Source organism: Schistosoma mansoni, chromosome 4, assembly GCF_000237925.1.
Source record: "Schistosoma mansoni strain Puerto Rico chromosome 4, complete genome".
Taxonomy (NCBI): Eukaryota; Metazoa; Platyhelminthes; class Trematoda; order Strigeidida; family Schistosomatidae; genus Schistosoma; species Schistosoma mansoni.
The window spans coordinates 25,514,949-25,637,366 of NC_031498.1; the positions used below are offsets into that span (position 1 = coordinate 25,514,949).

Here is a 122,418-nt window from a genome sequence, read left to right on the forward strand (position 1 = left end):
AATTGGAAAAAGTACAAGAATATGGGCACTAAGTGGCGTGGGAGAGTAAACTAAGCAATAATAGTAAAACTAGTATTTTTCCGATATATTCTACTTTTATGAGACCCTATGCATCTTTTATTTTCAATAGTAACTGATTTTAAAAGCTGGGCGCTGACGAATTGTTAGCATTTGTCAACGGCTACTTAAATCGTCAGAAAAATAGCACGAAACATGTTGGGAGAAATGAAATGATGTGAATATAAACAAACTGACTTTTTCCAATTTATGATAATTTCAAGATAGGTCAAATATTTAAAATCCAGTTAAAAAAGCCACTAAATTATTGTGGTTATAGTTAGTCAGCTATAAGGTAGGATCAGACACATTTATGCATCGGTGCAAGTTGCCATACCTCGTTAACTCAACAAAATGAACACTGAATTCATAGAAATAGTTAATTTAATGGCGGTAATATATAAAAGATATAAGGATATAGTATAGGAAGAAAGTTATGAAGCAATTTTAATGTCAAGGTTTAAAGAAAGATATAGGGTGTATACACCTGAGGCCATATGTCATCGATTCTGGGCCATGGCACACAGTCTCCAAACATTGGTTTCATGATCTTAACTATATAACATCACATCATATTCAACAAGTGATGCGTCTTTTTTCATCCCCGTCTATGCATCGAATCCAGTTTAATATAATCAATTAAAAAGAAAAAAATTATTCGGGAAATTATCAGAAATTAAATTTTTCAAATTGTATATTATTTAAAATTTGTTGTAAATATTGTTAATTATCTTATATATTTTAACATATAAATATTGGTACAAAGGGGTACCGAATATATATGCACTACACAAGTCAATTGATTTGTGTGTGGGTTGTGATACTACACGGGTGCTCAGAACGAAACAGGTGGTTTTCCTAGGGGACCACACTTGGAGCCTTCGACCTGAAGGTCTGATTCATAAGGCAATGAAGCAACGTCACAAGATGCATTCCCATGGTAGCCGGTGACCAACGATTGATTCATACACCATTTGTATTTTTGGGATTCTGGAGCCCGTGTGCACCATTAGTTTGCAATCAGGGTTTTCCAACTCTTCTATCTGGGTCCTCCATATCCACCAACCTGATTAAAGCACCGGAAATTCACTTTTCTTCCTTTCAATTTCGGAAACAACACCTGTGGCACGAGAAGGCAGTGAGTAGGACCTCTCTTTAAGTGGTTGTATGCACATGGCCATGTGAGAGCATTTCGATAGGGAGAGCGGACTCTCCCCACCCTCGGCCGTACTAGGGCATTTGTGTGCAGTTAATTAACATGTGGTCGGTTAAGTGAAAATCAACCAAATGTCTTTTAAAATAAAGCTGTTATACTTTATGTTCATTGTCTTAATTCAGTTCAGAACAACATATATAAGCAGGCAATATGCTTTTCAGTGAAATCTTAAAACACGCTTTTCCTTAGTAGTTCATAAATATTTATGCAAAGATATCGAAAAATATGCGAAATCAATAAGTTGAGGAGTAATTGATTTTAACTAAATAGATTATGTAACTAAACATTTGAAGTTAATAGATAGTAAACACAAAGCAAACATCATAAATACATTTAAAATAATCCACCAGCAGCTAAGACCATTTTTAGTACTAATCACAGAAGTCATTACCATCAAGCGTTTTCGACCTGACCTTTGTAAACAGAAAGAAAGTTTGTATTATATCTCGCTGTTATGGCAAGAAAGTTACATTGTTTTAACGTTTTTCAATTACAATACCTATATTTTATAGCTTATAGCAAAGTTTCCAACAAGATAAACTCACGACGTTAACTTGAATTACCTGTCAACTTTATTTATTTATTTATTTAAACACATAAATATTGGTACAAGGAAGCACCAGATAAATATGCGCCTCACAAATCTCATTTGATTTTTGTGAGGGCTGTGATACTGCCCAGGTGCCCAAACCGAAGCAGTTGGTTTTCTTAGGGGGCCACACCCCGAGCCTTTGACCTGAAGGTCTAGTCCACAAGGCAGTGGAGCATCGTAAGGAGATGCAGTTCCATGGTAGCCGGTCACCAACGATTGATTCATACGCCATTTGTTCTTTCAGGATGCTGGAGTCCATGTGCACCATTGGTTTGGAATCAGGATTTTCCAACTCCCCTAGGTGAACTTTCCGTGTCCACCAACCCTGTTAAAGAGCTGGACATTCGCTTTTCGTTTTCTCAAACTCGTAAACAACACCCGTAGTACGAGAAGGCAGTTATTAGGACTTCCCTGACAGAGGCTATATATTCACGTGGTCATGTGAGAGCATTTGTAGAGGGAGAGCGGACTCTCCCCACTCTAGGCCGTACCAGGGCATTTGGGGGTTACCTGTCAACTAGGTGTAAACAATTTGTTTATATTCGTTGCCTGTTAACCGATCATTTATAACATCACCACTTTCTTTAAATAACTTCATCTTTAACACATACATACCAATCAATATTAACTATTATGTTAAATTAATTGTTTTCTCTTTTTATTTCTTACGTCATTTCAGACTAAGCATTAGTGATTGAGGTATGCAAAACATTTTTATGATAATAATAATACTTACGTACCTTTAAGACATGTACAGCTGATGGGAAACTATGAATAAAATGAAGCCATATTTGTGTGCGAAACATCTCTCTTTGTTAAGATATAAATGAAATGTACGGATTGGTTGTATAACGATGGGTGTAGTAGTGTGATGTTGGCTGCTTATATCGACAGATATAAGTAGTATGTCGCATCAATCGAAAGTGGAATGCCTGATAGCAGGAGGTTGAGTTGATCGTATAGAAGAGAACGGGAACAGAGAGTGATTGGTATGGAAATAAAAGAACAACAAAGTCTGCGACAATTGACGGACATTTTGCGAGTGAATTATTGAACGCATATCATTCACATCTTACCAACTAACTCTACATCTATGTTATTGTTCGTTACAGTAGGAGTGATAAGTATTCGAACCAACAAATTTGCAATCATGTAAAAAGACAATTGTGCATAACTTTAATCGAAAAAAATCATGTAAGATGAACTTCTTGATTCACTGAAGTCAATTGAATCAAACGCATCATGACTGTGTGGACTACCTAAAGTTCATAATTCGGAGCTTCTTCTATACCCGGTTTTCTAAAAGGCCTTAACCTCTTTTCCGTACAGCAGCTAAAGAGATTACAATCTACAACCTTATTCTATGGCCTGAACAAATAAACTACACTTAGTTAAGTTCATTTAGCAATATTCATATACAAGTCTGGCTAGCTCTACTTCAGTTGAGAATCCAACACCAACAAATATCTCTCGAAACATGTCCTCAGCTTCGTAATTCTATATAGACATGAAAAGACATGACTGCGGTAGTAAAATTTATGAAATATTGCTCTTTGAAAGTTGATAGCTTTTGTTCATCTGTAATCTGGTTCTTTACTGAACAGTGAAAACTACGTTTTTGATTGATCTTGGGGGTAAGGAAAACAATGATACACGGATATACAATGTCAAACTCATAAAAATTTAATTTCCGGAAACAATCCATCATTCTAATCTATCTATTTAGAAAAAAATTTGTAACAGGCCTATCATTTCTTTGAAAGTATAAGGCTTATAATCGATTTTACCAGTGAATACGACTTTCTATGTCTGTCTTTCTTTTGCATTTCTTCATTATCGAATTACTTGAACACTTCTCATTATATAGTTTTCATGGGTCCTAACGATGATTATTCTGGTGTCTAGATTTTCAAGTCTTTAGACTACTTCCTATTGTGAAATATTAATTTAAGCATTTATAATTCTTATCACTCTTAGTACACCTATCGTCACACAATCAATTAATATATTTTTTGATAATTGAGATCATGAGTCAATTGAAGCTAGACCACCATGGAAAACCTGGGAGCACTGGATGGCCGTTTCATCCTAATATGGGACTCCTCAACAGTGCGCATCCACGATCCTGCCTCGTGAGATTCCAACCCAGGACCTTGATGGATGTGTCGGTCAGTTTCATGGATGATTTGGAGCTAGACATTACCACAATTGGACGCCGACTCAGTGATCTAGTGGTTAAGCGCTCGCGCGCGAAACTGTTAGGTCCTGGGTTCGAATTTCGCGAGTTGGGATCGTGGATGTGCACTGCTGAAGAGTCCCATAATAGGACGAAACGGCCGTCCAATGGTTCCTGGTTTTCCATGGCGATCTAGCTTCAATTGATTCATGATCTCAACTATCAAAATTACTATAATATCCACAAAACCCCTTCTGATAATAACATATTTTTACTTATCATGTTTAGTTACGTAATCTACCAAGTTATTACCATTAATTCATATACTGATTGTTTTAATATTGGCTTTAAATATATGAATATAGTAATTACTGGTGAAGATCCAAATGAAAACATAATTGTTTGTCAATTAGTTGTTCTAATTTAGATAATGAAACATTCTATTATTTGTATGGAATTTAACAATAATTAGGTTAGGGAAAGTTATTTACAAAAAGACTGACGTACTTTATCTTAGTCTGATAAATTTGAAAGCTATTTTAATGGAATTGGAGATAAATCTATATATAGTGAAAGTATACATACGTAGATTTCATTTACAGTGATTAATATTTCACAAAAACCTTTACATATTTCAGCAGTATCATCGATGAATATGGTGGATCTGATGCACATGTAAAGAAGAGGATCGGCAAAACAAGATCGGCATATTTACAACTAAAGAACATCTGCAACTCAAAACAATTGTCAAACAACACCAAGATCAGAATTTTCAATAGAAATGACAAAACAGTTCTACTGTATGGGACAAAAACCTGGAGAACTACGAAAGCCATCATCCAGAAGATACAGGTGTTTATTAACAGTTGTCTATGCAAGATACTTCTAATCCGTTGGCCAGACACTAACAGCAACATTTTACTATGGGAGAGAACAAATCAAATACTATTCAGTGGAGGAAAAGATCAGGAAGAAGCGATAAAAGTAGACAGCACATACATTTAGGAAATCACCGAACTGTGTCACAAGGCAAGCACTCACATGGAGTCGTGAAGGCCAAAGGAAAAGAGGAAGACAAAAGAACACATGACGCAGAGAAATGGAGACAGACGTGAGAAGAATGAACAAAAATTGGATAGATCTAGAAAGGAAGGCCGAGGACAGAGTGGGTTGGAGAATGCTGCCTTCTTATTCCTCCTTTCTTCAATTTTATCCAGTGTATCAACAATGATCCATTCTTTGTGATGGTGCTTCTTTTGGCCCAGAACCTCCTGACATGTTGAAATGATTATCTCATTGATACCTTTCCAGTTGCTCTCCATGGCAGTTCCATTGAGTAGATCATGAAAGGCCTGGAACCTGTTGCAGAGGGCTATCTTGAATTTGTTGAGTTTGTCAGTATCTCGAAGAAAAGCCGTATTAAACTTTTATGATGTTATCCGCCCCGTTGTCCAGTGCTTCTTAGGTTTTAGTTTCATCTTGGCCATCAGCAAATGATGATCTAGTGCTATATCAGCTCCTCTCCTGGTTCTCACATCCTCCATCGTCCTCCTGAACTTTTTGTTGATGCAGATATGGTCGATTTGGTTCTGTGTGGTGTGGTCCGATGAAGTTTGTGTGGTTTTGTGAATGCGTTTATGTGGGAATATAAAGCCACCTATGACCAGTTTATTGAAGGTACATAGGTTTGCAAATCTCTCACCATTTTCGTTCCCTTCACCCAGTCCATGTCGTCCCATGACTTCTTCGTATCCAGTGCTGTCCATTCCAACCTTGGCATTGAAATCTCCCATCAGAATGGTCAGGTCCTTTGTTGGGCACTTCTCGAAGATCAACTGCAGCCTATCGTAGAATTGGTCTTTAGCGTTCTCATCGTAGTCGTTGGTAGATGCATAGCATTGAATGACGTTCATTGTAATGTCCTCTCTCTTTGTTTTGAAGAAGGCTTTGATGATCCTTGGTCCATGAGATTTCCATCCTATAAGTGCATTTTGTGCTTTTCTGGACAGCATCAATGCCACTCCTTGTGTATGTGGGGCATTTTCTTCTTCATGACTGGAGTATAACAGAAGTTCCCCTGAAGCTAGTCGTTGTTGTCCAACCTGCGTCCAATGTGTTTCACTGATTCCAAGCACTTCCAGGTTGTATTTCCTCATTTCCGCAGCAATTTGGAAGACTCTTACCGTCTCCCACATTGTCAGAGCATTGCATGTACCTATAAAAATTGTCGCTCTGGTTGTTAGAAGGTTCATCGGCCTCATGACTTCCGAAGGAACTGGGCTTTTATCATAAGACGTCATAATTATTCCCTCTACTCCTAGGGCAGAGTTTAAATGGTTTGAATAATTTTTTCTGGTTAGTGTTTTTTTAGCGAGTTGGTTTTCTACGGGATGGGGTCGCTAACTCCATGCTCAACCCCATACCCGGGCTTGGGACCGGCATTAGCCCACGGAGGAGCTATAGGCGGATTTAGTCATCATCCATTTCTATCTATATATTCATTTTATTAAATCATCTATTTATTCAGAATAACACAAAATGTTTCTTCCGATTTCCATCAGCTTCTTTAACACACCTAAATTTTTATTAATTCTGATTGTATTAACAATCCATAATGAATTCAGTTGTTATTATGACATTATAGATAGATTATAATTTACAAAGTTCTCTTATCTGACATTGATGGTTTATCAGTTAGTGGTTTAATAATAATTAACAAATCAATAGACACCTAGATACAAAATAGAGGAAGAAGTCAGCTAAAAAGAAAAAAAAGTAATTAATCACTTTTTTATCTTAGTGATTAAAATATTATTTTTATTATTGAAGATAATATTTAACCTTATAATTTATATTCATGGATTATATAAATCAGTTTTTTTTGTATTTTTTTTACTGATTTTAAAGAAAAGATGAACATGTTCCGTTAGATAGATGAACAGAAAACAAAATGGCAACGATTGTAATATACAAAAGGTATAGGGAGGATGACTCAATTATTCTCATAGATTGGGCGTTCGCGCACGAGACCGGTAGGTCTTGGATTCGAATCTCGATAGGTGGGATCGTGGATGCGCACTGCTGAGGAGTCCTACAATAGGATGAAACGGCCATTCAGTGCTTCTAGGTTTTTTATGGTGGTCTAATTTCAATTGACTCATGATCTAAACTATTAGAATCATGTTCTTTAAATCAAACAAATTCGGTTTCATCTATAAATATTAAAGGGACCATATTGTCTTCAATATTCAATACTTATTAATTGAACTACACCATCTTTTTGGCTTATCATAGTTATTTCGATTATGTTCACATTTAGCAAATGTTATATTATTGGATCATGATCCTACATGTGATTTTCATTTAATTTTCTTTTAAAGCTGTAACTTAATGTGATTAAATGGAAAAGATCAATATTTTAGGTCACAATTCGGTGAGGTACAGGAGTATCTATTCCACATCGTGTATTAGATTGCAGATTGATCTTAACAACGACATTGGTCAGCATATACTACTTTTCAACGAATTATTCTATCGTTCTTCATTATAATTTTAGTTTACTTGAAAGTATGAATAAAAAGTGGTAATTTAGATTAGTAATGATATTTCATAATCATAGACTAGGTTTTATCTTCTGAAATTCAATCAACTCTGTAAGGTATATTGTACCCAGAATAGTCATTAATAATAATAGTAATATTAGTAGGAGTTGTATATTTTGTCGAACCATGTGTTATTAGTGCCAATAATTTCCAGGCTGTAGGGTTGTGAACGATAAAGCAGATACAATATTATTTGAGAACGACGGCTACAAGTGAGATTGAAGATGCTAATGGAATTTTCCCTATCGATCAGCTCTCTAGTCAACGAAGAAGTGAAGTGGGGAAGACCAACTTATTGTTTAATACGAAATTACAGAATGTCTTCACAAAATACGAAAGCTATACATAAAATACTTCATTTGCACATCTTCCACCAATTCTCTCTTACAGACTTCATCGCTCCTTCATTTCAGTCGTTAATATGATTACTCTTTGCTTACATTCCTGTTCTCTTCAATTCGATCATCCCAACTTTATGCTGCCAGGTACTCCACTTCTGATTGGTGTTACATACTACTTATAAGTAGCATACACCACGATTGGACCATTTTAGTCACCGTCATTACTGTTGATAATCCATTTTCTTCCAAAAGCTATAAAAGTCATTGTTTTACTAAATATAAAGTATCTCGATATTTTCTACTCCAAAACATTTTACAGTTGTGGCGATAACCTTTTCATATATTCACCTTTATTATTCACAAGATCTTTGGAACTAAACAGATACAAGGTCCTTCAACCGCCTTATAGTCGATGTTTTGCACAGATATTATTCATTGATCCATGATTTATAAGAATCCTGGTTCATAACATCACAATCAAACTCAACTTTTAAGTAACCAATCAGACAGGATTCAGGAAATAGAAAAATAGAAGAAACTGGAGAACTCCAGTTGTGACCGCATCCTGACATCATTAGGACTACCATAATAATCACTTGTTTGTGGCTTTTTTTCAGTAGTGAGTTGCCTTCATAAACATATCTTAAGACTTTTGATTTTCTTGAGAGTATTTCCAAATGTTCACTAGGAAATCAACAATGATTTTTCAGGCATTGAGTAGATAGACAGCGCTCAGACATGTTACAAATGATTTCATTGCTTGACACTATTTTAAAACATCATCATGTGTATACTTCTATCATAATACTGCCTAGGTGGAAATTATCCTCATTTTACCAATCTATTCTTTGAATCTTTTCACTCACTCATTTCATCATGAATAAAGTTCGCGTAGTAATTTTGAACAAATGTTGAAATCTAACACAATTGCATATCAATCAAATCTTTAATGCCTTGATTAGTTAACTGCAATGGTTTTTCATTGTCAAGTTCGTCATACTCATGTGGATCAGAACAAACAAACACTTTTCAAACATCTTATTACAACAAGGCCAATTTTAGACTGAACAATGTTTGTATTAAAGAACATGAAAAACATCATAATACGTAGTGAAAATTCATGAACTAAGTTATATCATCTTTCACAAAACCTCATGACAGCATACGAACTATTTGAAGCAAGAGAACCTGGCCAAATAATGCTGTAATCATTTGAAACTGCCCTCGAGTAGACAGACCTCAGAAATGAAATGTAAATGAAGGAAATTTCGACCAATCGTCGAACTCCCCTTTAGAATTTAAAAATTGATATTATTGAGTGGTACCAAACATGGAGGATTATTTCAAATAACCGAATCAGAGTGCAAAGTAATAGGTGATTTAATGAAGAATATCAGAATGAGAATTGATACATAATACCAACGATGGTTTTGATTGAAAAAAATTTTATGGTAAAAAATAAACCATCCTTAGTAAGAGTTCGAAACCAAAGGTACTGAGTTTAAGTTTTACTGTGAATATCAGCATTGAAATCCTGGCACATCCAGCTGACAAGTCTCTGAATTTCATTGTTAGCCATATATCAAATACAATTTAAACATATCGCTAGTTTATATATTTATGATCCTGGATAAAGACTTTTCTTATCTCTTATTTGAAATTATTCTGAAAGAAAAATATTCTACGACTTATTATGAGCATAATGTGTTAATGTGTTAACTATTCAGACCTAAACATTTTGAGCGGTTTAATTCGATATTTTAGAGTAAATTTTAAGTAGTTTGCTAAAATCTTGGTGGAATTTCGATTCACTGAGTGATAACTTACCTGAAATCACGAAACAATCAATGTTAGACTACCATTAAAGACCTGGAAGCACTAAATGGTCGTTCCGACCTAGCGCAGGACTCCTCAACAGTGCACACACACGATCCCTCACGTGACAATCAAATCCAAGACCCCCAGTCTCGTGCGCAAACACATCATCTAGACCACTGAGCCGGCATCCAAAGGCGTTAGTGTCTAACTCCAACCAACTACCAAGCAGCTGAATATAGAACTCCAGGAAATACCTCATGGAGCCAGACACTAGTGAGTATATGGTATTTTAAAATATACTCCTAGTTGAAATGAAAGATTCATCTTATTTCAATTTTTAAAATATTTGACTTGTATCTAATAGTTTTTAAAGTTCAATATAATATAAACCATTTCATCCAATGGTTTCTCAATTTATCATCTACCCCCCCCCACTCCACTATGAAATTATTCCATTTCATTAAAAAAAAAACGAAAAACAAAAAAAACCAAAATGATCATTAAAGTAGTTTACTTAGAGATTGATAACAATTTAGTTTCTAACAAAAGTTTAACATCAAATTTAGTTAAAAATGTTTAAAACAAAAATCATGTTTACTCATTTCGTTTAAACAAAAAAAAAATGGAGGTCATTTGAACTTAAAAAAGAAGCTTCCCCCCCTAGGAACTATATATACTACTGTTATCTTATCAAACAGTTAATTTGATTATTTACAAGATTTGCTTTCCTGTTTTTCTCCCTAAATAACATTATCAAAATTCACTTGACCCGATAATGGTATCCCGAAAAAAAAGAAAAAGTTTAATTTTAATGTCAATATAAATAGAGTGGTGGTTATGATCGAAAATTATTCAGTTCTTTCTGTTTGTGTTAACAATGATAAGATTGAAATGGATTTATAAGGAAGATTATAGTGAGATTGTAATTTATGAACGATATTTAAGGGATGGTGAAGTGACTTTGAGTGTGTCCACCTAGTAAATAGAACTAAATGGTGGTTATAAACCAGTGTAAAGAATTAGAATGAAGATTTACAGTTGATGGTTAAGGTTAGTGATATGCTTGAGCTAAGTTGATTTTCTTGGTAAAGAACGAAGGCTAATGACACAATGACACGAGAGGCTAATCTAATCCGTTTTCCCGGGCCCCGGTAACTAGAGGAAGTAGTTCAAGGCGAAGTAGGGGGAATATATATTCCGTAATCAGCAGAGTACAAGCAAGTCATAAGGGAAAAAACTCAAACGTATATATATACAGAGATAATTTGTCCTTGAGCAGCACTACAAAATAGCACACTCAATGATACAACGGACCAATAGCATTTAAGATATTTTACAAGTGGGAAATACGACTTGAAGGTGAAAAGAGCGCCCTTGGCGCGAAAACAAGGAAATTCAAATTTTCAAAATAAAATTACAAAATTAAACCATTTACCAAGTAAGTTCTGGGGATTTGACATCCCCAACAGTTAGGAATTAGATTTAGGGTTCTTATCACAAAATGACATCAGATAAAATGTAAAGATGCTATTTAGCCAAACGGATGAATGAATTTTGTGTCGAAATTCAAGACCCGTTATCCGTTTGTCCATAAATTATAGTCTCACCATTATGAAAATATCAAAATCTCCATGAATACTCATATACTAACATTAAGCATATACTCACTGGTGACTAGCTTCGAAATGCGATTCTTGTTATAATAGTAAGAAGCCTTTACGAGTAGAGTTCATTCATGCTGGGTTTGAAACATCTACTTACCACAGGCGATGGATGGTCGTCGCGCAATATTGTGACTTGATTGAAGTTTGAAAAAGAAATCATGGATACCTGCTCAATGGTCAATAGATCGTGGATCTGATCCCCTGGTCGTGTTGTCGATGTGCATTGATGGGTAGGCTCATATTAGAACGAAACAATTTCCTGACTTCCATTGATTGTATGGTTCGCTATTCAAAGTATGAAAATTCTATTACTCCCAAAAAACACTATCTATGCATTATTTATATCTACTTTTCGACTTTAAATAAAAGAGAACGATCATGTGTCTCTGAACCATACTTCATTTATTCATTAAATTGTCAATTAACAGTGACACATATACACATCCACACAGTAATTCACATCTCACATTGCGAACACGCTTCAACGTACAAATGTCATTGCATAAGTTTCTAGTAAACTATGGTTTGTAAAATTCATTTATCTTTGATAACTTTCGCTTCGATTACTTTCCTGAAGAAACTCGGATCAGTTTCCTTGGAAAAATGTTGGGATTATTTATAATTCAAAGGCTGGAGTTATTCGGATATGATTTCAACACGTTTTTTCTGTCATCAGCGATCAATTCCTATCATAATATCTGAATACTTGCTATCCCTATTCACTTGACTGCAATCGCATGTCTGTCATTCATTTTTGTCTGATTATAAATATTGAGTAATGCTTGCTTAAAATGAGTTGGCTTTCCAGCCATCTCCAATACGCATTATGTTTGCTTCACTCTCGAGTTGGCTTCCCAGCCATCTCCAACGCATGTCATTTATTTTTCGCTCGCTTACATTTGCTCATGTGCTTAAAACCTTCTGGTCTGCATCATTCATCAATAAAAATGTAGTTGCCGCTTCCTTTTGCCTTCTGATTTTATACACCGTTAAGATTGGTATAATAACGGTTATCGAAGTGAACTATTAATGAAGCACGGCACTACATTATCACGTCATACGTTAACTGGGCATCTACTTGGCCACAAGTTATAGCACAATAATTGTTTAAGTTTTGACGAATGCAGATATAAACTAAAGCTGTGTCGTTCACAAATGAAAAATAATTATAGTTTCCATATTTATACACGTTCAATTTATAAATGAAAAGAATAAGTAAGAGACACCATGACGTAATCAAGTACAGGGACAAGATTCATAAACTGTTCTAATTACAGTACAAAAACAACTGATGAAACTGATAGTAAATGCCAAAAATCAATGATAATTTGATCAAAATAATGATGATAATAGTCAGAAGGGGTTTTGTCGAGATTTAGTATTTTCATAGTCGAAATTATGAGTCATTTGAAGCTAGACCACCATCGAAAACCTGGAAGCACTGGATAGCCATTTCATCCTATTGTGGGACTCCTCAGCAGTTCGCATCCACGATCTTGCCTCTCGATATTCGAACCCAGGATCTACCAGTCTCGCGCCAGAGCACTTGACCACTAGACCACTGAGCTGGCCGGCATCCGATGGTGTTTATGTCCAACTTCAACCAATCCACGAAATTAAGTAACCGTTCACCAATTGTCTTCAGTGAGTTGATATCTCACAACAGACGTTGTTTGAACTCCACTGGTCACTGCCTCTCACTAGAAATCCAGGATTTACCTCTTGAAGTCAGTCACTAGTGAGCATATGATTATAATCAGGAGGAGTTTTGTGAAGATTTAGTATTTTCATAGTTGAAAGCGTGAGTCCAGTGCTTCCAGGTTTTCCTTGATGGTCTAGCTTCAATTGGCTCACACTTTCAACTATGATAATAATAGTATTGGAAGATGTGTTACCTTGTATGATTTACATTCTTCTATAAACCAGTGCAAATATAACATGATATCATAATGCTCTCTTGATTACAATCTTTTAGTACAACAGAGGATATATCATATGCAATACTCTAATATTTTACTAATTCTAGCAATAGTAGTTTAATGCATAATCTTAAATTTCATGCAGTTAGTTCCCTTTATGAATTTAAATAAAGACAGAACAAATATTGATGCAGAATAATATGAATTCATTATGTTTCGTGGTTTCTCATCAGCTGCTTACAACCAAATATGCATTAGAGTTTTAGCATTGGGGTAATAAATAGGATGGAACGACTGACATAAGTGAATGTAAAGGATTGGAATAACAAAAGTCATCGATGATAACTATATATATATATATGGGCAAGGAAAGGTCAGAGGTTATTAGGTATTAGAATAAAGGGTGGCGTAATAGTTGAGTGGAGTTCAGAGACAGATAAAATCAAAAATGTGATTATTTTAGAGGTAGTTGAAAACAATTAGGGTTACGTAATAATTGAATAATTTTTAGAGGTAGTTGAAAACAATTAGGGTGACGTAATAATTGAATAAAATTTGGATAGTTCATATAATTAGGAGAGACAAATGAGCGGAAATGTGTGAGAGAATGGGTGGTTTAAGAATTGGGTAAGGGGAGGGGAATATAATAAAAACTGAATATTAACCAAAATTGAACTAATAACAACAAAACTGAAACAAACAAAAACAAAAAAATGGATTACCAGGGTAGTAATAAGTTTATCACTGTCTCTTTTTGAATACATAGATCCGGTTTGAGTTTTTTTTATCGCGATCGCTTCAGCAAACCGGAGAGCACTTGTACTTCTTTGTTTACTAATGATTTTAAAGGCATGAGAAATGTCAATGCTGTGAATGCCAAGCTATCGCACTGTTGAGAACCTTGGACCCTTGCAGCCTCAGTTTCTTGGGAACATAGGAACATACTCAGAAATGCGGACATGCACTCTTCTCTCGGTTCTTCCAATGTATGTGCTTTGGCACGTACATGTAAATTGGTAAATGCAGTTGGAGCTACTGAGAAAAGAGGACTTGTCGATTTTAGTTTGTTTGAGTGAGCAGTTTGTTTCCCACACCGTTGTCAGTTTAGCTGCTGGGTAGGTCGCTTTCAACGCGGAGTTAAGTCTGTGGTTAATTATTCCAGCGATTTCGTCTCCTTTGAAACGTAGGTATAGGAAGCATGTTTTCTTTTCAACTCGATCATACTTTATTCGACGGTTGGTGTTTGCATATTTGTGGATGAATTTCTCGGGATATGCATTTTCACGTAGGCATTTGGTGATTAAGGCTATTTCTTCCTCAAGACACTCATTGGAGCAGATTTTGCGTGTGCGGTCAAAAAGGGTTCGTACAATACCCTTTTTGTAACTCATCGGACAGAAACTGTAGTAATTGAGATACAGTCCACTCCAAGTGCTTTTGTGATGAACATATCCTTGTAATGTACCCGCTGGTGTTCGTCTAACTCCAATATCTAGGAAATGGAATTTATCTTCGTCTTCATGTTCTATCGTAAATTCTATATCCTTGTGTGCTTTATTAAACAAACTGAGCAGATTGATGGAGTGTTTATGATTGTCGCAAACAAGAAAGGTGTCATCCATGTATCTGCAGTATAGTGTAGTACTATCGATAGCATGCTTAAGCTTCTTCTGTTCGAGGTTCCCCATAAATATGAACTATCCAAATTTTATTCAATTATTACGTCACCCTAATTGTTTTCAACTACCTCTAAAATAATCACATTTTTGATTTTATCTGTCTCTGAACTCCACTCAACTATTACGCCACCCTTTATTCTAATACCTAATAACCTCTGACCTTTCCTTGCCCATATATATATATATAGTTATCATCGATGACTTTTGTTATTCCAATCCTTTACATTCACTTATGTCAGTCGTTCCATCCTATTTATTACCCCAATGCTAAAGCTCTAATGCATATTTGGTTGTAAGCAGCTGATGAGAAACCACGAAATATAATGAATGCATAATCTTAAGTTTATAAGTATTCTGTACGGATTCTCATCTTTACTCTACAAAATTAAGAAACAACTACTTACCATAATTTAAACAACCGTTATAGGCTATACAGATATGTCATTTCACTCTACTTGTTAATCAAACAATAGTAATTATAGTAAATGACAGGCGACAAAACCTTTGACCGTAACACTGATTAACTCAGATATGAATTTCACAGAGACTGTCAGTCTTTTCAAGATTGTAGAGTTCTTTTGTTTAACAGTAACATATTACACATATCTTGATTTAGGGCGTCATGACCCTCACTCTCCTCTATAAGAAACATAATTCTTTCGTTCCTTAATGTCTCTAAAGCAATGCTGCAAAGGTATACATATTTAACAAAAAAGTGGACCAATCAGTCTGTTTTTAATGAAAATCTCAAATTTGACAATACAATAGAGATTTTGTTTGATCCCAATAAATCAGCAAAACAGACTCCTAAATATCATTTCTATTCTTACTTACTTATGTCTGTTACCTCAAACGAAGCATAGGTCACCGACCAGCATTCTCCAACTCACTCTGTCCTGGGCCTTCCTTTCTAGTTCTATCCAACTTTTGTTCATTCTTCTCATGTCTATCTTCATTTCACGGTGTAATGTGTTCTTTGGTCTTCCTCTTTTCCTTTGACCTTCAGGATTCTATGTGAGGGCTTGCCTTGTGTAGTTTTAGATGTTAACTGTTGAGGTGTCTTATATTAATATGAGAGAGCCATTTAGTGTTCATTGCTTTTCTATGAATGTACACTAGACATTCATTCAATTATAATTGAAGGCGAATCCTGTTTGTATTAAAAGATTATTCATTTCTATTGTCAGTTCTACTTTACAAAATCCTGAAACTATGTTTTACATATACTAACAAGACGATTTATTCACTCAAATTCATTTCGCTCTTCAAAATTCCCAAGTCATTTTTGGCGTGCTACAATTAATCAGGTTCAAGAAAAAGAATAACTTTTGACCCCCGAAATTTGATCATTTATGTTGCGTGAGATTATTCAACTTCACTGTGATAAGTTAATATTGAAAAAAACTTACTTTTAAGTGTAATTTGTCGAATAAAATAAGCATTCACAAATTTTATACTTTAATATTGAGTATTTTATCAAAACTCCGCCTGTAAATCTTCAAGGGTTACTGTCCGTCCCAAGCCCGGGTAAAGTAGGAGGGTGGCGCATGGGGCCGGCAGCCACATTCCGTAGAAAATAACCATTCTAAAAACCGCTAACCAATATATATATAGACATGATGAAAGACTAATTGAAAAGAAATTTCTTCACTCTATTCGCTCTGGAAATAAGTTGAAAAGAATTCACAGGAGAATGCTGGTGGGTGGCCTATGCTCCTCCATGAAGGGTAAGTAAATATTTTATCAAAGTTATTCAATCAGTCATTTACCACAATATCAATCCAAGGGATATATTTGATAAACTTGTTCCTAATCATTAAAGCTTATTAATTTTGATATAAGCTTTTATTTTGAACTGATATCAGGAGGAACACGACTGTAAATTGTGACACTACATATCCGCTCTATCCAAGTTTAACATTATCTGATAACATAAACTCAATTCTCAATAAGATATGTGAATGAGGAACTTTGGTCCTATAGAATTATCAAAGCTATTGACACACCATGTTGGAAACTATTTTTTATATGGTATTCTCCAAGGACCCAGAACATTAGGGCTGCTATTGAAAATCAGTGAACACTGTTCGCCCCCAAAGTGTACACTTATAACTCCGCCTAGCACCGAACCTACATCTAAATAGCATGGTGTAAGACTGTTACATGAGGTCGACCATTGGTGAGCCGACACCCACTGATATGCGTTTTAGACTTTAAATGATTCATAACAAGATGCAACGATATCTGTTTCAATTCCGAAATTTCCTAGAATGAATGATATATACTATGATTGCTAGGACAGAATCCATCCGCTTAAATTTGGAAAACCATTGAATTTGCACCAATCCAACAAATTCAGTGACATAGTATCGATTCTTACATGTTTAGACCTTAAAGAACACACTTCCGTACTATAAATAAGAAAATCCATTACACATATATTTAACAGCGGGAATTACAAAATATTAATAACCAACCAACGATTGATCGTTGGCCGTTTCGTCCTGTTGCGGAACTCCTGCGGAACTCCTCTGCAGTGCGCATCCACGACCTCGCCTCGCGAGATTCGAACCCAGGATCTACCAGTCTCGCGCCAGAGCACCTAACCACTAGACCATTGAACCGGCCGGCATCCAATGGTGTTTATGTCTAACTCCAACCAATCCACGAAAATGAGCAACCGTTCACCAATTGTCTTCAGTGAGTTGATATCTCACAACAGACATGGTTTGAACTCCACTGGTCACTGATTCTCACTAGAACTCCTGGATTTACCTCTCAAAGTCAGTCACTAATAATAGAAATGGTAAAATTTCATTACTTTCAACATTTCCCAAATATTTATAATTAGTTATTCATTTTATAAGCCTAATTATTCAGTGTCATTCACCTTGTTTTAGCTATCAATTCCATCTGTTATAATTGATCACATGTCCCTAACAGCATTGAATATTCTATCTTGTTCAATACTTAATTCTGAAGTATTTTTAACGACATTTACAGGTCAAAATAGTTTTAATTTCAACAGTTATTTAACTAATTTTAAATGTTTTAAGAAATCAGATACAAAATTTAAGGTTCATTCACATTATAAAAAATTGGAAAAGAAACATTATAAGCAAATATGGATGGCGGCTAGCAAGGGGATCCAGGACAAGCGTTTCGTCCTGTTAGGGACTCATCAGCTAAATGTATCTATTTATAATGCTTCCCGATAAATAATAGTGAATGGTAACTTTGGGATCCATTGATCGATCAATATTATGCATATACTTTTTATCGTATATTTGCTAAATAACTAAACTATTAATATCCATGTTACCCTTATTATAAGCTTTATTTTGACCAATAGACTGTTATTATAGGATTTACCATTCTTGAGTTATCCCTAGTCTATTAATTGCTACCTCCCACGTTCACAGACACATTTGACTAAATCTTGTACAAATGTTATTTCCTATTTTAATGGTACGATGTGGTCAGTCTGTTTGGTATATAAACTCAATATGTTTGAAATACAATCATTCATACCGTAGAGGCTATTTTGGACTTAACTGGCTTGGCTAGGCAGAAGCAGGATCGATAAGTATTCTAGACTGCTTGTATGGTTTTCGTGTGTCACTGTTCCAATTGATAATTCACTGCTCTCTGACTGGCGGTTTTATCACATCACACGTTAGCAAGGCATCTACTGGGCCACAAGATATAACATATCGTGACATAGGATGAGCATATACCAATAAGAGGCTGGTCAATTGTAATCCTTAACATTAGTGGGAAGCTTCAAATAAACAATACAAAATGAATTTAAGAACAGTTACAGAACATTGAGCCTTAAAATTTTGTTGAAAGGTTTTTCTTGGATTTCAGACTTTTAATATGACATAAGATGTGATCAATTTAGTCTGTTTCTCTCTAGACAGTTGAGAGAGATATTAGTTAAAAAAAAATTCATACTGGTAATTAAATTTTATTTCCATGCTATATTACATAATCCATTGAACTATAGTAATTTCTACTTGGGTGGTTTAACACAATGAATTAATTAGTTGAAGTATGATCATTTGTTCATTTATCATTCGTTATACATCTGTTCTTATTCAATATGTTTAATGAAATGTTAAGGCAACCTAAAACTATCAGTTTTCCATCTTCTAGTTTAGTGTTGTGTACGAGTATATCTTCTGAGTTCTTTGTACTTCACTTACAACTCTGTAAAATTGAACAGTATCACTGATAAAAATGTCAATGGATACCATTGAGCTTACTTACTTACTCCTGTTACTCCCAATGGAACATAGACCGCCGACCAGCATTCTCCAACCCACTCACCATAGGGCTACTGTTAATTTATTTTTAAAATGTTACTACTAATTAACTAAAGGATAGATAACTTCCTGTATTTGTTAAGGCTGACGAGAATAGTCTATTTAATAGTTATTGAACTTTAGAAATTCAAAATGACTTAACTTAAGTAGTTGCACTCATTAGGATCATGGATAGTTCATTGAATCCCGTAGTTGAACCACACCCTCTCATCATTAACTTACAGTCCCAAGAGTGGATAGTTTACGCTTCTGTTTAAGTCCGGAAATTTAGAAGTCACTTCTTAACCACCCTATTCCAAAACTAATCAGGTTTTCCCGTTATCTGTTGTCGTTATGATGGATAGATTACACACGTATCAATCAATTTTATCGACATTTGAAAGGTCCATAACGGACCTTACTGCCGCTGAGCTTAGTAATATTATCCAAATGTTACCAGAGTATTCAATATGCATAACCAAAACTGTATAAAGTTGGATCAGTTGTAGTATAGTAATTTGTTTCTTACATATTAGGGAATAATAGCAAGTATCCGTTCTAGAATTACTACAATCATCTATTTAGCGTTTATCATCTATTGAATCATAGTTGACTTAATTCTCTACCCGAATTTTGCGCTGATGACATCGATCAGAAGAATGATGAAAGCTCCACAACCAAACCATCCAGCTCAGAAAACAAAACTCCATCCAAAGCTTGATTCCCTCTATTTTATCAAATTAAATGATTGAAATCATGAGTCAATTGAAGCTGGACCACCATGGAAAACCTGGAAGCACTGGACGGCCAACTCATCCTATTGTGGGACTCCTCAGCAGTGCGCAAACACGATTCCGCCCCACGAGATTCGAACCTGGGACCTACTAGTCTCGCACCAGAGCATTAACATTAACACCGTTTGATGCCGGCTCAGTGGTCTAGTGGTTAAGTGCTCGCGCGCGAGACTCATAGGTCCTGGGTTTGAATCTCGCGATTCGAGATCGTGGATGTGCGCTGCTGAGGAGTCCCACAATGAGACGAAACGGTCATCCAATGCTTCCAGGTTTTCCATGGTTGTCTAGCTTCAATTTACTTATGATTTCAACTATGAAAATACTGAAATCTTCACAAAACCCTCTTCAAATTAAATGAGATATTTACAAAAATATAGATAACTTTCTGCATAGACTTATAATCTGGATAGATCAATTTCATTTTGTTATATTGTTTAATTATGATTATTTAACCAACTGCTTGTAACCATAAGAACAAACAAACCTCATTTACTAAAATTCCCAAATCAATTAACCTTGATTTTAGAATAATTTTTTTTTGTTTTATATTTATTTACTTATTTCCGTTAAACATTAATAATTAACAGAATAAAGGGGGGAAGGTTTTTTTTTATTGCTTTTACCCTATCTTGTTTACAAGTTTAGTATTAATTGTTTATTAAAGACTTAAGTTGGAGACTAGAATCTCCCTGTGGATACAAACGTACATATATATGTGTGTGAGTGTCAGTATTATGTATATATACATACATGTGCTTATGTATATCTTTAATAAAGTCTATAAGATTATAATAACAGGTAAAATTTTGACAAGTATAATAAACTACTGAAATGAGAAACAGAAAAGTAGTGAATAGGGGAATAAGAAAAGAATTTTTCTTTTCTCTGGAAATTAACATATATGTATATGAAATGATAATAACAATTAATTGTATGAAGATGAAAAAGAAGTTAGACTTTCAAAAATATTCTACTTGGAAATTGCTGTTCATAGAAGGGGTTTTTGGGGATATTATAGTAATTTAAATAGTTGAGATCATTAACCAACTGAAGCTAGTTCATCATGGAAAGCCTGGAAGCACTAGACGGCCGTTTCGTTCTATTTTGGGACTGCTCAGCAGTGTACATCTATGATCGTGCCTCGTGAGATTTGAACCCAGGATCTATCCCCCTTCCAGCCATAGGAACACGGTGAAGCCTAGTAGGCCCTTCTGGAGAAGAGTGCTACATAAAAGCACGGCACAACTACCGGGGCGGGATAGCTGTTTTGCGCTGCTTACGCAGAACCATTACATAACACTCACATTGGGTTGTTTTTTGTTTTGTTTTTGGGAAGATTTATTTTTTTCACCATCCTTTTGAACCCTCAATACTTATGCAATGACTCTTTGTACCATTCGTAATCGTTTGCGGGTACAGGTACAGTGGTTGATTTGGCCGATCTCCACCACCCACATTACCGCTCTCGTTAGTACATGGGATGGTTGCCATGATCCACGAGGCAAGACGAGGACTTGTGAGTCGGATTTTGTCTCACTCAGGACCTATCGGTCTGATATTATGCTCACTAGTGACTGGCTTCAAGAGGTATATCCTAGAGCTCTAGTGAGAAGCCATGACCAGTGGATTTCACCCGGGCCTTTTGTGAGATGGTAACTCACTGAAAACAATGGAGGATGTGTCGCTCAATTTCGTGGATTATTTGAAGTTAAACATTAATACCGATGGATGCCGGCTCTCGCATGCGAGACGGATAGGTCCTAGGTTTGAGTCTCGCGAAGTGGGATCGTAGATGCGCACTGCTGTGAAGTACCACAATGGGACGAAACGGCCGTCCAGTGTATCCAGGTTTTCCATGCTGGTCTAGCTTCAATTGACTCATGATCTCAACTAATAAAATTATTGTTTATAGATTTATTGCATAATTATCGGATATTTAAAGCATTATGTTGTTATCATAATGTAATGAAAAGCTTTCATTTAACCTATAAATTGTTGTTGCATGTCGTACTATTCTAGAATAATCATTGATTAATTGTTTACTTCTTGTTATGTTTTTGTATCACTTAAGATAGAATCCTGTATATACTATAATGTCTTATTTGTGTTGCTTTGCAATCATCTATTTTTTCTATGTTTACGAATGAGCTTCAAATTAAAATGAAGAGTAGAATAGAGAAGATATCATGTTGATAAATTCACTTTTTGAATGGACACAGGGTTAGAAGGTGCTTGAGGACAGGCAGAAGTTAAAATCAGGTTCGTTGTTAATTCTTTACCGTGCTATTGGCAAAGTAGAAGGTTACTTATCCAAAAGGTATAGGTTAGTAGATTAATTATTCAACTGAAAAATACACCAAGTAATACGATAAGAATCCCAATAATAGGAAGCCCGAAACTATTCTAATACATAGGCAAAGATGGATATTGGCTAGCAGTAAAATCCAGGATACGCATTTCGTTCTGTTTGGGATTCATCAGCTGAACATACCTGCATCCAAGAGTTGATGTTCATTTTGGGACTTGAAACCAATACTCTTCCCTTCAAAAGCCATCGTGTTTTCCACTTTGCTACTGAGCTCAGATAGCCATCAACGTGGGGGTGGGGTGAAGTTTAATTCATTTGCCTATTGGTTGTTTGAATATTCTCATTGATGTGTTAGGACTGCAGTTGATCAGTCTCTTATTTGCATATGTACATTCTGTGTGGATTACTTTGATATTACCTTAGATCATGAGCACTATAAACAGAGATGTATCCAACACCACTATCCGAACATTCGATTCAAAAATGAATTGAAATTTGATCCATTTCACAAGCTAGTGGCTATCTAGACTCAGTAACAAGGTGCACAACACGATGACATTTGAGGTGGAAGGCACTAAGTTCCAGTCCCGGAATGAACCCAGGTTGTAGTAATCCTATCATATTTTTTGCTACATACTCACTGTAATTCAAACATTTTTGTCAGTCTGATTGAACACATGTCTGAACCTCAATCTTTATCTATCTTCACATCGGCTGTTAGCTCAAACAATTATTAATTGTACACACATGTCGATCAACGCTAATAAAACACACATAAGTGCTAACACATTTTACTCCCTCATTTTCCGGTATGCTTGCCTATCTTGAATCTTCATCGACTGAGATGGTTAGGCCACGTGTTACGTATGCCTGAACACCGGTTACCACGATGCGCTATGCTGACTAGTGTAGGGGATGGTTGGAAAAGACTTAGGGGCGGCCAAACCAAAACGTGGCATCAGTGCTTGAAGTCACTAACTTCTAGTCTGAGCCATGTTGGCAGATGTAGACTACATGGTTGAGGTCCGCGTGACTATCGTAACTCTAGATGAGACTCTAGGTGACATGTCTCAGAATCGATCACAATGGCATAGGTGTGATTAAAATTGCTTCATATCTGTCTTCCTTCCTGCATTATATCCCTATATGCAACCTATCTTTTATATACTACCATCACTAAATTAACTACTTCTATGAACCCAGTGTTCATCTTGTTGTGCTAACGAGGTATGGCAACTAGGGCCGATGCATAAATGCGCCTGGTCCTACGTTGTAGCTGACTGACTGACTGGCTGTTTTGCAGGTTCTTTTAATTGTTCACAATACACCCTATCCTGGCAACTGGTGTTCTGGCTTCTAAATATTCGCGAGTAAAAATAATAGTGATACTAGGAGAATCGGCTTACAAAAATATACGGGACATGATGTTTTGGAGTCATACTGAGAAATCGACTTCTACAAGGTTTATCCAGTTGATGAGTTTCATATGAGACCAAACGCGCTATCTGAAACTCATTATTATCTATTATATAACATATAAACAAGTGAGGTTATTATCAAGAGATGACAGTATCATTTAATTCATAGCTAGTTTATGCTGTCATAACATCTATTAACAGACTTTTCAGATTATTTTCTTACTGATTACTCTAGCATACTGTGCTTACTTACTTACTTACTTACTCCTGTTACCCCCAATGGAGCATAGGCCGCCGACCAGCATTCTCCAACCCACTATGCTACAAACGATAAATTGATATTTATTGAACAATTAATATCAATTATCATTGTTGTTTAAAATTCAATGAGTTAAAATACAATGTCGTTCACATAACATATGAATATTTAAAATACACAGCTGAAACTTGGGAGGCGATGTTATATTTATTCACAGACCAATGTCTGCTGAAGTTGCTGGATGTTATATTCTAGTGAACACATAAATACATGTAATTTCCGGGACCTATTAATGATCTATTATTCTATATATACTCTTATTGTTTAACTATTGAGTAATTAGATTGTGTGTATCTGGCTTGATCTTGTGTAAACATTATTTTCTATTTTATGGCGTGATGCGATGTCTGTCTAGTATATAAACCAAGTATGCTTGGAATAAATGATTTGCTTAGCAGAAGGTGTAATTGGTGTTCTGGACTCAACTGGAAGTGCTAGACGGATAAAGGACCAATAAGACGCTAGGCTGCTCACACCGGTCAAACGTCATTGTTTTGGGACAGTGCTAAGATTGCATAAGTCTTATTTTGATTGGTGGATAATTCACGTGATAATAAGCCGGCTATAAGTTCACAACAAATTGATGACGGCTCTTATTTAATTCATAACATTGGATATTAAATTCAGATTGTTTTAACTCTTTTCGGTAGCATCAGTAGTCTATTCTGTAATGAGCTAGCATTTAAACATGTTTCTGTTGGAAAGCCATTAAGAAAATTGTGAACACAAGCATCACACGAAAGAAGTCCAGACCACATCAATATTCAACAATCTGAACTGTTATTAATTGAATTCATGAGTCGATGTAAGTTGGACCATCACTGAAAACCTGGAAGTACTGGACGGCCATTTCGTCCTAGTATGGGACTCCTCAGCAGTTAGCATCCACGATCTCATAATCTGCAAAAACCCCATTCTGATCATAATCTGAATCCTACTCAAAACTTCTACTACATTCTATGACTTTTATCAAAATGCTATATTTCAGAATTTGTATAGAACAATTTGTAGAGATTACAACATTTTTATAACACAAACCTCCAACTAATCTTGGATAGACCAATAGTGAAAACCAGGTGTCACTAGACAGCTATTTCGTTCTTATATGGGACTTCTCAGCTATACGCACTCACAATCCTACTAGGGATTACAACCAGGAACTTCAGTTATGGTTTTGAATGAAATAAGACATGTACACAGTTGGATGCTAACTTACTGGGCTAGAGGCTGAGCTTCCACGTATGAGACTCAAAGTCCTCAGTACACAGAAATCACAAATTAAGTATGACCCCATTGTTATAACATAATCCTTTTTTCGCTATCTCATTGGACAAATTTAGAGGATTCAAGTTACAAACATACAGATATAGCGAACTTCTACATACCAACCCTAAAAAACGTCGTATAGAACGTTATTATTATTATTTATAAAGTCGAAATCATTATTGATCATAGTGTGGCTTCCTTTAGCTTCTGTCTGAACATTTTGACACAACTTAATTACAAGCATCCTATGTCAGTAAATAGATATCAGCATATAGATATCAGCATACAAATTTCACTCTGGAATATTTTAAATTGAACTAGACGGGAACAAAGGACCTGTTACTTGAAAGTTGAACGCTTTAACTGCTACAATGTTTAATCAATTAACAATATTTTAATTCACTTAGTATTGTTTGTTTGGATCTTCTTATTGATGTTTAGGACTGAAACTGGTCAGTTTCTAATTGACATATGTACATACTGTACGTATTGCCTCAATATAGCCTAAATTCACAAGCATTATAAGCAAAGATGGATAGTGGCTAGCATTGGAATCCAGGATGCGCGTTTCGTCCTATTTAGGACTCGTCAGCTGGATGTACCTGAATCTCAGGGTTGATGTTCACTCTGGGACTCAAACTCAGTACCTTTCGCTTCAAACGCCATCGCGTTATCCACTCGGCTACTGAGTTCAGTGTGAGGATGTAAGACAGTTGTTTAATCCCTTAATTATATCACTGTTGTACCTTATGTTTTAAATTATCTACATTGTACAACATAATACAAAATATATCCTTGATATTATTGTTATAATATCCAATAGTCCCCATGAAATGATACTAATCTAAACAATCCCAAATACAAATGTATGTTTACAGCCAATGTGCTGACAGTCAAAAACATACAAAAACATACCACATATTTTGATTAATCCTTCAGAATCTATGTTTACTAGCGAATTCTTAATCTCGTTTACATATCAGACAGATTAGTTGTTTCATTCATTTTGTTCCCTTGATAATTTAAGATATAGAATAAAAACATTGTTCTTTTCATAGCGCTTATTTAATTGTAAATAGCCTTAAGCAACTATAATCATTATGAGCAACTAACTAACGAAATATGATCAAGTTTGAAGACAGAATAAGTGTAATAAACTTCTCAGTATATTACAATGTCTAGCATTTGAAAAAAATTGGAATTATAATAAGTTGCCCGAAACACATTCAGCGTTTACTTACTTACTTACTTACTTACTTACGCCTGTTACTCCCAATGGAGTATAGGCTGCCGACCAGCTTTTTCCAATTTGTTTATATTGATGAAAATAATTCACATCAATGGCTACCACTAAAACAAAATGTCAACGATTGAATAACTATAGACAGAGATGGGTAATAGCTAGAAGTGGAATCCAGGACGTGCGTTTCATCCTATTTCGCACTCATAAGATGGATGTACATGAATCCCAGAGTTGATGTTGTTGGGGTGATCCAGAAAATTTCTCGCAAAAGATAATAAAGGCTCAATAAGAAAACAATAAGAAGCATTTTATCCAATCAGCGTTCACTAGAAGTTTTGCCAGAAACATCACGAAAGTGTAAGGTCACATGTAGAGTTTCTGATTGGCTGATTACTATACTGCTATTATGTTTAGTATCATTCCAGAATTTTCAGGAAAACCCAAAAACTTCTAAATACTATTAAAAACTTTATATTTTCTGCACAGAAATGAACCTTTGCAGTAAACTGATTGTCGCATATTTTGCGTCTTTGCTCTCATGTTCAAGTTACTGCGTATATTTAGCTTAGGGGTTACGAGAATAGTTTAGGAACTGAGTATATTGTTCAATTACAAAGACTTATCAGATGCTCACTCTGAAATTCGAACCCAGTACCATTCGCTCTTACGGCCATATCAGGTACATCCACCAAACAAGTCCCAAATAGAACGAAGCTCACGTCCTGAATCCTGTCGCTAGTTACCATTCATCTTCGCTTATAATGCTTGTAACTTAAGGCATTATCAAAGCAATTCATATAGGATGCACATATGCCAATAAGGGACTGATCAATTTCAGTTCTAAACGTCAATATGAAGATTCAAACAACCAATACAAATATAAATTGAATAGCTAGTAATTTAATTCACTTTTGTTGTTGAGCAACGTCAATATTAAAAAAATATATCTGAAAACATTAAAAATTAAACTTTGAGACGTTTCGTGACTCAATTTAAGCCATTTCTTCAGAGAATTAAAAAAATCTTTTTATTAGCTTTTCTTAAGCATAAATAATCTCATAAATTTAATGATAAATGTTCCTCCCTTTTCTTTTAAGAAATTGTTTTATGGGTTGAATAAATTGGTTCTCTATTTAGACGGAATATTCACAAACAAACTATTTATATTCATTGATAGATACTTTATTCATATGAGCCTTCAAATGCCCTGGTACGGCCGAGAGTGGGGAGAGTCCGCTCTTCCTCTCGAAATACTCCCAAATGGCCACGCGTATATAGCCCTTGCCAGGGAAGTCCTACTCACTGCCTTCTCGTGGCATTACTGTTGTTTACGAAATTGAGAGGACGAAAAGCGAATATCCGGCGCTATAAACGGGTTGGTGGATATGAAGGACCCACATAGGGGAGTTGGAAAACCCTGATTACAAACCAATGGTGCACATGAGCTCCAGTATCCTGAAGGAACAAATGGCGTATGAACCAATTGTTGGTCACCAGCAACCATGGGACTGCATCTCCTCACGATGCTCCAATGCCTTGTGGATCAGACCTTGAGGTCAAAGGCTGCGGTTGTGGCCCCCTAAGAAAACCACCTGCATCGGTTTGGACACCCGGGTAGTATCACAGCCCTCACGTAAATAAAGTGTGGCGCATATGTATCCGGTGCCCTTTTGTACCAATATATATGTGATTAAATAATAAATAATAATAAATTATTCATATGAAGCTGTGGTTAAGTGGTTGTTGAGTATCCGCTTTCAACTACCAGTTCATTTTTTGAACACATATTCACTAGAGTTTAACCGAATGTGTGGTATCACTAACCCTAGAAGTTAAGATGAGGCTTGAAGCCAACTATTTGATTCTGTACATAGTAAATTATTCAATTAAATTAATGAATGTCATTCTCAGAGAAATTGAATTATTTCAGACTATATCAACCAGTTATTCTGTGATGAACAAAGATAAAGTATAAATTACCTTTGTAAGCAAAGATGGATAATGGCTAACAATAGGATCCAGGATGCATGTTTCGTCCTGTTTGAGACTCGTCAGCTGGATGTACCTACATCTCAGTCAAAGTTGATGTTCACTCTAAGATCCGAACCTAGTACTTTTCGCTTCAAATGCCATCGCGTTATCCAATCAGCTACTGAGTCTTGATAGCTACTTGCTTGTGCTATGGGGTAAAGTTTATTTTAACTGGATATTGTTTAGTTTGAATCTTCCCATTGATGTTTAGGACTGCAATCGATCAGTCTCTTATTGGCATATGTGCATACTATGCACATCCATGTTTGCTTACAATGCTTGTGAATTAAGGTTACATCGTGACTGATCAATTGCAGTCTCAAACATCAATGGAAAGATTCAAACAAAACAATACCAAGTGAATATAAATTACTTTCATAAATGGCATTGATTAAATACACAATTGAATCAACTGATATTCGACATAGAAACCAGTGGATGTATAATCAGTGGGCCAAAAGCAATGCTATAGTTTGACCAATAATAGTATTATACCACTGAAGCGTTACAAATAAGAACGAACCAACTGTTGAGTACACACTGGTTTTCAATGGTTGTCCATGATATATATCTCAGTGATATACATGCAGAAACAAGTATACTATTCATCAATAGTCTACAAATCGTCATTATGAACTTAAAAGTGAGATCAGATCATCCGAAGGAAATGTATTTCCCTAAATGATCCATTTAAAATCTTGTTCCAAAAACATTTAAATATTTTAAAAATCAATCATGAAACAACAACTATTCCAATCCTAAAGTGATCAATCCTTCTTAGTTCACATAGTATTTGTTTGTTTGTTTTTTAGTTCCTTGAACAACAACAACAACAAATGTTGTTGACAAAAATCTTATCTCAATATTTTCTTATTTATTAATATATGTCCTATATTAGTAACTTGTTTCATTTATGAAAACCAATTAATCAATTGATGTTAACGATGATTAAAATGAATCCCTGAGGGTTATATACAATAATTGAGTTAAAAAAATTTGATGGATTTAAAAAATCACAAATTATATATAAATTTGTTTTCAGAAAAGAGTTCTATGGAGATTTTAGTGAATTTATATAGTTGAAATCATGAGTCAATTGAAACTAGACCATCATGGAAAACCTGGAAGCGTTGGATGGCCGTTTCGTTCGATTGTTGGACTCCTCGGTAGTGCGCATCCACGATCTCGCCTCGCGAGATTCGAACTCAGAATCTATCAGTCTCACGTGCGAGCGCTTAACCATTGGTGAATGGTTGCTCAATTTTGTGGGTTGGTTGAAGAGAGACATTAACACCGTTGGATGCCAGCCCAGTGGTCTAGTGGTTAAGCGCTCGCGCGCGAGATTGATAGGTCCTGTGTTCGAATCTCGCGAATCGAGGTCGTGGATGCGCATTGCTGAGGAGTCCCACAATAGGACGAGTTGGCCGTCCAGTGCTTCCAGGTTTTCCATGGTGGTATAGTTTCAATTGACTCATGAATTCAACCACATAAATTTGTTTTTTAATGGGACAATGCTAGAAAGTTGAGAGTTTTGAAGTTTATACGGACATCTAAAGTATATTATATTGAAGCTTCTGGATTTATCCCTGGCTGTTTCATGAGGATGTACTACTGAGAAGCCCTGAAATAGGACAAAATCTCAATCAAAGTCTGTTGGGGTCCCCTAGTCCCCCGGTTAGTTTCGTGAAATTAACATGAAGTTTTTCGGCCATCGTAGTAGTGTATCGGAAATCAATAATCAAATAGGAAACTAAATAATTACACCAAAATTAGGAAAAATATCTAAATCAGTAAAGACAATGTATTCTAACAGTAACAGTTTGTTTATTTCTTTCTAATTGTCATTTTAAGCCCGGCTTTTTATTACGTGAATTATTCACCAATCCAAATACGACTTGTCTAATCTTAACACTGTGCCAAACTAATGACGTTCGAGTGGTATGAGCACCCTAGCGTCCTTATTGGTCCTTTGCCCTCCCAGTCCTTCCAGTTGAGTCCAGAACACAAATTACAGCTTCTGCTATGCTAATCATTTGTTTCAAGTATACTTGGTTTATATATCAGCCAAACATACCGAATTTCACCATAAAATAGAAAATAATATTTGTACAAGATCAAGCCAAAATGTCGCTGTGAACATGGGACACAGTAATCAATAAACTGTGTATAATTTAGGAACAGTAAATCGTATAATAATCTATAGGTCAAAATGAACCTTATAATAAGATGAATATAGATACATAAAATCTAATTACTGAATAGTTATACAATAGGAATATTTATAGAATATTAGTCCATTAATAGATCTCAGAAGTTACCCGTACTTTAATCTTCACTAGGATACAACGTTATTACTATTATGTATATAACCATGTATGCTTGATCACATGTGACAGCCCACGCACGTATCTCTCTCTAGCTTAAATGTTAGTCGCTTGAGTATCACTTGATGAATCATTAGCTTTCCCATATACATGTACTAGAATCTCATTAATTGTTTCGCTTCTATTCGATTTGACTCTGAATCCGCCTCAGTACTTACTTGGTCGCAAACATTAGCCTTTCTTCACAAATTTTCTTGATGTTTTTGTAACTCTATTATCTGCGCTATGTAGTCGGCGCTTCGTGTTGCCTTCTGAATTCATACATCGGTGGGATTTATTTATCAACGGTTATCAGATTGATTCATAAACGTTAACTAAAGAAGTATCTCGTAATCAAACCACTACAAACTCTTGAAGAAATTTTCACCCCTTCATCAATAATAAGAAACTGTCTTCATTCGAAAATATGATGATAATGTACAAATTTCAAAAGAAAATAAAGTTTATAAATACCCATAAATTTTGAATAACATTCAAAATACCTAAACTGTAATATCATTGTAAGCAAAGAAGGATATTGGCAAGCAGTGGAATCCAGGAAGCGCGTTTCGTCCTACTTGGGACTCGTCAGCTGGATGTACCTGCATCTCAGTCAAAGTTGATGTTCACTCTGGGACTCGGACCCAGTACCTTTCGTTTCAAACGCCATCGCTTTATCCACTCGGCCACTTAGTCCTGATAGCCACTTGCTTGTGCATCGGGGTAAAGTTTAAATTCACTTAGTATTGTTTTGTTTAAATCTTCCCATTGATGCACGTATATCCAGCTGACGGGTCCTAAATAGGACGAAACGCGCGTCAAATTGGATTCCACTGCTAACCACTATCCATCTCTGCTTATAATGCTTGTGAATTAAGGCTATATAGAGACAATACTCACAGTATGCACATATGCCAATTAGAGACTGACCAGTTGCAGTCCTAAACATCAATGGGAAGATTCAAACAAACCAATACTAAATGAATATAATATCATTCTTTACATGTATGTTGTTCATTTTCTTTTCTTTCTAATAAAAATCAAGTTCATTGTTATTTACAAATAGATGTATGTGTATGTGTTTTGTTTTAAATTACCCTCAAGGCATTGATTGATTCCTTGATTATTTCACATTAATGGAATTTTGAAATGTGTATCCAATGTTATCTGTTCCCTTCTTCATTATATATATACACAACTATCAAAAGCAGAATACAATAAAGTTAGATTGAAACAATATCTGTAAATGACATGTGTTGAAAATTTAATTGTTTATTTTTTTGTTTTACCATTTAAGTAGTATCGTTTCATTTTTTGTTTGTTTGTTAAATCAAGTTGACAGAAAAGAAAAGTCTTCATTATTCATAATGAAAAAACATTGTGAGTGAGAGGAGTGAAAAAAACAACAACAACAGTTGATCAAATGCCTCATGACTAATGTAATATCATTTAGTTTATTGAATTATGATTTAAACTGATTTGTTTCATTGTTATGACTAGTGTTAACTCCGCTCATAGCTCTTCTTTGAGAGTTACTGTCGCTCTAAAGCATGGGTAAATGAGGAAGATTGGGTAGGGGGGTCAACAATTCCACCCTGTAGCAACAAAGTCTTGTTAAACAAAAAAAGCCAACCAGATCAAACACATTAAATTGTGACTAGTGTTATACTATGGTAATAAAATCACTACAGATCACTTTGATTTTAGATGTTCAGGTGTTGATGTAGTAGGTATTTTTATCCAAGCTACCAATTTCATTGATCCAAAGTAAAAAAAACAAAATGATAAGCAAATTAAAATTAGTTTACATAATCCATGAGTGAAATATGCAATTCTGTGGTCATTTATGATCGTGGTGGAAGCATTGAATTTATACATACACTATACCATTGATTATTTTATATACAGTACTATTAGTTCAATGAATCCAAGGTTTACTATGTAGTGTCAGTTACTATGTTAAGCCCATATAACTTATTCTAGTTTCTGGACAGGCCAATTTATCCATTCTTCCTGAGTCATGTTTGAACCTTGTTAATTATTCACTTATCAACCCTGGCCATTTTACATGAGCGCATGTGATTACATCTTATTCTACTCATTACATGTCTGTAACTTATTTTTGTTCGGCTATAAATATCGATTAACGCCTGGTTAAATGGAGTTGGCTCACACGTAATCTTCATTGCACGCCATTTCGCTTCGCTCTCTTCTCTTCGTTTCATTCCTCTGAATGTCTGTAGAGATCGATGAGTGTACAAAATATACGTATTCGAAATTCATTCTTGTATTCCATTTATTTAATTCCGTTATTCACCAAAGAGATTAAAGTCGATAATTATATGAGAGGATAGCCAGGATGTATATTTCGACAGCAATAATTCATACGATCTAGATGGAGTTGGATAATGGACCTCACTAAAACGATTGAATGGATATTTTAAATAACACATCTGATTGTAACTCTAGGATGCAGGTACATCCAGCTGATGAGTCCAAAATAGGACGAAACACGTGTCCTGGACCCCACTGCTAGCCACTATCCATATTTGCCTATAATGTTTGTGAATTAAGGCGATATTGAGGCAGTCCGCACAGGTGCACATATGCCAACAAGAGACTGATTAATTGCAGTCCTAAACATCACTGAGAAGATTCAAGCATACAATACCATTTGTAAGGTAATACAAATTCTGGATCATTTTTGTGAATAATTAACCAATATTACCCTTGATTCCAGTCACTTTCGCGTAACGTAATCAAAACCTCGTTTGTATTGGTTGTTTGAATCTTGCCATTGTTATTTAGAACTGCAATGTATCCATCTGTTTTGGCGTATCCTATGTGAATATCATTAATATTACCTTTGATCATAAGCATAGTAAGCAGAGTCGGAACATTCAAACAACCAATGCAAATAAATTAATTTTCATCCTTTTGGAAAAGACACTGTCTATCTGAAAACTGTAGCTAACTGGATAGCTGTGTTATTTGTATTAACTGATGGTTACTTTGTACCTAATTGAGCGCTGATTACGAAATCCAAATACAATACATTCATTTTGCTCATCTAATTCTACTTGCTGTAAATTGCATTATTTCGGGAATTCCTAGTTTGTACATTTATTCAAATACTTCTAATTATTATACTGGCGTTGTGACGAAGTCAAATCTTGGACAGTTGGATAATAATTCAAGTGAGGATGACTTCGAAGACTACGTGGAACGGTTCAAAATCTGGTGAATGACTAGAAAAGATATTAATGATAAATTCATAGCTTATTTCTTGACGTTCAGCTGCAAAAAAGCTTATAACCTGCTACAGAATATAGCTTTTCCAAAGAAACTGATTTCATTGTCATATGAATCTCTCAAGTAATTACTAACTATATGGTGCATACTGCTTATACTGATAGATATAAGTAGTGTGTGGCGCCATTCAGAAGATAGAAATAAGGGAAACAGTGAGGAAATAGGAGAGTAGTCGAAATCACAACAGAATTAGAGGAATAAAAGAGTACGTAAAGGACGATGCGAAAATGTGCAAATAATGTATTTATATGTGATTTTCATATTTACTAAGCCACTATGTGATTTTGAATTTCATAATAAGCTGGTTTTTCCAACCTAAGTTTTTGTTTATTACTCTTAGCCATGTGCAGTGCGCTAGCTTTAAATTCAGAAAGCGATCGAAGTTTCATAAATTGATGCAATAAAATGATTTGAAAGTCAAAGATTTTATAATTAAACTACAGAAAAAGATCACTAAGTGCAATGTTGTAGACCAGTTTGGAATTCAACTACGTGAATTTAGAGAGAGGATTAATTCAGAGACCTAAAAGTTCATTCCAAGAAATGAAAATAGCACGTACCAACTATGAGTCAGTGAATGAATTTGATTTTCAGTCAGTAGAAATTTCCAATACTCTAATTAGTCGTCTGCATAAACTACGTTCCCGGGGTCGCTCAGGCTCGCGTATGTTTAATAATGATTTCTATTCCCGTGGAAATATAGAAAACGACCAAATAAAGGATTGCAAAACAGTTAACAGAGGTGAGCACAGGTATGTTAGATGGTTGCCATGTGGTGAATTTCCCTTATGTAATTCACATATCTTTCGTCATGCCAAATGCTTTATATGTGGTAAAATGGGACACATAAAGTCGATCTGTAGTGCTACCGTTCGTTTCGCCACTAGTGAAGTTTCGGTGTTAGGGATTACTGGACACAAACTTCCCATAGAAGGATGCTGTGAATTGTTAATTGGAGATGACAATTCGTCATATATCCCTTGTGAATTTTTAGTTGATAAAACAGGACCGTCAATACTGGGTTTTAAAAATTTGAAAAGGCTTAAAGTGGAGTTGTTTTCATTAGATTTATTAAAAAGATTCCGAAACATTACTGAAAGACATGGCTACTGTGCGTGCCAAGTGCAGTGGGTGTATAAGAATTCAGACTATAAAACCTCAGGTACTGGGTGAACGAGTCTTCCTTAAAAGCAGAATAATTGCTTATGGTTTTCGGGAAGCCATACACAAAACACTGTACAATTTGTGTGCAAAACGTATAACTTATGGAGACAGTTAGAAGAGATTTATATTGTAACAATTTTTTGCCACTATTTTCATTCCTTTCATTAATTCTCATAATTGGTACAGTTATCATGATGTACTGTAAAATAATTGCTTACAAAACATGACCTTGTAACTTCCGTTTGGTTTTTGAATTCTCCATAGCATGACATACTGATTAATGCTCACAAATACACTGCTGCATACGCATGCTTCTTGTATTCAGTGACAGAACTCTAATATACTTACTATCAGCGTCTACAGATCCCAGTGATATGCTGATTATATGCTTTATCTGGATAAACGTCTCGAACTATAACAATTGTGATTGAAATTATTAACTAATTGTCGATTCGGATTACATGACCGAAAGAAACTGGAATACGTCAATTGCTGAAAATCAGGTAATGTCTGGTATACCTTTGTGTGTATAATTTGTGTTCGAAAAGAAACAAAGGTGTAAAACGACGAACCTCTCAATTTATCTCTTGATGTAAAGGCTGGTTTTGATAATACAAAGTATATGGCGACAAACTATACTATGTTACAACATTTAAACTCTAACCTTACAACACACATGATCCTTTGCAACGATGCATCTCAAAAAGATGTAGTGGCAGTACTGCAACAATGAGTAAGTGATATTATTACACCTACATCATTTTCTTCTAAATGTCTGTCACCACCCCAAGAACGCTAAAGCACCTTCGGATGTGGATTGCTAGCCATTTATTTGGCGGTAAAGCATTTCATTTTCCTATTAAAGAGACGCGAATCTACGATAATGACCGACCATTAACCCTTATGTTATTCTTTTAGCACGTCAGACGATCGGCATTCACCACATGTAGCGCGACAATTGGACTATATCTCACAATTTACAGATAGCATTCAGTTCATCAAAAGACACTCCCGTGTCTTAGCGGTTGCTCTATCCCGAAACAATATCAATACGCTGATACAAGAACAAGTTATCAATCTCAAAACTATGGCCAAATTGCAATTAGGTGATGCAAATCTAAAAATCTTGAAAGAGAAGTATAGCTTAGTTCTCAAACCCGCACCATTTTCTTTCACCGATTTATCCATTATCTGCGATGTTTCAGCTAATAAAAACCACTCTTTTATCCCTAATGCATATCGACGACAGATATTTAAACGACTACACGAACTTTCAAATCCTGAGATCCGAACCACGGTAAAACTCACTACAGGTCGATTTGTCTGGCAAAAACCAACACATTTATAAAAAGGTGGACATGAAACGACATGCGATGCCAGCATAGCAAAGTCCAGCGACCTACAGTCAGCCCCTTTAGAAGGATTCTGTTACCTAAGAGGAGCTTTGAATATTTACATCTTTATACCGTTGATCCTCTTCCAAGATCGGACATTTTCAATCATTGCTTTACTGACGTGGTTCTTTTAAAGTCACGAGACCGTTGCTCCTTCTAACAACCAGGGCAAAAATTACTATAGGTACATGAAATGTTCTAACAATGTGGCAGACCGAGTAGACTAACCAAATAAGTACGGAGATGTGGAGATACAACTTGGCAGTGCTCCGAATCAGTAAAATCAATTGTACTCAAGCTGAACAGAAAAAGATAGATCCGGAAGAGATACTCCTGTACTACGGTCGCAAAGAAGAAAATGCTCTGAACACTCAGGGATTTGCTCTAATGCTATCCAAAGAAGCACATAAGGCGACTATAGGATGGGAATCTCATGGACCTAGGATCATCAAAGCATCCTTCAAAACAAAGAAAAAGAGAATCACAATAAATGTTTTTTTCAATTTTACGCACCCACCAATGATAGCGACGGCGACATTCAAGATCTGTTTTACGAGAGGCTTCAACCGATCGCAGAAAAGTACTCAGGATGGGAGACTTAAACACCGAAGTTGTAATGGACAACAACGGTTATGGGATGACAAGGACTGACTGGGGGAAAGGAACGAGAATGGTGAGAGATTTGCTAATCCATGTGCATTTAACTAATTGGTTATAGGAGGCACAATATTCCTATACAAACGCATACACGAAGCTACATGGGTCTCACCGGACTACAACACAGAGAACCAGATAGATCATATTTATATGGACGAAAAATTCAGGAGGACAATGGAACATGTGAAAACCGGGAGATGAGCTGACATAGTTTTATATCACCTTCCGATTGTGACTGAGATGAAACTGAAGCGGAAAGACCTGAAAGAGAGGGAAACATGAAGCAACTAAAGGACACAACGAAGATACTGGTGGGGAGATATAGTAAATCAGAGAGACCGTTCAAGGACAAATATAGCAAGCTAATCGCTGAAACCAAGGGATAGAGGAACGGATAGGTGGAACATTTCGAGGGACCGGCCCCACTGAATCCTCTGAATATCGAAGCACCACTCACAGGCCTTCCCCTGGATGTCAGTCCACTAACCATAGAAGGAATCAAGATGTCCAACAGACAAATCAAGAGCGGAAAAGCAGCAATACCTCACAATATGCCGGCCCAAGCACTGCAGCTAGACAAAGAGGCAGCTGCGAGCATGCCCCACGTTCTATTCAGGAGGATTCGAGAGGAAGAACAGCGCCAACAGACTGGAAACAAGGATACTTTATCAAGATACCAAAGAAAGGAGATCTCAGCAAATGTGAAGACCACACAGTCATCTCACTACTGTCAGTACTGGGAACTGGGTAAAGTTTTCAACATTGTTATGGAACCGGATAAAAAAAATCAGTAGACGATCAACTAGCTGGATCCCGTAAGGATCGATCGTGCACAGAACTAATCGCGACACTACAGATCATCGTTGAACAATCAAATATATAGAAATCGTCACCACACTCCAAATCGCTTGACTATGAGGCGTTTGACAGGGTATCGACAACCTGGACGTTGTCGATTGCTTGTTTTGCACTGTTCAGCCATCAAACAGAGGTTTTCAAAAAGAAACTAGATACACTAATACCCAGAGACAATAGAACTTGATGACCAGAAACAAAAGATGGAAAACTCAATTGTTAAAACTCAAAATGCTAACAAATACAATAGAAACAATGTACTCAAGTGCACAAACGATAAACTACTTTGGAAACAAAAGCGATACTCTTAGCAAATACTTTAACTGAGATAAATTTAATCAAAGTGAAAATAGTAATCTTGATACGTAACAAACGGTCAATATAATAAAATTAACCCAGCGAGGAAAAATACCGTCGTCACTTTTAAATAGCGCGCCTAAATGTCATGAACCTATGTAGCTAATTTTTGGTAAAAGTGCACCATCAAATTATTGATGAATTCAGTTTTTTATTAGGTCAGTTATCCCTCTGCCCTTGAAATTGAGAATCCTGCGCTCAGACAGGGTATTCATAAGTGAAGAATTTCTTGTCGACGACCTCCCAAAGTGCTACAAACGACCTACAATCATCAAGAACCACACTCTTCGTTTGCCAAGCCGCGAAAGACACTCTTGGGTTGAATATAAACGAATTGATAACAACGGCGCATACAAGCAATACAAAAATATGAGGAACATATGCACAAAGACAATAAGAGAAGGCAGGCTCCAGTACCAGATCAAGCTTATCGATAAATTTGTCTCCAATCCGAAAAGCTTATTCCGTTACACAGCTTATCTTCGACAAGCCAAAACTGGAGTTTTCCAACTGCTAGGTCTTAATGGTCCGACCAATAACGACGGTGATGCCGCTAATCTTTTGGTTGAATTGTTCTTAATGGGTGAGAGCGAGTTAATCAACCTGTGATATTGAGGTTGTTCTCCTACATTCATCATTCAGACTCATATTTCTAACTTTTATCCTGGATTAACTATTCTACTAAGACAACCTTTAACATGCTAATTCGGACTTTTACATGAGAACTGTGTGGCAGACATGAGATGGTGGATAAACACAGACTGTAAAGGATATGGTTGTTATTCTACCTAACACTCTACTCTCTATATGCACTCTCTGTTCTAATAAGCAGTCTTCCTCATTCCAAACTTGACTTCGCTTCCTTCATTCGAACCTACTCCACCTTGATAAATACCCCAACATGAGCTGGTATCAATTTAATCTAATAATTTATCATACCTCCGTCTGTTCCACTACTAAATGTTAAGCGTTGTTTATCGTTCATATCCTCTTGTTTTTATTTTTATTTTTCTTAAGCTATGGAACAAGCTCGACATACGAGTATTCCCAAGGTCATAGTTCGCACCAGGCGCTCCACAAGTCTACTTTATAACAACTATAAACTTAAAAAGCTGCATTATATAAATACTTAGCACGAGCGAAATCCTAATGCAATTCTTGTCGAGATCGGATCTGGTATGTAACGCGGAAGCGATGCCCCTTTAGAAAATATTTCGAGGAAAACACAGTATATATGAACGAATGAACTGCTATCAACTTTTATAGATTATATTTACTAAACAACCCTGCTTAGGATGCATACTGTGAACCAGTATATGTTGTAACTTGCAGACCATGTCTGTAAAAATGGCATGTACCTGCCCTTACAGAAATATATTATTATTAATAATACTCTCGGACATATCAATCGACCCACATCGACTACACTGATGAAAGCTTCACCTGCAACTGCACATGAATTTCCTAAGTGGACCTGAGCGCTGACCTGGTGTTCCGTAAACTGCAGCATATAAGAAAAGACACTTCTCCCGGTCTGGATATGGTTCATTCTGCTATACTGAGTGAACCAGCTTCAATCCTGGCAACACCACTTAGCGTGATGTCTTCACACTCGCTAAGCCGAGGCTAACTCCGGGATATTCTGAAGCTGGCTCACATCACACCAATTTTCAAAGGTCGACGCAGCAAACCCTCAAGCTGCCGATCGGTGTCCCTTCTCTCTATACCTTTTAAAACTATAGAGTCCCTGATATGCGGTGTTATACACGACCACTTATTATCCCTAAAGTTCTGTCCACCCTAACAGCATAGTTTCAGGAAGACCCACTCTTGTATAACCAACCTGCTGACTGCGATGGACAGATGGACAAGCATCCTTCATCGTAAGACGAATGTTGACGTTATTTACCTTGATTTCTCATGAGCTTTTGATAGAGTCGACCATATATGTTTTATCAATAAGCTTAGACGACTGAGTATCAAACCACCTCTGATTGACTGGTTCGCTTCATGTCTAGAAAACCGACATTTTAAGGTCAGGGTTAACTTCACTTTCTCTCAGGCTATGGAATGTCCTAGTGGGGCCCCCCAGGGCTCAATAGTAGAACCTCTTCTCTTTTTGATTTATATAAACGCTCTTCCACAAGAAGTTTCGTCTGACTTATTGCTTTTTGCTGATGAGGTGAAACTTCGGAGAGAGATACGTAACCAAGAGGATATACTAGCACTTCAGGAGGATCTGACTCGACTTCAAAGTTGGGCAGACGACAACGGACTTACCTTCAACACTTCAAAGTGTAAAGTAGTCCAACTGCAACATTTTGCAGACTATGGTTACAACTTAGGAAACTCCTCTCTAGAAGTTTCCTAAGTCGAAAAAGATCAGGGAGTATTGGTATCCTGCGACTTGAAGTCGTATGCGAACTGTGACAAAAACGCCTTTCAAGCAAACCTTACACTGGTAACATTGAAGTGCATTTTTGGCCAGTTTGACGGTAGAACTTTCCATACAACCTTTATCAGTTTTATTCCTTCCCATTCAGAGTACGGTAACATAGTATTTCCTCCCTCCCTCCGAAAGGATAAGGACACTCTGGAACGAATCCAACGTCGAGCCACGAAATCAGTTCGGGGACTCAAATTCGAACTTTATAAAGAGCGCCTCCAACCATTTAACGTTTACCCGTCAGAGTACAGGCGTCTTAGAGGTGACCTTCTTATGACTTACAGTATCCTTAACACTTCTGGTCATCCCCTTAAACATCTACTTACGCTTAGTCACAATACTAACCCAAAGGGTAACATCCAGAAACTGATACACATAATCTTAGCCGAGAAACTGGAGACCCAACATAGCAGAACAGACTGTAGACACAACTTCTACTCCTTAATAGTTGTCAAATGTTGAAATTCGCTGCCGATTGAGCTAGTCCAAGCGACTTCCCAGGATTCCTTTGAGAGGAAACGTGACCTATTCTTGAGGACAAAGATAACATATTATTATGATTTACCTATTTCTCTTTTTTCCTCTAATATGGTTAATATACCTATGTTCTTACCTGGAGGTATTGGTGATCAACTACTATTAGACACGGAAGCCCGTTAAGTGAAAGCTTCTTCTATTCCGTCCACAAATATTTGAACCATTTGTCCATTTGCCCGGGGTTTACAACAGTGGCGTTACGTAAATCCACGCGTATGGATGACGACGAATGTATAGATGACTTTGAATATGACGGTGAAATAGATAATGTATCAGTCGGTGATTGTATGGACTCGAATGCATTGTTCTTGCATCACATTGAATGGGTACAAAATCAAAGGAATAAGCATTTTGAATTGCCTGAAACTGTCAGTGTTATTGAGTGTGAAAATCACTGCAAAGTGTATCTGATCGGAACTGCGCATTTCAGTGAAGAAAGTATTGCTGACGTCAAAAAGGTATGAATTTTCTCGGCTATTATTCGTTAGGTTACGGAACAGGTACACCCTGATATTGTTATGCTGGAACTCTGTCCAAATCGGAGTCATACTTTGACAATGGACGAAGAAAATATTAAAAAGCAACTTAAGGACATTAGCATTACATCGATCATTGGAAAGGTAGGTAATGATCATCGTCGTCATCAAAAACTTTTGATCATTTTATCAGTCCTTTGGTTACACAAAACTAAATACACCACCCAGTACTATATCTCCAGACTTAATCTATTATTCAGATTTTATAGCTCATAACCAAGTCATTATATGCTCTGGCAACCAGTGCGCAGTTCGGCTATTCAATTGTCCAATCTGATAGTAAATATGTAGTCGTAACCCATCACGGTTAGGCAGATACGACCATTAAAAATAAAGGATATTCGTAGGTTACTAGTAATCAATAATATGTTCCTTCAAGGCATCATCTCCGTATTTCAAAGCCATCAACCGAGCCATACCTGGGCCAGGGACAAGGTACTGGGTAGGGATGAAAAGCCAATTGGTGAAGGATTGAATCCTCATTGATTGGGATAGTTAAACATATGTTACGAATCCCCAGCTTCGGCACACCTCGGTTGTTGGTGTTATCTGGTGGAGAAATAGGTCGGGAAGAAGCTAGTGATAGCCAAACCGAAATATGGCATCAGTTCATATAGTCATTGACAACTGGTCTGTACCATGTTAGGTGTAGACGACCTGGTTATGTTCCTCGTGCTTATCGTAACCTATGTTTAAAGACTTTAGATGAGACAGCTCAAAATCGTCTATAGTGAAGTAGAAGCATTTTTTTCCGTCTGTTCGATGATCCTAATTTTCGAATTCTCTCATATTACATTAATCTAGATTTTGTTGATCATCTATGCTTAATCTTTTTTATTACCATTCATACTGCTACTACCTCTACTACTGTGGGATCTGCCTCAACAAATTTATATCTGTGTGCTAATATGGTATGACAACTTTGTCCGATGTACATGTGTACGAGGTTCTACTTTGTGGCTGACTGAGGCAGGTACATAAACGTAGAATCTGTCACAGACGTGCCTAGACCAAAGTTTGTTTGCCACAAAATGGAAAATATGTATTAGCAACGATAATAAGAAGAATTAAATGTCGAGAATATGATTCGAAAAGTCAACATAAATAGATGTGCACGGAGGAATACCGGTATTTCCTCAAATTCTCTAGTCAGTGATCAGGACGCCAACCAGTTAGTTTTAATTTACCAACCTTCATCAGATCCACAGTCAACGTCTTTCTTTGGCAACCTAGGTATATTTGATCAAACGTGAACAAATAATGGTTGAGGAAGAATTTAATTGCTGAAGTAAGTGCTCGGTTGTATCTACCATCACTTCTATGCAACTGAGTAATCTTAGTGTCCAACACATCTTTGTATGTTAACAGCCTAAAACCACACGTCACGGCAAGCAAACATTGAAATTCGAATGTAAAACTCAACTGTTAACAGTTGAGTAGTTAAGTCGTCAGACTTCTGCCTCTTCAGATAAGCATTGTTCTTATTGATTTCGCGTTACAAACGAAGAATGAAGGCGTTAATCTTATGTATATTAAATCTTCATATACATAAAACTTTGCTGCATGAAATGAAACCTAGTAACTAACAAAGCGAACCAAATAATAACCACGAGCCTATAAATACCTTCAAGATGCTTTACGATAAACTCTGCACGTTTCAAAGTTGATTATTCTACCAAAATTAGTCCATCGTGACTATAAGACGGAATGTAGGTCCAAGTTTGAAAAGTAAGCAATGATTAAAGACTTACAGTAACAGCTCAAAGTGGCTTAATTTGAAATACCACTTTTTATATTCCCGCTTTTGAGTATAGTATCAGTCCATACTTTTTATCCCCTGGACTTATTCATCATTTCTGTTTGGTTTTCGACCTTTTAACTTCATCTCATCGTATGCATTATTTACTTCACCGTAACGAAAGGCTACATAATGCGACAAATTATTGTTAGGTCCTCCATTATCTACTTTTGATTTTCTCAGCGTTTTCTACACTGTGGTAACGTTTATTTATGTATTATTTAAATTTGTTTCATTTTTACCCAGCATGGTGTCAGTTCAGGTGTTTTGCATTATCTCTTGCTTCGATTAAGTGGCTATTTGGTTGATACTCTTGGAATGGCACCTGGTGGAGAGTTCAGAGCCGCCGCTAAAGAGGTAAGGTAGATATATAGGTTTGTGACGAATTATTGTCATACATTATACTCCCTACCTCTTAGTATTTAACACTGAGATTCTTCAGTAAAGTGTTTGTTACTGTGACGTTGTCTGTCTAGTAATAATCAATCATTCTAATGTATTAATTTATGCTGACTATTTTTGTCATGATACATGTTTAGTGACATTTATTTACTAGGAAATATTTTTTGGTGTTTTATGCAATACTTTCTGTACATTTGTTTGGATCTACCGTATAGGCGATGAAGCAGCCTCACTGTCACGTTGTTCTAGGAGACCGTCCTGTAAACATTACACTTTATAGAGCTTTGGAGGCTTTGGGTCCGTGGACTAAACTCAAGTTTTTTATTGCTCTTCTATTCAGTTTCCAACCTGTTACGTAAGTAATTGCTTATAAATTTACTACGCTGTGTAATTTTGTCAGTGAGTAACTTCAACCCTGAGTTTTTGTCTGTATGCTGAAGTTTGCCTACGTATCTAAAGTTACTGCACTTTCTTTCGTTAAGTGTAATTGTTCTGTAAGGAGAGTGTTTCCCAAACTTGTTTCCTATTCTAGTCACTGACCACAAACGTAAATAATTCGAAAATAGGTTTCTATTGAAGTGTAACAATTCCCCGAGTTTCTAACTGTTCTAGCACTCCACTATTAGGATCAGTGACCTGTAGCTCAGCTAGTGAAAACTATCCTGTTCAGTTAAGAAGCGTCTCGTTTGTTCTTTTCTTATTAATTTATTTTTTGGTCTACTGATCTTTATTTGTGTTATGTATCTAATTGCAGTAGTATCCCACGGCTTTCCATCACACTAAAATTTTTTTGTGATACTGTAATTTCCCTTATAGGAAAGAACAAATTGAGGAGATGAAGAAAACAGATTTTCTGGAAAAACTGTTAGTTTCCATGGCTGGTGAACACCCAGAATTAACAAGAATATTATTAGATGAACGAGATCAATATCTAGCTCGCTCCATCTGGGAGGCTACTGGAATGGAAGAATTTTTGAAAGCACAAGCAATAAAGACGAATTTTACTTCTGAGATACATAATTCATCAAATATTGAAGAGTCTGTGGTGCAACATCGTAAAAATATTGATCAGTCTAATGACTGTCCCCTGGATGGAATCGCTAACAGTTCTGAACAAGATAATCTCCTTAATAACCCCTCTTCTCTGCATCTGAGTTGTTGTTCACACTGGCCACCGACCAATATATTGCCAAGAGTTGTTGTCGCTGTTGTTGGAATAGGTCATGTGGCTGGAATCCGCAAAGTCTGGTCAACAGTAAACACAATCAAAAAACATGAATTATGTGTGTAAGTAAAAATTATGTATCCAGCGTTTGACAGGATAATGACTGTTCATACATTTCTTACCATGAAATCACATTCCATTTTTAAGGTTTTCAATTACTGACTTTCCAGTTGGATTGTCTATCAACCTCATGTTTTATTACTCACCATTGTTTTCTAAAGTATTTAATTAATGTCTCACAACTTTATACACATAGTTTCTAAATCGTATGTGTGTTTCATTTGCTTGTAGTTGCGCTTAGATAGATGTGGTATTTTTATTATGAAAGCCTACCGCTTTTACTGATGTCATTTTCACAACAGGTTAACACAGCTGGTCTTCTTGGAAATTGTAGACACTAGACTGCTGCTTTTTTCAGTTTAAAGCTTTCAGGACCACATCTAAAACTGGTAGTTTCCGCAATAAACACTGCTATTCAACGACAGAATCAACAGTCCACATTTTTCAGCTTCATTTAGTTTGCAACATAGCTGGATCACCATTCAATGCAATTGGTGAGCATTCACTCCTCTCCCGGCTTGATTTTTTGTTTGGTTTGCGACTTGCCACTAAAATAACTTGCACTTATGGATAATTTGCACTGCACATTGTTTTTATTATTGGTTTTCATGCCTGTACATTTCTGAGGAGTCTTTTAATAACCACAGAAACCAGTCTGACTAATATAGTGTCTAAAATAGTTCACTAACCATCCTACGCTTACCCGGAGCTTAGGAGAATGAGAATTTTCAGAACTGAACATGATTGTGTCGACCGACTTTTCACCCTTCATTAGTTTACTTACCGAGTAACAATGCAAACATAATTGGAATGCTCTTATCTCCCTCGGAATCTGAGTCGAAAACATTACTTTTGGCCTGCTGTACATCATTGTTTAGATTACTCTACATTAACTACCCACTTATCATAGAAGCCCCATTAGCCTTAGTAGTTTGGTATTTGGTGAGATTGTTATATCCCGAAGAGAATTATGAATGGTAACTTTTGAGAACTATTTATGGCCCGATACAATGTATATTTTCGTCGTATAATTTTTAAACAACCAAACTATTCATATTAATGTTCCTCTTATTATAAGCTTTTTTTTATCTATAGACCATTACTATACGATTGACCGTTCTTGAGTTATCCCCAGTCTATTAATTACTGTCTCCCGCATTCACAGCCACATTGGTTTGTTTGATTGGTATATAAACCCAGCACTCTTTAAATAAATGATTCATACCACAGAGGCGGAAATTGGTGTTCTGGACTTAACTGGCTGGGCTAGGCAGAAAGTAGGACCTACAAGTACTCTAAACTGCTCGTACGGGTTTCGTGTATCATCTGTCCCACCGATAATTCACTGCTCTCTAATGGGAGGGCACAAGATATAACGATTGGCGTTCATAGGTTATAACAAAGATCTCAGCAGAAAACGTGTATACTGCGCAGCAGTACGCTCCGTCTTACTATAAATGTGTGAAACATGCTCTATGGAAGTTAAAGACTTGTAAGCCGCAGGTTTTCGATTATAAGTGTCCTTGAATTATTGCTGGTGTAACGTGGAACGACCGAGTAAGCTATGTTGAAGCTAGACGCAGTATATTAAGCACAGCTGGGAAATCGGTAGATGAAGAGGTGAATCTACATAGACTGAGGTGACTGAAAAAATGTTACTATCCCGAACCACCACCATGTATCTTGAACTTCAATTGTGCCTGACTTAAGAGTAAGTTGTACGATAGCTTAGGGCGGGCAAACCATAACGGTGGACCAGTGCGCAAATTGATTTAAGATTGGTCTGACCTATACGGGTAGATGTAGACGATCCTTTTGGGTTTCAGTAATAACTGCAACCAGAGATTGAAAAAGTGTAGTGACGTGGCTTAGAATCGAACGTAATGATGCAGATGCATTCACTGTTTACTTCCCTTAAAATCTTCGGTCCCTATAATATATATATATATATATATATCTTTTCAAACCATATTCTCAATGTTTAACCTTTCTCATTATAATAGTTACTACAATCGTTTCAACTTCTTTCCTCATTTTTTAGTTTCATCTCGTGCTAATGTGATACAGTAATATTTGTGGTAGGCTCTATGTTGATAATGACTGACCGAGTCTATAATTAAGACAACAGTTCCACGGCACTCCTGAATTGTCAGTTATTCTTTACTTCACATCAGTTTACGATGATAAATGCTTTGAAACATTTCCAAAATTTATGATCTATCAGTTCAAGTTGTTTTTAACGCTGTTTATGATGACTTTTGTTGGTTAATGAAAGGTTTTAACATGCATTACGTTCATTTATTCTTTTTTCTAGACTACTTGAACCTCCTCTTTCCTGGCGCATATTTAAGTGGTCGTTGCGAGGAGTTTTGATTTCTTTAGTTGCTGGAGTTGCTTATGGTGCGTATCGGTGTTCATATATTTTTGGTTCTTTTGTTTATAATAGACTTTTGTAAATAATTGCTTGTAAAGCGTATGCACTAAGCCTGAACTGTGATTTAGTTTTGTTTTACTCTTGTTGTCTGATTAATCCTTTGTATACTTTAAGATCAATATTCTGTTGTATATTTCTTTGGACTAGGTTTTTCGATTCTTTTTAAATACATCTTTTCCATTTTGGCTGATCTGTTAATTATATATGTGTTCTAAAATGTAATCTATTTGTACCACTTTCTTATTGATTCAGTATTTAGTTCTCACCTCGTTATTAGGAAGTTTTTCAACGATGGGCTACTTGTAGTAATCATTTGAAGGCAATTAAAGAATCTACTCAACCTAATTAAATATGTCCACCTTGTTCATTCATTTAGTATGTATAGGTATTATGTGTAACTTGGATTTAAAATAAATTACTCGATAGGGTAAGATTTAGTTAGACGGCTCAGATTAAAAAAAACTGGCAAAGTTGGGTGGATGAAACTTATCAAACTGATTGGGTTGTCAAATGAGCTGTAGATCCTGAATATGTGTTGAAGGAATAGTGCGTTTACTCTTTCACGCCTGCCATTCCTTTAGATAGTAATTTTGTCAGGAAGTGTTAGTTTGGCTTACTTGATTCCATAATTTTGAAGATTCTTTAGGAAGGTGGTATTTGTAATAATGATCTTTGTACTTCTAACTTAGTAACTGACATTTCATGAACACATTTAATGATACATATGTTATGTCAGTCATGATTCCTAAAGCAAAGTTAACATTGTGACGCACGTCACCGCCTTAGAACTAGTTATCTAATTAGCTTCTCGAATATCTCATTAGAAACCGAAGTCACTTGGAATAATTTATCCCTTGTATAGAATTACTGATAGTTTTGACATACTTGTTATCAAGTGGTAATAGAAATTTATGCAACCTGGGGATCGTTAGTATTTCATGAACGAACCACATGGGATATAGCATCTCATAGATTTACTTTTAAAGCAATACATCTTGCGGTTTGTGTGACCAGTAAATTTTACATATTCTTTCCCTAACAAACCATAGTAGATCATACTGAGATTATGGTTTGAAAATACTGTTGGAATGATCTTATGTTAGATCCAAACTAATTTTCTGAAAGCTGAAATCAAATAGCAGCAAAACATACATCTTATGATACCAGTGAAACAGACTATTACGGTGACCCACATAAGATGTATTCCTGTTATAACGCTGAAGAACCGTATATTTTGTCATACAACAAACGTTAACTTTGGCAACTCAGAAGGCACTATTATTCGCTATGTAGTAGCGGACGATCGGGTAAGTTGATTATATGGTGACATTAACTTTTCATTGTAATGAAACTCAAGCTTGAGTTAGCTAACACTAATCTTAACTTGTAATCTAACAAATTTTCCCACAAAAACGGAGTAATATCCCCTTTTCTAACAAGGTTTAAAATCACATACAAGAATACTGTACAGCACCCAAGAAAACAATACAAACATTGAACGGCGAACAACTAAAAATGAAATAGATTATGTGATTGTAGGGAACTTGAGTATAAGACAAAATAGCGAAGCAGACAGAAAGTTCTTATTTCGGGGAAAGAGGTATCTTGGACGGAAGGGGATTTCAAGGTACAGTATATAGCAGCTAGTACTATTGTGGTGTGGTCTACTTATATCCATATAAGTAGAATATGGTGATGGTTAGACAGAATGTATTTTGGCAGAAGACCGATAAGGAAAGAACTGAAATGAAGCGCAATTAGTAGTAAAATGCACAAACAATGAAATTAGAGAAGATGGATTGATATTAACAGGAGGAACAGTGAAGATGGGGACAATTGGTTGTTATTTGCTAATTAACTGTTGACTGTATGGCTATCAGAATTTAGTGAGATGGTCTGTAATTTGTGTCTAGATACATTCGATTGTCCTCAGTCGTGTTTTGTTCACTACACTATAACCTACGCAAAGTTATCGTGCAGTTCTGTTCTCTGAGCTCGATAGTTTGACCGTGGAGCTTTCATCGTTCTTCTGAACGACATCATTAGCACAAAATTCAAGTAGAAGTAAAGTGTTCGAATTTCTCCATATATGACTTTCAACTTATCCTGTAGACCTCCATCATGATTGGTTACTGTGGACCTATAACCTGTCATTTCAATTGTATTTCCCATTGATTTGATTCTTGGTCCTACATTCGTCCATAATAATAATTATTATTTAAACACATAAATATTGGTGCAAAATGGCACCAAATACATATGCGCCGCACAAATCTCATTTGGTTTGTGTGAGCGCTGTGATACTGCACAGGTGCAAAAACTGAAGCAGGTGGTTTTCTTAGGGGACCACAACCGGAGCCTTTGACCTAAAGGTCTGATCCACAAGGCAGTGGAGCATCGTATGGAGATGCAGTCCCATGGTAGCCGGTGACCAACGATTGATTCATACGCCATTTGTTTCCTCAAGATACTGGAGCCCATGTGGACCATTGGATTTGAATCAGGATTTTCCAACTCCCCTAGGTGGAATTTCCGTGTCCATCAACCCGGTTAAAGCGCCGGACATCCACTTTTCGTCCTCTCACTTTCGTAAACAACACCCGTAGTACAAGAAGGCGGTGAGTAGGACTTCCCTGTCAGAGGCTGTTTATGCGTGGCTGTGTGAGAGCATTTGGAGGGGGAGAGTGGATTCTTCCCACTCTCGACCGTACCAGGGCATTTTGGGACTGTCCATAATACTCTGATTGATTGATAAATTGTTTTTGTTGATTGCTGAATGCCAAGTTTTTTAAAATTCTCTTGTGTTTTTAGCATTCCCTCTACCCAGTCTCAATAATTTCTCAGTCGAATGTATGTCCACATGCGTTGATATAAGAGAAGATATGTCGGACGTTCGACCGTCAATTGCTTTTTGTGTGCACGAAGATGAGAGGGGATTCTGCTTTGTCCAATGTATTGTTTTTCGCAGTTGGAAAAATTTAGTTTGAGGATGATGTCCGGTTTGCCCACCAAATGCACCGGGAAATTGTTGAGACTTTGCAGAGAGGGAACTCTAAAAACAGAATTTTTAAAAGCTTGACATTCAGGTCAATCAGCCATCAACAAACACATTGAAATCGATCCAATTTATAAATCAATCAGAGTATTATGGACAAATGTTGGACCAAGAATCAAATCAATGGGAAATACAATTGAAATGTCAGGTTAAGGGTTCACGGTAACCAATCATGATGGAGGTCTACAGGATAAGTTGAAAGTCATATATGGAGAAATTCGAACACTTTACTTCTACTTGAATTTTGTGCTAATGATGTCGTTCAGAAGAACGATGAAAGCTCCACGGCCGAACCATTAAGCTGAAATGTCGAAACTCCACCCAAATCATCCACTTGGGCTAGAAATCTCTACTACCTCATAATTCAAGGTTTATATGTGTCGTCAAAAAATGAAACGAAAAAATATGAGTCTATCACTAATTTAGGGTTCAATATTCACGTCTGCCTAGAATCTAATGGGGAATTATGTAGACAAGGTTAAGGTAAACTTATTCTATCATTCAGTCATTAAAATGTAAAATACTTGGATTTCCCCATTCTTAGTAACCTAGTTTTAGAGATCAAATGAGGTATCAATTTTGAAGGCTTTATAGATGTAACAATACAGATGTAAGTGTTGCATATAGACGACTATTTAAGATATGTTATATAACACTGCTCTTAAACCTTCTTATGAGAAACATGACCTTCTCATTTTCATTCGAACTCATTAGGTCGCTGCTTAAAATGATAATTTTCGCCTTTCTTAAAATCTTGTTTTTGGTGATAAATTCTATAATTCATTAATCAACTGATTATAATAATTAAAATTATTCGAGTTATTGTACTAACTAGGAATTTTCGAAATACTACAGTTTATTGTATGTGGAACTAGATGAACACAAATGAACGTATTATGTCTTGAATTCGTATTCAGCGGGCAATCAAGTATAAAAGAACCATTAGTTCATACAAATATCACAATGATCTAACTGTTTAAGATGTTTATCTTATCTGAATGACATTAATGATAAAACACCGTGTTAGAGACTCAGTAATTGCTGATGTGTTAAGTCTAGATACTTGACCTTAATCTTTCGTCTTCATTCATCTGTTGCTTGTGATGCATTAAATAATAAATTTTACTAATCTACAATCTTCTATTCCAGTCATATATTTTTTTGGGTAAGCCCGAGTTTTAATTACTAACCACACGAGCACTGATAGAATAGATAATCTTACATTTATTTTCTGGGGTATGGTAAGGTTACTGATCTCGGGACAGAAAATGTATTTATCTAGCTTAAGTAGAAGGTCTCTCGACTAAACTCCGAAAACAAAACATTTCTGATTATCTTGTACACACTTGAGCAGCAGATGAAAGTGAGGTGATCATATAAGAACAAAGCCCGAAAGAAGTGTTTCGAAAGTTCCCAGGAGATCCTTTGATAAAGAGGGAAGGTCGAAAAAGGAATATGTCGTGAGTTCAGTAAAATACCCAGGACTGCATGAAATCAGGCTGTTACAAGTTCGGGTTTGAATGATACAATCCTTTTAGCTAATCAGTGAACACCTCAGTGTGACAGTGGTGCGAATACTACAAAATTAGGAATACTTGGAACTAGTTTGTTGGTGAATATTACTTTTTTCATGAATTCATATTTTATGATCAATAAGTAGCTGCATTACTATATTTATGTATTATGTTTTTCTTAGGCTTCTGTTCAATCCATTAACCATCATTACCTTATTGTCAATAGATTTCTCACAGCTTACTCTATTAACAGATTCCTTTGGATCATGTACGAAAAATCGTTATTTTTCATTTTATGGTGCGACGTGGTGTATTATTTTTGCACATAAACCGTCTTATGTTTGAAACATAATAGTAAGGGGAGCTGGCCGCTGATATTTGGGACTTAAGGCAGGGCGTAAAGAACAGCTTGCAAATAGCGAACCAATAGAGAGTTAGCTACATCAGCTTTAACTCAACGGTGCTTTTCAAGTTTATAGTCGGTCTGGGGCACTGGGCTATAGAAGTAACGGCAGACACGAACGAGACAAAATAAAGTACTCTGATTGATGACTTTAGCGTGTGATATTGGTTAGCATTTTAAGATACGACACTCAAGATCTTGTTAAGTAATCATGCGGGGCTTACTTACCACTACATAGTAAAGGAACGTAATTTAGTTGAGTTATACATTCTTGGTTATTACAAGCTCCATGATAAACGACAAAGAATTCTAGAGGCCATTGAGCTGCAAATACAATAATCAGCATGTAGAAATATGGTAAAATCACATGATTGTCATCTAGCATTTATGAGTGAGCCTTATGTATCAGTGGCCAAACGATCAGTCATGCCGTGCTCATAGAAGCCGACCTATACGTAGCAGAACCAAGCTTCGACAATGTCCGGCCAAAAAGGCATTAGTTAAACCGAGCGTGGTGTCATTGTCCTGAACTTAAGTACTTAAGGTGTTCTGTCATGGCAAATATGAAGTACAGGAATGAATGGGGAAACAATCTGAAAACTCGAAAAAAATCACAATATATAAAAACGAAGAAAAGCAATGATTTATGAAGTTCTAAATAGGAACAGACTCACAGTTTATGGGTTGTTGTGCTAGATCACGTTAGGCTCACCAATGAAGATGCCACAGGTATTATAGTTTGACAACACCTTACCAGAAACACCGATAATTGAATCGCACCCACCCAGTGTAATCGAAAGTCAGAAACGAAGAGGTTGGAAGATATATTTGATGGGTTATCAATATATCGAGAAGTGACTGATCTAAACTGGCTAGTGATCGCAGGAGACGTTGAGCACGGCGTTCCAACTCGTGATTTGGTGTGGATGCATGACCGAGCACCTTTAGCTAAATGAGCCTATTAAAACTAATGTGGTCAGTATCCAATGTCAAAGACATACAGAGCTATCGATTTCGGGGATTTATCTACTGCTATACTACAATAGTGGAAGGTCATTTGGTATGAAGATATTTTGACAAATTATTTGAAAATGTAAGACAATTAACCGTGGTTTACAGCTAATGTATGAAGAGCACCATTACTTGATGTTAAGAATAATCTTAGTCAAATATAAGAAGATTAGTGTTGCAACAGATTTGTTCTTGGCACTATCTTCGGTTTAACATAGAAAGTCAGTTAGCGTGTATTCCAGTATACTGTCCTTGTGTTCATATCCAATCGCATCTTCATTAGTAGGCCAACTGAAGGGACGAAAATACAACCACGGGGATGAAAAATGCAAAATAACGTCCCATTACATTTGTTAACTTTAGTTATGGAGGCATTTTTCTAACATAATTATTATTTAACCGTGATCGGATTTAGTAATACTACGAATACATATTGAAAGACATGGAAAATGTGAATTTTGACTGCGTAGTAACAGTAATTCTCTAAACATGAGTGCATACACGACAGATATGCTGTACACTCAATGTTTTGATGTGTAATAAAACAATTATTTATGCTCGTACTCGTCGGTTTTTGGTGCATACAAGTTATTTACAAGTATCAAGTTTGGCATAAGATAGAAATCGACTTCTTTGAGATGGACTGATACCTAGTTGATTAATTTTTTAAACTATTCCACAATTATAGGTGACATGATTTTGCCTATCTTTAGCCGAATAAATCCTCAAAAGGTGACAAACACTGAGTGCAGTATATATAAAAAGCCAAGGCTTACATCATGGTCAAGGTGTAAACACCATTTATTCTGTTAGCAAGTTTTAAGAGTTGACGACTTGATTTAAAAGCCTGTATGCCGAAGGTGTTTCGTTCATTCTTGGCTGTTGAACTCGTCTGATATGTCATTTGACTGGTCCTGATTTAGTAAGCAGAAAAACGGAAAATTTATCAGATCCAAAATCATTTCTAAGCATTCTAAATATCAAAACTAATATACGGTAGGACAAAGTAGAGAGGTCTGTCTTTGATAGATATTATCGAACAACCTTGACATTACTTGGGTTATCCTTAGTTGTTTGGACAGACCAACCAAACGACCTCAAACGGTTACTGATACTCTCATTTTTGAAAAATGGTTGAAACTGTAAATGATCGCGAAGCAAGAATTACGAGGTATAGTGAACTACTTGAAGCATTCGCATCGGTAAAAGATAAATTTTTTAAACGGAAACTTAGTTTGATGCTAATAACACTGGCTCGTTATCTGTGAAGTACATTATTCCTGCTCTGAGGAAGCTTGGATGTAAATCAACTGATCCAGAAATACTAGAAGCAGTAAAAGCTGCTGAAGTTGATCAAAACGCTGAAAAAATTTCGTTTTACGACTTTAAAAGGGTACGCCAACCCTGATAAGTTCGAATTTTTTCAGATTTATCAAGAAGCTTGCAAAGGAAATCCCATGGTTTCGTCTATCGGGAATGCTGGTTCCAAGTCTAACCTTTATCATTATGGGACTTATGGAGATAGAGTAGATGATGACACTTTACACAGTGTTAGTGAAGAGGAGCAGGTTGGATTTTCCAGTTGGATTGAAAGGTAAACTTGAACACTTGTATATTGCTCAACAGAAATTTGTTGGACGATCCAGAATGTAAGCGGTACCTGCCATTCAAATCCGATGGAAGTGACTTATATGATAAATGTACAGATGGCATCCTATTATGGTATGTTATGGTTCGTATTTTCAGCATATTATGGCTATATGCTTCCCTTCGTTTCTCTATTTTCCTTTGTTTTCACATTACAATTTTTGTTTCTGGTTCATGAACACCTACAGTAAACTTTGGTTTGCAACAAAATATTATTATTTTGGCGTATTGTGTGTCCATATCGTCTGTTTGATGGATGCCTACACACATGTATGTGTTAAGTATTTAAATATTTAAATCTACTCTAGATCTTCCTGAAAATCTACAAAGTATCAAAAACACATAAGCCATATAAAATATTAGTGTGAGCGCTATCCTTAAGGATATTTTGTCAGTAGGTTCCGGACTAGAAACTTAGGAGTTCATATTTGAAATCTTAAGCATTCAGTGACAAGGTTAGTAGGCAACTGACCAGTTTTAATCATTTTCATTTTGAAAATGACAGGAGGCTAGGTGGCCTGTTTTAGTCGTAACAATGGTGATCTCTCAGTCGATCAAACTTCTGAGGTTTATGACGTCATCCCCACAGCGGATCAATATGAGATCTAGTAAGGATGATTTGGGGTCGTAGTTGTACCTAGTTACTTCTTCCACATGTTGCACTAGGGCACATATGATAACCGAATCAATTAGTTTCTTTCCGAGAGAAGTTTTTGACGATTCAGAGTTTTCCAGCCAACTGTAGATGTATTCAAGTCTATTAAGATTAGACATCGACCACTTGATGACCAGGTATTGAAACTGTCTAGCAAGACCTCATCCACTTCACAGTTTGGACTGCAGTAGATCAAACTAATCAGCAGCTCTTGTCCTTTGCATTTTGAACGGCTACCAACTAGTTTGCACGTCTCATTTTGATGAGATATATTATCAAAAAAGGTAAATAAGATTGCATTTCTAATGAATAGAGCTACTCTTCCTCCTTTAGGCTTCTGAGTTCTGTCGACTCTTACTAATGTGGAACTTTCAAAATCAAGTTCCCTACTGTCTGCAGACTGCATCAACCAAGTTTCTGTGACAGAGATTACATCCGGCTTCGTGGAGTCTATCTGCGTGACTAGCTGCAACCGCTTGTTGAGCAAGCTTCGGGTATTTGTGTAACGGATCCGAAGACAATTTAAATGACTATGAGCGCAGCTCATAGTGGCTTTGGCAACATTCTCTGTCAAAGTCTCACCACCCTAAGATTTTCGATTTTAAGGTCCTTCTCTCCAGCATCCAACCTTAGTTTTAGTCCTTTTTCAGCCTCTTGTCTTTTCACAAGGTCTGCAGGTACCAAGTCCTTACGGACAAAAACTCCTGACCCCTTTATTTTATGTCTATTCTGTAGTATTAAGTACCGTTTGTTAGGAGATTTCAATACTACTTTTAGCAGCCTCGTTTTATCTTGGACAGACCTCTTTGAAGTCGGTCAATCAATTCTGAGCTTGTTTGAGGTGACTTCACATCAATTTGTGTATCGGTTGAGCAAGTACTATCCGTCCTGTCTTGACCTCGTTTGCTAATACTCCTTTTAGTATCATTTACGATTGAAATGGCTATGGATAGCAAGCTGTTTGCGTCAGAGCAGCACTGCTGACGAAACCACACACAACCATTTTTACTAAACCGTCTAAAAGCCACGGGCATTAGAATCTTGCAAACTTCGTGGTACCATCTATTGAACTTGTCGCACTGCATGCCGTTTTCCACAGGGTAGCGACAACCTGGACGTTATCAATTGCTTGTTTTGCACTGTTCAGCCATCAAACAGAGGTTTACAAAAAGAAACTAGATACGCTAATATCCAGAGACAATAGAAATTGATGACTAGAAACAAAAAGTGGAAAACTGTAAATTGTTAAAACTCAAAATGCGAACAAATACAATGGAAACGATGTACTCAATTGCACCGACGATAAACTACTTCGAAAACAAAAGCGCTACTCTTAGCAAATACTTTAACTGAAATAAATTTAATCAAAGTGAAAATAGCAATCTTGACATGTAATAAACGATCAATATAATAAAATTAACCCATTGAGGAAAAATACCGTCGATAGTTCCAGTGTATTTCTTGATAAAGATCCAATTTACGTCATTCACCAATGAGGTTGACTCAACTTGTTAAGGTAGGGCGTTCCAGTAGTTGATCACCTGATAAAAGGAAGTCTTATTTTGAGTTTTGTAAATTTTTGTTTTCTTACCTGTTCACTATAGCTCTAGAGATCATTAGTCACAGAGAGAGCAAAAGGATAGAACATGTTGACAACAAAGTCATTACGTAAAATGCAAGGTGTCGATGTAAGGTTTAGTCGCGTTCTGATACAAGGTAAAAGAAAAGGACTGAAATGTTTTATTCTTTAGTCTTTGAAAATTTTAGAAAGCCTTGTCACTAACTTAGTAACTATTCTCTGAAAAAACATTTCCGTTTGTAAATTATATGACAGACTATAATATTTACTCATAAAATTCGATGATATAGATGTCAATATGTTATTCTGAGGGATTCTATACCAGGACAAAACAATTGTCCAATGATCTCTAGTTTTAAAGGATGATCAAGCTAAAATTAGTTTATATTTTGAACTATGAAAATTCCAAAATCTCCAAGATACATCATTCTGGTTATTGACTTGATATACAACACCAGTACGAGGATGTTAGTGTCTGTAAATATCATCCCACACATTCATATACTTTTGTTTGAAGCAGTGAATGTACCACAAAATATCAGAAGCAGCATAAAACGTAACCCATGAAATGGTTCAAATATGTGAAGTATATTTTGTTCTTACAACGATATAAGTTGAAGCCTTAGTGGTATCAAATAAGCAACACGGTAGTTAGAGATTAAGAGTAAGAAAACATTCATTGATGGAAAGTGGACGAGCTTTTTAACAAATAATTTTATAGTCTTCTACAAATTTAATCCTTTTTCTTCACGTTGATATGTGATAGATTAAATTGAACTAGACATTAGTTACTAGTTCGTTGTTGAAGATCAAGAGCGACAATTTAAGCAAACATTTAGTCGTATATTTCTGTAATAAGTAAAAGTATCAGAATTTAGAATACTAGCTAATTATTATCAGGATTGTTCAGTGCGTACTTTAGAAGTTCCAGATGAACTTACACCGAAATCAGAGAGAATTTAGTTGTCCTACTTGAAAGTATCATATTCTGTAATTCAAACTAAGCATGCCACAAGTTACAGGGTCACTGTCATTATAAGCTATTGTACATAACAAAAAATGACTTTTAGAAATGTATTTAGGTAAAACTAACAGATCAAATGTAAAAAATGAACAGGTTCACAGTTTTAGATAAACGTTGCTGTTTTTTCAGAGTGCTCGAATAAAATTTACTTGAAAGTAAGTTTGTCTAGTTGAAGAAGTGTATGTAATCTGTAAATGAGCATTAGATTACAATAATGTAGTGTAGTACAAAAAAAATAAATCGTACTTAAATACTGTCTATCTATATTCTTAAACTTTAAATTTGGCCAATATTATAGGCATGAAATACTTTGAAACTTTACCGATAAGCTACTTTTAGAAACTAAACATTTATTTAAAAAAAATTATTCAGAACAAAAAGTTAAAGTGGTCCTTTGCAACCACATTGTTCACCTGGTAATCCATGTATGTTCATCGTGCAGATTTATTTAATGTAATTAGAATTGAATGAAACTGGTACCCAAGTATGATCAGAAGACAAACAAGTAATAAAGCGATGACGGCTACAAAGAATTAAGTATTTAATCAAATAAGGGAGGTAGCGTAACAAGAAACCTTTAAACTAGTTAAAGAGAGCATGAAGAACGTTTGACGTTGGATCCTGGTATGATGCGGTGATTATACTGAACTGAATGCCTTCAGCTAGTTGGCGTCTAGTAAAATTAATGTGGCTAGTATTATTTCACAATGCTTACAAAATTATTTATTTCAGAGATCTATTTACCACTACAAGTACTTTGTGCTTAAAACTTAAATTATGTAGCCTTTCAAACGTTTTTGCTGTTACTGCGTTCAGTATTATCTACAAGTATGAATAAAACATGGATATGATGATGCATTTACTTAACAGTAGTTTAACTGATGAAACATTCGATTTCCAACTTCTTGATTATGAAATTGGTTTTTGTTTTACCTACTTTAGTTTGAGTATCAGGATCTAAAATGTTAAATATTTACAATCTAACAGAATTTCAATTATTCAAACTCTTGAAAACAACTTAATAACACTTAATAAATTATTTGATAAAGATAAAAGAGGGTAACTGATTATAATTAGGGATCCATGAACTTTGATCAGACGCTATTCAGATTAATAAATATGAAATATTTTCCCTCTTATATCCTAATTATTGTATCTGTAAACTTTATGGCATTATCAGTATACATCTGTAGTTATTAAGTGAGATATTCAAATCTCTCACTAGAAACTCTGTTGAACATTTTCATCATGTATGGATCAGTAATGTACTTTAAATGGTTCAAATACAGGACTTTAATTTTGGACAACAGACCATTGAACAAATATGTTATTTATTTATTTAAACACATAAATATTGGTACAAAGGGGCACCAGATATATATGCGCCACACAAATCTTATTTGATTTATGTGAGGGCTGTGATACTGCCCAGATACCCAAACCGAAACAGTCGATTTTCTCAGGGGGCCACACCCGGAGCCTTTGACTTAAAGACCTGATCCACAAGACAGTGGAGCATCGTAAGGAGATGCAGTTCCATGGTATCCGGTGACCAGCAATGGGTTCATAGACCATTTGTTTCTTCAGGATACTGGAGTCCATGTGCACCATTGGTTTGGAATCAGGGTTTTCCAACTCCCTTAGGTGGATTCTCCACATCCACCAACCTGGACACTCGCTTTTCTCCCTCTCAATTTCGTAAACAACACCGGTGAGTAGGACTTCCCTGGTAGAGGCTATATACGCGTGGCGATATGAGAGCATTTCGAGAGGGAGAGCGGACTCTCCTCACTCTCGGCCGTACCAGGGCATTTGGAGGCGAACAAATATGTATGATTGTAATATCATTCTTGCTATGGTTTATCAATCATCTTGAGCTTAATTTAATTTTCTATGTACTAGCAAATGACTATTAAAACCTATTTCAAAGTAATGATACATCCATTTACATTGCATAATCTATTAGGCTGATAAAAGGTGTTTTTTTCATCCCAATATGAATAATTACATTCATCATTATCCTTTCTGTTTTTCTTTCATTGTATATTGTTTTATTTATTTAGTAAAATCATCAATTGTTCTATACCTAAAACAATTGATCATCGTGCTATCAATAGACATTTACCATTAACCACTTATCAAATGCATGAAAATATTACATTAGCATTAAATAGTGCTAGAGCTATTGGTTGTAATGTTGTAAATATTGGAGCAGGTGATATATGGAATGGTACTAAACATTTATTACTTGGATTACTTTGGCAAATTATTAAAGTAAGCAGATGTTTTATAAATAAGAATAATAAATGATCTTTATGTTTGTTATATTTGATTTGAATGAAAATTTTGTGAATTTATTGCTGTTAGAGACAAATTTTGTAATGTATGAAGTGTAAGGAATAATCGTCAGGTTATACTTATGAGTAACTGGTATCTATCAGTCAGTCACAACGTAGACCTTCGTACGTACGTACATTAGTTCGAGTTGCCATACCACATTAGCACAGAGATGAAGTTGTCGATTCAAATCTCATAGTGGTAGAAGTAGTAAGAGTATAAGCATTATGTGAAAGATTAGTGTTTGAAGATGTTATTCAAAGAGTATAATACAGTGAAATAAATTTGGAAAGAGAAAAGGATAGAGACATGAGAAATTCATAAGATTCGAATTTGGTAGAACACAAAGAGTGGATGCACCTTCGCCATTGCAAACGATTTTGAGCCATGTCATTCAAGGTCTTTAACCATCGACTGGTATCTATAATTCTGAGTAAAGTAGGTTCTTTAGTTTTATAAGTTCTCTTGCGAAACACATCGAGTTCAGATTCTATGTTTACCAGTACTTAACTGTCAACTGATAGTGCATTCAACTTTTTTGAAATCGTTAAACTAATGTGATAGACAAAATTAAATTGTTACTACTTCAGTAAACCATATTAAATCATAAGAAAGTTTTGTAATAAGGTTTAAATTAATTTCGGCGGAAAATATCACCTTCATTAAAGAATAAGTTCGTTTCGGGTTTTTTTATATTTCATAATCAGAAATAAAATGAAGCTCTTTAATAATCAAATTGATCAACTCATATATATCACTGTTATTTGATGTATTGGTCAAAACAACACTATAGATCAGAAGGAGTTTTGTGGAGATTTCATTATTTTCACAGTTGAAATTATGAGTCAATTGAAGCTAGACCACCATGGAAAACCTGGAAGCACTGGACGGCCGTTTCGTCCTATTATGGGACTCTTCCACAGTGCGCATCCACGATCCCGCCTCATGAGATTCGAACCCAGGTTCTACCAGTCTCGCGCCAGAGATCATATGCTCACTGGTGACTGACTTCAAGATACATGTCCTGTAGTTCTAGTGGGAAGCAGTGACCAGTGGAGTTGTAGAGATATCAACTCACTGAAGACAATTGGTGAACGGTTGCTCAAACGTCGTGGATTGGTTGAAGTTAGACATTAACACCGTTGGATACCGGCTCAGTGGTCTATCGGTTAAGTGCTCGCGCGCGAGACTGACAGGTCCTGGGTCCGAATCTCGCGAGGCGGGATCGTGGATGTGCACTGCTGAGGAGTCCCATAATAGGACGAAACGGCTGTCCAGTGCTTTCAGGTTTTCCATGGTGGTCTAGCTTCAATTGACTTATGATTTCAACCATGAAAAAAAATAACAATAGACCTGAAAAAAAGCACATTTCAACACTGAAAAATAAAATTGATATAATATGAACAGCTGAGAAGTTGAATTTGTAGTATCATTTCCTTTAAGTAAACATACGATTGAATTTACATAGTTGAAAGCATGAGTCAATTGAAGCTAGACCACCATCGAAAACCTGGAAGCACTGGAAGGCCGTTTAGTCCTATTGTGGGCCTCCTCAGCAGTGCGCATTCAAGACCTCACCTCGTGAGATTCGAACCCAGGACCTAGCAGTCTCACACCAGAGCACTTAACCGATAGACCACCGATCCGGCACCCGATAGTGTTAATGTCTAGCTTTAACCAATCCAAGAAGTTGAACAACCGTTAAAATTAATTTATAGAATCAAAGTATCAAACTATACGGAAACTCAATATTTATGGGTGTGATTATTAATGAATTCATTTGTATCATTGAAATCGGATTTTGATAATATCATCTAATGTCCACAACAACGAATCATAATTATATTCCCCATATACTTTTAGTATACAGGACCAACATCAAATTATGATTTAGTTAAATTATTATTAACTGTCATTTAAAGTAAATAAATATCTTTTATTATAATCTATTCTAATTTGTTTTATTACAATACTTTAAATATCCATTATTTAGGTATGTAAATAGGTGATGTAACCAGTAGAGATTATTGATAAATATAAAAAGGGCTCACAAAAACAGTTCGAAAACGTCACCTCTTTATGTATGAGTGAAAGTTAAGACATTGAGAAGATTTAAAAGTTGTTATCATGACTATTTTAAAAAGAAGCTTTTAAGGCTCTCATTCCTTCAAAAACATAATTACGTATGTATATCGTTACAGAAGAGTTAGTTAATCATTTGAACGTAACGTAGGACCTGACATCTGTACATCAGTTCAAGCTTCCAGACCCAATTAGCATGATGAAGTGAAATTTTTAGGGCGAATCCCACAGCAGTAGGGGTAGTAGCAATATGAGTGATGACAGAAAATATTCGGCACAGAATATACTGTTCAAGAAATTATGAAGTAATGAAATATAAAGATTATGAGGAATTTTGAAAATTAGGATCATCGGGAAGACAGAAAAAGGATGCTCCTACGTCATTGTAGGCGATTTTGAGCCGTTCCATTCAGGATCTCTAACCATTGGTTACGATAATCACGAGGAACATAACCGGGTAGTCTACATCTACTAACATGGTACAGCCCAGTTATCAATGACTTCATGAACTGATGTCGTATTTCGGTTTGGCCGCCACTACCTTCTTCCCAACCTACTTCTTCACCAGAGAGCACCATCAACCGAGGTGTGCTGAAGCTGGGGATTTGTAACACATGTCTAACTATCCCAATCAATGAGTATTCAATTCTTCACCAATTGACTTTTCATCCCTACCCAGTACCCAATCCCTAACCCAGGTATTTCTCGGTCAGTGGCTTTAAAATGCGGGGACGATGTTTTGAAAGAACCTATAATTGATTGCTAGTAACATACGAATATCCCCTATTCATAATGTTCATGTTCCACGCCCATAAGTTTTAATAAGTGGATTGTGGCTAGCAATAAGATCCAGAGAGTGCATCTCATCTTATTTGAAACACATAAGCTAGGTGTGCTTACATCACCGAGTTCAAAACCTTACAAATTAGACTAAATTGATATCGGTCGCACACTCTGTCAGCTATCTGGACTCAGCAACGTGTTTGTAGGTAGAAGTAAAAGTTACTGCATTACAGTCCTGATGTGAACATTAGCACTGGGATGCATGTACTACTAAATGGGGAGTTCCAAACGAGACGAATAAAGATTCCTGGATATCGGAGCGATCTGCACAGGAAGTACATTGGCTAAATAAGACTGATCAAAACTCAGTGAAGAATATCGATAATCGAATGATTTAAGTCCTTACACTTCAAAATATTTGTTTATATTGAAAATGCAATTGAACTACTTACGTACAACAACGAAAGCTTACCAACAAACGTTTTCGTTATTTAAATAAATACTCCATCAAAAGACTCTAGTTTTACGCTTGGAAAATAATAAACTTTGATCTAGTTTGATGATATAACGTTGTTTTCATATTTTTTTTTATCTACAACATTAACAGATTGGACTTTTGAAACAAATAAATGTAGTTGCTCATGCTGAACTAGCTACTCTTCTTGAAGGCGAAGAAACAATTAATGATTTTGCTAAACTTTCTCCGGAAGAAATTTTAATTCGATGGGTAAATTATCATTTAAAAGGAACTGATAGTGGAACGCGTATGGAGAATTTCTCTTTTGATGTTCGAGTAAGTTATTGGTAATCGAATAGTATTTACATTAATTTAGTCAATCAGTCAGTCAGTCACAACGTAGACCTTCGTACGTACGTACATCAGTTCGAGTTGCCATACCACATTAGCACAGAGATGAAGTTTTCGATTCAAATCCCATAGTGGTAGAAGTAGTAAGAGTATAAGCATTATGTGAAAGATTAGTGTTTGAAGATGTTATTGAAGGAGTATAGTCCAGTGAAATAGATTTGGAAAGAGAAAAGGATAGAGACATGAAGAATTCAGAAGATTATAATTCGGTAGAGCACAAAGAGTGGATGCACCTTCGCCATTGCAAACGATTTTGAGCCATGTCATTCAAGGTCTCTAACCATCGGTTGCTACAGGGCCTCCAAATGCCTTGGTACGGTCGAGAGTGGGGAGAGTCTGCTCTTCCTCTCGAAATGCTCTCATATGGCCACGCGAATATATAGCCTCTGTGAGGGAAGTCCTACTCACCGGTGTTGTTTACGAAATTGAGAGGGAGAAAAGCGAGTGTCCAGGTTGGTGGATGTGGAGAATCCACCTAGGGGAGTTGGAAAACCCTGATTCCAAACCAATGGTGCACATGGACTCCAGTATCCTGAAGAAACAAATGGTCTATGAACCCATTGCTGGTCACCGGATACCATGGAACTGCATCTCCTTACGATGCTCCACTGTCTTGTGGATCAGGTCTTTAAGTCAAAGGCTCGGGGTGTGACCCTTTAAGAAAACCACCTGCTTCAGTCTGGGCACCTGGGCAGTATCACAGCATTCACACAAATCGAATGAGATTTGTGAGGCACATATTTATCTGGTGCTTCCTTGTACCAATATTTATGTGTTTAAATAAATAAATAAATAAATCATCTCGCGGATCCCAACCAGGTGATCTACACCTACCAATATAAATTATTATTAACAGTATAGCTATTTAAGTAAAACCATCAGTAATGATGAAAATAGTTCTCTTTTGAATAAAACACTGTGTTTTCATGATTTAATAAACGTTAGATTATAGATTTGATTAAGCCGTATAAATTTATAACTATTGAAATGATGACAATGGTTTGGTAAAATTCATCTACTAGTTAAGATTTCTGAAAGCGTTCAATTAATTGAAGTGTGGTAGAAACTTGAAACCTACAGATTGAGAAATGGATATTTTAACCTAAAAAGTTTAGACTGATTCAATTTGATATTACCAATCCTTCATAAAATTTTGTTGAATCCAGCACGATCAAATCTATTGAGGTCAATCATTACAGTGAAAGCTTTCAAAATGTTCGTATCTAAACATAACGCTCATTTAGAATGCATTAAAAATTAGTGACCAAGTTTTTGTGGGCATCGGCATAGATTAATTCATTATGCCATTGTTCTAATTATGTATAATTGTCAGTGTATCATTTTGAAACGCATCAAAAGTCAAATATTCATATAATTACTTTGATGATGATGTAAATTATTACTGAGTATACAATAAACTATGACACACCGATAAATTAGCTTCATTTGAACACAGTGAGTTGTTAATTTACAATTGTTTTTGAGTGATCAGAAGGAGATTTGCGGAGATTTCAGTATTTTTCAAAGTTGAAATCATGAGTCAATTGAACCTAGACCACAATGGAAAACCTGGAAGCACTGGACGGCCGTTTGGTCCTATTATGGGACTCCTCAGCAGTGGGCATCCACGATCCTACACTCACGAGATTCGAACCCAGGACCTATTAGTCTCGAGCCAGAGCCCTTAACCGATAGAGTGATTACGTAATAAATCTAAACTCCTGAGATAAGTTTTTTCTAACTTTTTTTTATTGAGATCATGAATCAAATAATGTTAAAACAACATTGGGTACTTGGAAGCACTAGATGGTCGTTTTGTCCTAGTGTGGGACTCCCCAACGGTGCGTGTGTGAGGCAGTTACTCATCGAAGATGACGGAAGATAGTCGCCCAACTTCGTGGATTGATTGAAGCTAAACATAACTACTGTTGGGTGCTAGCTCAGTGGTCTAGAGGTTGGACGTTTACGTGCGAGACCCAAGGTCCTGGGGTTCGCGTCCCGCGGGCGGGATTGTGGATGCACACTGGTGAGGAGTCCCACGCCAAGACCAAACGGCTGCAGGGTGCTCCCAGGTTCTCAGTGATGCTCTAACACTTATCGGTTCATGATCTCAATACAAAATTTAACAATCTCTACAACACTATACTGATAATTATTCTTATTTATCTGCTATCACTCCTTATTTTATAAAGTCAGTTTCATATCATTTCATATAAACAAAGTTAATGAATTGCTGAAACTCAAATGATTCTAAGTCTTGTCACGTTTTATCAGGAGTATTGTTTTCGTTATATATCTATATGTATAATATTACAAATCCGATCATTCTGAGAGATTTATTCAAATTATCTTAGTGTAATTATTATACAATATGTATACCTTCAACTGAACTTTACAAATCTATATATACATATTTATTGAAATGTATAAACGACCTTTTCTGAGTCTGTATATGTATAATGATCAAACAGCATTCAACAATTCAATATGCTAATGCCTTTGAATAAAAACCAAATACACATGTTCTTCAATCATAACTATATACTACATGAAGCATTTAGTCAATAATACCCATTAATTAATCTAGATTTTGTTGGTATCCTTATGGTATCAACCTCTTCATCATGATTATATTCTAGATATATACTACTAATAAGTACTCATTATATAATATGTTTATTCATAACAGATATATATATATATATATATATATATATTCATAACCTTTAAAGTATACTACAATATAGTAAATATCAGGTGATAACTAGCTATGTTCTAGTTGAATTGTCCATATATTCATCTAAGAATTCTTTGTAATATAATAGTCCAATTTGCATAATTTCGTTCCATTATGTTTTCTTTGTTTTATATATTTTGTATCAAATTATATCCTGAAATTACAATGTAAACGATTGAATCAATCGTACAATCGTACTTATCTTTAACACCAACTTAAAAGATAAATAGATAGATAGATATGAGTGCTAATCTTTACACTATCAGGCTATATGAACTGTTCCTGATGATAGTCTCACATTATGTTGATTATGTAATAGTTGATGTGTGTGTGTGAACAGACACAATATTGATTTTACCGGTAGTGACTAAACTATTCAAAACCAAAACCAAAATATCTGCAGTTATGGTTTTTTTGTGAAATCTAGAAATCTATTTATTGTTTGACTGGGTGAAATTGTGTTGATTTCGGAGTTCGTTTTCGAATGATGTTTACTTCTAAGTTGTTTTTTTTTCACTTCACATAGTAACTTTATATGAAGGTGAATTAATTTTTTTCCGGTTTAGATATTAAAATGTAATCTGACCGGTATTCATATGAAAAGTAGTATCATGCATAGGAAGAGATGGAAACATTTAAGTACCTGGGAAGCATCGTTGATAAACAAGGAGGATTGGATGCAAATGTAAAGGCGAGGATTGGCAAAGCAAGGGCAGCATTTCTACAATTGAAGAATATACGGAACTCAAAATAACTGTCAACTAACTACAAAGTGAGAATCTTCAATATGAACGTCAAGACAGTCCTACTGTATGGAGCTGAAAAGTGGAGAACTACTACATCCATCGTCAAGAAGGTACAAGTATTTATAAACAGTTGTTTACTTAAATTACTCAACATTCACTGGCCGGATACTATCAGCAACAGCGTTTTATGGGAGAGGACAAACCAGCTTCCATCTGAAGAGGAAATTAGGGAAAGACATTGGAAGTGGATCGGATGTACATTAAGGAAATCACAAAACTGCATCAAGAGGCGATCCGTAACTTGGAAACGTGAAGGGAAGCGGAAAAGAGGAGGGCCAAAGAACACACTACTTTGGGAAATAGAAGCAGATATTGAAAGAATGAATAACAACTGGAAAGAACTGAAAAGTATTTCACTGGACAGAGTTGGATGGAGAATGCTGTTGAGCGGCCTATGCTCCTCGACGAGTGGTAACAGGCGTAATCCATCCATCCAATATGTATATCTTGTAGAACTGAGATAACTAACTCCTTAACACAAATGAACTAAATATACTTAAAAATTAGTTTCACAGATTGTTATTCGTGTTAAAGCAATTCAGTTTTTTTATGAATTAATAATTTCCAAATTTTAATTAACTAACTATGCGTGTAGTGAACAGATCACTAGTTGGGGACAATCGAATGTATTTAAGCAAAGATTACAGACTATCTCAGTAAATTCTGATAACCAAACAATGAACAGTCAATTTGCAAATTAACAACCAATTGTTTCAATCTTCACTGTTTCTTCTCTAATTCCATTGCTCATGCATTTTCCAAACGATTGCGCTTCATTTCAGTTCTTTCTTCATCGGTCTTCTGCGAAAATACATTCTATGTCTGACCAACACCATATACTACTTATATAGATATAAGTAGACCACACCACATGCGCACTACTGAGGAGTCCCACAATAGGAGGAAACGGCCGTTCAGTGCTTCCAGGTTTTTCATTGTGGTCTAGCTTCAATTGACTCATGATTTCAACTTGAATAATTAACTATTGTTGATAAATGGACTTCTACTTATAATCGCAAAAAGTATAATACAAAATTTATATTTTAAGATGATTTATTGGTATACTACTGTACACTAGTTAACCTAAGTAAAATTTTCAATTGTTCTGAATATTTTCTATTTAGTAAGTGTTATCTGAATGTCCTTTGATAGCTTTGATTCAGTCTAGACTACCATTAAAAACCTGGAATCACTTAAGGGTCGTTTCGTCCTAGTATGGGACTCCTCGGTAGTGCACATCCACGATCCCCCACACGGGGTTCGAACCCAGGACCTTCGGTCAATGGTGATATAGCTTAAATCGACTCATGAAAGCAACTATTGGAATTACTAAAATCTCCACAAACCTCAATTCCGATATTAGTGATCAGTAGTTTGAATGAATATTAATTAACCATTATTACAACTTTTAATTATTCTGTTCTTAACAGCTATCAAGTGGACAGTTATCTTAACATTGTCCGCTAGCTGATTATTACATAACTTCCTTTCAATGTCTAATTTTTGTGATGAAAAATTCATGACAAGATACCAATTCTAGTTTTTTTAATGAATGACTAAGTGTGTTTAACTGTTGTGTTGATTCGTTAGGAAGAACTTCATATGAGGTACATATTTTGGTCCAAAAGTACCCGTCGGAAGTAAATGGCATTATTATTTAATTACATAAGTTCTATTAAAATACATTTATTCACACTTTAAAGACATCTGATGACTTATAATAGTCATCTGGACACTAGATATGAGTTTCATGTGAAAAATTTTAAGAAGCCAGTAATTTTTGTCCACCTTTTCTGAAAAAGGTTGTTTCCAACTATGTAAGTTGAAGTAATTTGCAAATTTTGCCGTTTTATTTTCATATTTCTCTGAATGTCTGACAATCTTAGTGACATCATAACTGAACGTTTCTAATTTCAGAACTCAGAGGTTTATGCCTATCTAGTGGAGAAAATCGCTCCTCAAGAAAAGAAGCAATACATGCATTCGGCTCGGGTAAGTGAAGAAATATTGAAATCCAAAATATCTAGTTTGTGTTCTTTACTACTTATATTCGTTTCAGTAGGCAAAACTGTTACTTTAGTATGTAAATTAATATGCTCACATACGATAATCCAAAGGTTGTGTGGTATATAACTAGAATGCTTCTTTATTATTGATATTTTATGGACGATAGTAGTAAGAGATTGGAATACCGGATTGAAATATCTTTATAGAACGTTCTCGTTATTTGTTCCGTCTCTACAGAATGAATGAAGATTTACAATCTTCGTTTTCACTAGACCAGCAACGACCAACTATTTCCAGACTTCATAAATGGCTGTCTTTCTGGGACTTCGGAAGAAGAGAATAGAAATATTGGTCCCTAGCACCTCTGTAGGAGGTATGGTAAAATATACTAGTAAAAGAAATTTAGCCTCAGTTGTTCCATTTGAAAATTCTGAGATAATACAATTTCAGCATAGCTAATACAGTGTAATCAAGACTGTCAATTGATAAATCTTAATCCATCTGGTCGAGATAGAATACTAAACAGAAGTTAACCAACTAATCCCCTTGATTAATTTCGATGATGCAGTGAGAAGACGTATACTAAGGTTTATTGAAGCATTTGCTGAACGAAAACTGACATCTCCTTTATTTTCCCCAAAAACAATCTATTCTTACCTTTAACGTACCCTGGTAGTACTGATTTATTACTAACGCGCTTTCAACACTGTTTCCGGCTACCTATTAGTTTGTCTAGTTGACCTTTTATATTTCATATATAACGTTTTAACAAGTATACGTGTGATCAGACTGTTCGAAAGGTATTGAGCAAATAATATCATATAATTCTGATAACCTTCATCTTCTCATTGCATTATCGGAATTACAGTCAACCATTCATTTACAATAATATACCACATTAAGTGATAAAAGTAGTCCGGCTTCGAATTCTTCGCATGGTAGAAGGGATTCGAATGAAAGAACTTAAGTTTTGGGCTGTAATTTCTTAATAATTTGTCAGAAACTCGGTTGATTGGTAGTTGATCATACTTTTTAATCAACTAAGACATATAATCGTCGGACTTCGTGAGAATGTATTGAGAAGATTATTCTTTCTTAATATAAATTTGTTTTAATAAGTTGGTGATGTCAAACCGATTCTGTCAATAACAAACCTCCATGTAAGTTAACTAGTCTAACACTTAACACTATGAACAAGAGACTGAAGTGTAAGTTATTATCTTTTTCTACTTGCTGAAACTAGCAACGATACGAGCTCAGAACATTTTGAGATCTAATTTGAAGCGTACTTATGTAATGAGTGAAGACTTAACCAGAGTAAACCGAATTACTGTCTTATGAGAAATCATACGCTGTATTTGTAAAGTGTGAGAAGAATACAATGAATACATCATTTACTCATCTTCCTTAAATTACCTCGTATACACTCCATCGTTCTTTTGTTCCTGATAGTATTTTGACCTATTTCTATTTTCCCTTTTTTTCTTTTCATTTTCCTATTTCGTCGATAACAATTCTACTTTCAATTCCTGATACATACCACTTATATCTGTCCATATAAGTAACATACACCACACGTATACCAATTAAACTTTATACTTTACTGTTTTTTACAATAGGAAAGTATTCCAGAACTCCTAGATTCGTTTGCTATTCCATAGTAGATATTTACATGTTAGGATAGATTGATCGTAGGTAACGTTGAACTTAATTCTTTAATGTCAGTTGACAAACTCTAAACAGTACTCTGATGAAAGAACAGTTCTCAGAGATATCTGGAAACCAACATTGGTTTACTATCAGATTGTTGTAGACTATGTTTCATCCCTATCTAGTGAGTAATTATATAAAGAAAGCTATTATTGTTCAACTACTGAATATAAATTTTTGCATCGGACTTTTAGATCTATCTAATGCATGAATATTAGTGACATTTCCTGATTATTCAAGCTAAATCAGGTAGATTGGGGTCCCAAAAAATCCAATGATTGAAAGCTAAGTGCTCAATTATAGATAGATTTCAATCTCCATAAGCATTACTACTTTTGATTTAAACAAAAGGATAGTGCTATAACTTTTTGAGAATAAAAACTTGTACTCATTAAATCAATTCCTAAACATGTATCAAGGTTATCTGTTTTTGTTTTTTTTAACAGGCAATTTTAGATGCTGTAGATCTAGTTCAACGAGCTGAAATGGTATTACAAAATGCTGAACAACTTAATTGTCGTGTTTTTGTTCGTCCAGAAGATATTGTTAGTGGATCACAAAAATTAAATTTAGCATTTTTAGCTAATCTATTTCATGGTTATCCAGCATTAGAGAAACAACCAGAAGTAGAAGAGAAAGTTGCTGAAATTGAAGAAACACGTGAAGAAAAAAGTGAGTGTTTTAATTTCTGTTGTATAAGATCAATTATATGGAATCGAAATAAATCAAGAATGCAATATCGTCTTCATCCTCAGAAAGATCATCATTCTTATCATCAACATATTACTTATTATAATAATATTGATGGTATATAAGATTGAATTAATGAACTACTACTACAGTTATGTTAGAATTCTACTTATAAGTAGGCATATCAAAGTGTTCTTTCTTTATCGAAATAGTAAATTGTTGTTATCTAATTAATTTATATTTAATAAAAGGAATTATTTAAGTAGTAAATTGTTGTTTTATTTTTGATATTAGACATGGGAAGTATGTGGTAATAGTATGATTGGATTATTTTCTTATCAACTAATAAGAGTGTTGGCTCCAATTCGTGAGTTTGTAAGCTTATGGGTCCCAGTTTAATGAACTATAGATATGAATTCCTCTGAGAAACTGTGAGTTCATGAATTCCTTCGTATTAAATGCTAAGATAAGGGTAGAAAGAGTAGATGAAAAGCCATGTTAAACTCTGTAATTTCAGCGAGTCTCGCGTTAGGAATGGAATAACTGATCTATTCTTGATGGTGCCACAGAATCAAATTTACATTCGTTGTAGATACTTTAGTAAAGGTTAGGTAATCAGTCGTTGGGAATTCGAAATCTATCAAATAACCACAGATTTATTGAGCACTATTATCCTAATTACTTGACGGTTAAGCTTTCTAAAATTATTACCAAAGGTAATGAATAAATTAGGCTGAAACATAAACAATGGTCATCAGTGGAAACAATTCAAGATGGTTTTCAATTAAGGTATGGGTTTAATACAGAGCAGTTTTAAATCTGAAGTAAATAAATACTACAATAATCGTAGAAAATACTACATAACATTCATTATGTATTGTCTAAAGGACCGAGTCGCTAGACTTTTCACGATCATGGCATACTGGAAATGTTTTTATTGTTTCCTATGACCATTCAAAATACAGTGAGATTTATTATACTTTCATATAGAGTGCATCAGTTGAACATCAATGGGTGGTCTAAAGAAATTGTATTTGTCGCGGTACCTAGACGGATAAAGTTCAGTCTGTGACTAATTGTAGGAATATACTGTTGAATAGTTCCATACTAGGGCGATCTACTTGAAGTCAATTAATGAAAATTTAATTATACTTAAATGTGCTCGATAACTGATTATGTGAAAGGGACTCATGCATTATATTATTTCCCAAGTCCATATCGTGAATAGTTATGGGAAAGTCTAGTTAGAGAATCCATTTTTTACGCATATTTATCAAGATGATACTCACATTAAATCTATAGAAATAAAACATTTGAAATATAAATACATTTCATGACGTACTGGGATAGAAATCAACATTTAACCGATGATTAGTCCCTTTGGTGAATTTCGATAATGTAATAAGAAGATGAAGATTATCAGAACTATGGAATGATATACTAGCGCAATACATTCCGAACAATCTGATCATACATATATTTGTCTACTCTTACCCCCTCCCCCCCATCTCCAGTCTAGTTGACCTTTTATTTTGATATATAAATGGTCTTTACAACATAGTTCTGATAATCTTCATCACTTCTTATTACACTATAGATATTCTTAAGTTACGATCCTTATCATTTCCTTTTGTATAACATGGTTTCAGACGCAGAAACTTCACGATTCATGTTACTCATTTGTTTAACTAAAAGTGTCAGAATTTTTATTAAACTATTCATTTTGTTTTTTATATTATTCTATTCAATATAAAGCCTATCGTAATTGGATTAATTCATTGGGTTATCCAAATAATGTAAATTATTTATTCTACGATCTTATTGATGGTTTAATATTATTAAGATTATTTGATTCAATTCAACCACATATTGTTAATTGGACAATAGTTCATGAACCAATTTGTGATACACCAGCAAAAGCTAATTTTCAATGTCTTGGTAAGTTAAGTATTTCATCTTTTTAAATTGTTTTATTAAGGTATGTAAGATGAAATACAAATTCATTTTATATATGAATGCCCCAAAATGTCCTGGTACGGTCGAGAGTGGGCAGAGTCTGCTCTTCCTCTCGAAATACTCTCACATGGCCACGCGTATATAGCCTCTGTCAGGGAAGTCCTACTCACTATCTTCTCGTGGCGGGGGTGTTGTTTACGAAATTGAGAGGACGAAAAGCGTATGTCAGGTGCTTTAACCGGGTTGGTGGACACGGCAAGTCCAACTTGGGGAGTTGGAAAACCCTGATTCCAAACCGATGGTACACATGGACTCCAGTATCCTGAAGAAACAAATGGTCTATGAACCAATCGTTGGTCACCAGCTACCATGGGACTGCATCTCCTCACGATGCTCCACTGTCTTGTGGATCAGATCTTTTGGTCAAAGGCTCTGGTTGTGGACCCCTAAGAATACCACCTGTTTCGGTTTGAGCACTTGGGTAGTATCACAGCGCTGACACAAAACAAATGAGATTGGTGTGGCGCATATATACCTGGTGCCTCTTTGTACCAATATTTATGTGTTTAAATAAATAAATAAATAATATATGAATATTCATTTGAGATAAGGAATGAGATGAAAATTTTTTTATTATAAATATCTGACTACTGAAATGTTCAATTAAGGGGTCTATCCATTAAATCATCATGAATTAGATTGTAAAACTATTCTTATAGTACTGTATCTTTCATCTACAAATGAACCAATTGAAAGGGTTAACTTGCAAGACTAATTATGATATCATTAACAAGGTAAAAAATTCTATCTATAACTAACAAAAAAAATGACAAAGCATGTGACGTAAAGTTCTGACGAAAAAATTACTATCTCCAAGCTATCTACTTTATTCTAGTTTTCTTGTTGACCACTAACAGGGAAATACAAATAATAGTACGATTTTCAGAAAGGGGTTTTGTGAAGATTTTAGTAATTTCATATAGTTGAGATCATGAGTCAATTGAAGCTAGACCACCATCAAAAACCTGGAAGCACTGGACGGTCGTTTCGTCCTATTATGGGACTCCTCAGCAATGCGCATTCACGATCCCGCCTCGCGAGATTCCAACCCAGGACATATTAGTCTCGCTCCAGAGCATTTAACCGATAGACCACTGAGTTCGACCAGGACTGTTGGGAGATATTAACTCACTGAAGAAATTGGTGAATGGTTGCTCAATTCGGTTGAAGTATTGGTTGAAGTTAAACATTAACACCGTTGGATGCCAGCTCAGTGGTCTAGTGGTTAAGCTCACGCGCACGAGACTGATAGATCCTGGACTCCAATCTCACGAGGCGGAATCGTGGATGCACAATGCTTAGGAGTCCCACAATAGGACGAAACGGCCATCCAGTACTTCCAGGTTTTCCATAGTGGTCTAGCTTCAATTGACTCATGATCTCAACTATATAAAAATAGTACAATTTATCAATATTGTTGTTTATATGTTATTAGCAAACTGGTAGGGATTTTGTATTCCCAAATTGTAATTTTATTGTAGTTATCATTTGAGCTTAGGTTTATCATGGGCATAAATTTCTTCCAATGGTCTATAATTAACTATTGTCAATTAAAATGAAACAAATTCACAATCAACTGTTTGTAATATTGTTAACAAATCTATTCTTGTATATACATATAACTGTAAAGAACCTATTCGGTTATGAAATGAGGATATATCAATTAATTAAGTTATGTACTTTCAGAAACAGGATATTACATCAAAATCCTCAATTGATTAGGCAACATCTACTTCTTTTCTATTCAGTTAATCCTCAAAACATGTAATAATCATGGGTTTAATTCAACGTGAATGCTATTATCATTACAATGCTTGTGAATTAAGGCTTTATTATGATGCTTAAGTGATGAAAACTAGTTCTTTGCACTCAAAGACTGTAGTAACGAAAATATGTAATAATGCTCATCATCTCTTACTTCTCGAACTATTATGAAATTTAAATTAAATTTAACTTATATTTGCCTAGAAATTTTATATTTTTAATTAACTACTTCAATGAATTCAGTGTTTTCATCTTGTTGTACTAATGAGGTATGGCAATTTGAACCGATGCATGGTTCTACGTTGTAGCTGAGTGACTTATATTTTCAATAGATTCTTTGTCATCAATCTTATTAATGTTATATTCGTTTTACGTTCTTTGAAATTTGTGGGCTTTTTTTATTTCGTCTATATTTTTCTCTAAGAAAGAAACATTTTCAGACCTACATGATTCACATGTATTACGGACCAAATGAAGCTTTATTGTTAGTTACTTTTTGCAATGATAGAATATTCAAAGTGATAAGATCTTTTTGTTGACACAATCCAGTAAACTTATACTTCATATCAAGTATACTAATATACTTACGATGATCTCCTTATTATTTAAACGTACTTAGGATTTGAAATATCAAGACTTAGAGAGTTATTTCAATTAAACTGTTTCCTAATGTGACTGAATATTATTACCCGGCGCGAGACTGGTAGATCTTGTGTTCGAATCTCGCTCGCGAGGCGGGATCTTGGATGCTCACTGCTGAAGAGTCTCATAAAAGAACGAAACGGCCGTCCACTGCTTCCAGGTTTTCCATGGTGGTCTAGCTCCAATTGACTCATGATTACAATTATTTAAAATTATTGAATTGATAAAGTTTAGTGGTCACATTAGTTAATACACCTTGATAGGTTCATTGAATATGCTCAAGTTTTTCTTTTTAAAGTAATAACAGTCAACTTTACGTCACATAAATTTGTTTAACACTAATGATTGTTTATCATTGTTTATTTCCATCCCATTTTGTTATGTACAGAAAATTGTAATTATGTTATTAAATTAGGACGACAATTTGGATTTAGTCTAGTTGGAGTTGGTGGAGCTGATTTACATGATGGTAAACGTACAATGACATTAGCATTATTATGGCAACTTATGCGTGCTTATACATTATCATTATTAACTCAATTAACTGAAGCTGAAATAGCTATTTCAGGAAAATCGACTAATCTTAATCATGGTACATCTTATCCAATTGAAGAAATGAAAATTATTGAATGGGCTAATAAAAAATTAATAAATGCAGGGAAATTTACAAAAATTTCAACGTCATCAGGATTCACCGATCCAAATTTAAAAACATCACATGCTGTTATTGATTTAATTGAAGCCATACGACCAAATACTGTGGATTATAATTTAGTACTTCCAGGAAATACCAAAACTGTAAGTCTTATTGTTATTGGTTAATAACACAGTTTTCTTTCCGATTTAAGCTTTCAATCAGATATCTTAAATAATACAAATTGGAAAGAGGTTTTTTTTTCAAAAGAGTAGCTAAAATCAAATCATAGTATTTTTCAATAACTACAAAATGAATATACTATGGTGTGGTCTACTTACGGAGAACACCAACCCAATCACACTTGATGGAGAAACTCTGGAAGAGGTGGAAACATTCACGTACCTGGGAAGCATCGTTGATAAACAAGGAGGATCGGATGCAGATGTAAAGGTGAGGATTGGCAAAGCAAGGGCAGCATTTATACAATTGAAGAACATATGGAACTTAAAACAACTGTCAACTAATTTCAAAGTGAGAATCTTTAATAAGAACGTCAAGACAGTCCTACTGTAAGGGGCTGAAACGTGGAAAACTACTATGAGCATCATCATGAAGGTACAAGTATTTATAAACAGTTGTCTACACAAAATACTCAACATTCACTGGCCGGATACTATCAGCAACAGCGTTTTATGGTAGAGGATAAACCAGCCTCCATCTGAAGAGGAAATTAAGAACAGACGTTGGAAGTGGATCGAACATACATTAAGGAAATCATCAATGTGCATTACAAGGCAATCCCTAACTTGGAATCCGGAAGGAAGGCCAAAGAACACATTACTTTGGGAAATAGAAGCAGTAATGAAAAGGATGAATAACAACTGGAAAAAACTGGAAAGTATTTCACTGGACAGAGTTGGATGGAGAATGCTGTTGAGCGGCCTATGCTCCTCGACGAGGGGTAACAGGCGTAAGTAAGTAAGTAAGTGGTCTACTTATATCCATATAAGTAGTATAGAGTGAGGGTCAGATATAGAATGTATTTTGGCAGAAGATCGATAAGGAACGAACCGAAACGAAGCGCAATCGGTACAAATATTCATGAGCAGTGAAATCAGAGAAGATGAACTGATATTTACAGAAGGAACAGTGAAGATTGAGACAATTGATTGTTATTTTGCAAATTAACTGATTGTTGTATGGTTATCAGAATTTAGTGAGATAGTCTGTAATTTGTGTCTGATTACATTCGATTGTCCCCAGCTAGTGTTTTGTTCATTACGATTCCTGTTAGAGGGTAGAAAATAAAACTGGGATAAGTACCAATGAAAGAAAACAATATTAACATAAGATGGATAGTGAGTTTGTTGCCACAATAAGAGATAGTTTCAGTACTCTAATCTTGTTTTGTTATTACCTTTTTCCTGTTATTCGGTGTCAATTAATATAAGCCTTTTTTGAATTATTTAGCAATTTTAAAGCTTATTCATTTGGTATTCAATAAGATACTTATATCTTAAATATATACATATATATATATATATATATTTCAGGAACAACTCACCAATGCTGAATATGCTATAACGTTAGCTAGACGGATAGGTGCCACAGTTTATGCAATGCCAGAAGATTTAATTGAATTAAAACATAAAATGATAATGACAATATTTGCTTGTTTAATGACTGTTGATTTAAAACAAAATCGTAAAACTGTCAATTCTTGGAAACAAGTAGAGAAAATTGAGATTGTAGAGAATAGATCATTTCATAGTCCTACTCATTCAAGTAGAGAATCATTGGAGACTAAAAGTTATTTATACGTTGGTACAAATTGTAAAGATAACTTGGAGGTTAATGAAGATAATAATGATGCTGATGATATAGTAGAAGATAATGACGACAGAAAACCTTGCTCAAAGCCTACCCTTCTTAAAGATACTCCTAGACCACCTCCAGAGAAAACGTTTGTGAAATCATTTAGAGTAAATTTATCAAGTTGTCGAAAATCACCAATTACAAGTTTAGATGATGCTAGACAATCATATTCACAATTAGGAGATTGTGCTGAAGTTGATAGTTTAGATGGTTTAGTTACAGCTAATTTGGTTAAAGTAACTAACATACGAACGATACCTTCACCAAAGCGTTCTCAATCTCCAATTATACATCATCATCCTGGTATGAACTATCATTATATGAAGTCATCTTCACGATCATGGTCTCCTGTTGACCTATCAATCAACACTTCTAATAAAACATATTCAAAATATGTGAATCAACTTTCCAAATCAACAAATTCAGTTAATCATGTTGGTCTCAATCATCCTCAGAAAAGCTTTTCCCCAACACTAACCAATAATAATAAGCAAAATTCACGTTCAGCAACACAAAGTCCACATGAAAATAAACGAAATACAACAGACAATCATGATTTACCATTCACTACAGAAAAAGAATATATTGAAGAGAAAACAACTCATAGTACATTATATACGTTAGTGTATCCAAAAGAACATTTTATAGATTTAAAACCATCTACATACACTAATGGTTTAAACAACACAATTAAGACAACATCAGTTACTACTACTACTACAGCTACAAAAAATCGGCCACATGGTGGAGGTCGTCTATTTCTAGCTACTGGTGCTAGGAAAGATCTAATAATTTAATGAATGGTGGTTAATAACCTTGAGCACTTTATATTATCTAACTGAATTCTTTTCCACTGATTACTTTGATTAATCAACCTCTTTATATATATATACATACAGGATTTGATTTGGTTGAATACTGGGACAATTTTTCAGGATATATATCCTTCCTATTGGAAATTCAATCCGAGTAAACCAGTAGACTTTGATTTTTCTCATAACCAAAAAGAAAGTGAAATTAACATGTTTAACATCTTTTGTTTGATTAATTACTTTTGAAAGAAGGTAATCAAATTTTATTCTATTCTCTTGTTTAACTCAAGCTTCTTTTTACTGTTTAAATATGTAAGATATTGGTGATTGAGTTTATCAACGATTGAGAATTGGTGAACAACCAATGAAAACCAAAGGGCATCATCCTTAAAAAGAATATTTATATTAGGGAGCATTGAATAGTTGTTTCGATTTGATATAGAATACTGTGTGTATTCTGAGTGGACAACTCAGTTATGCACAAGAAATTGATAACCGACATTTTATATCCTTCAGGTTCTGCAAGTAAAAAGAGAATCTTCATGAGAACATAATAGTGACTAATTTCTAGTTGAGCCTTTTAAAGTTTAAATAAATAGCTACAAAGTGTTGAGTCAGTCAAGTTGTTTTCTTAGAATAACACCTAATCCTACTGTGGTGAACAAGAATTCTAATTTCATTGTTCATGCATTTTCGTACCGATTGCGCTTTGTTTCGGTTCGTTCCTTATCGATCTTCTGCCAAAATACATTCTATTTCTGACCGTCACCATACCACACTACTACCAAGGTTTTATAATACTCTCTATTTTCCATGCCTAAGTCTTGTTATGATATGGAAGATATTACAGATTCACTATGAAACAAATTCCATTTTTGTTTTCATGATTTTCGTGGAAATGAATTTTTCATTGTGTATAGCCAACAGAAAATAAGTTATATATGATTGGCAGTAGTTGCCTGAGAAGATATTTTACTTTTTCTAAGCACTGCAATCCATTCATTCTAATATATAACAAGACAAGATGGATAAGGGTATTCATTTATTGTAAAAATCATTGTAGGATTCATATCAGTTTATAAGAAAAGTTAGATATGATAGGATTATATTGCGGTCTATGCTCCTTCACGAGGGGTAACAGGCGTATGTAAAGAAAAGTAATATCGTGGATAAAACAGTTGGAAAGATTTTGTTATTTACATTATGGATATTGATAAGAACATAAGATTATAAGTACACCTAGCAACGTACTTTGTTTAGGTATTTTACCATTATATGTATGTATAATAGTAATAATGATAATAAAGGCTTCATTCACTATTATATATTTAGTACACTATGGAATTCTCAGTAGATTTCAATAAGTTACTCCTATTTTTCTTTAATCATAAAAGATGTCTGGGACCAAGTAATGCTAAAACTTTACTAATCATCAATCAGTAAGTCAGATATAACGTAGAAACTGGAAACAAGTAGATAAGTGATTTAGAATTATATGAAATATTTGTAAAACAAAGAATAATCTGTACAACTGTGAATTAGCGACATGTTCAAGAATACTAGTTTTTTAATTAGGTAAGTTCTTACTTACTTACTTACTAACTTACTTACTTACGCCTGTTACCCCAAATGAAGTATAGGCCGCCGATCATCATTCTCCAACTCACTCTGTCATGGGCCTTCCTTTCTAGTTCTGTCCAATTTCTGTTCATTCTTCTCATATCTGTCTCTATTTCTCGGCGTAATGTGTTCTTTGGTCTTCCTCTTCTCCTTTGACCTTCAGGATTCCATGTGAGAGCTTGCCTTGTGACTCAGCCGGGTGATTTCCTCAATGTGTGTCCTATCCACTTCCAGCGCTACTTCTTGATTTTTTCCTCCGCTGGATAGAATGTGGTTTGTTGTCTCACATAGTAGAATATTTCTGATAGTGTCTGGCCAACAGATCCGAAGTATCTTGCTTAGACAGCTGTTAATAAACACCCTGTATCTTCTGGATGATGGCTTTCGTATTTCTCCACGTCTTGATGATGAAACGGTTACTCAACTTCGTGGATTGGTTGAACTTAGACATTAACACCGTTGGATGCCGGATCAGTGGTCTGTCGGTTAAGTGCTCGCACGCGAGACTGGCAGGTCCTGGGTTGGAATCTCGCGAAGCGGGATCGTGGCTGCGCACTACTGAGGAGTCCCATAATAGTCCCATAATAATAATAATAATAAGGAATTTATGATTTATATAATTGAATATTGAGTAGTGCCAAAAACATTAAGCCTTTTTATGAAATAATAAGTCAAACTAAACACTTTCTTGTAAAGACTAGGAAAGTAGTAAAAAATTACACTAAGGTCAATGACATATAATCTCAATAGCGTATTTCAATGCTTTACATAAATCAGGACATTTAGAATGTAAAACAAATTGTATTCATCTTTTCTGAATACGAGTTTATATCCTTTTTGAAAAAGAATTTGAAATTAACTTAACTAAATGTTGTGCTAACTAATGTTTCGACTGGTAGGTCCTGGGTTCGAGACTCGCGACTGCGGGACCGTGGATGCGCACTGCTGAGGAGTCCCATAACAGGTCTAAACGGTCGTCCAGTGCTTGCAGGTTTTCCATGGTGGTCTAGCTTCATTATGATTCAACAAGCTTTTCCTTTAAAAGTAAAACATTATCTTAAATACTTTATCATTAGACTTTATAGTTCTAATATATATAACATGTTAGAATTATACACTACTTAAAACATATGTAAGGTACTATGCATTTTATCGAAAAAATGAATTTTGTGTGTTTTAACAAAGATGGATAGTGGCTAGCAATGGAATCCAGGACGCGCGTTTCGTCCTATTTTCGGGGACTCGTCAGCAGGATATACCTGCATCTTAGAGTTGATATTCACTCTGGGACTCGAACGCAGTACCTTTCGCTTCAAACGCCATCCCGTTATACATTCAGCTACTGAGTCCTGATAGCCATTTTGCTTGTACAATGGGTGAAGTTTAAATTCACTTAGTATTGTTTGTTTGAATCTACCCAATTAGAGACTGACCATTTGCAGTCCTAAACATCAATGGGAAGATTCAAACAAACAATACTAACTGAATTCTGTATATTTTAGTCATTCAGTATTATTTTTAAATATTTATATTAAGGTCATATTTATTTTATAAAGAATTAACACGTTCATTTTACATCTTAACAAAAGTTCATATTGGAGTCCATAGGAGGGAAAATTAATTATTAAATCCACATAACATTCGCATGAACTCTTAAAGATCCTAGATTTTATCGTCATATACTTTATTGTTAAAAAAAGTATATTAGAAATATGATCAGTTCGTGTTGAACTTAACAAGTTCGTGATTGAATTAGGATCTTATTTGTTTTTCTAAATGATCGTTAACAAACAATTAACCTAGATCTTTTTGAGAATACTTTTTGAAGTTTAAGTATAATTTTAGATAATTTAGACTATGTATACATAAAAATCATCCGAACACTAAAGCGAATATAACTATTGAATCTCAGTAGCTAGTTCTAACTATAGTTTTCATTGGAAACTCTTCTCAGCTGGAAATCATTGGAGAATTAACCAGAATAAAGGATATAAATGCGAATGATTGACCTACATTTATCCGTCGATCACCGACTGCACTTTTACGTAGATTTTTGAGATTGTTAGCCGAATACTGTTAACCAACCAGTGAAAACCTGGAAGCACTGGATGGCCGTTTAGTCCTAGTATGGAACTCCTCAGCAGTGGGCTTCTATGATCCCTCACGTAGAACTGAAACACAGAACCTTAGGTTTCGCTCATAGACGTTTAACATCTAAACCACAAGGCGGACATCCAGTCCACGATATTTCGCGGCTATCTTTCATCGTCTTCGATGGGTAACTGCCTCACACCCGACACTATTGAACTTATTCCAATTACTAATACATTTTTAGTTTAAACATAAACTACTTTTAAGTAGTACAGTTCTAAACCGCTAACGTTCATTAAAATTTTGATTCCCCGTTCGTAATGATATTTTGATTGAATAATTTAGGAATTAATGACAATAAATTTTTGTAATTTAGGAAAGGACAGACATCTTCACACAATAATTGTATTTAGGTTTCATACACAAGGGTTATAGACTAATAACATGAAACTTCCTATTCATATTCGAGATTTTAAAATATCAATATTTTGACTGAATAAATTGGTACATACTACAAGTTTGGTGAAAATTTATTACCTTTTATAGCTGCCAATGTTTATCCTAAAAGTTGAAACTCAAGAATATCGTCTATGTATTTAGCTGTCATGATAACGAATAATAATTTTTTAGACAAAATGGTTCATCGATTCTTTAACATCTCAATATCATGACATATCAATGAAAGTAGACTATTTCAGGTATGAGTTTAATTTGAAAGGTGTTGAAATAATGAATAACGTTGACAAAAAAGGAGCCAAATTCTTTTAGGGCGTAGGAACTGGGGTTACTTACCGGCCTTCAAACATATTGATATGGAGCTTGTGGATCCATGAAAGTGATAATCAAGTACTAAATTAACGATTAGCTCACACAAGAAGTAGTACACACAAATATGTGCAGATTGTAGCAGCAAAATTAATTTTAAATTCTATATGGACAGGATAACTTTTTGATCATTTGTAGGGAAACTATTATAATCATTCTATTGACAGTCATATCTCATTCACTATGTAAAATCATCACTATATTAACTCTATCAAAGAAAGTTTATTACTGACGAATTACTAATTGACTACTATAGCTTATCTAATCTAGTTTTAAAGCTAAATGGTTAGTTCAGTAAATACTCGATAATTTTCCAAACTATGTAAACTATCTGAAATTTATATTAAGTTCACTTTAACTAGCTATCTCGTATCGAAGGTAATTCCACAAAGGTAGGTGAATTCAAAGTTTGAACTATACAAAATAGTGGATTTCATATTGGTTATATTGTTATTTTTTATACAAAATGAAATTATTCATTCATTAGGAAGATAATATAAGTTAATGAGAATGTATCTGTATGTATTAGTTTCGGAAGCAGAAACAGAAACCAGCCCTTTGCAGCTTTCTTTCATACCACGACACCATGTCATACACTGACCTCCTCTCCGCTTTTTCCAACCAGTCCCAGAGTCGGCAAATAATGCACGACGTGGAATTCTCTGGGACGACATTCTTAGAACATTTCCAAGCCATCGAAGTCAGTGTTTCAAAATGGTGACATCAATTGGATTGTCGTCTCTGCGCCCGAACACACGATGCCGAACCTCTGCATTACTAACATGGTGTTGCCACTGGATGTCAGCAGTCCTTCGGAAACAACGATGATCGAACACAGAGAGTCGTCTAACATCCTCAACTCGGAGAGGTCAGGTTTCACAAGCATAGAGCAAAACTGCTCTCACCGACGCTTTGTAGATCCGAGGTTTTACAGCCAGACTAACATCACGAAGGCGCCAAAGATGGCCCAGATTGGCATACTCTGTTTTGCCTTCACTGTATGTGCATCGATCTCTTCACTCATGCTACCACCACCTAGATACACGAACTTCTCAACTACTTCAATCTGCTCACCATCCAGGGTGAGTACAGGAAGAGAATCCTGTCAGTCTTGTAAGAGTACTTTGCACTTGGAGGGTGCAAAGCACATACCGTACCTGCGGACACTGGTTATCAACTGATTAAGTGCGGATTGCATGGCTTGAGCATTATCGCACAGTAAGACAATATAATCCTCGTACTCAAGATAGTGAAATCTTTCTCGAGACAGTAGATCCACACCGCCATTACATACATTCATCAGAGCTGTTTCCAGAATGTCATCGATGGAAAAGTTGATGAGGAATGGTGAGATTGGGCAACCCTGTTTGGCCCTACTACTTGAATGGAACAATGGATAGAGGTGGTTGATGATTTCTAATGACAATACTATTCACGCTCTTACTAAAAGTCAGACGATTCACATTATTAGTATTATTATTTAGAAGTATAAAAGTGTTAAATGGAATCTTGTTTTAATCAATGGTGTGAAAATCCTGTATAGAACATCTATACAAACAAGCTGAAATGCTAAAGAGTTATTCATATGATAATGATCTCACAAATAGTTTAAATGGTACAATAAGGAAATGAAATTTCCCAGATATTATATTATGTATTAGTTATATAATAATCCTATAAAATTTAAATAATTGCCTGACCACACATTACCTTGCTAAGAACATTTCTATGAAAGTAAAAAAGAAATGTTGAACTAAACACATTTTAATAGAATGACGAGAAATGGTTAGTCGTAATGATAATGACATTACCCACACTATATTTGAATTGATAAATAACAAAATCAATATCACCATAACCTATTTCGTCTAATTAATGGAAAAGGAATAATGTTTGTCATCTTATAATCAAATAATTGGCTTTCACTGATTATTTTCAATCACGTTTCGTAAGTTATATAGCCCCCAAATGCCCTGGTACGCCCGAGAGTGGGAAGAGTCCGTTCTCACTCTCGAAATGCTCTCACATGGCTACGCGTATACAGCCTCTGATAGGGAAGTCCTACTCATTACCTTCTCGCACCACTGGTGTTATTTACGAAATTGAGAGGACGAGAAGCGAATATCCGGCGCTTTAACCGAGTGGGTGGATACAGAAATCCATCTAGGGGAGTTGGAAAACCCTGATTCCAAACCAATGGTTCACATGGGCTCCAATATCCTGAGGTAACAAATGGCGTATGAATCTATCGTTGGTCACCGGCTACCATGGGACTGCATCTCCTTATGATGCTTCACTGCCTTGTGGATCAGACCTTTAGGTCAAAGGCTCCGGGTGTGGACCCCTAAGAAAACCATCTGCTTCGGTTTGGGCACCCGGGCAGTATCACAGCCCTCACACAAATCAAATGAGATTTGTGTGGCGCATATGTATTTGTTGCCCCTTAGTATCAATATTTATGTGGTCAAATAAATAAATATATTTGAAGACATTGGATGAAATCTCATAGGAGAGATCACAATCGTACAAATGTGTTTACGCTTCGTCTTACCTTGTATCCTACGTTTCGAGACCATTTTATACTTATTCCATTCCACGAGTTTAATATTTCTTCCAGAATCATGATATCCATGCTTAAAGTTTTCTGCTTCCGTGATATTGTTACCACTCGTACTGCTCTGAAATTTGTATTGAAAATTACATTTCACTGTGAGTACATGGTGCGTAAACGTGAACAGAAACCTAAATGTACTAGTTTCTACGTTACGTACAATTTACTGATCCATGATTATCAAAAGTTGTGGGTAGTATGTCCACACACATACGTGAAATGGAAGATACAATGGGATATGATGAACTATTCGACATACTGTTAAGAATAAACATATTTAGACAAAATACATAGTTGAATATGAAGTCACTTTGTTAAATGAAACGCTAATACAGTATGGATAAGCGATAAAGCTCTTCAACCAATGTGAAGGCAGAGAGATGTTGGCATTTAAGCACCTATAGTGTATGTATACACCACTCTACTCTCCAGAGGTCTAGCGATATATCCTTATGCTATTATTATGGCCTACCAATGGTACCAGTATCTATTATTAAGTAGCTAATATCCGTCAAAACGAAAAAATTTAGAATTCCTGCATTTTTTGTTTAAAAATTCAAAATCTGATGTAAAATCCAATTAGTGTTTGCTTATAACGCTTGTGACTAAAGGTAATATCGAGGCGATCCGCACAGAATGCTCATATGCCAATAAGAGACTGATAAGTTGCAATCCTATACACCAACGGGAAGATTAAAACAAACAATACAAAAATGAATTAAAACTTCATTCCATTTTCAAAAAATAGTAACCATGAGGATTCAGTAGCTAAGTAGATGGCACGATGACATTTGAAACGAATAGCTGGGAGTCGGAGTTCCGGAGTGAACATCAATTCTATGGTGCAAGTATATCCAGCTGACAAGTTCCCAATAGGACGAAACGCGTGTCCTAGATTCCACTGCTAGCCACTAGCCATCTCTGCTTATAATTAGTCGTTATGTTTAAGTAAATCTTAGTTATATGACAAACATAAGTTGCTGATTAAATATTATTCACGCAGTGCTGAAGATTGATGTTAATAGTGACACTGTGAGAGCAAACATCGGACAATGACAAAAATCGTCTCAAAATTAGCAATTCATATTCATGAATTACAATATATTTATTCATATTACTTCATACAAATTAAAAAGGTAAATGTCGGTATATGGATGTGGAAACTGTTGAATTTAAATTGGTATCATGAATATTCCTGCGTTCAACTCCTAGGTGCGGGATCGTGGATGTACACTGTTGATTAGTATCACACTGGGACGGCCGTCTAGTGCTTTCAGAGTTTCAGTGGTGGTCTATCATTCAACTGTTCCAGATAAATATCGTTTATATACATGAACGATGCTGATTCCCGCCAATTCGAGAGAAGTGAATTTATTGATCGCCCAATGTTAAACAAAAGCCGTATGAGCAGTTTTCAGTACTTATCAGTCCTGCTTTCTGTCTAGCCCAGCCAGTTAAGTCCAGAACACCAATAACAGCCGCTGCAATATGAATCACTTTTCTCAAACATACTGGGTTTATATACTAAACAGATAGACCACATCGTACCATAAAATAGATAATAACATGTGTACAGGATTTAGCCAAATGTGGCTGTGAATATGAGGAACAGTAATTAATAGACTGGGGATAACTCAAGAATGGTAAATCGTATAATAATAGTCTATAGGTCAAAATAAAGCTTATAATAAGAGGGATACGAATATGGATACTTTAGTTACTTAACAATTATACAATAGGAAATATACATATCATATTGGTCCTCAAAAGTTATAATCCATAATTCTCTTCAGGATATAACAAAGATGACCTTTGAAAATACCTTTATTTTACAGATATCTGATCGAGAAGGCTAATTCAAAAATGACTTCACTTGTCATCCTCCCAATATATATATATATCAATTAGCTTAATGGTGTAATCACCATTTAATGCCTATTACCAATGATATCATCTATCACCTTTTGAATTCATCAGTAAACAGAATGCTTGTATTGTTATAGATATCTACACTTCATACATTACTGATTTATTGTTTAGATAAAAGGAGTAGTTAACTGAATAATTAATGATTAATAATAAGAATCAACTATTTATAAATTAGGTTACTGTTTTCTATAACATGAGAAATGGAAACCATTGAATGGATACCTATCATCATTAAGAATAAGTTGAGTATCTTAAGTATTATTATTATTATTAGTAGTAGTAGTAGTAGTATTAGTAGTAGTAGTAGTAGTAGTAATAGTATTATTATTATTGAGTTAAGCATTAAATGAAGAGTATTTTCTTGACAGAAATAGTGATTATTAGCAATGATAACAAGAAAGTAATAGACAGTCCTTCTATTCATGTTTAAGACTTCTTTATATAGGATACGTTAACAAATGTATTGAAAACTTATCAAATTAAGAATTTTCATATCTCTCAGTATATATCAAGTAATTTTTAGGTTACTCAGATTGAATCCGATTGTATATATTACCACTTTCAGTTAGTTTTACTTACTTACTTACGCCTGTACCCCTTCGTCGAGGAGCATAGTATGTCAACCAGCATTCTTCATCCAACCCTGTCCTGGGCAATCTTTTCCAGTTATTATTCATCTTTTTCATATCTGCTTCTATTTCCCGGAGTAATGTGTTCTTTGGCCTTCCTTCCGGATTCCAAGTTAGGGATTGAGTCGTGATGCACATTGGTGATTACCTTAATGTATGTCCTATCCACTTCCAACATCTCTTCCTAATTTCCTCTTCAGATGGAGGCTGGTTTATCCTCTCCCATAAAACGCTGTTGCTGATAGTACCCGGCCAATGAATGTTGAGTATTTTGAGTTAGTTTTTAGTACAATGCTATTCTAGTGTCTGGTACTATATCAAGTCCACATGGATTATTCTAGCTTCCAGACAGACCGATTTATTTGTTCTTTTGGAGTCACATTTTGACCTTGTTAATTATTCGCTTATTAACCCTAACTGTCTTTATATAAGTTTGTATGTGTGTGCATAACTTATCCTACTCAGCACATGTCTGTAACTTATTTTTGTCCAACTATAAATATCGAGTCACTCAAGGCTTCACTTTCTCGCTTCTTACTATGAATGAATGTCTGGATAAGCGAGTGTTTGAAATCAATTCATCAAACACAACCCAGATTTAACTTCTCATTACCGTCCTCACACAAACGGGGTTAGCCTAGATAATGTACGAAGTTAAATGGAAGATTTATGCTTACAGCATATTCATACTATCAAATCGGAATTAGATATACTGGGTTACAAAACTGTAACCATTATTTAATAAAATATTAAAATATACTAAACGAATCATATATTTTACGAACAATTACTGAACTCTTGAGTACGATTTTGTTGCCATCATGATGTTTTTACATCTTGATGTTTCATTAATATGTATTGTATCCTGATATTGTTTCTGCTCAATCTACTGAATCTAAGCAATACTGAGTAGAATTGATCTCATTTTGTCATCAGTTTACCATGCACTCCTCATAGTTATGTCTTATTCCAAAAAAAAAAAAAAACACAAATAAACCTACGTTTGTTTTCATCAGAAAAACATATAGTTAACAGTTTGGACAACCGAAATACTTAGTTAATAAAATTAGTTCTCACCAATGTCTCAATATTTCCATCTTTTATTTAGCAAGTAAACATATTTAGGGTTCGTTTATTGATATTTAACTAATGATTACTTGTCTACACTTATCTGATTACATGATTTGGTTACTTAAGAATCACAGAAATCTTTGTTTTTTGAAAAGTTTTCTGTGACCTAGAACTTGTTTACTCTAATTCTTTAGACTGTAAGAATGTTATGAAATATTTTCTGTTCATGGTTTCTCTACTGAAAGATGATGAATTTATGAACACTAATCGATAAAAACACCTCATATTTTGCTAGGCAGTTAAAACTGCTTGTCAGGATGTCATGAAACTAGGTTTCAGGCTGGTTGACATCTGTCAATGAAGCATACCTTTAACTTTGATAGAACGCATACTCAATGTAGTACTTGGACCCTCATCACGTAGCTTCACAGTGAATGAACAATTTAAATTTCGTAATATCAGACAAAAAGATATCATAACGATATCTGTATTAAATGTACAAAACGTTTTTGAAAAGTACGAGTTTGGACTGAAAAATATCTAAGATTTATCATAATGTCTACCTGATTTTATATATGGGAACATTGTAAATTTCCAAATTAATTACATTCACCATGGAAGAGGTATCATATTCACAATTTAAAAACAAGAATTAATCGTGTAGTCAGCTGCTTGTTAGGATCAGCAGAATCATTAACTATATCTGTAGTGAACTGTAATTCCAATTAACTGACAGAGAAGGTGGAATAAATTATTATGAATCTTAAAATTACTGTAGGTTTTCTAGGTAGTGGAATACTTTGAATAGTTCTGGTAAAACACAATTTCGTTATTTGCTGAATTAATGCTAAACAAAGTAATCACTCAAAATGTTTAAAATTTAAATGAGAAGCGGTGACCAATGAAAATCAACCAGGTCTGTTGTGAGATAGTAACTGACTTAAGACAATGGTGGACGGTCGCGCAATTTCGTGGATTGGTTGAAGTTAAATATTAACACCGTTGGATGCCTGCCAGTTCAGTGGTGTAGAGGTTAAGCGTTCGTGTGCGAGACTGACAGGTTCAGGGCTCAAATCTCACTGGATGGGATCTTGAATACACACTGCTGAAGAGTCCCACAATAGGACGAATTGGCCGTCAAATGCTTCCAGGTTTTTGTTGGTGGTCTAGCTTCAATTGACTCATGATTTCAACTATATAAAATGTTATATATCTTCAAAACACTTTTCTCTTAGATTTCATACTACTTTCGAAATTACTAAACAAATTTTGTAAAAAAAATTATGCTCCATTTCAACAAAACATATTTACACTACCATTGATAATATCGTGTGACATTTAAAAAAAAAAAAGGAACACACACACACTGAGGTATAATTTAAACAAGTTTTGATTCTTCTGATGAAAAAAAGTATATAACCAACTGTAAAGGTTAGTAACAAACATTTAAAATTGTCAACTGAATGTAACTACTATTCTATATGTACATATTAATGAATTTTGTCAAAATGATAAAATATAAAAAAATAAAAATGTTAGAAAAATATAAATAATTAATTCATTTAGTATTGTTTGTTTGAATCTTCCTATTGATATTCAGGACTGCAACTGGTCAGTCTCTAATTGGTATATGTGCATACTGTGTGTATTATCTCGATATAGCCTGAATTCACAAATATTATAAGCAAAGATGGATAGTGGTTAGCAGTGGAATCCAGTTTGACGCGCGTTTCGTCCTATTTAGAACTCGTCAGCTTGATGTACCTGGATCTCAGAGTTGATATTCATTCTGGGACACGAATCTTGTACCGTTCATTTCAAACGTCATCGCGTTATCCACTCAGCTACTAAGTCCAACTAGCCATTATTCATGTTTGCTTATAACGCTTGTGAATTAAGGTTATATCGAGGTAATACGCACAGTATGCCCATATGGCAATAAGAGACTGATCAATTGTAATCTTAAACATCAATGGGAAGATTCAAACAAACAATACTAATTGAATTTAATACTTCATTTCTTCTATTTTTCCTGACATTGAATTGAACAAATACCCTATATGTATGTACATGTGTATATTGGAGAAAATGACTAAAACTCTAAAAAAGGAAAACAACAACCATACAACACAACAGTATTATGTCACTTAAAGTAGGATATTACACGTTTATATATTGTCTGAAGATTTAGTTTTAACAGTAGTATGGTAAAAAAAGTGTAAATTTTTCAAACAAATGAATCTCTTCCATAACTACTACTATGATATTTTCAAAGAAGATGTGAATTCAAATTATACATTCAAACTACTTTTTTAGTTAACTAAAACATAAACTAAATACATAGTGATTCTATTCTGTATTGCTGTATCTATCCACCTACATACCTACCTACCTACCTATCTATCTATCTATCTATCTACCCATATCTATATATATATATATGATAGTTGATGACGGTCAACTCATGACAACTAGTCGATGTAATCTATTTTCAGCGCATAAATGTCAACTCTTTTGTTATTTTAATGTCTAGACTGATTTGATATTTATACTTAATCGTTATTGTCAAACATATTGTCAACAATAAGTGTATAATCAATTCTATATATATACGTTATGTACATGAATGAAACATGTTAAAACATGTATAAATGCATCTTATTCCCCTCTTCAAGCTTTTTATAAAAGAAGAAAAGTATAGTAATAGTTTTGACTGTTTAGTAAGTAACATTGATGATTATGACCAAATATTCTAGATAATAATATCTATGACAATAAACTTTTCTTTTTTTTCAATTTTCAACTTAATTATTTGTCAGAAGGGGTGTGGTGGATATTATAGTAATCTTAATAGTTGAGGTCATGCTGAGGAGTCTTATAATAGAACGAAACGGCCGTCCATAACTTCCACGTTTTTACATGATGGTCTAGCTTCAATTGATTCATAATTTCAATTATGAAAATACTGAAATCTCCACAAAACCCCTTCTGATCTATAGTCATATGCTCACTAGTGACTGACTTTAACATATATTTCCTGGAGTTCTAGTGGAAAGTAGTGATCAGTGGATTTCAAACAGGTCTGTTGTGAGATATCAACTCACTGAAGACAATTGGTGAACGGTTGCTCAATTTCGTGGATTGGTTGAAGTTAGACATTAACACCGTTGGATACCGGCTCAGTGGTCTATCGGTTAAGTGCTCTGGCGCGAGACTGGTAGATCCTGAGTTAGAATCTCGCGAGGCGGGATGGTGGATACGCACTGCTGAGGAGTCCCACAATAGGACGAAACGGCCGTCCAATGCTTCCAAGTTTTCAATGGTGGTCTAGTTTCAATTGACTCATGTTTTCAATCATAAAAATACTGAAATCTCCACAAAACCCCTTATTATCTATTTTTGAAAAATGTACCTATGAATTATTCACTATATTCATGGGTTCAAAGTCACATTAATAAAAGTGATATAAAGTCAGTTAACTTATTGAAAAGTAGATTGTCTTTTTAAAAGCACTTAATAAGTTATAGATTTGAATAATGGTGTTAAGAGTAGAATCAAGAATTCAAGCTCAATTCTAAGTATTCCTCATCATTTGAATATACTTACAGATCATCGTTTAAATAACCTCTGATAGTAGTGATATTTACTTCTGAATATCAATAAACTGGAAATCAAAAACCTTTATGAATGACAATAAGTATGTAGTTATAGAATCATTTCATAGAAGTCGGTTCAGAAGGACGATGAAAGCTCCACAACTAAATCATCCAGCTCAGAGAACAAAACTCCATCAAAATCACTTCATATACTATCAACGTTCAAAATCATCTAGTCAGTGTCTTTACCAAAATGTCCGTCATTCAGATCATATTGGAAACTCCAAATGAGGCATAGCTATTGAAAAAAGGTTATTTTAATCATTTAAATGATCTAAACAACATCTTCTTACTTAATGTAGATAACCAGCTAATATTTAAGTTCTGCAATAATCCTAAGTTCTATCTCTCCGGTCAATATCAGATATTGAATAATAAGCCCAGACATGTATGAATTCAAACAAGGAATTAAGAATACAGCGATAATTCAGGAAACAGCAAACGTTACCAGGACATTGATTCTTTAAATTTATGAGTATGTAAATGAAAAGAAAATCCATACTCACGTAACTTTTTCTTCCTTTCAATGAAAGTTGTGTAAAATTTGATTTTTTGGATTGTTTCTACGTACCATTACTTTTATATGGAAAAAAGGATTCCTTTTTATTTTGAATTATTAAACAATTGTTTAATTCAATATTGGATAGTGGCTACCAGTGGAATCCAGGACGCGAGTTTCGTCCTATCCTGGGGGACTCGTCAGCTGGATGTAAATGCATCTCAGATTTGATATTCATTCTGGGACTTGAACCAGTACCTTTCGCTTCACTGCTAGCCACTGTCCATCTTTGCTTATAATAATTGTGAAGTAAGTCTATATCGAGGCAATAAGCAGAGTGTGCACATATACTGACAAGAGACTGACCAGTTGCAGTCCTAAACATCAGTGGGAACATTCAAACAAACAATACTAAGTGAATTTAATTGTTTAATTCTTTTGAATATTAATCCATAACAAGCAAATTTGATCACTTTCATTATAGCATCCTAAATAGATTCTAGTTAGTCAATGGTAAAACCGTTATTAGATAACAGTTTCGACCAAACATTATCAAGAAAGAATTCCAGTTTTAACTTATCATTTGCAGCTGTTGTATTCATCAAATTATTAATAAAATCACTGAATTGATTATAGTGAATTTCTAGTTATTTTCCTATACGATACTAACTAAAATGATCGCCTTCATTTTAGGGTTGATTGAATTCCATCGAAAAAGTTTAAGTAACGAGAATGTGTGATAATTTATTATAATTGTAAGCAAAGATGGATAGTGGCTAGCAGTGGAATCCAGGATATGAGTTTCATCTTGTTGGAGACTCGTTAGATAGATGTACCTGGATCCCCAAGTTGATGTTCGCTCTGGGATGCGAACGCAGTATCATTCTCTAAAAACGCCATCGTGTTACCAACTTAGCTACTAAGTCCTGGTAGCCTCCATCTTATGCAATGGGATGAAGCCTCAATTCGTTTTTGTATTGTTTGTTTAGATCTCCACACCGATTTGGGATAATGCGATGACGCTTGAAGCGAACAGTACGGGGTTGGAATCTTGGAGTGAACATCAACTCTTGGATGCGAGCACATCCAGCTGACGAGTCCCAAATAGGACTAATCGCGTATCCTGGACTCGACTACTAATCACTAACCATCTTCGCTTACGGTGCTTGTGACTGGTGGCACTATCATGGTAATCCTCAAAGGACACACATTTGCCAATAAGAGACTGATCAATTGCAGTTCTAAACATCAATCAAACAATACAAAAATGAATTATTATTATTATTATTGTTATTATTGCTTATAGTTTAACTGTAATCTAAGTATTATCAGAAAAATTCAGTAATAGGGAGCAGTATAATTAAAAATCAACATTTTAAGTCATTATTCAATGTGGTACAAATTTTCCTACTTCACAATTTGTTTAACACTATTTATTGGTCAGAATAACTGAATTTTTTATATGATTAGGTTGTTGGACCAATCACAACAAGCCACTTAATTATTAGAGTTGTACTTTGTGTAAAGTATGTACAAAAGTAGGTTTTCTAAATATTTCTTTGCAGTCACAAGTCAAGTACTTTTTCCAGTATTCTACAGCCCATGAAAAAAAATCCGAACTCTTAATGGTAACAATCAGATTTTTTTGTTTATTCGTGAATTACCAGAAGAACACTCACTCAGAAGGCGAGGATTGGCAAAGCAAGGGCAGCATTTCTACAATTGAAGAACATATGGAACTCAAAACAATTCTCAACCGATTTCAAGGTCAGAATCTTTAATACGAACGTCAAGACAGTCCTAATGTACGGAGCTGAAACGTGGAGAACTACTACGGCCATCATCAACAAGATACACGTATTTATAAACATTTGTCTATGCAAAATACTCAACATTCATTGGCCGGATACTATCAGCAACAGCGTTTTATGGGAGAGGATAAACCAGCTTCCATCTGAAGAGGAAATTAGGAAAAGACGTTGGAAGTGGATCGGACATACATTAAGGTAATCACCAATGTGCATCACTACTCAATCCCTAACTTGGAATCCGGAAGGGAAGCGGAAAAGAGGAAGGCCGAAGAACACACTACGCCGGGAAATAGAAGCAGATATGAAAAGGATGAATGTTAACTGAAAAGAACTGGAAAGGAAGGCTCAGGACAGAGTTGGATGGAGAATGCTGGTGAGCAGCCTATGCTTGTCGACGAGGGGTAACAGGCGTAAGTAAGTAAGTAAGTAGGTAAGTAAGTAAGTAGGTAAGTAAGTAAGTGAGTAAGTAAGTAAGTAGGTAAGTAAGTAAGTAAGTAAGTAAGTAAGCAAGTAAGTAAGTAAGCAAGTAAGTAGGTAAGTAAGTAAGTAAGTAAGTAAGCAAGTAAGTGAATTACCAGTGCAAATGAGTTTTGTTTAATAGTGTTAAATCGTCCCATGAAGTTGTTCGTTTTCTTGTGCAATAGGTAAATATGTAGTGCCGTGCTTCGCTAATCATTCACCTCAATAACCGTTATAATACAATTCTTTAACGATGCATAAAATCAGAAGGCAACGAGAAGTTGCAGCTACGGTTAATTGACAAATGTTGCAGGCCAGAAAGTTGTAAGCACATGAACAAATATCAGCGAGCAAAGTAAAAGTGACACGCATTGGAGATGACGGGTAAGCCAACTCGCTTTAATCAAGCGTTGGTCAATATTAATAGTCAAAGTTACAGACATGTGATGAATAAGATGAAAAGTGTACACACATACGCTCATATAAAAAACAGTCAGGGCTAATAAGTGAATAATTAACAAGTTCAAAACGTGACTCAAGATGGATAGGTAAATTGGCTTGTCCAGAAGCTAAAATAAGGCATATAGGCTTCACACATTAATCAACACTACAAATACCCCATTTATAATTACAAATCAACTGTTTTATTTTCTGGTAGTAAAGTAAACTCGATTGAATTGTTTGCTTATAGACTTGCTTGATTATATTTCATCTGGCAGACTTTTAAGAAATCTCCGATCTCTGATGACATTTAGTAATGTTTACCCTTATGTTCAGTAGTTTGCACATAAGTATGCTACTTTGTTAGACAAAAGTGTATTCTACAGGGCTGATGTCTTTCCTTTCAATATCCGTTAAACTGAGAACTCAAGTCAAATATTTGGCCTTATTTGAATCTATCATTTGCTCACTTGGTATAATTGCACATCATTTATTAAGATTGGATTCGTTCACCTAATAACCCATTCATGAAATCCTTTTATATAAAGCTACAAGGTAAAATATCAAAAAAATATCAATATTTACCAGTTAGGTTACGAATGATAAACGGGATTTTATTACTTTGGTGAAGGTGTACAAGTTGAGAGCAAAAGAAAATTTCAATTTAAATTTAATAGTGTGAACTAATTCGGTAGTAGAAAAGTTTGAGCATTCCAGAACATTTCTAGAGTTCTCCTGTAGCTAGATAATGTTTTTACCAAGACCCGGGGGCGTCACGAGTAAATTTTAACAATTTTAGGTATGGGATAGATTTTAGTAGTAACAATGAATAATAGCTACATAGTATAAATGGTGAACTAAGTTAACAATGTTAATGATAAGATGTCAGATGGGTGATCTGATAGTAGAGTGCTTGCCTTGAGGTCAAAGAATTTTCAGTCAGGCAGCTGGTAGAATTGTGGATTCACAAGGCTGAATACTCCCATACAAGGGATGAACAATTGTTCAGTATTCCCTTTCTACTGTTGAATAATATAGATTACAAGTTGAAAACTATTCATAGTGACTGTACATTGGCTATAAAAAGGGTCATTTACTCAAAATTCAAGTTTACTGAACGTTGGGTCACTTTAAAGCCACTATGTCCAATATACTAAAGACTCGTATTACAAATTAGAATTACTGTGTAGTTTTAAATTTGTGACTATTCATTTCACTTAAAATTCGGATTGAATCGTTCAGTGAAAAGGCCTTGGTTTCTTCATGTCTGAAAAAAAATCATTCACTTCCACTAGACTTTCATTAAAAACATCTCGGTAATCTCTGAAGTAGAAAATCTTTTATACTTTCACTAGAAAACGAATACTCCCGCCTAGGTCGTTAGTAAAACTAAGGGACAGACGTACATGATGACTACTTTATTCTAATTGTGAATGCTTTCTCTCTTTGAAAATTTCGTCAAATCAATACTATATATGAGTATATAAAGTATTCTTACTTACCACTTACTTACGCCTGTTACTCCCAATGGATTATAGGCCACCGACCAGCATTCTTCGACCCACTCTGTCCTGGGCCGTCCTTTCTCGTTCTATCCAGTTGTTGTTCATTCTTCTCATGTCTGTCTCCGTTTCTCGGCGTAATGTGTCCTTTGGTCTTCCTTTTCTCTGTTGGCCTTCAGGATTCTATGTGAGAGCTTGTCTTGTGACGCGATTGGGTGATATCCTCAAAGTGTGCCCTATCCACTTCCAGCACTTTTTTCTGATTTCTTCCTCCACTGGATGGGATCTGGTTTGTTCTCTCCCACAGTAGAATGTTGCTGATATTGTCTGGCCAACGCATCCGAAGTATCTTGCGTAGACAACTGTTAATAAACACTTGTATCTTCTAGATGATAGCTTTCGTAGTTCTCCACGTCTCCGTCGCATACAGTAGAACTGTCTTGACATTTGTATTGAAAATTCTGATCTTGGTACATATAAAGTATGAGAGAGAGTAACAACAAAGATTACTTTGAACGAAATGAAGCATATAAACATTGCCCTTTTTCCAAGTTTCGCAATTGAAAATATTTCATATACCATTTTGGTTTTATTTTACGAGAAACAGACTGTTGTACATCCCGAAAGTTATCTTGAAATCGAGTTAACTTTAGAATTAGATACTGTAGTTTGTGTTTAACTGAACATAATGAGTGACAATAATCACTTCCAAAAAAACTATTTTGATAATTCGACAGTATCGTTATTAATAAAGATCCTCTATAGTTTATCGGACAGTTTCAAATGCACGAAGTTTTCTTTATGAGTTGTAATCTGAAGTACAATCGTACAGTCGCATAAAACTTCAGGTGAATTTCGTCATTTATTATTTCATACTGAGATTCTACTCTTCAAAGAATATCATTATTATCCAGACATTTGAAATGAGGTATAGTACATGGACAAACTTAAAACAATCGCAATGAGTTTTTAGCCAGTTCTTAGGCAACCGAAAACAGCCTTTGTACATGGATAATTAATAGAAACCGAAACAGCATTACAAAGTGTGAACAGATTTTACATATTTAAGGAATCCATCAAAGTCTTTTACAGGTTAATCTACTTGTTGTTTGAAAAAATCCAACGGCATGAAAGCTTGTCCTTATCGATATAGACTTCTCATCTTAGATTACCAGAAGGATCTAAATAGGTCTTGAAGAGTATTGGTTGAAGCTCTTTCTTAAAGTTTTCATCACAAACTAACATCGGATCTAATGTGATAAAGCTCCACAACTGAATGGGTAAATGAATTTCACTAGAAAATCAAAACCAAGCTATCTGATTAGTTCGTGCTTAAAAAATAATCCCAATATGTTAAGATTGGTTTCGGGATTAAGGGTTTATGGTTAGAAGCTAAAGGTAATGTCGATTTGCTTATTATGTACAGTCAACAGAAACAAAATTGAGGTTTTGGTACATTTACTCTATGCTGTCGAAAAGTAGTTGCTCGCAACATCTTTAATGGTTTGAGCAGTATACACATGTATTTCTACTTGTTATACGTAGTGTTTGACTTTCGCGCAAAAGTTTAAAAGTACCATTCTTGATTCTGACTGGCTAATCGTGTTATATCCCGTGGTTACTTTGGGTTTACTTTGAGGACTATTTACGGACCAGTGTGATATGTATATTTCCTATTGTATAATTATTAGGTAACTAAACTATTCATATTCATGTTCCTTTTATTATGAGCTTTGTTTTGACTTATAGATTAATACTGTACGATTTACCATTTCTGAGTTATCCCCAACCCATTAATTGTTGTTCCCCTATTCACAGTCATATTTAGCTAAATCTTGTACACAGATTATTTCCTATTTTATGGTACGAAGTGGTCTGTCTGTAACAAAATGACTCTCACTTCCGATCAATTACAGTTGCTATTCCAGCGACAAGAGCAGCGTTTCAAAAAGAGTCAAATGGAATTCATTGACAAATTACACGTAAGGTTGCTGAATCACCCATTTCATACTTTCACTTGCATTTATTATAGATATGAACTAAATGTGGTTTCGTATTTAGGCTTATTTTTTTCCTCAACGTTTATGGATGAAACCGATTTAGGATAAAAAAAATTTAGATTAATTTTACACAAGAATCGAATATTTACTTAAATTTGTCTAACAAAACAAACTCTCCCTGTAAGTTTAGATCTTGTTCCCATAGTGAAGCTCAACACAGATTTTTGTCACCTCCACCCCCACCTATCTTTTTGTTTACTGATATTCAATATTTTTGATGCAAAGATTGTTTGTTTAAAAAGGTAAACAAATAAAATGGAGTAATACAAATGATCATTAATGATCTTGCTTTGTATTTGTCTACTTTTAAATTATATTTATATTAATCGTTTGATAAAAACAAACCAAATATGAAGCCAAAAAGATATTAAATGTCAATATATTTTTTTTCTGAGATGGTGAAGAAGATTTGTAGCTCAGCTAGGTGATTTCGATGGAGTTTTGTTCTCTGAGCTGGATGGTTTGATCGTGGAGCTTTCATCGTCCTTCTGAACGACATCATCAGCACAAACTTTGGGTAGAAGTGAGGTGCGCAGGACAAGCTGTGAATCACATTTAGAGAAATTCAAACGCTTCACTTCTACCCGAAGTTTGTACTGATGATGTCGTTCAGAAGGACGATGAAAGCTCCACGATCAAACCATCCAGCTCAGAGAACAAAACTCCATCAAAATATTTTTTTCTTTATGAACGCTTAATAATCCATATTCAATCGGTGTATTCACTAATGAACAAAACGTTTCTTTGTAAAACAGCTTGTTGCTCCTATAAGGATTTTTTTGAATTTGTAGTTCGTTTATAGATGGACGAAAATCTAAGAAGGGTGACAAATTATATTCTGAATAACAATTAGTAGTAGAATATAGAAAGTGATTTTCTCCAACCTGAAACTTGTCAGCAGAAAGCATCGGATATCCTGTCTTGTTGTTTGCACTGATACTTTGGACTGTGGAGTTTAATCCATCAAGCTAATATTATTCAATGCTCATAGGCTTATCATTCGATTACTGTTGATCAAAAAGCTTTACTTTTAAATTTTGAAAAAATTTAGAAATCAATTTGTTCAATTTCGGTCATTGATGAAGGATAATGACAATTTACTTTCAGCCCAACTTGACTCGTTATTCCATGATTACGCTAACTCTATAAAGCACTTTGGAAAGATATTCCTTCTACTTCCTAAACTAGAAATGAATAACTCGCTATATCATGCTATCACTAAAGGGTAAGCTGAGATTCTATGACCACTCGTAAATCAACTCCATAGATACACCGCTACTAATTCGTTTAAATTTATTGACCCATTCTCAGGTATCAACGTAACCGGAAAGATCACTAGATATAACCCCTCACCGAATTATCTCCTTACAGTGTGATTATATTTAAAACAATAAACTCAATACTGGTATTTTGATACACTATATGAAGGAATTACCTATTCGATACACATCCAATATCCAATTGAAATTTAATAATGAGTTCTAATGTTAAACTGAAGGAGTAACGACGGAGTCACCAATCGGTCTATTTCTATTTGACTGTTTCATTAGCAATCTCGAAAACGCTATAATTAGACCAATGATTGACAGTTTCTGTCTACACAAACGATATTTACATGATACTTATTTGTGGCAAAATTATCAATGACAAATACATCCTAGACAATTTCGAGAACTTCCATCAATCGATTAAGTTTACAGTGAAATCAGATTTGAATGAGGAATTCCACTTATATGATTCAACTTACTGTATAGCTCTATTTTCATTTAATATCATCTGTGAAACGTCAGCTCACATGCAAAATAATTGATTTCACAAGTTATAAATTCTTCCTGAACATTAAGGAAATTTATTTAAGTACTAATTATTTATGAGTCAATGTTTATAATGGTTCAATGAAAGTACACTCTATGCGACCTCTAAAAGTCAGTCAATCAGTCATCTACAATGTAGGACTCGGCACATATATGCATCGGTTCAAGTTGCCACACATAATTAGCACAACAAGATGAACACCAAATTCATAGAAGTAGTTACTTCAATGGTAGTAATGTATAGAAGAAAGAATGTGTATAAGGATATAATACAGGTCGAAAGAATTAGTTGTTAGAAAGAAAGGTATAAAGCAATTTCAATCTCACGGTCTAAGGGAATATAAAGAGTGTATACACCGACGTCATTGTGATCGGTTCTAACTCATGTCACCCAGAGTTTCCCCATTGGTTACGATAGTCACATGGATTCTAACCAAGTAGTCTGAATCTACCAACACGGCTAAGGCCGGAACTAAGTGACTTCAAGCACTGATGCCACATTTTGGTTTGGCCGCCCCTAGATCTCTTACAGCCAACCCTAATACCAGTCAGCATAGCGCGTCATGGTAACCGGTGTTCAGGCGTACGTTACATATGGCCCAACCATCTCAGTCGATGAAGATTCACAACCTCATCAACTGATTTATCATCATTCCCTGATACCCTACGTCTAACCTCACTATTACTTACCCGATGATCCCAGCAGATGCGGGAAATATTTCTAAGGCATCTGTGGTCAAACACTAGTAACTTACGAGTATATTCTACTCTTAATGGCCACGTTCCGCAGTCGTATAGTAGAACAGAACGAACTGCTATGCAGTATACTCGTCCCTTAATTGATAGACGGATATCTCGTCTTCGCCACAGGTGACGTAAGTTGGCAAAAACCAAACGGGCTTTTTGAATCCGTGCAGAAATTTCGTCAGACACCAACCTATTAGGGCTGATCAGACTTCCAAGACAAGGGAAATTGTCGACACGTTCGACCACTTCACCCCCTATGCTTAGTTCAGGTGTTGACACAGGTCAATGCTGAAGCAACAACTTGAATTTAGAGAGAGAGAAGCGCATTCATAATATCCTGGCATTGTTGCTCAGTGCTACCGAAATTCTCTAAATTTTATTAACATCTTCACCAAACATGCCTATGCCATCTGCATATTCTAAGTTGGTAAGTGAACCTCCTAGTACAATAATAAAATTAATAAAATTATTCAATATGATTTTCAATGAATATAATAAAAACAATAGTATCAACTAATTAAAATTTTATATAGTTGAGATCATGAATCAATTAGAGCTAGACAACCGTGGAAAACCTGAAAGCACTGGACGGCCGTTTCGTCCTATCGTTGGGCTCCTCTGCAGTGCGAATCCACGATTCCGCCTCGCGAGATTCCAAACCAGGACCTACCGGTCTTGCGTCTGAGCGCTTAACAACTGGTCAACTGATCCAGCCGGTATTCAACGGTGATAATATCTAATTTCAACCAATCTACGAAATTGAGCAACCATTCACCAATGTCTTCAGTGAGTTGATATCTCCCAACAGACCTGATTGAACTCCACTGGTCACTGCTTCTCACTAGAACTCCAGGAAATACTTCTTGAATCCAGCCACTAGTGAGCATATGATCATTATCAGAAGGGGGTTTTGTGGAGATTTTTAGTAATCCTATATAGTTAAGATCATGAATCAATTGAATCTAGATCACCATAGAAAACCAGGACGCTTCGATTCACTCATGATCTCAACTATATAAAATTATTAAAAATTTCCATAAAACCCCCTTCTGATAACTTAAACTTTCTTAAAAACATTTAGCAATCGTTGTTTAAATCTTCTCATCGATGTGTTAGAACTGCGACTGGTCAGTTTCTAATTGACATATGTGCACACTGTGTGTATTGCCTCGATGTAGCCTTAATTCACAAGCATGGTAAGCAAAGATGGATAGTAGCTAGCAGTGGAATCCACGACGCGCGTTTCGTCCTATTTAGAACTCGTCATCTGGATGTACCTGCATCTCAGAGTTGATGCCTAGTGGATAACGCGATGGCGTTTGAACCGAAAGTTACTTGGTTCGAGCCCCAGAGTGAACATCAACTCTGAGATGCAGGTACATCCAGCTGCTGGCCACTATCCATCTCTGCTTACTTTTCTTAAAAACAGTTTCAAATATTACAGATATTAAATAATTATAACAATAAAATTTTGATTGTCAATCAATCTCCAAAAAAAAGAAAGAAAAATTTATTTAATCAAAATTGAAAAATAAAATTTTTCTTAAATATTTTTTTTCTTTTTTTCTTTTCTTTCTTTTTTTTAAAAAAATACAAACAAACAATTTTTGTCATATGATCATTTTCTTGATATTTTATAAGTCAAGTTCTTTTGAATGAAACTCTTAAAACAATGAAATCAATGATTTCTTCTATATTGAATAGATATACAGATATATATACATATAGATAGATGCTCATTGTCAATCAATTTTGTTAATCATGTATAAAATGTGATTGTGTTTTTCTTTCACTTCCTCATTTTATTAATCGAATTATGAGTAGTTGCTGTGAGAAAACTAAGTTGTATGATTTTAAAGGGGGGGGGATTTTGTGGAATTTTGGTTAACATGCAGGTAATATTCGTCAAGTATTGATCCCACTTTTAGTAAATATGGAGATTCTGACAGTTTTCTTATTTTAGTATGGATCTCTCTAATAATGCTTACCAATAACCCAATCAGGAGCAATGTAAGTACCTACAACTTTTACAATGAAAGTCATATATGTCTATATTAAGTGGCACACAACAAATACGTGAGGTCTAGGGGTTATGGTTCAGATCCTTAGTTGGGTCATGAATATAATCTACTAAATTGTCGTATACTGTGATAAAACTAAGTTGAGAAAAAAGTCGTTTTCGTCAAATAAAGGTGGGGAATTTTATAGAATTTTGGTTAACAAGCAGGTAATATTCGTCAAATATTGATCCCACTTTTGGTAAATATGGAGATTCTGACAGTTGTCTTATTTTAGTATGGACCTCTCACCCATAACCCAATCAGGAGCAAAGTAAGTACCCATAAGTTTTACAGTGAAAGTCATATATGTCTATATTGAGTGATACACATCAACTGCTCGAAGCCTAGGGTTTCTGGTTCAGATCTTTTGCCGAGTCATGAATACAATCTACCCAGGAGTCGTATACTAAGACTAAATACTTATTCAGTGCTCTCTAGTTTTTAGTGGTATTCCGAATGAGATCAGTCTTTGATGAATGCTACCTACAGATTATTCATTGTTCTTAATAGATGAAACGTATAAAACCGTCGCCTTACTGACTATTTCATGATTTGCGTTTTTATTCTTTATCAATTACTACTTATATGAGAATAACTTCGACGAAATGGTTTTTGTATAATAATTCAGTTACTTTATCAGTCCTTCTGAAATCAGAAAACGATCCTTTTTAATTTTAGAGATCATTAGTATTAAGAGGATATCGTGAGCTTGACCGTTCTAAATAATTATTTTATCTAGAGTCTAGATTCTTAATATACCGTGTACATCTTGAACACTCGAGCGCCATAACCCTCCTAGTAGCAAATGAGAAGACAGAAGACAAACAGTGCCACATACGGTGCAAACTATCAGGTATTCATAGTTTTTTAGTAAAATTGAAATCATCATTATAGTCATCCAGTTTGCATACAGGGGGTTGTTAGTATTTGCCCAATAGGGAGGCTACACTAGGAGGTTCTGGAATATCCTTCCATAAGATGATTGGATGGAATATCTTCGGCTTTTTCTGACCTTCTTAGAGCTTCCTTGAGTTCACCCGTGGGCCGTACTCACAACAATTCAGTATGAGACTGAAAATCTTATTCCATTATGGCATCTATCGACGATTTTTAGTAAAGTAGTGACTAAAGTCAGAGTCCAGGATATGGATTTCATCCTAGTTAGGACTGGCATCCCAGTGTTGATATTTACAATGAAACAAGCTTCAAACGCCAACATGCTATTTATTGAGCTGGTGAGTCAAAATGTTCATGAAACTATGAATATTGTTTTTAATGCATTTTACTTTCCTATTGTTGATAAGTAGGACAGTAAGTGGCTAAGATTCATTCATAACATAAATAGTTTTAAGATTCAGATATTATGTACCTATGGTTACCAAGGGGACTGATCTCATTATTAATTTTATTGATTATCCAATAAACTGCCTGGACACATGGAGCAATTCATCAATGGAGTTAATGCTTCACACCTATTTTTTAGTTTATCACATACTACTATTATGATTGCTTAATCTTTATTATTCATTATCAAAATACGAATATTGTCATTATGACTATTATATTTAATTCTTATTATTATTCACAAGTAAAAAATCTTGAAAAAATTAGAATTGACGATGAAGATGACTGGGATGTTAATGATGATGACTCGGATGACTCGGATGACTCGGATGATGATGATGATGATGATGATGGAGACATCCTTAATCTTAAGTCAAATAACAAAAATTCACTTGAACCATTATCAATATTCATTATTCATTTTTGTTCACTCATTCATTCACTCGTTTTTTCTTTTTACTACTTATGTAGGTACTTATATTCAAATAAAAATAGTGAAATAAATAATCAATGTATTAACTCATTCATTCATTTAAAATATTCATCTATAAAGTCATGAATTATTATTATCTTATCATTTCTTCGCTCACGAGACTGATAGATCCTGGATTCGAATCTCATGAGACGAAATCATGGATGCCCATTGCTAAGGAGTCCCACAATAGGATGAAACAGCCGTCTAGCGCTTCCAGATTTTCCATGATGGTCTAGCTTGAACTATTATTAATCATCATGATTCGTCTTTGTTCATTCTTTCGTACATTCAATCAATCGTTTTGTTATTGTTATTATCTTCTAGTTTCTTCTTTTTGTTCCCCTCGTTTTTTCATGAATTACACTAAAGAAAAATATAATAATCATCATCATACTAACGGAAATGTTTAATACTTTAAACTGAAAAATGAAGAAAAAAACTCCTAAGGGAAATTGAGAAAAAAAATCAATAAAAATCAATGCATAAATTAAGTTTTATTGAATAGCAAAAAAAAACAAAAAAAAAAGAAACAAAAAACAAAACAACAATCGATTATCTTTGTTTTTTTTCTTTTTTTAACTCAGATACTCTTATATATTAACTTTTCTTCTTCTTTACTCTTTTTTTAATTTACTAGTTCTATTCAATATGTCACACAATCATATTTAGATATTCGTTATGCCATTGAAAGTAAGAGAGAGAGAGAGAGAGGAAGGGAGAGGGAGAAAATGAAATGAAGTTGTTTAATTAATTATTTGTATCATGCAAAAATTTTAATGTTGATAAAAGTTTTCTCTCTTTTTTTTGTTTTTTCTTCTTTCTGTTTTATTTTGTTTTTACAATTTATGTTTATATTGAATTACTTATTATTTATAAGTAGTATTGTTATTATTAAATCATTCTAAAAAATCGTGGATTAGTTGAAGTTAGACATTAACACCGTTGGATCCAGGCCGGCTTAGTGATCTATCGGTCAAGTACTCTGGCGCGAGACTGGTAGGTCCTGGGTTCGAATCTCTCAGGGCGGGATCGTGGATGCGCACTGCTGAGAGGTCCCACAATAGGACGAAACGGCCGTCTAGTACTTTAAGGTTTTCTATAATGGTCTAGTTTCAAATGACTCATGATTTCAACTATTAAAAAAACTATTATATGTTAATCAATTATCAATATCATTTTGTTAATTTTGATGATTTGTATAATTTGTTAGAATAATAATGATAACTTCTAATGGATCAGTAACTAATTAGACTGTTTATTGGTTAAGAATATAATGAGAATATTGAACAGTAGAGTATTGTATGCCCATGATAAATCATCAGGTTTCATAATAGGTATATATAAACAAAAGGTATTTATGTGTTGTAAATACTTCATCCGTGTTTTCAACGTCTTGTTTCTTCTTAATTACTGGTGTATGAGTTCTGTCTAAATAGGTGACTTCTATGTTTTACTAGTTGTGTAGAGAACAAGAACACAGGTGGGGACAATCGAATGTATCTAAGCGTAAATTACAAACTATCTCACTAAAATCTGACAACCATACAGTCAACAGTCAATTTGCAAAATAACAATCAATTGTCTCAATCTTGACCATTCCTTCTGCAAATATCAATCCATCTTCTCTGATTTCATTGTTTATGCATTTTCATACCGATTGCGCTTCATTTCTGTTCTTTCCTTAACGATCTTCTGTCCAAATACATTCTATGCCTGACCATCACTATATACTACTTATGTGGATATAAATAACCCAGACTACACTCATCCCCCCTTTTAAAGCAGTAGTTCTTGCGGTGGTTCTGCAGTTCTTTCACCGCAGTCCGTATTGTTTTCTTATAAACACTAATCTGAACATATAACTTGGTTACTTCAAATGAATCACGCTTGTGAATAGGTTACTCACATTAAAAGCCATTAATATGCACAATTATGACAAACTTCTAGCACCTCATAGCCTCATAAGAACCTTCACCTTCACTTCATCTTCACATTATGGTATAGTTTATTTGACGTAAGGTGGTTGTTACCGAGTCATCAATTATTAAGTAAATGTCTCAGTCCTACACAAAATTACTCAATCTAAAAAGCTCAATAGTATTACCATTATTTTGACACTGTAATGTAATACATGTATAAACAGATTTCATTCCTTTATGCATGTAGATATATACTGGTAACAAGTATTGACTAGCATAAAATCTAATATTGTGAAAATTATCATTTTGACATCTGGAAAAAAGAATGAATCTAACGAAGAAATTTCTTGTCAATTAGTTTATCATAGTTGAAATCATGAGTCAATTGAAAGCACTGGACGGCCGTTTCGTCCTATTATGGGACTCCTCAGCAGTTAGTTTTTCATCATGGCTGTACACGAATATATATGATTTACAACAATGAAATAATACTCGTTAAGTAGTTACGTAACGTAATAATTATGTAGTAACACATTGGCTATAAAACAACATTGAGCAATTGGAAAAAAGAGGATTACAATAATCAAACTAAATATTCGAAAACCAAACTGTTGTAAATTCATTCAGTATTGTTTGTTTGAATCTTCCCATCGATTTGTTAGGACTGCAACTGGTCAGTCTCTAATTGGCATATGTGCATACTGTGCGTATTGCCTCTATATAGCCTTAATTCACAAGCATGGTAAGCAGAGATGGATAGTGGTTAGCAGTGGAATCCAGTTTGACGCGCGTTTCGTCCTATTTAGAACTCGTCAGCTGGATGTACCTGCATCTGAGAGTTGATGTTCACTCTGGGACTCGAACCCAGTACCCTCGCTTCAAACGCCATCGCGTTATCCATTTATCTACTGAGTCCTGATAGCCACTTGCTTGTGCGATGGGGTGAAGTTTAAATTCATTCAGTATTGTTTGTTTGAATCCCAGAGTGAACATCAACTCTGAGATGCAGGTACATCCAGCTGACGAGTCCCAAATAGGACGAAACGCGCGTCCTGGATTCCACTGCTAGCCACTATCCATCTCTGCTTATCAAACTGTTGTAAGTTTGCATAACATTTAAAGAGGAATTAACAAAATATTTTGATGAAAGGTGAGTATTATAGTAGCGTTGTAAGAATCAAGGGACGAATGATGAAAATATGTAAAATACAAAAGTGGAACAAATTAACAAACAAAAGATGGATAGTGGCTAGTAGTGGAATTTAGGACGCACGTTTCGTCCTATTTGGGACTCGTCCAAAGGATGTCCCTACATCCTAAGTTCAAGTTCACTCTGGGACTCAAACCCAGTACCGTTCACATCAAACGCCATCGCGTTATCCGCTTATCTACTGAGTTCTGCTAGGAATTTAAATTAGGAAGTAGTTTAAATACTGGTGAAGGAAAGGGTTACACTTGATCTAATTATGAGATTCCTTTCAACTATATTCAGTCATATTCCTCTACCAGATATGCCGTTACTTTTAATACAAATACTTTTCATTGGTTTTGAAACTGTCATAAATTTCAAGAATAGGGAGATTAAATTTTCCTTGAGAAACAAGCTATCCTACAGTCATAGTTTGCAATTATTTTTATCAGAAGGTGGGAAGTTCAACCAGGTCTCTTGTGAGATATGAACTCACTGAAGACAATGGTGAATGGCTGCTCAATTTCGTGGATTGGTTGAAGTTATACATTAACACCGTTGGATGCCGGCTGGATCAGTGGTCTAGAGGTTAAGCGCTCAGACGCGAGACTTTCAGGTCCTGGTTTGGAATCTCGCGAGGCCGGATCGTGGATGTGCACTGCTGAGGAGTCCCACAATGGGGCTAAACGGCCGTCCAGTGGTTTCAGGTTTTCTATGATGGTCTAGCTTCAATTGACTCTTGAATTCGACCATACAAAATTATTTTTTAGTTAAATTTATTTCGCTTTGCACATACTGACAGACCAGGTGATTCAATTTTTAACCCTTAAGAGTAAAACAACATCTTGCTGGAAAATGGAATTTTCATGACAACATCAGAAGTTAAAGAACACCTAGATCATGGTTGAAAACCTAGTTTCTAAAACGAGCTTGCGGTCACACGAAAACACTTTTCACACTTGATTATACTGAGAATTCAAAGAAGCAAAAATAACAACATGGATTTATAATAGTTACATAAATTCTCATGGGTTACAGAATATGTTTGAGAAACATAGTTGAGATAAGATGGTGGTTGAAGGTGGTCAACAGAAAACCCTGGATTTGAGCGATAGCATTCGATCAGCACTAAGAAGGACTTGACACGGATGACATTGATCGCCGCGCAGTGATCGATCAATTATGAGAAACATAGTGGCTATCTTAAGTAGAAAATAAATAAACTATGTACATTACTTTGATCAAACATTATATCATAACCAAACTCATATCAATTGTTCCTTAGTGCTAAGCGAATTCAATCGATCAATTTACCATGCGGCAGTTAATCCGAACAATTTGGCATTGTTTGAAATACATACCAATTTTACCCAGTCAGAAAGAATCAACAAGAAACCTTAGATCTAGGTATTGTTCAAATAACCATTGGTTAGTAATTTATGTCTATACATTTGAAAGAACTAATAATTCCCTTTTCAGAAAGGATGCTGCATCATCTCGAGTTGTAGTTTAAAAAGTTCCCACTAAGCAGTTCTTATTAATGACCTTTTCTAGTGAGATATACACATGAATTCTTCTTGAAGCAGTGTTGATCAGAATTTATTCTTTTATAAGAAAGCAAAATCCAATGAATTCCAATGAGTTAAATAAACAGGGTAACATTAATTGTAAGAAAATACTAAAAACTAATGATCAAAGGTAGAAGATAATAACAGGTAGACTAATTATTAAGTACAAGCAATAGGACAAGGAACTAATCTCTGGTTAGTCAGCTAATGTGAATTTATAGTGGAATGATTTTAATACAGGTTTTATTTAGAAACGAGCAGGTCTCATTTAGTGACTACATGATGATTAAGTAACATTATCTTCCTTCCATTTAAAAAAAAACTGATTTCATCTTGATTAACTGATTTTAGGAAGATGATCTGTTGAAGGTTAAAAACGATTATCATCATGAAGAAAGATTAAAATTCAAAAAACACTGAAGTGCTGCTTTATCTTTGCTTATTATACTTCAGTAATCCTCATTTGACTGAATCACAAAACTTTCAAATTTTACGGGGAATAGAGTAAGTCACTAGATGGAAGTCCTATTATTATTTACTTTACCTACGTTCGTCAGATCCATTCATTACCATTGTTGACAACTCATATGCATTAACTCCAAAACAAAAGTAAATATTTCATGATAGAAAGTTTTCTTAATATTGATTTTATACCCGGATACAGTAAAACTGTTTATATGTAAAAAAGGAAATTAATGTGATGAACTGATTTGTGTGTTAGTATGTGATTGTATGCCTAATGGAATTCATTCAGAACAGTTTATATTGATAAGCGATTGCACATAGTTACTAATGTATATAAATTTATTTCCAAAGCATTTAAATATGTAAACCGTTGAACAACCAAATGACTATCAGCACTCAGTAGCTAAGTAGATAACATAATGGCGTTTGAAGCGAACGGTATTAAGTTCGAGTCCCAGAGTGAACAACAACTCTGAAATGCAGATACATCCAGCTGACGAGTCCCAAAAAAGAGGACGAAGCGCGCGTCCTGGATTCGACTGCTAGCCACTATCCATCTTTCGATTCAATATCTATCACTAACTAAGCGAATATCCATAACTATTAATTTCATTCAATATTTAATATACATCACAAGTCAAAAACTAAATCTCTTTTAATGTTAAAATTTTTTTCCTTGTTTTCTAACTATTCTAATCTGAATCATCTTTTATAATTACCCTCAGGAAATATCTATAATTTGTTTATCATTACGATAATCACATCATTTTAATTTTGTAAAACTTATTTAATTTGTTAACATGGGTAAAGATTCAACCCCCACCCCACCCCTTCTTAATCTATTTTACTCACCTTGTTCATTCATAATTTTTTTGCTCTTTTTTTTTAGGTTTTTTTCTGGAAACAGTCCACATTTGTTTATTTGTTCATTATTCATCTGTATCTTTTATTTGAATGTGACAGAAAAACGAAAAAAATAGTTTTTTTTTCTTTTTTTTTCACAGAAAAACAGAGTTTTCCGTCTGAAATTTAATTTCATTCAGAATTTTTATGTAGTTAGGATGGGGACATTCGAATTTTTAGCATTCGGTCACACACAAACACACATACATACATACATACATAGATACACACAAATACATTAAATAATAATGTACTACAATACTGATTTTAGTATGATAGTAAGTGATTGTCAGTGTGTGTGTGTGTATATATGTAATCATCACATTAATAGACAACAGAGAATTGAAATGGACGAAAAAAAATGATGTAAATGAGGTAAAGGAGCAAAAAAGAAGTAACCGATGTGCATGTTAGTGATTTATTAAGGGAAATAAAACAATCATAATGATATACAAAAAAAAATCTTCAAAACTGATTTGTATCTAGTGTGAATTCAAACAACAACAAAACTACACCTGTTACTAGTGAGTAGTCATTTTAGACTAAAAAAAAATAAAGTAGTATGTATAGTTGAGAAATAATCTGCCAATGTAAAAAAAAAATAATAAAATAGCGGAATAGGATGACATTTTTCAATAATTTTTTTTTGGGGGGAGGGGGGCTTATTCATAAAACGAAAATTACAAATGTACTATAATGTACAACTACAGAGAATGGAGACAATAAAGATGAGAGTTGTCAAGTTTATTATGAGAATGAATGAATGTACTTCATTAAAATTATATATATATATATATATTGTTATATTACAGTTTCAATTTGAATATCATTATGAATATGATAGAATTGTAAGTGTTTTTTTTTATTGATTTATTCAATAACCAAAAGGGGGGAGGAGTTTTGGGAAAAACAATCTAAATATATATCTCATTGGAAAACTATGAAGGGGGGGGGAGGGACAGAAAGAACGAAAGAAAGAAAGAAAGATAGAGGATTAGATTTTCTATAATATACATTGTAGTTACATTCGACAATGAAATAAAATACATATGAGGATTAAATGTAATTTACATTTTTTATCCTTTGAAAGTAAAGACAAATGAATGATTGAAATAAATATACTTCCGGTAATAAAATTAAAACAAAACTCCAATAATAATAATAATGAAATAATTGGTTTATAACTAAATTATTTAGTTTATTATCAATTTTACATAATTAATGTTTTTAAGACTGCAATTGACTTTTCTCTAACTGGCCATATGTGGGTAGCAGTGTGATCCAGGATGCGCATTTTGTCCACCTGACGAGTCCGAGAATAAGACAAAACGTACGTCTTGGATTCCACTGCTAGTCACTATCCAACTTTGTTTATGATGCTTGTGAATTAAGGCTATATTGAGGTATTATGCACAGTATGCACATATGGTCAATAAGAGAATGATCAATTCCAGTCCTTAACATTATTGGGAAGATTCAACCATACAATACTTAGTGAATTTAAACTACATTCCATCGCACAATCAAGTGGCTATCAGGACTCAGTAGATAAGTGGATAACGTGATAGCGTTTGAAACGAATGGTACTGGGTTCCAGTTCCAGAGTGAACATCAACTCTGAAATGCAGGTACATCCGTCTGACGTGTCCGAAAAAGGACACTATCCAGCTTGGTTTAAAATAAAGTTTGTTAAAAAGTTGATCAATGAAAAACTAGACTGTATTGTCATACTTTTTGTTTATTGTTTTATGTTGGTGAAAGTTTTTCTTCAATTTAATTAAAACTATTTTTGATAATGAGAAAATGGTAAGTTGGTGATCATTCATCATATTCAGGCTAAATGATCCCTCACAATGATTCGGAAATAAAAAGTTAAGTCAAGGATTGAGTTTCATTGCACAAAAAAAGGAGTTCGAACCACTTCTTATCCTATAGGATAGAAAAAATATGCAATGATGAAACGATTGTTGATGAACTGTTTAAACTCTTCCAAAAGCTTGTAAAAAATGGTTTTCCTACCAGTTTCATAGACATTTATCTGAAACTGTATCTTTAACTTTACTAATAGTTTCTTTTTTGATGAATACTGAATTTTGATAGTTGAAATCATGAGTCAATTGAAGCTAGACAATCATGAAAAACTTGAAAGCACTGGACGGCTGTCTCGTCCCATTGTGGGACTCCTCACCAGTGCACATCCACGATCCCGCCTCTCGAGATTCGAACCCAGGACCTACCAGTCTCGCGCCAGAGCACCTAACCGATAGACCATTGAGCCGTCATCCGATGGTGTTAATGTCTAACTTCAACCAACCCAAGAAGTTTGAGCTATCGTTCACTAATTGTCTTCAGTGAGTCTATATTTCCCAACAAACTTGTTTGAACTTCACTGGTCACTGCTTCTCACTAGAACTCTAGGACATATATCTGGAAGTCCGTCACTAGTTAGCATATGATTATAATCAGAAGGGGTTTTGTGGAGATATCAGTATTTTCATAGTTGAAATCATAAGTCAATGGAAGCTAGACCACCATGGAAAATCTGGAAGCACTGGACTGCCATTTCATCCCATTGTGGGACTCTTACTGAATGTAAAGGAGATACTATAGCAGAAATCCTATATTGCCAAATTTCGAAATTTTTATGGAACACATTCTAAGCGAAAAAGCTTTGCATTGTCTCCTGTAGTCTGTTATAATTTCTGAATGTGTTAACAGAGAGATCCACTTTAGGCCAAATCATTAGGCGTGTTCAAGTTAACCTGATTTTGTATGGCACCATAGATTTGTCATGAAGAAAAAGCGCCTCTTGAGTTTATTTCAAAGAATAAACCTGCTTAGCTTTCAAAACAATAAGAAGAACAATTAACAACTAGCTTCTTACAAACTTCATTGATTATGGTCATGATTCAACACCAGAAATATCTCTCAGCGTCATCTACATGGTCAAAGAAAGTACTACTATAATTCAGCGATTCAAGCTATAGTACTGATTACAAACGTATTACGTACAATCTCATCCCCCTCTTGGCTTTAACATTGCTTCTAGTTTTTCTCAGTCAGAAATTATCTATTACTATTTTCTTATTTTTACACAACTATTATTCAGTTGTTATTACCTATTTCTAGTATTTCATTTCTTCTTCATATCTATCAAGGGGAGTGGCAGTAACCTTTCAGATTTCTGATCTTCAAGATATTTTCATTTCATTATTTCTCCCTGAACCTTGGAACTATTATTCTAACCTCATGTGATAATCGAAATTTTTGAATATTTGGTGATGTCATATCTCATTATTATACTGGCACTATACTTCAAACAACATATTCCATCTTATTACCGCTTATAGATTTGATAAAAGTAGTAGCTTGACCATAAACTATCTATGTTATACTTCGCTAACCTGTTTTTCTAAACAAATTACCTAGTAAATTCACTTGGTATTGTTTACTTGAATCTTTTCATTGCTATTTAGGACTGCAATCGATCAGTCTCTTGTTAGCATATATGAATCCTGTGCGGTCTGCTTCGATATTACCTGAAGTCACAAGCTTTATAAGCAAAAATGGATAGTGGCTAGCACTGGAATCCAGGTACATCTTGCTGACTTGTACCAGATAGGACGAAACGCGTGTCCTGGATTCCAAATTACTTAGTAGATAAAATTGTATTTAGGAAGTACAATAGTCAAGCATTGAGGTTATGGATTCATGATGCGATATAGCCTCAACTGTAATACTGTGTGAGTGAGGAAGTTAAGCCATTCCAGTGAACTCAAGTGATCTGAAACTATTTTGATTAATAAAGTGTAAGCTCCTTTCTATAAAACATAGTCTTTACTAACAAGGTGATTCTTCAAAACAATCAAACAATTTTTTTTGTTGATTATAGCATGTCTGATAAACACTACGCATTAATATAAAAGCGGAGTATTAAATGAAACTGTTGCTTAGTTCACAGTTTAGAGTTTTCTTTAGAGTTTTATCCAGTCAAACTTTTTGTAGTGATTGGATAGGTAACTCAATGAATAACTCAATTTGATCATATTTGGAAGAGCAGTATAAACTGTTTTTTTCTCTTACATTATCTAACATCTATGCCATCTACTATGAATAGTCATTTTACTTCAAAGAACTTCTTTTTCTATTTTTTTTCAAAGGCAAAAATCTGTTTTTCTCTATCATCGATTGTTTATCTCTTTCTCGCTCGTTCATTCACTCAGCTACACATTCACCCTCAGTTACATTCTTTTCCGTGGTGTTTCATGTTTATCTTTTTGTTTAATGAATAAAATCAAGTTGGAACTATAATCTCAGTTCTCAGTTTATCTAACAAAATTGATATTTTATGAGTTCGACTTTATTTGTTTATTTGTTTGCTTAGTGTGAATTTAATAGGGTTTGGGTATGTGTGAGAGGAACATGTGAGGTGTGTGTGTCAAAAAGATATATATATATATCAATGAAGGATGCCCATCAGTAATTCACAAATACACATACATTCACAAAAAAACAATTTGTAATTAAGAAGGGGGTTTTGTGGAGATTTTAGTAACTTTATGTAGTTGAAATCACGAGTTAATTGAAGCTAAACTACAATGGAAAACCTGGGATCACTGGATGGCCGTTCCGTCCCATTGCGGGATTCCTCAGTGGCAGTGCGCATGCACGACCCCGCCTAGCGAGATTCGAACTCATGAAGCAGTGACCAATGGAGTTCAACCAAGTCTGTTGTGAGATAGTAACTCATTGAAGACTTTGGTGAATGGTTGCTCAATTTCATGGATTGACTGAAGTTAGACATTACCACCGTTGGATGCCGGCCGGATCAGTAGTCTAGAGGTTAAGCGTTTGCTCGCACGTGAGACAGATAAGTCCCGGGTTCTATTCTCATGAGACGGGATCGTAGATTCTCACTGCCGAGGAGTGCCACAATAGGATGAAACGGCCGTCCATTGCTTCCAGGTTTTCCAAAGTGGTCTAGCTCCAATTGACTAATGATTTCAACTAAATAAAATTTGTAATTTTGTAATATTTTTTCTATACATTTAGTGAATTCAACTGCATATTTTGTGCTCACACCAACAAAAGAAACAAACTTCTTTAAATAAAATATAAACACACGCATACGTACGCACTTTTTGTATTTTTATAGAATAAAACAGTATAATTGTATGCAAGTGTTTACTACATAATCGATGCCTTTGAAGTCAAGCGGAAAATCATTGACTTTAACATCATCATCATCATCACCATCACACAGAATGATAAAAAGACAAAGTAACTTCAGAGAACAAACAAACAAACAACCTTCCAACACCCAGAAAAAAAGACAATGACAATGAAGTAGGCAATGAATATGATTCGAAACAAAAATGGAGTTAATATGGATTAAATGGTGATTCTATAACGCTACAATGATTTCATTCAATATTCATTATTTAATCATTTTTCCTATTGAATAAACATAAATAGATGATAATAATAAAAAGAAAAATTAAATTTTATTTAAAATGTAATGAAGTGTCTCATTTATTCTTTATTGTTTCTTTTTTATCAAAAAAAAAAATAAGAGAACAGGTTAACAATACCTGGTTAATTTACACTTTGGTTACTATGACCAGTCAATGAGAGAAGGGAGGGGACACCGAACTATTCATAATTGAATGTGAACAATAGTGTTGTGTTTTTTTATATGTTGTAACTAGTTTAAAAAAAAAGAAAAAAAAGGAAACAAGAGATAACATAATGATTACATTGAATGAAAAGAAATAATTCATTTTTTTAGTTTGTTTTTATTCCCACTTTTATTTTTAATAAAAATGACATTCAAATTAAGTTTTCATTGATAAACTTATGGTTTTTTTAAAATGTTATTTGATATCAGAAAAATGGGGTTTATGTAGATATGATAGTAATTTTAATAGTTGAAATCATGGGTCAATTGAAGCTAGAACACCTGGAAGTACTGGACGGCCGTTTTACTCTATTGTAGGACTCCTCAGCAGTGTAAATCCACAATCCCGCCTCGCTAGGTTTGAACCCGAGACCTTCGGTCTCGCGCGCGAAAGCTTAACCTCGAAACCACTGAGACGGCATCCAACAGTGTTAATGTCTAACTTTAAACAGTCCACGAAATTGAGCAACCGTCCATCATTGTCTTCAGGGAGTTGATGTCTCACAACGGTCCTGGTTGAACTCCACTGGTCACGGCTTCTCACTAGAACTCCAGGAAATACCTCTTGAAGCCAGTCACTAGTGAGCATATGATTATAATCAGAAGGGGGTTTTGTGGAGATTTTGGTGGTTTTATAGTTGAATTTATGAGTCAATTGAAGTTAGACTTTAATATCGTTGGATGCTGGCTCAGTGGTTCAAAGGTTAAGCGCTCTCGGGCGAGACCCATATGTCCTGGGTTCGAACCTTGCGAGACAGGTATTGTGGATTCACACTGCTTAAGAGTCTCACAACAGGACGAAACGGTGCTTCCAGGTTTTCCATGGTGATCTAGCTTCAATTGACTCATGATCTCAACTATTAAAATTATTTGATATATTTATTTATTTTTAAATTATAAATACAAATAGTTATGAGACATTTTCTCGAAAAAAAAGTAAAATTTGTTTTAAGAATACTTTCGTTGTTGTTTGAAATACACTTTTGAAGGCATGTAAAACTCTTAATAGTTGAACTCATGAGCAGATTTAAGCTAGACCATGATTAAAAACGTGGATTTACTGGAGGTCCGTTTCGTTCTAGCATGGGACTCTTTAGCAGTGCGCATTCATGATCCCACACATGGGACTTGAACCCAGGACTTTCGGTATTCAGTGGTAATCTAGCTTAGATCCATTCATGAATTCAACTATTAGAATCCGAACAATCTCCACAAATGCCTGTTCTGATAACATAACTTTTATTTAGAAACGGATAACAATTAACGGAAACATCAAAAAATAAGCGATTTCCATAGACGATTGTGACAGTTTTCTTATGATTTTTCAGCAGTACACAATATCAATCAATAAAACAGAGTCGGCTATTACGAACAATCCAGTTCTTTAAACAATTGATGACGCTTTTGGAGAAATGAATTTTTTTCATTATTTTCATTGGATGATCAGGAAATAGATACACATCGGTTTAAACCAGCTGAATTTTGTTCTTATTATTCTTATTTTTCAAACTTGTCAGTCAAATGGAATTCATATGTAAATACGAACTTTTCTAGAATATTACTGACTGTTTTTCAATTCAATAAACCATACACATCCACAATAACTGCTCACTTGGAAGTAATCACTGTCAATCAATGACCATACTGAGATGCAGTAGCAAAGCAACAAAGCTTCGCTGAAGTTTTTACTAGCTTAATGATAAAGTCTTTCATTACAATAGAGATAGAAATATAGTCACTTTCCAAAGGGATTTTCAGTTTCTTCGTAACTGCTGATAACCTCAGTTGATCAATTTTAACTAACACAGATCTATATTTACAGTTTATTGATAGTTCATTTCTATCACCTAATAACAAACTACATGTCTATGTTGAGCAGTTACAGGTAATTAGACTTAGTTATTCTCTAACCGATTATGTCTAAACTTCACATTTGGATAAAAAAGACATTCTATGTCCTTCATTTTAGATCATTTGTGTTTACTTTTGGAGTGGTTGACAAAGCAAATCTATTTATACATGAAAGTTTGAACTACAATAGTAACAGCCAAGTTGCTCAAAAGAACAGGTTAAACTTGTAGTCACATAAATGTTTAGTACAGCTGAACA

The 122,418-nt window shown here is 35.0% G+C and overlaps 2 protein-coding genes and 1 non-coding gene across 3 annotated transcripts; 2 read left to right on the forward strand and 1 right to left on the reverse strand.

Annotated features, from left to right (window-relative positions):
* Positions 1–31,736: 31,736 nt before the first annotated feature.
* Positions 31,737–31,808, reverse strand: Smp_tRNA_01358_Pseudo_TGA.1.1. Its single transcript has one exon. It is a non-coding gene (tRNA).
* A 10,212-nt stretch (positions 31,809–42,020) lies between these two features.
* On the forward strand, positions 42,021–48,510 carry Smp_050430 (hypothetical protein). The gene is made up of 6 exons (XM_018797310.1): positions 42,021–42,293; positions 42,324–42,455; positions 44,416–44,526; positions 44,787–44,926; positions 45,388–45,858; positions 48,171–48,510. Exons 1-6 carry the CDS (start codon positions 42,051–42,053, stop codon positions 48,310–48,312), a joined length of 1,239 nt encoding a protein of 412 aa, XP_018652364.1. The 5' UTR covers positions 42,021–42,050; the 3' UTR covers positions 48,313–48,510.
* Positions 48,511–55,403: 6,893 nt separating this feature from the next.
* Positions 55,404–81,226, forward strand: Smp_149130 (putative fimbrin/plastin; the record flags this gene model as incomplete). Its single annotated transcript, XM_018797311.1, has 10 exons — positions 55,404–55,475; positions 55,508–55,666; positions 55,701–55,867; positions 55,900–56,005; positions 64,988–65,173; positions 70,709–70,787; positions 72,965–73,180; positions 74,954–75,136; positions 78,009–78,418; positions 79,811–81,226. The coding sequence occupies 10 exons, from the start codon at positions 55,404–55,406 to the stop codon at positions 80,927–80,929; spliced, it is 2,697 nt and encodes an 898-aa protein (XP_018652365.1). The 3' UTR covers positions 80,930–81,226.
* Positions 81,227–122,418: the final 41,192 nt, after the last annotated feature.

Excerpts from the sequence above, each read along its gene's own strand:
- Smp_050430 (XM_018797310.1), top strand. The coding sequence starts at position 42,051 with ATGGATGACGACGAATGTATAGATGACTTTGAATATGACGGTGAAATA. Across the intron at positions 42,294-42,323 it reads GTATTGCTGACGTCAAAAAG|GTTACGGAACAGGTACACCC; the intron begins GTATGAATTTTC and ends ATTATTCGTTAG. Across the intron at positions 44,927-45,387 it reads TTCAGTTTCCAACCTGTTAC|GAAAGAACAAATTGAGGAGA; the intron begins GTAAGTAATTGC and ends TTTCCCTTATAG.